Source organism: Corvus hawaiiensis, chromosome 2, assembly GCF_020740725.1.
Source record: "Corvus hawaiiensis isolate bCorHaw1 chromosome 2, bCorHaw1.pri.cur, whole genome shotgun sequence".
Taxonomy (NCBI): domain Eukaryota; kingdom Metazoa; phylum Chordata; class Aves; order Passeriformes; family Corvidae; genus Corvus; species Corvus hawaiiensis.
The window spans coordinates 21,502,124-21,604,866 of record NC_063214.1 but is presented as its reverse complement, the minus strand read 5'-3'; the positions used below and the strand labels follow the sequence as shown (position 1 = coordinate 21,604,866).

General features: G+C 41.6%; 3 protein-coding genes across 11 annotated transcripts; 1 reads left to right on the top strand and 2 right to left on the bottom strand.

Annotated features, from left to right (window-relative positions):
• Window positions 1–8,445: 8,445 nt before the first annotated feature.
• On the bottom strand, window positions 8,446–21,719 carry IFT57 (intraflagellar transport 57). The gene is made up of 11 exons (XM_048293745.1): window positions 21,515–21,719; window positions 20,005–20,167; window positions 18,755–18,873; window positions 17,759–17,849; window positions 15,768–15,836; window positions 15,103–15,225; window positions 12,961–13,032; window positions 12,235–12,366; window positions 11,261–11,323; window positions 9,425–9,491; window positions 8,446–8,888 (listed from the first exon to the last, which is right to left on the bottom strand). The coding sequence occupies exons 1-11, from the start codon at window positions 21,691–21,693 to the stop codon at window positions 8,710–8,712; spliced, it is 1,257 nt and encodes a 418-aa protein (XP_048149702.1). The 5' UTR covers window positions 21,694–21,719; the 3' UTR covers window positions 8,446–8,709.
• Window positions 21,720–21,785: 66 nt separating this feature from the next.
• HHLA2 (HERV-H LTR-associating 2) lies at window positions 21,786–63,455 on the top strand. 9 transcript variants are annotated; one of them, XR_007201496.1, is made up of 12 exons: window positions 21,786–21,948; window positions 22,822–23,041; window positions 23,329–23,384; window positions 24,595–24,688; window positions 25,814–26,134; window positions 26,587–26,847; window positions 28,706–29,005; window positions 31,309–31,403; window positions 33,020–34,235; window positions 60,052–60,385; window positions 60,783–60,842; window positions 62,594–63,455. XR_007201496.1 is itself a non-coding variant. In XM_048293748.1 (10 exons), the coding sequence occupies exons 5-10, from the start codon at window positions 24,625–24,627 to the stop codon at window positions 33,044–33,046; spliced, it is 1,068 nt and encodes a 355-aa protein (XP_048149705.1). In that variant the 5' UTR covers window positions 21,786–21,948; window positions 22,822–23,041; window positions 23,329–23,384; window positions 23,994–24,095; window positions 24,595–24,624; the 3' UTR covers window positions 33,047–35,273. The 9 variants fall into 9 exon arrangements, 5 of the variants coding, with proteins under 5 accessions (XP_048149705.1, XP_048149704.1, XP_048149703.1 ...); XR_007201494.1 differs by having other exon boundaries at window positions 60,783–63,455; XR_007201495.1 differs by having other exon boundaries at window positions 60,052–60,842.
• Window positions 36,278–84,119, bottom strand: MYH15 (myosin heavy chain 15). The gene is made up of 43 exons (XM_048293744.1): window positions 84,100–84,119; window positions 81,110–81,258; window positions 79,951–80,054; window positions 79,279–79,422; window positions 77,432–77,588; window positions 75,995–76,022; window positions 75,034–75,127; window positions 73,712–73,729; window positions 73,013–73,105; window positions 71,637–71,700; window positions 71,446–71,544; window positions 69,484–69,587; window positions 68,936–69,074; window positions 68,244–68,362; window positions 67,001–67,150; window positions 66,527–66,697; window positions 65,269–65,448; window positions 63,853–63,985; window positions 61,979–62,046; window positions 60,493–60,580; window positions 60,146–60,263; window positions 59,783–59,906; window positions 58,964–59,100; window positions 58,332–58,587; window positions 57,631–57,873; window positions 56,850–57,026; window positions 56,196–56,341; window positions 55,501–55,591; window positions 54,152–54,541; window positions 53,055–53,181; window positions 51,820–51,938; window positions 51,156–51,352; window positions 50,103–50,452; window positions 49,424–49,548; window positions 46,561–46,676; window positions 44,410–44,602; window positions 43,533–43,736; window positions 42,406–42,531; window positions 40,860–41,030; window positions 40,260–40,364; window positions 38,903–38,998; window positions 38,248–38,385; window positions 36,278–36,409 (listed from the first exon to the last, which is right to left on the bottom strand). Exons 2-43 carry the CDS (start codon window positions 81,201–81,203, stop codon window positions 36,392–36,394), a joined length of 5,814 nt encoding a protein of 1,937 aa, XP_048149701.1. The 5' UTR covers window positions 81,204–81,258; window positions 84,100–84,119; the 3' UTR covers window positions 36,278–36,391.
• Between the last annotated feature and the right edge of the window lie 18,624 nt (window positions 84,120–102,743).

Here is a 102,743-nt window from a genome sequence, read left to right as displayed (position 1 = left end):
ATCTCCAACAGATGCTTTTTTTCAACTAAGTTTTATTTCACTATAACTGTCTTTAAACCTGCCTGAAGTGATAATTGTGGGTTCTGCCCTTTGACACAAAATATGAACTTGCAAACAGGAAATAAAGGGAAGTGTTCAACAGGAACTCCACTGGAGGTACTACTGGTCAACTGAAAAACCACTAAAACAGCTTTAGTATTCTTTGAAATTTCCCTATTACTTGTGAAAATTATACCAAACAGGCAACATTAAATAGTTAAATCCTGTTATCTACCAATTAGCAGCAGTTAAATGTAGCTCATCTCCAAAGAGAAAGAAAAACAAAGCAAGAGGGGAAAACAGCGCCCTGGAAGAGGTTACTTTAAGAAATTTTCCCCTTTCTCCTCAAGGCTGTAGCCAAACAAGGCTTGTAACTGTTACAAGTAGGGCCTTGCTTGTACAACTGCAAGAGTTTACACTGCGCTTAACTGTTTCATGGTGGCTGCAGCAAATAATGCACTATCTCCCTGCAGAACAGTGGGAACTGCTCCAGCTATTCAGAGACCAGAACTGGAAGAGCTGCTAACAAAGGAGGTTTATGTGGAAACCAGCACTATTCCTGCATACTCAGCTCACTGGTCTCTGCCTTCCTACTCCTCCCCCCTTCCTCTTCTTCCGTTTAGAATTTCCTTTGCTTGTGTATCTGTTTCTGAAGTGGCTTAGACTCTTGTCCTCACCTAACCTTTTAACTCCCCCCCGTTTTTTCTCCTCTCTTTATTTCGTTTCTTCTTACGGCTTTTGGACACCCAAGGTAGCTGTGGTAAACAGGTTTGTTTGCTTGGGGTGTTTGTTCATGTACACAGGCTGGTGGGAATGTCCTGTGACTTGTGTTAGTTTATGTTAAGGCTGTAGAGAACTTCAATATCTTACCAGTCTGTCCTCCCCACCCTCAATACCTCTTTTTAACCTCTTTCTTTCAATGAGCTGCACCTTTTTCCTATTGTGTGCTTTTCTCTCACTTTTCACTCATAGCAAATATGCTTATTCCAGTGCTTTTTTGCTTCCTTGCTGGCTTTCTCTGCAAATGCAGAAATCCCTTCTGCCCCTCTGCATCACAGAAACATGCTCCTCCACCTACTGATGACTTTTCCCATGTTGCAGCCTTACTATTTCTTTTCTGGAATTGTCTCTCTGCATGTGCATGTCCAACTGTTTGTGTTCACCAGCTTTTGTCTTCCAGGAGAATGATCACAACTACTATGTCCTTAACCTTGCTTATCTTCCCTCTGCACACTGGTACTGTTGCAGATACTCATAGGGTCTCAGTTCCATTTTCAGCTCCCTCCAAGGCAGAGAGTGTATGGTCTGCAAGTCAGGCTGGCCACTGAAGGCAATGCCATTCTTTGCTTGAAATAACTTTTTGTAGAAACCCAAAGTCACTCCCTCCTGATAGGGTGACATGTATGCCTGGGAATATGATTTCTGGGTAAGAGCAAGGTGTGGCTCAGTGATATAAATGCCCTGGCTGGTCACGTGCTAGGAACCACAAGCAGCAGGAAAGCTTAAACACTGCTGTTTCCTGCATGTCCTGCTAAGTGTAATGCAAAACAGTTACTCAAAATAGCAATTGTCACTTAAAAATATGACTCGTTTTGACACTCTTGGATGTTTTAACTGTATAAACCATTTGTAGGGCTCTAATGACTCAGTGTGAAGATTTGTCTGAACAGCTTGTGAAAGGCAGGTCAGTGCTAGAATTAGCCTGAGTCCACCACAGCTATTCTAGGGAGGTGGTCCTCAGTGCAAGGGGCCCCTGAGTGCTGGCAGCTGTATTCCAACATAGGGTGAAAAGCACCAAGAAGAGACTTCCAGTACTAACCTGACCAGCCACTGAAAACAGATGCCTTTTTGTCTGGCTTTTGTTTTGAAATGGCCAATAAGAACAGATCAGCACTGGCACCATTGTCTGTAATAAATGTGTCTTCACGTAGTGGAAGACTGTGGTGTGCTGTAAACAATCATGGCACTGAGTAAAGCATAATTGATCACACAAGTGCCACAAAGGATACATTTGCCAAAGCATGGTTTAAAGATTGGGATCTGTATAATGGAGCTGGCACACTTAAGACACAGTGAAAAGGAGCTATCAGCATTTTTTAGGATGAAATACAGGATGGATTGTCATAAAAAGACTTCATAACCCTTTATCGTTACTGCATTTTCTGCATCACAGTGAAGCTTTATCTGCTGGTTATCAGAAGGTCCCTCACACTGATAAACTGGTATTTTGTATTCCAAGTCACTAAAAAATAAATGGCGTGTTTCATCTCAAATGCAGGCTTAGTTACTGTTGGGCACTGAAAGACCTTTCTGTATGCTATGGGTCTTGCTCATTGCTATATTCCTGATGCTTTATGTTGGGGTCACTCTGCTAAAATCAGGAATGGCGAATTCAGGTGTTCAGGGACACCCCATAATATGTACGCACAGGATAAAAATCTGGGCTCCCCAGGGAATATTACAGCTTTCTAGAAGATACATTGCCTGGCCATGTCTTCTTCCATTTCTTCTTTTCTTCCACCACTGGAGAGAACAACTTTTTTTCACAAATGAAAGGTTCCTTCCTTCTAGCCAAACCTTATACTGGTAAAGGTCAAGTTAAACTGCTTTGAAACTCTGGGTATCAACACAACTCTTCGTGGTGCACATAAAAAGGAAGTTTTTTCCAGAAGCAGGTGGTTTTGAAAGGTGCAATATAAAAATGTCTGTCCTCCAGGCAGAGATAAGGGATCCATCCAAAATTCTGAGCCTTCATGCATAAAGGTTATTGCATATAGAGAAATCTGAAAAAACACAGGTGAGGTAGGAAAGCCAATCCTTACTCAGAATGTTTAGCCCGACCCCAAAAACTAGTCAAGAGATCAATTCGAGAAGAATACTTGAATTTGTGAGCAGGTTCTGTGTTTTATATTCTGCTGTTTGTTGGATTCACTCTAGGCAAAGAAGTTACCACCTGGCTTCTTCACCACTTTCTCTTCCCCCTGATTAGAGCAATCAGTGGGATGCTGAGTTTTGATTAGCTGCTTTTAGCAGAAGGATGACAAGCATGATGGTGATCACCTTCCCTCTGTATGTAGCTGTACTAGTAAATTCAGTCTGCTCAGCCTTCTACAATCTCCGACAAGGTTTTCTTAAGCACTGTAGAAGCTGAGGTTTCTCTGACAGGAAGTGGGACCAGCTTCCTGCTTCTCATCTCCTAACACTCACAGTGGATCAGTGTCAGCAGTGCCTGCTCACAGGTGGCACTCTACAGATGTCAGTTCCACTCAGCTTAGCATATGCTCAGATAGACTGACCACATCCGTTACGTTCAGGTCATGTTGTCAAACTTCCAATTATTTGGAGGGAAACATCGTCACAGAGGAGTACACTGTGCACTTCAGAGGGATGAAGATCAACTAGAAGCAACAAATGGAATATAACTAAGTGAAGGCATGTTTTTTACATATAAGGGAAGATGGTACAGAAGAGCTTTTTAAAGGAAGCTCTTTCATTCCATCCATACGAATTTGTTACCTGTGTGTCAATCCTGTTCGCAACTGAGAGAAAACTGAGCTTCCAGTGGTTTATCTTCTCTAGCACAGTTACCTGCAATTCCTTTTTTTGATAAGCGTTCTCACAAACCTGAACATACTAACAGGTATGTTCTTATTCAAACAGAAAAGTCAGTATACTGGACTACTTACAGGAAAAAACCTCCAAACCTGCCGCACCTTGCCACACCAAGAGTATACACTTCTGTCCCAGGAAAAGTCTTCTCAGAACAGTACTTTTTATTCTTCATTGTCAATATTATATAGCTGAACATGATGAACATCTTCAAGAACGTTGTACTTGAGTTTACAGGCACTCTACAGAAGTCTGTAATGAGATGGCTGCTAGACAAATTAGTACAAAATTAATGAGTGACACTTTTAAGATCACAGAATTTTCATTGTTTTTACTGTCGTTAGACAGCGTTTGATAAACTTGGCAGAAATCCTTCCTGCCATCATACCAGGAACTTGTAACAAAGGAAACAATGTTCAACAGATGCTGTCAAACCTTTTGAAACCTTCTGCACCATTTTTTTGGCACTAGTTTTCAAGAAAATTTCACAAACAGTCTGTCCCCTTTGATCTGACTCCTGGCATGTATTCTTTGCCAAATGGATTCTTTGAAAGGAGGTAAAATGCTTATGGACAAGCCATGCTGAAGAAGGATATGGAGAACTCTCAAAAACCTTACAAGAGCCCCCCTACCAAGACACAATGAGAAACTTCTGCCCCAAAACTAGAGGAGGGACGGGAAACTTTCTGTACAGGAGATGCCTACACTTCACAGTTTAGGTCTTTGTGTTACTATAAAATAACACTAAGGTGTTGTTTGAAGTATTGTCATCCTTTGAAAACCACAGAAACAGGAAAATATTTTTGAACTAACAATTGCAATTAGTGCATTATCAAGAGGAATATTATTAGAAATAATTATTCTGTCCTCCTGACCTTAAAATATTCACCTTTGTTGATTTTTACAACAGGTAGTTAGGGCATGTGAGCATCTCAGCTACTTCTGGGATGGAATACTGAGATAGAGCCTCTCCTAAGACCAGGGGTGATAAAGAACATAGTAAAACTAGGCAGTAAGTGAAAGACTAGCATTATTCAAATCGTTACTTACTCTCAATTAAAAGCTCTCAACCCTGCTCGTTCCGTGTTGCGTGGGAATAATTGCAAAATGGTAGGGCTGTTACTAGGAGGCTGAAAGACAGACATTTCCAGCAACACCAAGCCCTGGAGCAATAGCTAAGTATTAGCTAATACATGAGAAAGCCCTGGTAATTGCATTTGCTGAATGAAAAAATACACTGAAAGGAGGAAATGGCAGATGAAAATAACCTTTGCTACCTCAAGCCTTCCATGGAAAGTCCCTATCTATGAGTAGTATTCATGCAGAAAAGCCAGTGCTCATATCCTCTGTTTACTTTGACGTCACCAGTACTGATTAACTTTTCCTGAGCGCTGTTTCATGCTTTTGCCAGGTATCACCCAACCATTCCCTAAAACAGGAATCCACCCCCAAGCCCACGGCAAGCAGCGAGGCCGCAGGAAGCAGGCCAGGGCTTTCCCAGGCACCTCATTCCGCCGCTGGCGGCCGCCCCGGGAGGGGCTGTGCGCATGCGCGTGCAGCTGCCCCGCGGGCACACTGCAGCATTGACCGCGCCGCATCACCCGACTCCTTCTTTCTTTAATTAACATTTGTCAAACTTGGAGAGGAGCCCAGGCTGCAAAATTTGGATGCAAAATTCAAAGAGCACAGAAGCTGGAAATGTTCACACACAGGCTCTTCGTTTATGCCTAGTTTTTTTATAGGTCATGCACAGATGACTTAATTGCTCTTACTGTAACTTACAATTAGCAACACAGTAATTTTTTTGTATGTCGTAGTGCACAGTAGAGCTGTACTTCCAAAAAAAGTGGCAAAGTTTAATAGTAGGTGGACATTTGTTTTCGCTTTCAAGAAAAAATTTCCCCTGAAGTTCGTCTCTTTTGGGTGGGTGAAGAGGGCAAGGCCTTTAACGCCACCAGCAGACAGGAGTGAGAATATTTTGACCAGATCTGGGAGTTGTTTGTAACAGTGGTTTCTCAAACTCACGTGAACTCATTCAGCTTCCTGCACAGCATTCAGCAATGCAAGTTCAAATTATTAACTTCTCGGCATATGATAACTCTTGCAATTTCAGTGTTAGTCACCAACTCTATAGAAGGTTATATGTGAGAGAAATTGATTAAAAGGTAAGAAACCGAGCCCTTTGCACTTTTTATCAGCACAGCAATTCATGTTATCTGATGACATTAGAAGAGAATGGGGATAGGGTATGATATCTATTAATGTAAGAAGGTAATGCATGTAATCACTCTTGGATATCCTAAATAGCCTGTAAACAGCACCTCTAATAGAGTACCTAAGCACTGAGGCTATTTCCAGTTCCCAGCAGGGCACTTACATCCTAGCCTAGACATAAGACAGGGAAATAAGACATTGGGTCATGTTATGAGGTTCAGAGGTATTTCAGACCTCAAGAAACCCTAAGAAGTAATATGCTGCAAGTGGTCCTTTCCTGGAACTTTGAGTACATGCAAGAGAGCGAGCTGGCTACTGATGAGCCTTCCTCAACAACGTATTTCCAAGAGCCAAGTGTCAGCTCTTCCCGGGGCCACATACAAGACTGAACTATTGTAGTCCTCACAGCAAGGACAAGACCATGGCTTCTCTAACCAAAGTGAGCAAATGAATCTCCTTCCTTCTCTCTCTGCCTGATTTCTTGGTCTGTTTACAGCCAGCTTCTACTTGGCTTCTAGGTGACATGTGACAGTGACACCTTGCCTCCATGCTGATGTTCCAGAGAACTGAAGAAGTCAAGAGACCTTGGAAGAGGACAGCCATATACAAAAGTTAACTCTTGTGAATAATCCTTCTTTCCTAAATCCTCTCCAGAAGAAAAGAGACCCTTTTACCAAGCAGCTTTATGTGCATCCTGAGGGACATCTTTATTTTGTTGGTCTTCCGTTCTGACGCTGCATTATGAGCAGCGCAGGAAGTTATGTGAACCAAGTGATTTAATTTTAATGTGGCTTCTGCTTCCTGCACTGATTCAGCAGTGGAATAATTACACAGATCTTTGCTTTTCCAGAAGGGCCTTTCAGGCTGCTTGTGACAGGCCTCACTGCTCTCCTCTGCTTTTAAGGAAGGTGCTGTGGCCACTTGCCAGATCAGTAGGGCTGCTTTCAAAGCAGGGTCAAGTGCTTTTACTGTCTCAAGGAGCAAATGCCACTCTTTGCCAGATGACAAAGGCCATGTATCACTCCTGAGATAACAACAGAAGTGTTCTACTTAAATGAAGGCAGTTTCAGACAGTCCCGTTAAAAATAATGTAGATCAATTCCAGATACTTAGCACGCTATTTTAGAATTACTTTGGCACAAAGGAGGCTTTTCTTCCGGAGAGTCTTGTCACATTAGAGGGTTTTTGGCCATGCTTGTCTTAACAGATTCACTTCTAATAGAATAAGAGGCTCAGTTCATAAGGAAAGGTTTTTGATTAATCATGTTTGTTATATTAGCATGAAGGAGGAGTTTCTGAGGAAAGCATTTACATAAATAGCATTTACACAACGCAACATTGCAATCCAAAAGCGTCAGTGAGCTGCTTTGCAGGCAATGCAAAAGGGAGTTGCTTTATCTTAAGCTGAAGTAAAGCCACTGTTAAAGTAAATATGCAGTAGCAACAGCACCTAACAAAGGGAACATGAATAATAACTTTTCTAATTTCAGCTGAATGTGGGAGGATATAGGTAGGCAGCAAAAGGAGTTGGAAACCGATTTCCAGCATGATTCATAGAGATTTTCAGCAGTTGCTTGCACAGGTAAATTGTAATAGTTGACATTTACAGATAGCTTTTCACTTATTAAAATCCAGTGGGTTTAGGGCTTTTTCTTTTTGGCAAATGAAATACTGAAGCACAACAAACTTACACTGGCTCATAGTACTGACTGTGTCAAGTATCTTGACTTTCAGACACAGAACTGATCCACTGATTCTGCAAAATACTGCTCACCTTTAAGTGAGAGAAGTTAATTGTCAGATGAATGGAATAGCCTACAGAGGGTTAGGTGAGGATTTTAATGCCACTGGGATTGTACCAATATTGTTCATGGCTCATGAACAACCAGAACCAAAAGGATATACTAGTACTCTAATAAGGTTATTTCTTTGCTCCATACTTCATTACCACTAACATCTAGAATCCCTCCCTACCTACACATTTACTAAGACAAAGCAAGCTCCCCTGTTGCCATTACATTCCCAACCCCTTCCTCCTACATTTTTCTTCTCATTCTGTATTACTCAACTAGATTTGGCAACGTATTTCCCTCACAGAAATCAAAAGTGGGTGTTCTGACACAAGAACAGAAAATCAGAATAATCCAAATTATGTCCACAGAGCTCTACTAAATACTATATATGAAAGCAGTATTTGACCCAATGCTAATATAAAGTGACTCTGAAACAGTGATGGCACATGGAAAAAAATTAGAAAGCCAAGAGTAATTTCCAAACAATACTTTTCACCTTCTTTGGTCTTATACAGATTTTGATACTGTTGCTGCTGTTAGAGGAGTCTTGAAGCCGGTATCAGTTTTGACCCAGCCTGTTAGAAAGGGTAATGCTGTATTATTTCAATATCATCAATTAAATAATTTATACTAAATGTATGTAAGTGGCGATAACAGACATTTTACCTTCCTTTCAAGTCTTTTGCAAGCAATTTCCTTTCAGCACTGCTAAGTATCAAGATTACAGGCTGTCAGCATCATTCTATAGACCTTCACACTACATTACATTCTCCAAAGAAATAGAGACATCTTCAGTAACAAGAATTTATTAGTATATTTGGAAGAGATATGCAGTAAATTTTTACAGCACAAAACTAAACATGGCTCCCTCTTAAGTCTAAAGTGTGCACATTACTTCTTAAAAACATGCATCTTTTAACAAGCATCTTCTTAAAAAGGAAAAGGAAAAATAACATCCTCCTCCCCCAATAACAAAAAAAAAACCTCTGAACTCACAAAAAAGCAAATGGTAGAAAACTGCATTTTGGGCAAACCAAGTCAGGTCCAACCGATTTTAATAGGCACCTGCTGTGGCTTCTGGAATCACTGTTGCGTGCATATCTCTAGTCATATTGGATTTCTCTTTCAGCTTTGACTGGAGCAATGTGTGTTCCATCACACCAATCTGTATGTCCATCTGAATGGTTTCTTGCCTCAATTTTGTTAAGGCCTGTTTAATCTTCACTAGAGGAGCTGTCCAAAAAAGCATAAACAGTACAACTCTGTCAGCCACCTAACACAAAAGCATTGTTTGCTGTAATTCACTCCTTAAAATTGAAGAGTTGAATGAACAAAAGAGTGTTCTACTCTAAAGACGTGATTGTACTGATACATCATTTTTAATATGCAAAACACTTTAAAGACAGAAATAGGCAATGACAATTTTGCTGTCTTCTTGACATCTAACAGCTTCATAAAAATGTGCATCAACATTAAGACAGGTTTTTCAATGATGTGTTTTGCTCAGCTGAAAGCCTTATCCCCATACCTGGCTTGAGGTTTGGTAGAGAACTGAAGACGCCTTGAGCAGGGGATCATCCTACCTGTGAAAAGCTATTAAAATGTTTTGTGCCCTACACTTTGTTTCTACTCCCTCCCTTCCCACTAATATGATGCTGCTGCATTGTTTTGCTTCTTGTAATTGCTCTTATTCTTACTTTAATGAAGCACATATTATGAAACTGTCACCAAGAAAAAGGGTGTGTTGTCTGAAACAAAAACATACTTACCACCATCAGTCATACTGCTTCCTTTCTCTTCTGTTTCCTGCTTTACTTTCTCTAATGCTTCTGTAATCTTAAAATAGATATTTTTTTCTTAATGAAACCAGATGAATATCAAGTTAGAAAAAAGCCTCTGCTGAATAACTGCTTTAGTTAAAAAAAATTAACTAATCCACCTTACTTGTTTATATAAAGAGAAACAATTTTTCAAACATTCAGAAAATTATAATTTAACAAAATTAATGTCATAAAAAATTACAGAAAAAGAGTAACAATTTGACCAAACACCATGCTGTTACTGCAAATCTGTGCATCCCCAATAAAAACAACAACGCAAGTATTTCAGTGTGATGCTGGATGAAAGAACATAGGAACCAATGTCCCTGAAGATCGAGATTCACCAAATAACCATGCCCACCTGCCCCTCTGGAAGCATCAGGACTTCAGCATGTTGCACTGGAAACCTGAGAAACAGCACTGTAGCAAAAGAAGGTGCAGCAGTCCAGCCTGCTGCCACTGGCACAGGTATGTAAAATGCATGTATGAAGAACAAAAGTGCATTTCAGCACTGTCTAGCAACCAGTCTGCTGTGGTAGACAATGAAAAAAAGCAAATACATGATTCTAAAGTACAGCTGAGGTAATATGCCAGTATTCTTGTCTATAGTATGAAAACAGCCCTTCATTAAGGCTTCAATGAGCCTTTTCAGTAACAAAAAGGAACCATTGCTGAATTGTTACTGCATACCTGCAGTGATAATGGTATTGCCAAGTGGGCTGAGGTCTGACTGCACAACTGAAAACAGATCAGTACTGACATCCAATGTGTCTGGTTTATCTCAGACATGCACCACTGCATCTACATAGTTTGAAGGATGCTAGCTAGTAACATATTCACCATTACTAACCAGTCCATCAGCTTCCAATGCACACTCTGTAAATCTGAAGTCATCACAAAATACTTTTTCAAACTTACTTCCTTGAGAGTGAAATAGAAAGAAGCTCTGATTCTGCAGAATTCATGCACTCAGAAATCTTTGCTAGAAAACTCCCATTAAACCGCTGTATTACCTACTGTACCTAGCTGTACTGGGTGATCACCGTAGGTCCTTTCCAACTCAACTATTCTATTCTGGTCTAAAACATCTCAAATTTGTTCTGTAATTTCCAACACATTCTTATTGTGTGATCTATTTTATGCAATTATTCCAGAGACTTTTTTGCCTAATAAATAAAGTTGGTTTCTAAAACCCAAAAAGAGACATTTTAAAAAAAATTATGTGAACAAAGCATTGAAGTATTTGGAAATCAGGCCTTAATTCTATATGAAATGCCATGAAATACTCAACATGTGGAGGCAGTTAGGAGACAGGAGATGTTTATTTAAATTTGTCAGAGCACTGATATAAAGGAAAAAGAAAACCCATCACAGAAAACCAGATTTAGGTAATAAGATAATTTGATGTATGGAAAAAAATTACTATTTAGTCAAATATTGCTTTTAAGTGCCTGGAAGATAAAAATTTCAAATTGTTAATTTCAACTAAAAATAAGAGTTAAGTTTTTCTTCTTCCAAAGAATTTATGGGCATGATTTATTAATCCTCCATAATTCTAGGACACAGATAGCAAAATAAAGAACATTTACCTTCATTTACAAACTGAGCTCACATTTCATGAGTTAAAAATCAATGGCAGCCCTTAAAATTTAGGGACTGGACCGGATCATCTCCCCCAAACAAAGATTAAACTTTAACATGAGAACAAATCAGAAAGAACTGGGTTCATTAAACTGCAACCACTAAATGCCAACTCTCCGAAGACTGTTTTAAAATGTGTTTTACCTCAGAAAGCACTCTAACCCTTTCAGTTACTCCTCCACTTCCCTCCTGGTACTTCTCTTTAGCCTGGAAAGAAACATGTCTTTGCTGTAATGACAGAGTTGAAGAGATGTATGCAGATAGCTCAGAGAAAACTTCAAGACTTGTTCTCAGATGTTCCAATTCCAGAAACTCTTCTGCAAAGCCCCAGTGAGGTTTACAAATGAGGACAGGCTTGAAACATCAGCCTCTGTAATGACTATCATTCAAAAATGTAAAGCAGTTTTCAAAATTTTAATAGACCAAATACACACTTGATAAGAATTATGCATTCTAATCAGTTACATAAGGAAATAAACATGAAGAAAATCTGCCATAATGCTGAAAGGATTGAATACTGAAATCCAGAATAATACTTCATCAACAGTAAATTACTGTCTTGAAGATACTTTAACAACAACGCAAACAGAAGGTGCAGAGGTCAAATTCTGTTAGTCTTATTGTCAGCATGGCCACAACCAGGAGGGCTTACCAAAAGGCAGACTAAAATGCCTCCTAAACAGGGGATCAAAAAGCTTCTCAGCACTCTATTGGCATAAAAAGTAAATGAAGCAAAGAAGTAATCAGAGTGCTTTGTGCACGTTAGCACCAGTACTCAATCTAAGGGATAAATGTTGGACCGAAACTGTAGTTTTTCCACTCCTGACAAATGTGAACTTCTGGGAAAGCAGAACTAGCAATTTACTAGCTGCTCAAGACTGGCAACAGCTATACATAATACTCAGGCAAAAACCATCTATTTTCCCCTGTAGAACAGTTGAAAAAAAAATTGCTAGTTTAGCTTAGGAAGAATATAATTTGACAGCCAATCAACATTTCCTCTGCTTTATATCCAACAGCAGAATTCATAGATAACTCACTCCATGTTGTCTTTGTGTCTACCCTCATTTAACAGCAAGCTAATACTGGGGAAGGCAACAACAAAAGATCAGCAATACCTCACTCAGCAAGGCTTGTGCTGAACGGTATTCTTGAACCAAGTGCTCCAACTGATTGTTGATGTACTTTTCCCTGCTATTGATTTTTTCCAGTGTTCTGCTGATTTCATTATGGAGTTTGTCAAGGTAACCCTAGAAAATCACATTCTGTGGGCTGACAGTATACAGACAGTATGCAAAGAGTATCAAAATGGTGTTGTAGTTAAGAAAGGCTATGGAAGTCTACAGCAAGAGAGAAGAATAGAATGGAAATGCTGTGTTTAGCCAACAAAAAATTATTCCCAATGTGTTCTGGTTTGCCCACCTCCAAAACATGTATTTCAGTCTTTACTGCTTCATTGCTCTCCCCTCCTCAATTAATTACAAATGTCAATGTCAGTAAGTTACTCTAGCAACAGTATTTGAGAGTATTTTGGGGTTTTTAACAGCACTTTCAGATGGTATTATTCTATTTTGTCCTCTGTAGTCAGGATGTACTTATGGTAACGCATTCATTACTGGAGCCTGACAGCCCTGTTAATCCTCACACATACAGTGCTTTCCCACAAAGTATTTTGCCACTAGCATTGTCCCTAATGATCATTATCATATCTTTGCTTTTTAATTTTACAGCAATAGCACAAATAAAATGAAGAAAAAAAAGACCAGTTTAGTTCTTAACACATATGAAATAAAAAATAAAAATTCTGACAGATTAGTAAACTATTCTGTACATACAAGACATACCCTAGTTTCTTTCAAAGAAGAATCAATTCCATCCTTGTGCTGATGCATTTGATCTACGTGAATCCTCCAATCCTAAAAAAGACATCACAAATTAAAACATAGGTAAGTGCAACTTTTATCTTTTTGAGGTTACTCAACAACGGTGGGTATGCAAAGCAGGGTCAGATCTCTTATACTACTGCCATGTATCATCTTGCCACTGCCATGTTCATAGCCAGGGGCACTGGCTCAATGTGACACAATTTCTAAATCTCGTAAATGTCACATGTGACACTCGGATCCATAAACGAACACTGACATCCTCACTGATACCGTATCATCTATGCTTTTTAGAGTCTGATCTTCATGGAACTATTTCTGCTAGAAACCACTCTGTGCACAAATACTAAAAATATTGATTGTAGCTGCACTAGCTCAGCTTATTCTTAGACAAAATGAGTGCTTTGGATGCTGAACACCTACCAGTTCTGGACTATCCATTCTTTCCTTTCCATTTTAGTCCTCACTGTTACCAGAAGAATGGAAAGAAATGAAAGAGGCAGAAATACCAAAACTTGGTTTTGATAATGGGATTCAATTAGAAGGGGGAAAAATTATTTCCAACTTCTAGATCATAGGGAACCTACATGGACTCAGGGATAGGGGCTAAGGAAAGGTGCTGTGAATTGGCACTGCACGCCAGGTAATGAGCCAGTAGAGAAAATGTGCTTCGGCGGTGTTTCAGGTTTGCAGGAGACTTGTGGTCTGGTGACAATTGTTCACAATTTGCCAAACTTCAGAGTTTTAATAAAAACAACACACAACCCACCCCCATCTGTGTCCAGGACTTTACAATAAGTTGTAATTTCTAATGCCATTGATTAAATCATTAACACTCTCCTGGTAATATGCTTACATGCACAGCTTAGGAAAGAGTATGATGTTTTCTGGTAGAATGGAAAAAGGTCAAACACTTCTCTCCAATTATTTCTGAAAGCACAGAAGCTAGAAAAAGAATAATCCTCTTTTCATGTTCATTTTGACATATTCCTTAAGGCCAAGAGATGGTGCATTAAGCTGGAAGCTAGTAAACCTCAGATCCTACAGTGGCTTTAATTTTTCATGTATGTCTTTATTAAGTTTTAATTTGTCCCTGTGAGACTCAAGCATCATGTTCTGTGCAACAGATGGGCTTGCTGAGGATCACAGCAGAGTGGGTCGAACCAGGCAATTCTTCACACAGTAGAATGCAATATGGTGTAAGACAGGCAAGCAGACAGTTGAGGGTTTCCCCTATTTTTGGCAAGATAATTACCTTTCATTGTATTCATGTGTATGTATTGTACTGATGTATCAGTGCTGCAGATTGCTCCAACCCCCCCAACCAGCTGGGTCACTGCAAATGAACAATTTCAATACTGCACTGATCTGTATGTGCTACACAAGCTCCTATAAAGAATGCTTATGGCAATGCCAGGAGCAGCTCCTAGGTTTGGACTTGCCAAAGACAGATGCCTACTTCTAAGCTGCTCATTCTAGACTCCTTGAAATAGACTGTGGAGAGAAATACACAGATCTAAGACATGATGAATTTCATCCTGAGACAGTTTTCTGGATATGGTGAACAAAATCAGTTGAAAAAGTGCTCACTTCTTTTCACTAAACATAAGGAGAGTTCAGGATGACTAGATCAGGGTACAGACCTACTTGATTGTCATGTAAAGTTCAGCAAGAGGAATTCCATACAATCAGCCTTTCATGTGGTTTAAAAATGGAACAGTTGAAAGGTAAGATCATCAGCTCTCCTCCAGCAAGATGTTTTAATAGTTAAACTCAGTTAAACTGAGGGTATAATTTTTTAGAAGTGTGAATACACTGGAAATGTCAGAGGATTGAAAACAATCTCCACTGAATAAATATACAGAAATAAGGTGCCTTGTAAGCAGCAGGAAAAAAAAAATACTGAAAAAACACCTTACTGAAAATTATTGCTTCTAGGGTCAAAGTAAGTGACAAAGGTTCAGACAAGATAGCACTGGAGAGCCTATTACTCACAAGTCTTGGCATGACAAAAAACAAAAACAGCAAACAGAAAGTAAACAGCATTGACTGAAATCACATTTTAATCACCATGTGCACACAGGCAAATCCATTCTTCCATACCTTATTGTCAGTCCTGACTGTGACTTTCAGCTGTGGAAGCACACGTTCCACTTCCAGATTCCACTCTGCTGCATCTGTTGTGGACTGTAAAATCTCTTCTTGCTTTGCAGTGTCATTCATGTTCTGTGTAAAAATCCCAAAGTTTATCCACAAAATATCATTGTTATGCACAGTGAGAACTGTTAGAAATCACTATAACGGCTTACACTGTTAATATTAGAAAAATATTTATATCCAGAATGATACAGATGTAACAGATTTCTTTAATAGCTTTCTTTGAATTCATAAAGATTTGGAATTAAATTAAATATATCTTCTCATCATACTTAAAACTGAAGAGAATTGAATGTATATGATAAGAAATTATAATACATTTCAGAAATGGTGTATGTATGTGGGATTAAAACATATTCATGACACTAATACCATGTTTCTCTAGAAGTCTCTACAAAATATTTCTTGCAAATGTTCCCAGTAGCCCTTCAGTGATATCAGTTTAGAAACTGGCTGCATGTTGTTCTTTCAAAATAAACTGATTCATTTCAGATGGGGTGTTTTTTCAAGTGAAGACTATACAAGGATTTTTAGACTTAAATCCAACAGACACAAATTACTGCTACAGATGTAAAAATCTCGCAAGAGAGGACTGATGGGTAACAACTTACTGATCTGTACGTTTGCGCCTTTAAAACATTCAGGTCAATATAATTTTCTTCATTGTCTGACTCTTCTTCCTTAAGAGAAGTTGCAAAGTAAGATTGTGCAATACTTACTGAAGTATTTCTCCATAATTTTATTTTGCAGGAGCACAAACCAAGGAGTATTAAGTTCCATACTTCTGAACAAAACAAGACATGGAGAATTCATGATATGGAGCTTATGAAGAGACATAATACCTGGGACAAGCTGAAAGATCAAAGCTATTCCCACATTTCCTTCAGACAGCCACAGTATTTCAAAAATCTACCGACCAACCAAACCCAAACTCTAAGCCTAAGGCCTCTGACATCAAATGGCCCATTATCAGTAGTTGTATGGTAACTGATTTTTTGTGTTTCTTAAAGCTTTACTTTAAAAATAAAACCACATCAAAACAAAAACCAAACCAAAACCAGACCTCAACACAGCTTTCAAGATGTTGTTTGCACTGAAGATTTGGGAGTTGCAGAATGATGCCACATCTTAAGTGCAGAATAACACAACTGAAATTGAGGCAATTGATTTTTTTCTTGCCTATGAGACCACACACTCTGCTCACATATTTATAGAGTTCTCTGTTACAGTCTCAAAATTCCCTTCTTCTGTGACTACGATCAGCTGAGAGCCCATCACCCATAAGTAAAGATGCTTTCTCCGTGCATTAGTCTTCATTCTGTATTTCATCTGCCATTTCATCACCCATACACTTCACCCTTATTACACCTTGTCCCCCTCTTGACTATCTTTTCCACCAAAGTGAAATTTCATTATCCACCTCCTTTCTACACAAATCACAAAAGCTGCAATAACACAGGTCTTAGGGAAGACTGCTTCAAGACTCAGTGAAAATCTTGGAGTTTATTTCTCTTTCCTCTACTTTACCCAGTTTTTAACTAACAGGGACCACTATTTTCTTCTGGCATGTTTGACCTCAAGTTCCCTGAATACTTGCAAGAAATTAGGACTAGATTGAGACTATCTTTTGCTAAATGGACAATACATATTTATGCAGCACTTAAAAGAACATACCACCAGAACAAGAAGACTGGTTATCAGAACTGAGAAACCAAACTGTGCAGATTCCCTTGCACACCCAGCCTCACTGCCTACTGCTGGCCACCTAGTACAGGCTACCTGATTCCCCAAGATTTACAGGACAAGGCTTGTCTCTGTCAGCCTCATTATTTTTATTCAGAAGAATCAAAATCAAAGAACATCATTATTAACATTTAACTGCTGGAAATACTGCTAAATTCAATTATATATACAGCTAATATCAATATACTGGCAGCAACAATGGACTGGGCAAAAAAAATTACATTGGCATGTAATTAATCCCTGTAGAACCACTAGGGGCTCTAAAAAGCGAGTATCCTTTTGGTATAAACTGCCTGATAATGAAATACCTAGTAAGAGAATAACACCTCAGTGGTTTTATTAACACACATACATTCCAAAGAGCTAATAGAACACATTAGTTGTGAAAATCATGGCCTAGGACAATACCTGAGAGCAAACCCAGAGGTTCTTTGAAGGATTTCAACTGTGCTTTAGTTAACTGTTTCATCCCCCACTTCCCAATTTAAGCAGCTTAGACCTTAACAGGATACAGAAAAGAAGAGACAGCTGACTGTTTTCCTTTTTTGAACCTTTAGTTTAACAACAAGAGCTTGTATCAATAGAAAAGAAACAATTTTGAATCCCTGTGTTTTAAATGCATGGTTAGATTCCACTGTACCTAAGAACACATGCTCTATCTTGAAGAGTTAATCTTATCTGAAAAGCAACAAAAAACTCTACAGAGAATCTGACAATGCAGAAATGGAGTCCCAGGAAAAAACTTGAACAGCTAATAGAAAAGACTTCTTAAACAAAGCCAAAAAAAATGAACAGTGAATAAAAATTTCCTCATAATTGACCAATACTAATATAATCAAAACCAATCAAATAAACCTACTGCAACATCCTCTTCCAGTTTATTAAGTGTCAATTCTGCATCATCTTCTGTTATTTCTTCTTCTTCTGGCTCTTCTGTTGGATATGCTGGCCTGAAATTTAATTCAAAGAACAGCAGAACTTTTAAATACAATAAATTGTAAATACCTCTGCAAACAAAACATTCAATGAGAAGAATGGATGATGTGGAATATACCTAGTCAGCAATTAGTGTTTCACAACTTAAGTACACACAGCCTTTAAAGTCTCGTTCATCTTGGACAGTCTTAAAAGTAAAGGCTATTTACTATGCCAAGCAGTACAGTACAATCACACTACAAAGACACTAGGAAGTAAATTTTGGGTTTTTTCTCTCTTGGTCTAAGCTCTTAAAATTCAAGTGCAAGTCACCGCAGGCTTATTTTCAATTTACAGTGGAATTTGTGTACTAGACAGAAGTAACAGTAAAATATTTCCAAGGTAGAAATTACTTTGCTATATCCGTTTCAAAACCCATCAGAGGGAAAGAATGAAATAAAGAACATTTTCAAAGACATCTTCATATACTTGAGATTATCTGTCATCTAATTTGTCCTAAAATTTCCTTCAGATTAAATAAAATTCCTGTAGTCTCCTTGTAACATGATCATACCATGCGTAACTCCAGGAATTTATTACTGATTGACCGAACCTAAAAGGACATTAAACGCTTCAACTCAAATGTCAGATTAACAAGGAGCTATGCGTAGGGAAATAACGAAAAAAAGGTCATCAATTAAACCTTAATTAGCCAAGTCTATAATGGTCCAAACTCAGCCTTGCTGGTAATGGGCCAGTTGTGTGAAATTGCATTAGGAATTAATTGGTCTCCATGCTTCAAGCCTAGCTGAATTTTCCATCTCATGAAACGTCAAGTAAAACATTTTTAGTCATTCCTATGTTTTGTTTTACCGTTACAACTTACATCTGTTTGCAGGAAAACAATGCATAAGGGAGGATGCTTAGAAGTGTACCGTACCTTTTCCAGCTAAACCCAGTGTGTTTCAAGGCTTCTTCAGCTAAACAATCAAGAACATAGCACACTTGTTCTCCACAACCTGTCTTTAATTTTGAGGGAGGAAAATCCACAGGCCTTCCCTAAAATAAAGAGATAGGCTGTTTACTAATGGCCTAACAACCCAAATTTCCTCATGGAAGCTAAGTCTTTGTACAGTAAAACCAAAGTGTCCCTTGTGTATGAAGACTTTATTAATGCCAATTCACATTTTCTCCTATGCAGTTCCAGTCAGGCAACAGAAGGAAAACCAGATGAAGCCAAGGAACAGATGCAGCATAGAAATTTTAAGCACGTGGTAAGAGAATACTCCCAGGGAGCAGAAGAGTCAGAAGCCACAAGGGAGCTGGATGGTCAAGCACACGAGTGACAAAGCTGGCAAGGTAAGAACAGCTATAGAGAAACTCAAGCATTGAGACTTAACTACCAACTTTTCAACAGTGCCCTGTTTGCTCCAGAGTTTATAAAATATTTTAATTTATTGCTGTCATGCAGAATAAACAGAGTAGTTTGTTACAGTTTAACTCCTTTAGAGAACAGTGTTCCTAACATCATTCACAGCTGCACCACAGTATAATCTTCCATAAGATCATACATCTTGTCAGTTGATATAGTCTCCTGACCTTTGGGGGTTTGGTTTTTTCTTGTTTTTTTTTTTAATTAAAAAAAAAAAAAATTCCAATAGTTCCTGGCAGTTTATACAACCTTTAACTCCTTAACAACAAAAAACAACCACCCCCCCAAAAAAAAGAGAGAGAGGAAAAAAGAAAAAAATAGAAAAAAAGAAGACAACATGAACACTATTCTAAACCACTTCCTACACTATGAATTACATCATTGACTTTGGAAGGAGCAGGATCACAAACACTGTGTAAACTTTCCAGGTAAAATCTCTGTAAATTATGCTAGTATAAATGAACAGTGTATGTGCCACTACAAAAGGTAAGCCTCATTTAATCCATTTTACAGCCTGTAGAACAAAACTAACTGGGATAATTTATAAGACCATTTTTGTAGTGCTAAAAAAATTAGCAAGTAAGTGCAGCCTATGTAGACTTCCAACTAAGTAACATAGCACAAACTTCTAGCTAGGAAAAGTCTGTCCAGTCCTTGGGGCCATACCCAACAGGAGAGCAGCATGTGATTGCTGTTATTTCTGGAGGGAATGCAGGTGTTTGCGATAGGCTTGGGAAAAGAGCCCGTGTGACACTCACAAAGGATCGAAGTTCTGAGAGCACGTTTGAAATCACTGCATTGGGGTCATCGTACTCCTGTGGCTGCTCGAAGGGACGTCCTGCTTTGGTGATCAGCCACGCAGAGAGCGTGCAGAACATGAAGAACTGCTCACCAGGGTTGGTGGGCAGGGCAAAGTAGTGCCTGTTTAAAAAGGGGACAAATGGTACATATATTGAGCTTCTGGAGCTCTTACAACATTATAGGTAAGCACGGGCTACAGAGCACTTTCTTTACCCGATTTTCTCAGTGAGCAACCCACCTGAACTAAATTCAGGATGTCTAGTTTCATACAAAACCACAGCAGACCAAGTTTTGACACCCAGTTCACAGCTTTGAGTAAGTTATTAGTCAACATGAGACTTGGCTGCCAAGTTCCCCAAACTACCTCTCCTTCACACTTTCCTCAAGGAAGACAAGAAGACGGTGTTCATACGTCTGCAAATTCAGCTCAGATCAGGAGCATGTTTTGAAGTGATCCTTCCAACTGTCCTTACCTACTGTGCCTTGGGTTGCTTTGGAGAGCAACTAATACAATCCAGATCTGCTCTGGATCATACCAAATTCAAATATGTGGTCCTAACAAGAATTCAGTCCATAAAACCAGACCACAGTCAGTTATTCCCCCCAAAGTATAAATTACATGCACACTGGATACTGGGAACCAAATGCTTTCCTTCACAGACACAGCTACTCGCTAAGGTACACAAAGGCTTGCCGCCCTGCTTCAAACATTCCAATGGTTCAACAGCAAGCTAGAGCCAACTTACAGCCACTGTGCTCATCCTCGAGCCTTCTTCCCAAAAAGGGAATAACTTGGACTCCCTTACCAAACTGTTGCTTATAAGAAGCTTAATTCTGTGACACTCTACTGTGGAGCCTGGCTGAAAGTGACAGATGGATTTAAAAGTTATTTGGGCAGGTGGATTTTGGGAGCACATTGGTCCTGTTTCCCAGGCTTCCTGTCTCCCATTATAATTTAAAAAAAAGATATAAAAGACATTACATATGAAACAAATATGTACTGGATATGAAACCGCAGGCTTAACAGCAGGTCCAACACCCTTTTTGTAAAGGGTCAAAGGGTTACAAAAAATACATACTCCCCAAACAGCTATTCTCAATTCAAGAAACTTAAGAGTTATTTAGAATAACTAAGAAATTAGGCAGAACTATTTTCTGCAGAATAGGTAGAATTGTTTTTTGCACAGGTACCCTGGCATGCAGATATCCAGTACCTGCCGGGGGCAGGGAAGGTCAAGGGACTATTTACTTATCACATCTCGGCCTTTCGCGGGGCCTCGCGTTTTCAAAGCTTTCAGATCACACGCTTTGCAGCTGGCCGGTTTTCCCTTGAGCCAGGCATCCTGCCATGCGGGCCCTGCCTTCCCTCGCTAGGCTCTGGCGGCCCGCAGGGACTCCTTCCCGCCGCCCCCGCCCGCGGCCACGCCACCGCCCTCCGGGCGAGGAGGAGGCGCGGGCCAGGAGCACCTGGAGAGAGGCCGCATGTTGTGGCGCCGCAGCGCCTCCTCCTCGTAGCTCAGCAGCTTCAGCTTGTCCAGCAGGTCTTCCATGAGCACGAACATGTGAAAAGCCGCGCCGGGGCCGCGCTCCGCCGGCCCCTCCTCGCTGCGCTCCCCGCGCCGGCCCGGAGCGCCCTCTTCCGCCATCTTTGCTGGTAGCTACGCAAACAGAGGCGGGCCCGGGGCGGTGCCGGAGTGGCCCCACAGCCAATGCGCGGACAAAGTTTGATGTGCCCACTGATGTGGGGCTTTACGTGAGCTCTTCGTTCAAACTTTGTCCCGTTCTTCTCCCCGTTCCCCAAGACAAACTTCGGAAAGCCTGGCTCCCTGCAGGTCCGGAGTGGGCAGCGGCTGTAGCTCACGGGCTGAGGCGCGGTGCTGTGCAGCTGCATGTGCGGAAAAGTAAGTGTCGGCAGCCGAGGAGCTGTAGCATCGGCCGCGGGTGCTGGCTGGGCGGGCCGTGGGGCAGGGTGGGGAAGCTCCGGCTCCCGGGAATGTGCTCGGTACTGGTGAGGCACCTCGAGTGCTGTGTCCAACGAGACAGATACTGAGGTGCTGGAGGGCGTCCAGAGAAGGGCAGCGGAGCTGGTGAAGGGTCTGAAGTGCAGTTCCCATGAGGAGCCGCTCAGGAAAGACCTTACCACTTTACATCTCCCTGAAAGGAAGTTGTAGCCAGGTGGGAATTGGTCTGTTCTCCCAGTTCATTAGTAACGGGACAAGAGGACATAGCCTCAAGCTGCGCCAGGGGACGTTTAGACTGGATATTGGAGGAATTTCCTCACTGAAAGGGTTGTCCAGCATTGCAATGAGCTGTCCAGGGACCTCACCATCCCTGGAAGTGGTCAAGAAACGACTGGATATGTCACTTAATGCCATAGTCTAGTTGAGAAGCTCATCAGTCAGAGGCTGGACTTGATGATCTCAGGCAATGATTCTTTCTGTGAATGCAAGACACACCTCGCCTGTGTACTGCTGTCACCAGCTAGTCTTTGAGGGGAGGCACCCCTTCTTGCCACTTCTTCCTGCACTCTGGGGTTTTTTGTAAGCCCTCTTCCCGAAAACACTTGAGTCGTTCTGTTCTTCTGGAAACCAGACGGCACACACAAGTCTGGAATTGTCCAGAGAAAGTGAGTCACTGTTAAAACATTGTTAGAAAATAATTACCTAACCCTGCAGGCAGCCCTAGGCACCTACTTCTTGTTTCAGGTTACCAGCTTTTTGAGAAGAGTGTCATGATTACTTTTACCTTACGTTCTCGTTCTCCTGTGCCCGCAGAGATGTGACCTCGCTCTACCCCGTAAGAGAATTTTGGCCGTCGCTGCGGCGCCCGAGCGCATTTCCGAGGGGCAACGTGGGTGCTCTAAGCATCGCATTTGTCACGGGAACTCATTTCCTATTACCGCTTGCCGGATCTTTGGGTTTGGTCAACAAAGCCAGGCAAAAGAAGTGGTTAAGGGAAGAAGTTTTTTTAAGCCCGAAGAAGGGAACGCAACAGGTGTGAAAGCTTCGTGTGTGTTGAATCGCAGTCTTAGTGTAGAAACAGCTGCGCTTCCCTGCTCATGCCTGACTGGCATTAACTTTGTTAGTTACTTGAGCTCTGTGCCGTGCGGGTGGGGCGCTGAGAGTGCAGCTGGAGTGAGGCAAAGTTCAACAGGGAGAGATGTTCAGATTGTGGAAACTTTCTTCCCTTAGGAGTATTTCCTCAGCAACTGAAGTTAGCATTTAAGTTGTAAGGGTTTCAGTGTGGGGAGGCAGAGAATTACTTCTCTTTTTTTACTGCAGGAAATCCTCTGAAGGTTTGGTGAAGAAATTCTGGAAAGCTGGTATCATTGTGGTAGGTAAGAGATTTTAGTAGTATGTGATTAACACGTGTTTTTCAGACTTTTACATGTTGGTTTTTCTTGTTTGCTTGTTGCTAAAAATGGAAATCCTCTGATATTTCCCAATCCTCTTAAGTGTGTGTATGCTTGAAATGTGTTGTCGCTAAGTTACATTGAAAAGGAATTAATCAGAATCCTTTGTACTAATAAATAAATAAATTTGGTTTGAAAAGAGGATATTTCAATATGCATGTCTGCTCTCGAAGAGGTCACAGAGGAAAGTACACTGAGCAGCCACCAATCCCAATGGCTGTTTGCTGCAGGAGTGCTCTGATTGGGTTTCAACTTGAATGCAGAGCTCATTTTAGTATTTTATTAATACTAAAAGGTCTGGCTAGCAAGTCTGGCTAAACCCATGTCCTGTGTCAGTTAAAAATGGTACCTGTATCTGCCTTTTGGGGAGGCAAAAAGTACTAGGAAAATTCTTTAAAGTCTTTACAAGTTCTTTGATTCATGAGATAATTTTTCCACTGGGGTATGCTGTATTTTAGGATAGTAAGGCTGCATTCTTCCTTCACTCAGGTAATAGTTACAATAAGGTTATTCTTTTTCTGTTATGCATGAGAGGTTCCAGTTCATCGCTATCTGACAAAACAGAAGACATGATGAGAGAGCCTCCTCCTCCTTTGCATTCCTACCCTAGATTTCCATGCACGCATTTCTGAAAGGGTAAAAAGTGTAAAAAGTTCTCTATATCTGCAATATTTACAAATGCAGTCAAATTTCCCACCCCAGAAAGTCAAATATTGCAGTAATCAGAAATATATTTTAAGAAGTAAAGAAAATCAGGTTTGACAAGGAACATCTTAGATCGTTTTGCAAATTTTACTTGACCAGTTTTCCTTCGTGTCCTGTTCAGGAATGATGAAGCCTAATATTCCTTAGGCCTGCAACAACACTGAGAGTAAACATTTTCTATATATTAAAAATAAAGTATCAATCTGCAAGGGGCTACAAGGTAATGAGAGGGCCTCAACCATTATGTAATGCATAGGATCATATAATGAATGACCTTAAGGTCAAAAATCTGGACCAAGTCTGTTGCAAACAAAAAAATTGATACAAGGGCCTATAGTCCTTAGTAAACTGTAGAAAGGAAATTTTATGACATGGGCATGTCTTTTACCTGCTTTTAAGCATGTTTTCTCCCCTGCTTTTATTTTGCCAGTGTGATGTGAGTCTGTGAACCAACGAAGACATGAAAGGACAGAACATACCACCTCTTATCATCTATTTATTTCACATCAGCACTATACTTTGGGGTATGTCTTAGCTTTACTAATAATGGTCTTCTTTATTATTTTTATTTTTAAGGAGAATTAGTGAATTCAAACATGGTGTATTAATGGTAAAGATTGGATTTTGGGTAATGTAAAACACTTCTGAAGCAAAAGACTGTAAGGTGGCTGCATGGATGGCTGTGGCCATTGGGCACATTGAGCCCCCAGACTGTTACCTGCCAATGTTCCTGCCCCATGGCTCAGCAGGCAGTGCTTTTCAGTTCAGACTGAAAATCGTTTGCAGCAAATTGGCTGACTTTGCATTGAGAAGCCTAAGGAAAAGTCATTTGGATTGTCCTGCCAGATGAGCTGGAGAGGGCATCAGAGTTTCTGAGAAGGCAGCTGCCCCTGGGCACTCACTACCAGCCTAACAGGTTGTCTGACCTTGGCCAAGAAGGTCCACGTGACAATGCTAAGCCAATGCAGTCAGTTTTTTAAAAGATGAATTTTAAATTGCTCTTTTATGCTAGCAAGGCCTAATTAAATGTTGACAGAAATGAGATGCTACCAGTTCTGTGAATTTGTGGAATGCACGCCTTAATTATCTCAAGTGGCTGGGACAGAACTTCCTGGCGCTGTCTGTGTTGGCAAAGCTGTTTCAAGAAGTTCTGTCCTTTCTGTCAGTTGCAGCACCATGTCGTTTTTCCCTGTTATGGTACAACTGCTTGGCACTATGTGAGGGTGGCTGGTAACATGGGGCATTGCAGCACAGCACTGTGAAGGTTTGAACATGTAGGAAGCTGCAGTTCAAAAGGTTTTTAAAGTCCAAGGATGAAAAGATGTGGTTCAGGATGTGGAAACACGTTTGAAGCTCATGTGGTAAGGTGGTGGTGTGCTGATTTGAATATGTAGGTGCTTACTTGGGATTTCTACTTAAACTGGTTAGAAGTTCAAAGAGCAGAGCTCTGTGTTATCATCCTGATTAAACTGAATGGAGACCTTTGCTGTCCCAAGAGAGTCATGTAACAGAAAAGCCATGAAAGTGATGGTGGCACACCTGATAGGGATGTGCTGCTTGCAAGAGCATTTTTTTGTCAGGGATAAAGAAGGGCAGAAATATACTTGTAGATTGGATTAAAGTTACTCACTTGTACTTATGGGCTTCAGGTTTTACAGAACAGGAAGAAGTAACAGGGCTGTTTTCCAAGGATTGCATCCTCCCTTGTCGTTTCCCACCTGGGCATGATGAAGTAATTCACTGGAGCAAAGAGAACAAAAATGTGCACAGTTACTACCAGCAGAAGGATCAGTTGGAAGGACAAGATCCACATTACAGACTCAGAACACACCTTTTCCATGAGAACATCCCTAGTGGAAATGCCTCCTTGAAACTTAGTAACCTGACCATGACTGATGAGGGCTCCTACACTTGCTATGTGGGAACAGTGCAAGATGGAACAGAAGTGGAAGTGCTGCTACGCGTAAGGGGTCAGTAAGACATCAAAAATCCTTGGATTGCACCATCACAAATGGGATGACACCAACAGATTTTCTTGTGTTGTTTCTCCCATGGAATCAAAATCCTCCAACCCAGCAGAGTACCTTTTGGGCCTGACAGTGTTATGAAGCAATTTTTTTCTCTGGTGAAATGTCATAACACGGGTTGGAAAATTATAGTGCAGCACTTGTTTTCATAACCTATTGCACCCTGATTTCTAAGGGGTAATTACGTGGTATGCATAATGTGGCTTCTCAGAACAGTACAAATCTTGGCACTGTAAGTAGCTGTGTTTTCTTCTGAAATCAAACACAGATTAAGTTTTGTTCTCAGCTATATTTATTCTCCCAGATGGTATTTCAAAGGAGCAATCACTTCAAGTTAAAAACTATTTGGTAAGTAGTAGGATTTTTTTTTATTTTTTTTTTTTTTTCATATACAGCTCCTTCTTCTTATGCACTGGAATACCAGAAGACAAAGACAGAAAGGAGACTGAAGTGCTATGCGTTTCTCACTTATCCAGCACCAAATATATCTTGGGTAAAAGGCAATATATCCATCCAAGAGACAGATCGGGAGGAAACCAGGAATGGAGTTCTCTATTCTCTTAGAAGTGACCAGGACATTATAAACATGGCAGATACTTACTACTGTCATATTCATTTCCACGGTGAAGTGTGGGCTGCTGAATGGAAGATGCAAGGTAGGAATGAATGGAAGTCTCTTCCTCCATTGTTACTGAATTTCACAGCTGGCTTCAGGGTCAAAATAAAGACAGTCTTTCTGCAGTGGGGCAACATGGATATGGGACAATGCAAAAGGATATACTTTTCTGTTTGCAATGCATCTGTTAGGGTTACAGGACAGCATTACAAGTTACTTCCAAGAAGTAGGAATGAGAGGGGCTAGCTCACCCTTCTGCAAGTTACCTTTACTCTGAACATCTTTTCTATATCGGTTTCACATTTTAAGAGGTGCCTAATAAACAAACTTTACACTCTATCAATAAAAGAATTTTGTCTATTGGACAAAATACATGGAAACCTTGGAGAATATGTGAGTTCTGTGAGGGAGGTGGAAGTTTGCGTGCTGCTCTAGCTGCATATGTGATCTTTACTTTGCCCATTTCCTATCTGTTGCCAGACTTTTATTGGTACTGTTTGATCCTTTCATTGTACTTCTCTTCACATGCTTCCTTAAGTACTGGTCTGAGTGCTGGGGTGCATGGGAATGGAGAGCAGCAAACACTGTTTGCATTTTAGCAAACAGGAGCTCATTTTGTTAGTTAAGGAAAAGCAGGATTATGAAATTTCAATTCTGCTTTGTCTTCCTCCTGAATTTCACTGGAAATTCAGTTTGAGTAAATAACTGCTTTTCAACCTCTCCTGTTTCTTAGAAAATATTCTTAATTGAATGAAGAGCAATGCAGAGCAGTTCTCTTGTGAGATGTGCATGGATGCTTCCATCACCCTGATTTCCCCCTAAAGTGTGTCCAGATACTCTCAGTTCCTAACCAACTGCATAAGCTCCAGAACAAGAGTGCAGTTTTTAATTTACATGGAATAGCTTACAGTATGAAAGATTTAAAGTATGCCATCATAATAGCTAACAAGTGCACGATAAGTGTCTGTTTTGTTTATCTATGCCTCTGATCCACAAGAGAAAAAGGTATATTTCATTACACATTTATTTGAATTTCCCTGCATCCATCTAACCCCTCAGTAGACTATTTTGATAGCAAACTGCTTTCCTTTGACTTGTACAATAGCAACATGGGGTACAATTTTGTTTTGTATTCACGATTTTCAGCCCCACACCTCTGTTAGTTAAAACTCCCACACAGAAATCAAATGTAGTTATACCATATCAAAATAATCTATTACCTTCCTTTCCAGCTGACTGCCAGCCACCACTGCTTTCAAATCCCTGATATCAAATCAATTGTTGTGCTCTGATGTTAATTTATCTTGTGTTAGTATTTTATATATTAGGTATTAATTCCACTTACCTGCCTTCTCCTTCCCTTTCCTGTTTTTTTAAAGCTGTTCACTAATCATTAAATGTTCATCATAGACAAGTAAAGTACTTAAGTCCACCATAGCAGAAAGTTATTTCTAACTACATATGATCTTTTTATTCTTTTAGTTAAATTATGTTGTGTTTTATGCTTTTGCTTCAGATGTGCAGGTATCTGAACAGTTGCATTTTCCCTCTGCTCCCAGCATGTGGAATTTCCTGCTGTTTTACACAGTGACTTAGACTAGACTGAATCACTTCTATTAATGAGCCCCTCAATTAGAGGAAAAATAGTCAAATGAAAAAAAAGGATTTTCTTAAATATTGCCAGTACAAATCAGATTTTTTTAGTGTAAGATAGGTTTTTAAAATCTTCAGATGCTTTTAGAAACATACTGTGATATTTGAATATGTTATCAAAGTAGTGAAATATGTTTTTAAGTGTGTCCATAGTAGTATCAAACCTCAGAAAAAAGTCAGAAAATGTTTAAATTACCTTCACAGTATTTTCCAAAAAAAACTGCAGAGTTCTTTATCTGTTTCAGACCACCTGTTTAATGTGGAAGGAGGTAGCACCGTAATTCCTTGTGAACATAGGAATGACACCGCAAGCTCTGGCTTTGACTCTGGTTTCAGTGTTGTCTGGACATTACACAGAAATGCAGCGAGCTCAGTCCTGGCCTCCTTCAATGGCACATCTCACTCTCACCAGCCTCGAGTCTGGGTTCACGAAAATGACTTTTCACTAATGCTGGATGATCTTACTGCAGATGACAGTGGAGAATATCTGTGTAATATTTCAACACCTTTCTACACAAAACTTACTGTGAGAACTTTACATGTTGGTAAGTTACCACTCCTTCCATCTCAGAGGATGAGGACCAGTTAGGACAATGCACAGCCAAAAGAGTCAATCAGAAATCTATAAAATACTGAGAAAAACCATCTTGTGTGATTGGTACAGTTGGGTAGGATAGATACATATTTTATTATTGTTGGCCCAAGGGAAAAAAAAAACGCTACCTCAGATGTGTTTATTTAAAGACTAGAAGTTTTTTTTTCAGTCAGCAGCTTATTGTGGCAAAGGTTTCAAAATCAGTGGCTGCCTTCAATTGCCACCAACTGCTCTCAAAGCTGAGGGCACAGCAGGGCTCTCAGAATCCTGTCCTAAATGCTCTGCTGACAGCAAACACAGCTTTAAATGTAGCAGAGAGATGATGGGAAGCCCAAAGCATGTGGTACAAGTTTGGCTGCAGAAGAAAGCTTGTTGAGAACCCACAGTTGTTATTTTCAAAGCTTTAATTCTACACAGCAGGCCTTTTTTAGGCCTGGGGATATATATGTTTAAGTGCATGCCTGTGTTTCTATGAGCTATAGTAAATTTCTAGCTGTGAAATCTTAGTTACAGTTATTTCATTCTCAGTAGGACATACAACAGTAGCATACAGACATTTTACACAATTAAATACAATCACCTAAAAGATTGTGAACTAATATAGGGCACCTCTTCTAAACAAAGAAGAGAACTTGAAACAAGCCAGTAAGACATGAAAAATAGAGGCAACATAAAAGGGGGTAAAATAAGTGATAATAGCTACATCTTTTTGTCTTCCCTTCTTCCCCCTCCCTCATGATGGCTTAATTTCATTCTGAAAACCTGATGGTTTAGATGGCAGCGGCTGTATGCAACCTGAAGGAGGGGAGTTGGATTAAAGAAAACACTTAAGTCAGACAAACATACTTCCCTGCAGCTCAAATTGCAGCCTGATCTTCCTTATCCTGTAAAGCTAATATTGTGCTTCTAGAGTGGAGAGCATCCAACACCTCCAAGGAGTTACACCTTTAGCTGACACTCCTACCTTCTGTTCACAAGTCCATCCGTCTCCCTGTACATCTACTGGAGACAGTCCAAATGTCATTGGGATCATCCGCTACAAATGCCTTTCTCTAGCTGCTCTCTGATGGATCTTACAACAGCCATAGGTGATAGAAAGCCCCTCTTCAGTGGTGACATTACTGTGCTGCTCACAGGATGTTCCTGCTTGGGGTCCACAGTTTGGTTATACAGAACTGAGAAGACACTTACAGAGAGATGAGCACCTTTGTGGCAGCGCAGCCGGAAAGCAGATAAGCGTCTGGACACAGTAGGGGATGGGCTAGACCACATTGGATAGCAGCTGCTGAGCCATCAGAAGGGTTTCCAAGGGCCACTGGAAAGAAGGCTTCTGAGGGGAAAAAAAAGAGATGAATTTACAGTCATTTAAGCAGCTCTCTTCTGTGTAAGGAAGGGTTGCAGCTTAAAGCTGCTCTACCACTGGAACTGGCAAGGTATAACATAGATCTGCATGTGGCTACAGAGTCAAGCTAAGGCAATGACTAGATTAAATGCTCCGTTTTAGCAGTTCTTATTTTTTAGTTGTTTGCTAGACATCCATAGGAAGTTTCCAGAGGAGTGTAGAATTTTTCAAATTCTTCGGACAGGACACAGCAGAGGAAATATAGCCTGAGGTAGAAGAACCATACTGTTCTTCTGACAGTTTGGTGCTGTGCAGGGGTTTCTACTAGGTGAGCTTTGATCTCCTGTGGAATCCATGGTTATCACCCACCTCAGGATTTCTTGTGTCCACCTGGATTGCATAGTTGCACTATGAAGCTGGGCAACGTTTCAGATTAAAGTTGCAAAGATTTTGCAGTAGGAGTTATGAAACTTATGATCCAGGCTGGATAACATTTACAGAGCTGCTCTACTGTAAATGAGCAGTGCTGTTAATGGCACTGAGCACCATACCTGGAGACAGTGTTTGACATACTGGGCAGTTGATTGCTTTTAAATGGGACTTGTATTAAGAAGCTGTCAAATCCTATCCTATGAGCACACATGGAATTTGCCATCAGCACAATTAAATAAAATAATCTGCTTTTGGCTATTCACACTTAAGTTGGTAAAGTATCACTTCAAAGTCTTATAGTATGAGTCAAGTAACTTAACATTGTTGTCTTTGTCTCAGTTTCCTTTTAATGTTTCTTTCTCCCTAAATCATACCTTTTAAATTACTAGTAAGAAAAATCATAGCTTATATTTATTGAACAATAGTGAATATTAATTTGCGATATAAAGCACTTCTGTTTTGTTTTTGTATTTTTAAAGAAAATTCAGGCAAGACCTGGAAGATTGTGCTAGGAGCACTGTTTGTTGCAGTGGTGACAACAGTGGCAACAGCGGTAGCAGTTTGCTATCTCAAGGTATGTACAATCATTATAGTACTTATTTTTTAAGGTACTGTTGATACCAAGCCCCTCAAGATTTGAATGAGGGTTTGAGCCAAACTTTGCAACTTTAAAAACAATTGGTGATCAGTAGCTGTATCTAGACAGTTATGATTGAACAACTGCACTGTTAGCATTGTTTGCTAGGCTGATCTTTTGTTTTAAGAAAAAGGGAAGACAATCCCAATGTTAATGGGCTGTCTGGACAAGGGTCACCAGGAGTGAAGTCAAAAGAACTGAGCAGTAAGTACGGAAAGGTAATTCTGACAGTGGGAGGTTGAAACCCATTGACCACCTCCTCAAAATGGACCCCTAACTCAAATTGAAGGGAAGAACCTAAATCCAGACCTTGAATGTTTAATTGAAACATAAATTTGAATTTCATGGGTTAAAACATACAAAAAAGACTGAAAATATAGGAAGATAAGTTTCAGCATAAATAAACTGTCCTCATTCTTGCTATTTTCTAAGTTTTGAGGCCCTCTATGGTGCATCTGTGCATTTTGGTTGTATTTTGGTTGTAACAATGTCAACAAGCCCTTCCTTTAATCAGATGCTCTTCTGTGCTTCATAAAGGATGAAAGAGGTGGTTACCCTTCACAAATATTTTCCAATAGCTTGCTTAAAGAGTGATTGAATTGCTGAATTTTCTCACTTGTCTTTAAGACCAAAAAGAATCCAAAACAAAATGTGAAGTTTCTCAAACAATGTTCCTACCTGGTTTTCATCAGGGCCCCAAATTACTGTTTAATTGTATCTACTGTCAATTGCATGCACTGTCAAAGCTTGTCAAAACCTCAGTTTGAAAAGTGATACTAAATTGCTTTGTGTAGGAGATCCTTAGAACCATATGGTCCCTGACCTCATCTCTCTGCACAGCTCTCCTCTTTACTGGAGCACGGTATCTTCAAGTGGATGCATTTTATTCTCATGTGTTTGTAATAGGCTGGCTCTGTATTAGAATATTCTGTCTGTTTCCTCTGCAATGGAAGCGAGTATCCTTAAAAATCCAGACTTCAGTTCTTAGTCCATCCTTCTGCCCTGCCCTTGGAAACATTTACCTTCAAACTCCCTGTATCTTAAAATTTTGTCACAGTCTGGATTTGCTAAGCTTCAGGAGACATGTTATGATGGCTACCATGAGGTACAGCAAAAATGCATGGGAAAGAAAATTCTGAAATTATTATGCCTCAGTCTTTTTTCATTTTTCTCTTTACATAGAGATTCACTTGCATGCTGCTTATTAAACAGTTGTAACATGCTTTAGAGATGGTAATATACTTTGAGATGCAGTTGTCTAAACAATTTAAGCAAGATTAAGTTGTCTTGGGACCTGTTGAGCCCTCAAACATGATGTAATCAGAGGAAGTGGAACAGTTTACAGGTTAACTCAATTCTGGTTACATTGATGGAGGACAAGATGGAAAAACCAGGAATGTTTCCACACTGTTGTGTAGATGCTTATTTTACTGAGATAATGCTAAAATGGAAAATGCTGACATCTTTATATAGTGAGTGTGTCTTGTTCTGTTCCCACTATGGGATTAATTTTACACATCAGTAGTTCTTACAAGTATTTCTATTTTATCTAGAAAAAAAGGAAGGAAGGAATCCTATGAACACCTTGACATACAGGAAGAAAGTAGTTTTCTGCACAGAGATACTTCTGAGATTGTTGATGAAAAGAACAAAGAGTTCCTTCACCTTCTCCTTTAGACAGAGTGTCTCGGTTTGAGACAAGTTTAGGAGGAAATGCTCTGGAAGGAACGTCTCCTCCCCAGAAGGCAGGTTTCTGCACTCCCTCCCCCACCAATACAAAAGGAATTTCTTGGATGAAAGTTAAAAAAACGATTTATTTAACAAGCAGAGTGCCAGCAGGCACAGAAAAAAAAAGAGTAATGTTAGATAATAAACCTCCTCGATGTGGAGTAAGCTGGTGGTTTTAGAGTTCTGTCTGTAGCTGGCTCGGCCCCTCCCGAGGCCCAAGGCCGGGGTGCGGCGTCCCCGCAGGCTCGCTGCCGGTCCACAGGGTCCGATGATCTGGTTCTTGGATCACTGCTAAGCTGGACAGTTCCAGAAGAAGAAGAAGTTCCAGAGGATTTTGGTATGCAGTCCTGGGAACATTTCTTGCCTCAGCTACCAGGCTGGCTAAAAGCAGGAATGTGCTCCCTCAGCTCTGCAGCGGTGAGAACGCAGGGGAGTGTGTGTGAGTCCTTGAACACAAACTGCACTGAAGAATTCACTCAGCTTCTCTCCCTCCTCTCCTGGACCCAGTTTAAAGCTGGGGGACCCATTTCTGGGCAATAAGCAGACAGTAGGGGAATACAGTATTATAAAATCATCCCAAGACACAGAGCCACATGGAAATGCAATTGTCTGAGCAACAGTAATGGACAAATGGGGACGGAAAAAAAGTAATGTACGCTTGTATGTGAAAAGTCATGTAGCAGGGCATCTCACCCCCCTACATGAGCTTATCTGTTGCTTGTTAACCAGTGAGATAACTGAAACCAGACAAAGCTCTCTTGTAGTGAGCTATTTTGGCACCATGGAATTACCATTGGTCTGGCATCTTCCAGCTGACAATAAGCATCTTACTGTGGAAGTGAGATATGGAAAGAGAAACTGGATTTCTGACTGACAGACGCCTCACTTTACAAACTATGTAAGCTACACCAAACTTCCACAGAGCAGGAATCTTCTGCACATTTTCCAGTGGTTTCTCCCCAGAGCAGGGATGCCTGCTTTGCGGTTATTCCTCTGGAGGCTGAGTGAAAGGACTCTGTGTACATTATCATCATTTTGGTGGTAAGTTACATTTGACTCCTAATCTATAGTGGTTTTTTTTGCTAGCTTTAATATAGGTACCTTGATATCAATCACTGTTTTATGTAATCTACTGGTAGTTCTTTCATTTTATACTGTGTAGTAAGTAACTCTGATTAAGACCTTTCAGGTGTTACTTGCTGTCTGTTCAGTAAATAACTCACTTTATAAATAGACTAGATCCTTAGAACTTGTGGGCCAGAGTGATTTCTTAAATTTGAGCTGTTTTGCCAAAAATAAGGCAGGGCTTGTCTGAAGCTCCCACTCGTCCCATGAAAAGTCAGCATGAAAAGTTGGAACTTGGATTTCCTAAAGGGACAAAGAAGTTTCCACAGAAGAAGAAATCCACTAGTTCTGAGAGTTGGGTTGGTTTTTTTTCCAGTGTGAGGGAAAGAGAGGGCTTACTGATTTTCATTTCATTTAGTATTTTAATTTAAAATGAAGACTGTGTCTACAACAGCAGTGAGTCTGAGCCCAGCAGAGTGCATACACCCTGGCAGTGGTGGGGGGAACAGTGTCAGAGTGGGAACAGCTGTGGGGAACAAACACTGGCAGACTGAGAGCTGTGAGGAGCCAAATGCTGCCCAGCACAGCGGTCTGGAAAATGGGCGGTGTGACATGGATGATCCAGCTTTCGGGGGCTTGTCCGTCATTGTTTTCCATTGTCTTGGGCTCAGGAATGGGAAATGTTAGCTGTGGGAGCCTCACCCAAGGTCTTGCTTTTGTCCTGGGGACCACATGGTGTGTGGGAATGGTTGCCACCTGGTCTTCATCTGGAAAAACATGTGGAGCCAGCAGAACTGGAATGGCTGCCATCTTGTCCTTGTCCCAGGGGACCACATGGACATGACCTACGGGGTGTGTACACCATTTTGTCTTTGTCCCAGCAGCCACCTGGAACTAAGTTGAGGTGGTGAACACCTTTTTGTGGAAAAAGAATGTTCTCTTTTTGTATACTTTTGTTATTAACAACTCTTGCTATTGTTGCTCTTTGCTTTCAGTAAATTATCTCAACCCACAGTCTCTGCTTTTGTCTCTCTCTTACCAGAAAGGAGTGGGAAGAAGGGGAGTTGCTTATTTGGAGTTTGATTTTAGGAGTGGCTTATTTGAAGTTTAATTTTCTGGCTCATGTTAAAACCACCGTGGACCAGTTCCCTGTTTAAAGGCAGAAAAGGCGGAAAGAACACTATTTCTGAGCCACAGGGAGGTGTCCCTTGGCAGCATCTCCTGTGCCCATCCTGCAGCTGGCAAAGAGAAGTCATTTGACTGGTGGTAGTGGAAGCTTATAAACTGACTGTTTATATGAAAATCTTTACTTCTCCTCCAAAACTCAGGGTCCTACTGGCAGGACAAATGGAAGCTGGGTTATCCCAGCTTCAAGGGCTGTCCTCTTGCACGGGTTTAGTCTGTGTTGCTGTCCTGGTTCCAGCCAGGACAAGGTTATTTTTGTTGCAATAGCCATGAGGGGGCATGACCAGGACCCTCATGTTATTTGATACCACATCACTTCATTGGGGGACAGGGAGAGGGACTACTCTCTTTGGGGTAAAAGGGGTTCCTTCAAGGAGGGATCCATGGTGAGCATTTCTGCATGTGCATCATCCTCTCTTTTGTACACTTTTAAAATAAATACTGATGCTGTTACTATTCATTTTATCTCATGGCTGTTTCCAGGAAATCAATCCTATTTCAGCCTGTTATCTTTCACCTTTTGTGCTTCCAACTCCATTTCTGGAGTGGGCGGAGGGGAAAGGAGAGCAAGAGAGTGGCAGGTTTGAGAGAGTGAACTGAGAAGTACCATTCCTAAGCCACAACAGCTGCTTTAACAATCTGCATATGAAATATGTGAGGCTGTGAAGCATGACTGGATTTGCCCTTAGCTTTGATTTTGTCAGAGATCTGCCAGTTAGGATTTGTTCCAACATAATGAAGTCGGCTGTTGGCGAGATTTAATCTTCTATTGATCCCTGAGGCTTGGCAAAATAGAAACACAAATAAATGAATGAAATACACTATACAGTCTATTTGGATTTTCACTTGATGTTTATTTCTGTAAGTGCTTATTTTTATTCTACATCTGCTTTCAGTTGTGCCTGATTATGTCAAGTATTTTCTCATATCTGTCAGCTTGGACTTTTTTATTCCTCTTCATGAACCTGAAATGCAATTGAGATAGTATACAACTATTAAAAATAGAAGTGTTGAGGGGTTTTAGGGTAAGTTCACAAGTAAATGACAAAAGCTTCACTAATGCTTCTGCTCCCTGGTATTACCAGTTTGTATCTGAAATAGACTAGCAGCAATCTAGACAACATTTGCCATCTTATTCCAGCTAGCAATGCAGGTATCCTGTATTTGTTCTAGATTATACAGAGCCTTTTGATAGCAGAGGACTTCTACAACCCTGTGTTAGTAGATGATGGTGTTCTGAATCACAAACCATGGTTTTCAGGAAAGGGGTACTCGTAGCAGTAGATAAGGCATTTCTGATGCTGCAGGATTAAAGGAGTCTCTAGAGTGCCCTTCTCTCCCCAAAGGAAATGTGTCATGACTTTAGGGTGTTTCCTGGTAGCTCCTGCAGTTACTCCCACAAGACCCTTCTTGTGGAGCTGCCACCTCTGCATTCACCACTGAGCTCATCTTTTGGCAGTGTAACACTCTGCTACATTGCCAGAGCTGCAATTGGTGTTGGCAGACAGCATTTGACTAATAAAAACAGGCATCCACTTCTCTGTGACTTCTGCATATTTGAGGCAGAAAGACGATACCAGTAAGGTACAGGAAATAAACAGCAACCTTAACAATATTTTTAAAAAAACCTACTCCCATGGTGTTCCTATTTCGGTGTTTGTGTGATGCCATGGCTTTGTGTATCTTTAAGTGAATCTATATTAGTTTCGATTTTTTTGTAGGGGTAGAATAATTTAGAAAAATCTGTGGAAATTTTTTACCCTTAAAAGCTGCAAGTATTTTGAGGCTCAGTTACAGTACTGCTTCGATTGTATGTAAATGTGTGAAAAAACAGATATTCATGTCGTTTTAATGTAGCTCTGCTCTAGATGGTGGAGCAACAGTCATTTATATCAGTTAAAGGTGACTTAATTAGGCCAATATAAAAGCAGAAATTAAGAGTGTAAAGGACGTTTTCCCCCTCTTTCTTAACTTGGGAGCTATCAACTCCATAAAACTTACGTGATGTTCAGCATGGAAGTTTGGTTCGCTTGCAAATGAAATAGATTTAGCAATGACCCAGCTTTCTATCATTCCTAAAAGTAACAACCCCACTCTTATTTTCCCTGGTTGTCACAAGGCAAACAAATAAGTTTGCTGTCAGTTCCAGACTAAGTTCTTAAGTGCTTTCTAGTTTCATCAACATTATTCTGCTACCATTCAGTTCAAGTGCAAAACATCACAAATATATTTCTAATCACTAATGACTGACTTCCCAGCAGCTAAGTGACTAATCACCAATATTTTCTTTTCATCCAGCTCTTCAAATCAATACAAGGTCACTGAAAGAGCAATGTTAAAATAGCTATATTTATAATATCTATATTTATAATATAGTATAAATTTATATATTTATAAATATCTATATTTTTTAATATCATCTATGATGTAGTCATCCCCAGGCTGTATTATATACACAGAAATCTACATCATCAGAGAGACAAAAAGGTGGAGTTTTTTAATATCCCCTGCAAAAAGAAACCCCAATCCCCGAAACAAATCTACCGAATCACCAGTTCTGCTTCTGCTGCTGAGAACAGAGGTTAAATGACATCAAGAGTACAGAGAATATATTTTGTCTAAGTGCCAGATTGCTGTCCTGAAGAGTTACCTTATTATTAAAATAAAGGGCAGAGTGAAACTAAAAAATACAGAAACCCAAGAATTTATCCTAGTCTACACTACTTTCAGAGATGTAACAGATAGAGAGCATCCACTATTGTGTGTTAAACACTCACATCTACCCCATACAGTATGACCATACCTTTTTCATGCCAATATCTCTTGACTTGCTCCTCAGCTTATTAACTTGAGATTCAGCTATTTCAGCCCTTTCTTCAGCATCATCCAGATCGTGTTGCTGTTTTCTGTACTTTGAGAGGTACAGATTGGCTTGAGCTTCCTGGTGAGAAAAAAAGAGTGCAGCTGATTTCCTCCTGTCCACATGAAACAAAGCTTTTAATTTGAAGTGGGCTGGAAAGTGCTCAGCATGACTAGGTAACAGCTGTATGGGCACCACTTGCCTCCTGCAGAACTGAGATTGTTGTTGTTTTACAGAATTGATACTCCTAGTGGCATTTTCCATGTTAAGTGTACTGAGAGGCTCTCAAGGTGCCTTCCGAGGGGCTAGGTGGAAAAAAGTCCTTCCTGTTCTTTCCCTTCCTCCCCTTCTCTTGAAAATTATACTGCAGTCAGGATAAAATGGAATACCTTTTCTTAAATATAATCAACACATATCCTAAATGTTTTACTTTATATATAATACAAATGCAGTTTTATATACAGGGCTTATGTAGATATAAAAAGAAATACTAATGGACACAAAATGTGTATTTGTACTAAAAATTTCTATGGATAAAACATTGTGGGTTTAGAACAATGTATCTGTCAAAGGTAAAAAGGCCCAAATAGTTACTTACAGCTTCCTCTGCTTGGTGCTTGTAGCTCTTCACTTTTAATTGTAGCTTGTCAATCAGATCCTGCATCCTGGCGAGATTCTTCTTATCTTCTTCTGACTGTATCAAAACACCATTAATTGGGTTGATAGAGTAAAAAGGCTTAAATCGTCTTCCACAATACAATAATCATGGATGCCATACGTATTTTAGAAACTTAAAGCTCAAAGCACAACTAGCCATATCCTGTGTACACATGAGAAGAATTTCTACATCATCATTGAAGATGTGTGTAAGTGTGGAGGGTGAAGACTGAAAGAGTACCCTTCCTATGCATATATGTGTAAGTATAAACATATTTCTTTATAGAAATCGGCACATACTTTCAGAGGTGTGCAGATACAGACAGAGTTCCTTGCTCAGGGGTGAGGAGCACGCTTGTCATTATAAAGCGTGTCATTATATATTGAAGCAGATACGGGTGAGCCTAGAACTATGTAATTTGCATAATTTGAAGTTTGATTTGAAAGCATTTCTGGTAAAAGGAGCCCGGTTTAAGCTGTCACGCTCCATAAGCAGAGGGAGCAGCTAATTCCGCCTGCTCACTATATTTGAAGAAAACAACCTTCAGCTTCTGCATACAAAAGTCAAAGTAAAACAACAGGTAGGAGACTAAATAGTCTCCTAAGGCAGATGGATGGGTTTATCTTCTTAATGCTGTTCAAAGCAAAAGGGTAAGTGCTCTGTGCTGCTTTTTGAAAGGCAAGCAGCAAGAGCAGCTGTTAGCAAACCTGCAGGAGGCTCAAGACTAGATCCTGCTGCTCAGTAATAGGTAACGGAGCCCTGGAACTCAGCAACCCTACACTGAGCAGGGCATTCGAGTCACCTGAGTCCTTCTGGCTCCTTTTAGCAATAGCAGCACAGCTGAGAGGGAGCTGGGCTCTTTCTTCTCTTGCATTGTGAATAGTCACTGAAGCCTGTTCCATATTAATACTGTGCTAAAACAGTCCAGATCCCAGCAACAGAGGCTTTCTGACATTAGTTACAACAAATCAGGCAAGAGGATGATGATCACTGGCACAGGTTTCCCAGAGAAGCTGTGGCTGGCCCATCCCTGGAATTGTTCAAGGCCAGGTTGGATGGGGCTCTGAGCAACCTGGTCTAGTGGAAGGTGTCCCTGCACATGGCAGGGAGTTGGAATGTGATGATCTCCAAGGTCCCTTCCAACCCAAAGCATTCTGTGATGGAAGCCCTAAGGAGATGTTCCTCCTGTGCCCAAAGCTTCCTGCAATCAGGAATCTCTTAAGTAAGGCCATCCTTCACTGTAACACTGAGGCAATTTACGACGTTTCTTGCCAGTGACCTGGTGGTTACTGCATACCTGGTACGTCAGCTCCTTTATGCGTCTCTCAAACTTGCGGGCTCCTTTCTGGGCATCTGAGTTGCGACGGAGTTCAGTCTCAAGTTCATTCTCCAGCTCACGAACCTGCAACAAAGGAAAAACCCTTGCCACTATGCCACATATATGTAAAGCAGCAGATAATTTGGTTCACAGTTCAAGAAACGCTGACTTCCTAGGTGTCTCCATAGAGCCAAATTTCAGGAGGAGATCTAAATGTCACCTTTCCATTCTGCTTTTTCATAAAAATATTTCAGCTGCACCATCAGTCACAGGCCATGTGCAAAGGCCAAAAAAGTTTAACTGAAGCAATTATTGGGAGAGGCTTTTGCTGATTTTAGATGCTGGGGCTTTTAATTTTTTTTTTAATCAAGGTGCTTTGCTCATCTGCTGGTCAGCAGCTCATTGTAGCTGGATAATGAAGGGGAAGCATGCTTCCAAGAACTGCTCACCTGCATTTTGTGAAACAAAGTGTCCAGATTACCCCTTCTTGGCCCCTGTGAATCGGCAGCACTAGGCTACCGATCTGGTGCCAATTCTGTAAGCAGAAGGCAGTGGTCTGAAGTTGGATCAGAAACTTACCCTGGATTCCAGTTTTTGGATCTGTTTCTTGCCACCTTTCAGAGCTATTTGTTCTGCTTCATCCAGTCGCTTCTGGAGGTCTTTAATGGTTTGCTCCATGTTCTTCTTCATTCTCTCTAAATGAGCACTAGTATCTTGCTCCTTTTTGAGCTCCTCAGCCATCATTGCTGCCTGAAAAACAACCACATTTTACAGGAAATCCCTTATGCTACTGGATTATGTTCCAGAATAAACAGTGGAAGGTTAGTCCTGAACTATCCGTTATTTGGATCATTCACTGTAGCCAAAGCTCCATGGAATACCTTCTGTGTGCATATCTTGCCTGGACAGAGAAAATGGAAGAACAGAAAAACCTTGGAGTTTTTTCCCATCTTCTTTCCCATCTCTGTTCCAATGCTTTTATTTAAGGTTCCACCTCTGCCTTTTTCTTGTTTTCTTTATACCTGTGCTATACCACTCGGGTACTCATTTACAATGCCTACAAGTAAGCCTGTAACATTCACTACAGACATTTTACACAGAATTTATTCAAAATCTAATCTTGGTGTTTGGAGCTCTTGCAAGGTAGTAGCTTAAGAGAACTGGCAGACAAATTCCCCTGCACAGCCACAGGTGAGAGCTGCCTGAGTGGCTGTAAGAGCAGAGCAAATTCTGTAGTCTGTGGTGGGATAGAGAGTTCAGTATCAACATCTTACATAGTCTCTGCTCTTTCTGTAAGACAGGTAAAAGGATGCCAGATTAGCTCATTCCTGCTTTGATGTTTGTGCTTGCCACCAAGAGCCATTTGCAGATTTGGTACCCATCACTGACCAGTCAGCAAAAGACAGCATTCATAGTAATCCAGGGTGAAGCTGCATCAAGGAGAATCAGCATCTTCTCTCTGGCACGCAGTAATAGGGCTGTCAGCCAAGAGGCAGGGTACAGGAATAGCTTTGTCTGGCACTCCAGACATATAACACACAGAAATCTCCAGTTTTAGCTTTCATTTTGTTTGTTGGTGTGATGTGAACCATCAACTGAACAATGAAGATGTGGATTTCTCCAAGTCTGTGTGAAATGAAACCACACCTGCCCAAATACCTGCCCTCCCTAGAAGAGGAAAACACTCCACCTCTCTGGGATCTTAGGCCTCATGTTTTTCCAATTCAGTAATTTTGTCACCTGGATTCTATGTACACCAGGAGTCCATTTAGCACTAGTTCAGTCTGTACTGGTTTATTTGGGTGAATGATTTACTTGATAAAAAGGTGACATGATCTGAGACTTTGAGGGTCATTGGAAACTGCATCCTTGTGGAAACAAAACCCTAAAAAAATGACCAAACCCAAACCCTAAACATCAGAAAAAAAATCTGCCCTCTTTTTACCTCTAGCCTGCTTTATTTTGTAGTTTCATCAGTCACCTCCAGATAGCTGTGGAGTTTTTTCCCATTTTGGATGTATGAGCTCTAAAACAAGCACAGAAATGGTGACCTGGGAAATACATTCTTGAGTGTCCTTAGACAGTGTGGTACAAAAAGAAGTGAGCAAAGAACCAGCCTACTTACATCTGTGATTGCTTTCTTGGCTTTTTCTTCTGCATTCCGGCACTCCTGGAGTGATTCTTCCACTTCATTCTGCATCTGGGAAATGTCACCCTCCAGCTTCTTCTTTTGATTGATCAGGCTTGTGTTCTTTTATTAAGTTTTCCCCAAATGAACAGTGAAAAGGAAGAAAAGCGATGATTAGAAACAGCTCCTCTAAATACCATAGCACACCAAGACTTCCTGATTTTTGCAACTTCTGGATTACTCAGAGCAATATTTGGGAACGGAGACCTAGGTATGTGGTAAGGGCTGGCTTGACTAGCATAGGTAACTTCAGACCGAAGAAGTATTAAAAATACTCTCAGAGCTGTAAATATTCATATTTTGATTCAGATAAAATAATGAGAAATAGGCTGAAATAGAAGAATGAATAAGGCTGTTCATTTTGGTATATGAATGATCCTTAATCAGCCAGTGAGGTGATTAAAACAATATCACCAATGGGCTGGAGAAAACACTGCAAAACATCACCAGTCTGTAGCACATTTTAATTTCTCTGTGATTATTATTTGGTGAAGAGAAGCTTTGGGTTTGTGATAAAAATGCTGTCAAGTCAAATGACACCCTAGAAATGGCAGTGTCCACCTGGACAACGCCCAAAGGCTGATCTCAGTGGACATGTGCAGGTACAGAGAGCACTTTGCTGCAGGTGGTTTCCTGTGGTTTCCTCCCCTGTGTCATCTCCCTATTGTTGAGAGCCCAGCCCTGTGGTTCTCACTGTTGAGTAACATCAGTGCCCTGCACAAAAGCAGTGCTTGTATTGTTCTCTGTCCAGGGCATGGCTTAACTAAAGCAGGAAACTGGTTTTACAGCAGGGAAGAATGAAAAAATAAAATTTACTCTTTTTATTTTCCACCAGTGTTTTTTCTGGAAGCTGTTGAAAGCAGTTGGATGAATCATGAATTCCAGCTAACTTGAAGTGAGTCAGGTGGGACATCTACAGAGTGACTTAACTCCTCTCCCCCATTTTCCCTTTCGAGGGATGGCAGGGTGTGTCTGACTTGTGATAGCCATGGACAAACAGTGTCAGTGCCCAACAGAGAAGGCTCAGTTTAACCAGTGAGGGAGAGGGCACAGAAAAAGCCAACCTGAGTGTGAAGCAGGTTCACACGCTCAGTGGCTTCCAGCAGTTCGTGCTCTGCCAGCTTCCTTGCCCGTTCAGTCTGGTCCAGCAAAGCCCTCAGCTCATCCAGCTCCGACTGGAGAAGATTGTTCCTCCTGTCAGAGACTGCCAGCTGCTCCTTCAGATCTTCATTCACATGTCCTGAGTCATCCAGCTGCACCTGAAGCTCCTAAAACAAAGCAATATGACTCCATTTCAAGCCTCTGTGCTTATATCAGAGAAACCCAGATTGCAGCGGCTACCTGGGACCAACCTCAAGAATTTCAGTGCTTTATTTATTATATTTGTATTTTATTTCCAAGCTGTAAGCTGAATAGCTTTTGTGGTATGTGGTGCAACGGAGGAAAAAAATCTGTGTGCTCAAATCTCTCAGAGCTGGCGGTTCTGGGAGAGGAGACAACAGAAGAGCTGCCTTGGCAAGAAACACTTTTTTTTTTTTTGAAGTTATTACAAATGTTGATGCAAACAACAAAGCTGAATATAAACACACTCCCTATACTCCAGACAACCGAATTGCTCTCTACTTCTTTTAAAAGCCTTGCAAGCTCACAAGAAAATCACAGGTTTACAGTTCCTCATGCTGTAGCTTTCTGCCCCTGCAAGAGGCTGCAGCCAGCAAGGGTTTTATGACTGGAACTCATCCAGCTTGTATGCAAGTCTGAGAAGAAATCCACATTTCAATATTCTCTTATGACAGACGTGATCACCAAGGCTTTCCCTTTACACTGTTAGCAGTAGCTTCCCTCCTAATTTTCATCACCACTGCTGGCTGTGGTGATGAAACCTGTGATAATGAAACCTGGCCCATGGGTACCCCTGGGTGCTTGGGGGGCCACCAGTACCTTTATTTGTGTCTGCAAGACGCGTGCTGACTTGGTTGCTTCTGCAGCGTGCCTGTTAGCGTGGCTGAGCTGGATTTCCATCTCATTGAGGTCCCCTTCCATCTTCTTCTTGAGCCGGATGGCCTCGTTTCTGCTGCGGGCTTCAGAATCCAGGGTGGACTGCAGTGAATCTATGGCACGTTGCTGGTTTCTCCTGAAAAGGACATGAAGGATGAGTGATTTTCCTCTCTGTGCAGGGACACAGAATTACTTGCAGCAGTACTTTACTTTCTGAAGGTGTCTCCCTTCCAGAAATAGTGTATTTCAGACTGACATAGGTAGCACACATACACAGCATACATAGTTTCCAGTGCCTGACTGCTGTCTAACTGGCTGGCGTGCTTCGCACCCTCAGCTAACTCCTGATCTGTAAGCACTTCTAGCATCCTTCTTCTGTGTTTCCTCTGGCAGTACTGGAGCAAAGAGTGCTCTCAGAGCTCTTGTAAACACAAGCAAGTACAGATTTGAACCTAACAAGAAGCACTTCCAGCCTAACAGTCACTTACTAAGATATTGACTGAATAATTTCCTGGGATGTTTTACATCTCAGCCTTTTGCTGAAGGCATTAGTGGAGGGGATTAATCAAACTGAAGGTAGGCTGCTACGTTCTAAGCTAATTACTCTAGGTGCTCTTTATAGTAAATGGCATGTAAAAGCTACAGTTTATTGTGTCTTTACATGTTGAAAAAACTTTTCTTGTGCTAATTATAAGGGGAATGATTCATTAATAGAAATCTGTGTTACAGACATCTACATTTAGAAGAGATTAAACCCACCCTGTTGACAGCCTGGTCCCCCTGGGAAAGGCAGCTTAATGTCAGTTTAAAGACAAAACAGATACAAACAGCTTAATTTTCTTGATTCTGTAACAGAGAAGTCCTACCACAAAAGTTTTGCTCTCTTACAACCAGAAGGTAACTCTAAGCACAGAATATGACACACATGGAAAGATTTATTCCATTGCTGGCCAAATTTTCCTGAAAGTGTAGGAGTTCCAGGAAATCATCAAGTCAACAAGAAAAAACTTCAGGGCCTTATTGCTTCAACAAGATGCTGAACTATGCCCTAGACTCCTAGAAAACAACATAGAATGTCAACTGAACACTCATAATCAAGCAGAAGCAGAAAGCACTAATTAGCACAGCTTGGCTTGAGATCTCTCTAATCCAGACATCTGCAGGACATCAGAAGGTGAAAGGCCAAAATATTCTTGGTTTTGAAACAATTAACGTATCAAACCCTGTAGGTATGCTGGTCAGAGTGGGCCTTGGCCTTCCACTTTCCTACTCTTTAGCCCATCAATAAACAGTGACATGATTCTTGAACTAATAACGTTATAACACCAACTAATTCAAAGTTTTCTGAGTAACTGCACAGACACATAGGCTAGCACATACTGTTAAGGGTATAACTCTTCAGACTTGCATTTCTGCTGTCTGGGAAGGGAGAGACAAAAGACATCATCCTCCTCTCACCTAATTGCTTTCCATGGTTTCCTATTTATCCCTCTTGCATGCGAGTTCCTCTCCTGTTCCATTCACACTTTCTGCACATCTGCAATTCTCTCTGCTTACCCAAGTGGTGTACACATAACAGCAAGCTCCTCACATCCTCTCACACTCAGTGTAGCTGGAATTGCATAAATTAACTAAATGCCTTCAGATAACCTAAGTTTGAGCACCACTGAGGCAAGTACTGCGGACTTTGCCTGGGATCCCCTTGGGAGGCAGCCATCCCACACAGGATTAGGAGATGGCAGCTCTCTAGACCTAGCTGCCTCCATACTGTCAACATATAGAGTTGGTGGCCCCTGGTCTGCTGTGAATTGATTATGCCAGCCAGTTTTGTTACAGCTGCAGTTTGTTATGCATGATGGGTTTAACTGTACACCATCAGAGACTGATCTGACAGGAATATTTGAACTGAGCAAGGGAAATGTGGTAGGGCTACCCTTTGGCAAACAGTCAGAACTGTCTTGGTTTCTGGTACAGACAGTGTCTGCCTATGCTGGCATAACTACCTGTGGTGCATCTAATTGGCTTGGATCTTGAGAATAGGTCCAGTCTTTTCAGGCTTTTCCCATAAGAAACACGCTGCTTCCTGCACAGTACCTTATATTTTCCATTTCTTCCTCCTTTTCTGTCAGTTTTCTTTCAAACTCTGCTTTAACCTGAGAAAGTTCAAGCTGAAAACGAAGGGTCTTACTTTCTTCATGCTCCAAAGCTCCCTGAAATAGAAAACACCAAGAGCTTGCAAACCAGGAATTGATTTTTTTTTTTCCAAATCACAAACAGCAGCACAAACATGATCCCTTCACTCTTCCTGTCTCCTCCTTCAGTCTCTCTCTGTAGGCAAGGGCATGAGTAGCTTACATGGCAAAACAGCGCATTTATTTGCCTTCTAATGCAACCTGACAGCTGGAAAACTGAGCAGCAAGCTCCTCAGAGGACAAATTGTCAAACAGTTCACAGCTCACAAAAAACACCCAAACAGCACACCAACACCTTCAGCCTTCCCTGCACAGTTTTGACATCAACAGATGTTCCCTGCTCCACACCTCTGTACAGACACCCTCCAGAAATTCACAGGCTTGTAAGGGACAGGGATAAGCTAAAACAAGTTTGTTGTTGGGGGAGTGAAGGGATCCACACATCCATCCCCCCTGCTCACAAAAATCTCTCCAAATCACAAACTGCTGGAAACCTCCCAATTACATAATCTTATTATGCAAAATGACTTCAAGGAAAGAAATAATAGACATCAGCTCTATATGAAAAAATGCAAAATTTCTCTGTCCATTCTTACAAATTAACATGAAGACAAGTCTGTGAAACAAGGGTGACTTGTTCCTGTCTGTACTCACACATTTCTCTCCTATATCGAAGTGAAGGACTAAGAAGACAATAGCCTATAAAGAAATAACAAGGCCTCTGACTTTCAGGTCTTGCATAAGCCAGGCTCAGTGTAGTTCTGTCTTCTTGCTGCTCTCATTGAACAGGAATGAAAGCACAGAACGGAACATCAAATTTTTGGAAGTGCTCTCTAAACGGTGGAACTGCACAAGCTTAGCTATGCTTCCCTTGAGAGAATGAGGAAACAGAAGGAGGGTTGTGAAAACAAAGCTGTACAAAATCCCTACTGATCTCCAGCCAACATGCAGCAGGTCAGTCAAATACACATATCATGACAAGAAGCCACAACATAATAATGGGAACAGCACGTGGAAGTTCTTTGTCATCAGCAGTGACTGCCAGAGGCCCAAAATCACAAGAAAGGGAGAAAATCTGCATTAACCCATTTCTTTTACATTTAAAGTAAGATACATCATCACTTTACTTTTGTTAGTTCCTAATACCACTGAGTTTTAGAAAGCCATTCCACACAGTCCAGGAAAGTAAACCAAGCTGCTTAGATCCCTCAAGAACTGATGTATTCTTCCTAGCAAGGGAAGTTTTTTGACAGAGTACATAATCATTCTCCACATCTCAGAGCTGTGGAAGGAAGACATGCTCTTTCCTCTGCTCTGATCATGACACCTGTTTGTCTGGCTGTGAAATCCCTGCAGTGTATAAAGCATCCTATAACAGACAAAAGAAGTTGCACAGCATTAAACTTACTAGCAGATTCCTGTCACTGGATGATCACTGGTTTAGCAGATAGTATTTAGATGCAATTCAAAAGAAATGCAGCCTTGGCTAAAAATCCCTTTCTATGTGCTGTGATGCTTCTGCCAGCACCATGTACACCCTTTCTTAGCCTTGTAATGTACCTCACTTCCAAGAAAATTCATCTGCTGAGCCCTTTAAGTGAATAACAAGGATTTCCAGTTGGATTGTTCTGTATTGGTTTGTTTCTGGAAACTGGGATGAGGCAAACCTCTTGGGTATGTGCATACTTGGCACTGGAGAAATGGGGTGAGGCCAAATGCCTTTACCAAATTCCTACCAGACTGTTTTCATTTGTCTTCTGAGACTACTGCACTTATTTAAAGCAGGCTGCAGTAAACAACTCAATATCTGAGACCTTATAAAAGAGAAAGTCATCAGGAGGTTTGTTTTCTTATTCTCATAAGTAGGAAATGGTGAATTTGCTGTTGGAAACTAGACAGTAGAAATATCTGATAAAAGACTGTAAGACCATAATTTTCAGCATTTCTATTTTCTGAAAGACTGAAATATTCTACATCAAAGTGAGCAAGGACTGAATTTTGAGGCAGTGGACAGAAGATTTCTGAGCTTCCTGAAAGTGAAAAAAAAACCCCAAACACCAAACCAACCAACCAGAGAATGGCAGCAAGGCTAGTGAATGGTATAGAAAATGTGTCTTATGAGGAACAGCTGAGGGAGTTGGGTTTGTTTAGTCACAAGAAGAGAAGACTCAGAGGGCACTGCATCACTCTCAACAGCTCCCTAGAAGGAGGTTGTAGTGAGGTGGGGGTCAGTCTCCTCTGCCTACAGTGAGACAACCAGAGGAAATGGCATAAAGCTGAGACAGGGGAGATGCAGATTAGATATTTTTTAAAAAGTTAAAATTGACTGTTCAGGCATTGGAATAGACTGTCCAGGGAGGTGGTGCAGTCCCCATACCTTGAGGTATCCAAGAAACAACTGGATCTGGTGCTGGGCAATGTGGTTTAGTGGTTTAGGGGTTACAGGGGTAGTGCGGGGTGGATGGCTGGACTGGATGATCTTAGAGGTCTCTTCCAACCTTGATGATTCCATGATTCTAACAAAAACCCAAAAGCTACAAGGCACCTCCTTGCAAAAGGCCTCCACTAATGATCACAGGGCTGACATCTCCAAAAGCCACTAGTCACTCTTGGAGACACTGGCTAGCAAGGCTGGGGGAGCTGGGTGCAGAGAGGCTGCACATGATAAAAATCAACACACTGGCTGTTTTCCTAAGAAGATGAACAGGATGGAAAATCCTCATAAAGATACTCTCTTCCTTTTCCCTTGAGCTTTCTTTTCTTACCTCTGCTTCTTCCAGAGCCAGCTGAACTTCCGACTTCTCTTGCTCAACCTGCTTCTTGATTTTTTCAATTTCATGGAGGCTCTTGTTTCCTTCACTAATCTGATTGGTCAGATCAGAAATCTCCTCTGAAACAAAAAAGGATGGATGGATTTAGCAAACAGAGTGTTTGGAGCATCCTGCAATTCATGGAGTGTGATTAGAGGACCCATGCCTAAACCTGCTACCTCAAGGGCTTTTCTGTACAAGAGCCCTGCCTTACTTCCACTTCCAGCAAGAATTTTCACCTGAACAACTTGAAGGCACATCTTTTCTTGTGAGTGATTTTTGAAGTGGCTATAGTGATTTAGTTTTTATCTGTGATCTGCAGGCTAGGAACACTGTGCTCTGCTGTTTTGGCTTCATCCACTGCACCTCTGTCATCTTTCTTGTTCCTCCCCTGAGACTCCTCTGCCAGTGTTTCATTGACAGGGGGGAAAAGGCAGGCCTTCTCTGCTCTGGCCACACCAATCTCTTTGTTCAAAACATTGATGGGCAGCATCAGTGTCTCAAATGACATCAGAAAGCTCATCTCAGGATGAGATAAACACCTTTCCCCACAGCTGCTGCAGGGCACCTGCATCCCTCCAGCCATCTGCTGATGTGGCTCTTGCACTGGCTGCAGGACCTGAATGAAGCCTACCTTGGAGGTTCTTGTTTTCCCTTTTCAAAGTCTCCAGGTGGTCCAGTGTCTCCTCATAGGCATTCTTCAGCTTGAAGAGCTCAGTGCTGAGGCCACGGGCCTCCTTCTGGGAAGCCTCCAGCTCAGCCTGTGACTCCTCGTACTTCTGCTTCCAGTCATTGATGATCTTGTCAAACCCACGCTGCTTCTTGTCCAGTGAGGCAGCTGCTGAGTTGGCCTTCTCCAGGTCAATCATCATGTCCTCCAGCTCATTCTGCAGCCTGTGCTTTGTCTTTTCCAGAGACGAGCACTTGGCATTGGCCGCTTCAATTGCTTCCTCAGCTTCTTGCAAGCGGGCAGCGAGCTTTTTCCTACCAGGTGGGAAGACACAGTAAAATGACCAAGTGTCACTGCTGCCGTGTTATCCGGAAAAACTGACACCTAAGCAATGACTCAATAAATCAGCTCTGAAAGGGAAAACAGGGAGGGGGTGAGGGTGAGGATGAGGCAAGGGAAAGAGGACTGGAGAGGGAAATTGAGCCTCTAGAGAGAAGGGACTATGATGGAAAAAAACAGATTAAATTATGAATACTGGTATGTGGCAGATCATTTTATGCATGTCTGTGAATATTTGAAATTGAACTTTTGAACTCTCAGGCACCAGCTAGCTACTTACTCACTGTAACTAGTATGGGCTGGTTGTAAATATTTTATAAGACCTGCTCTAAATGACAGTGTCATTTTCCTCCAATTAAGAGATATGAGACAACCTCCTGTTAGGAGGCTGGTCATAGGCTTTTGTTCCTAGACTATTTAGATTGGGAAATCAGGGAGTCCTGGCAAGAAGAGGTGCTGGAAATAAAGGATGGCCTAGAAAGAGAATCGTGGAGATACTAGATGAAGAAAATATGCTGAAAGTGGGGTAAGATCCTGCAAATCAGAGATGTGCAAAGGCTGAAGTTGGAGATATTCAGAGACCTTGCCAACCCGGCTGCCCTATTTCCCTAGCACACAACAAGACCCTGGGAGCACAGTCCTGCCAGTCAAGAGTATGCTGAAGCCCACTTAACTCACTTGGCATCTTCCAGCTCCTCAGTTCTCTGAATGGCATCAGTCTCATACTTGGTTCTCCACTGTGCCACTTCTGCATTTCCCTTGGAGAGAGCCCTCTGCAGCTCTGCCTTGGCTTCCTGCTCCTCCTCATACTGCTCCCGCAAGAGATCACAGTCATGCCTGGCTGCTTGCAGGGCATGAGCCAACGCATTTTTGGACTGCAGGAATAGGAAGGTCACAACATTGCAAGGTTACAGCAAAACCAAAACAAACAGCCCCTAGAAATTCAAATGGAGGCTTAAGCTTTTTTTTCCTTTTTGCCTCTGGCTTTGACAGTCCAGGTTAAGTGAGGCAAGAAGTGTTTGAAGTCATCCCTAACTGGTGACATGAGGAGGAAGTTATCAAGACTGAGGATAATTTAACAACTTTGGAGAAACACCCAAACTTTTAAGATGTAAGATCTGAGATTTTGGCTATCCTACTGAGTAAGTTTTATTTAGCATTTATGTATGCTGATGATTTTCCCAAACTCTTCTCTAGTAACTTGCCTCAGCCAGGGGCAGGAACAATTAGTAGGAATCCTTGTCATTCCTACATCTCATTTCAGCTTTTATCCAGGCTACAACTGAACATGAACATTTTCTGCCACTCTGTTTCAAGGAATGGAACACAGTTAAAGCATTACCTTGGTTTCCTCTTCTAGCTGTCTCTTAAGTTCTTCAATCTGTTGTGTAAAGGATGTTTTTCCCCGGGACAGCTGACTTATCAGTGACTCCTTCTCTTCGAGTTGTCTAGTAAACTCACCTGCCATAAGATTTGACAAATAAGCAAAAAAAAAAAAAAAAAAGAGCAAGATGATAAAATGACAAAGTCATAGTCAAAAATCATAGTCCCACTTGTCCAATTCTGCTGAGGAAAAGAACTCACAGTGATTGTGGTTGACCTGTTGTGAAGCTTCTTCCAAGACTGTAACCATCGGACACATCATTTTCTTAGATTTTCTTTTTGGTTTTCCTTTTTTGGGTGGGTTTTGTGGCTTGAGTTTTTTTATTTGGTTTGTTGGGTTTTTTCAGTACTGCCAATAGCTTGATTCATTAATTTTACTTATTAAGTTTGTGGATCAGACTAGACTGATGCTTACTTTCATGGGCAGTTGTAGCTGGTTTTACTTTTTTTCCTTATTTTATATTGCTTTTCCACAAACTTCTTTTCAGAGGGCTGCAAAGCACCCTGAGAACCTCACAACGACCAGCATACAGGATGAATACATAAGGAAAACTTCATTGGGCACAGGATATGTGTTGCTGGGGGGTGAAAAGCACAGTCTTATGGGACACACAGACATTACAACACACAGGAAATGAAAAATGTCTTTGAAAATACACAGAACTGTGATAACTGATGAGGATGTAGAAATTAAATAATACTGTTCTGCCCAGAAAGGTGGTAAGAAGTTAGAGGATATGTGGTATTTTTGGTTAGATGTGAACATCTTTTAGAGTGCAATGCCCAAGGTCAGGCTGAGGAAGATGGGATTCACACAGGCCCGGCTCCTTTTTCCCTCTAGCATTTCTAGATGCACATATCCTTGTTCCTGAAACAATAGGTACCTAGGCAGCCTGGCACATCCTGCGTTCTGAGCTGGCATATCCATTTTGGCTCATGAGACAGTATCACTGTATGCTGATAAATGTGGGTATAGGTTTGTTTCAAAAGCCAGTCCAAGGCAAGGTTTCCCCACCAAGGTCATAAGAATGCTGAAGATAGAAATGTCAAAAGACACAAAGCTACTGCTCCATTCAGCAATCCCAACCCTGCCACCTTCACAGCAGATGCCATTGCAGAACACATCTCACTGCTGTAGAGGTGCCCCTGATAAATTCCTGGGAAACAGTCTATCTGGGCTGAACATGCACATACCATTCTCACTCTGGAGTTTTGTCTTCTGAGTAGTGAGGTCATTCATGAGGCGAGTCATTTCCTCCAGTTTTGTTTTTGTCTCATTCAGATGGTCTTCATAAGTGCGACAAAGCTTCTCTGCATTGGCCTAATGGGAATTGGGAGAAAAGACAAAGTTGTAGCCGCCAGGCAGACATTTGGAAGCTGTAGCCTTCAAAACGTATCCTTTTTTCTGTGTGTTTGTCTTTCAGAGGAATGGCGGATAGCAAAGACACAAACATCACAGCAGTAGAGCAGGGAAGAGCAGCCCCGTGTCTATGATCTCAGGCCATGGGACGCCCCATTAGACCACCTTTCCTGGTTTTTTTCCTTGAATTGTGTTCTGCATGTAAGCACCAGTGTAAAAAGACTCTTCAAGAACTTCAGCAGCAGTCACATGCCTATGAAGTTCAGGCATAGCTGCCTCATAATTGCTAGATGGGAAAATCACCTCCAATGAAAATTGCTCTACTGATTCTGCTTTAATTGCCATTTACCATAAATTGGGTTTGATGACAGCTTTCTAACTATGAGAATACTGACATTTCTTTTCCTCACTTGCACTGAAAGAAATCTATTTAGAGTGCTCTGAAAGCTACCGAGATTATCTACTCAGGAAACAAAATCCACAATTCAGCTGTAGGAAGTGAAAATACACAGTGTGATCATGCAAGCCTTTGCTTTGCACTCCGTGCTAACATGGATCAAAACTGCGAACCAAGGGCAGCATCTGAAAGGACTCTGCTTAGGGTGAGAGATACCCTGCCCTGGATGGCATCACTCCAGTTGTCACCAGCCTGGAGGAGCCTAGTTTACGTGACATGTTTTTGTGCCCTGAGATACATGGATAAACAATATGCCTGTGACTGAGGATGCACTGTGTGTTTCAGACGGGCCATCTTAATCGCTGTCCCATCTCCAGGGGAGAAGGGTTGTACCGCCAGCTGGGTAAGGGAGACAAGGTGCAAGATACCAACTTCTAAAACACTTCAGCCATACCAGGAGTCCTGGGAAACCTTCAGACCAGCCTTAGCAGACACATGACTTTTGGGGGCTTTGGGAAGCCTCAGGACCCTTACTTTTCCCTTGACCATCTGCTCCATGTTGGACGACAGATCATCCACTTCCATCTTCAGCTCGCTTTTCTCCTTCTCCAGCTTCTGCTTGACCCTCTGCAAGTTGTCCAGCTGCTCCCCCATCTCAGCCACACTGTCTGCGTGCTTCTTTCTCAGCGTGGCAGCTGTGGCCTCGTAGTGCAGTGTGGCCTCCTCCAGGTCGCGCCGCAGCTTCAGGAACTCCGCCTCACGCTTCTTGTTCATCTCCAGCTGGGCAGCTGTGGCTCCCCCAGCCTCCTCAAGACGCTCACTCAATTCCTCTAGCTCTCGGGCCAAATCTGATCTCTGCTTTTCCACCTTGGCTCGAGCAGCTCTTTCTGCTTCCAACTCCTCTTCTAGTTCTTCTATACGAGCCTGCCAGAGAGACATGAACACTTTTGGGTCAGTTTTACAATGGTTCCCATCAGAGGACCATGAGGCATCTTGAAAACTGTTAAACCCTCTACCAGCCCACATTTTACCTTGCTGGCAGAAGATCAGCAGTTAAAGGACTTGCTCATTTGTGCCAGTAAATCAGATCCTGAGCTACAGTAATGATGATGAGTCACATCTTGCTTGCAGTAGATTGCTCTGCAAGTTCTAGTTCAAGACATATAGGTCCAGTGCACTGACCTTATGTTCATGTGTTTGACATTCACCTGAAGTACATGCTAACAGGAGTGACAGCAACAAAATCTCATTTTAAGAGCTCAGTGACTGAAGTAATTTCTCTCTAGGAGTGTTAAGACAGGGTTTCAATACAGCAGTATGTAGAACTGCATGGATAACGAATATTTATTTGGAGCAGTCTTTTTTATTAAAAGATTATTTTCACCAATCTGCACTTTACATCCAAGTTATACAAATATTCTTTATTAACAAAAAAAAGTGGAGCTGTTATTTTTGGGTCCAGACATTTTGTTTGGACTGTGCTGAATTTCGTTGGCCTTTTAATTTCTGTTGAAACTTTCCTGCGTGATTTAACCTTTTCTCTAAATTTCAAATCCATGCTTATCACTGCTGATCTCCTCTCCAGCAACTACCCTCACCTCCATGGTTTGGAACAATATTATTTGCTTAAAACAAAACACCAGAGCCTTTCTGCCTTGCCTGAAACCACTACCATTCTGTGGTCATATGTCCTGCTACTGGGAGGAAACACTATAGAGCGAGCATCCTGAGGGAAAAAGGAATCTGTCTGGGAAGCTATGGAGATGTACCACTTTGTGTCTCAAAGAGGAGCTGCACCTAGCCATAAAAAGTTTCTGCAAGGTCTTTCGGTGAGGCACAAAGAGAAACTCATCCTAAAATACACGATAAAAAAGCAAGCTGACCTGAAGCTCCTTGATCTTCTTCTGCAGCTGCATCACTATAGCTTGTTCATCTTCTATCTTGGAATTCAGTTGGCTCATTTCAAATTCTTTCCTGGCACAGAAAGGAAAATCCTACTGTGACAATTTGCCTTAAAGCTTCAAGTTAAGATTTTGCAGTTTTTAAAGAGTTGTTCAATAAAACTTCTAATGTATCTAAAAATGAAAACAATTCTCATGTATTGCAATTTGCATGAAAACACGTTTTCCTCTGAGCAGCAGTTTCCAAGTCAAGCCTCTGCATGCATTTGTGCAGTTATATTTCTGGTTCTTTGTCTCATACAAAAATAATGCTATTTTCAGACTCAATGGAAAAACATATTTAACAGAGTCAGGTGTCCCAACAATCTATGATAGCTAGTTAGGATGAGCAACTTTATAGAGTTCCTTCTTCCGGAAAGCTTCCAGCTTTCTCCTCTAAGCAATGAAAAACATTAGAAAATTTCTGGGTCACTTTTTTTTAATGTAGGAAAGTTTAATGAATTCTAATGTTTCCAGCATTGTGTACACAAGAGTAATTTTCCCTCCCTCCTTGGCTCCACATTTTCATAATGGCATTTTCTTTCAGCCACCATCAGAGCAGGATGACACACCTGAAGGCTCTTAAACGACACTGTAACCGTGCTGCTTTATTTGGTACAACAGAATCAACTTCTTACTTTTTCAACTTTTCTTCCATCTGCAGCTTATCATTCTCCAAGTCCATGACACTCTCTTGGGTCAGCTTCAAATCCCCTTCCAGTTTGCGTTTTGCCCTTTCTAGATCCATCCTCACTTTCTTCTCTTGTTCAAGTGATCCCTCGAGCTTTAGGAGCAAAGCCAACATAACAAATATATTGAGCACAGATGGTTTACAACAGTCAGATGTAGGTTGTGCCTAGTTCTGTGCTGAGTTCTAGTGAGCTGTGAAGCAAAAGCACTTAAGGACAAGCATCCTAGTTTACATTTTTGTTTTCTAGCAGCCAGTGGGCAAATGGGCTAAAGAAATAAAACAAAAGCGTTAGTCCATGCTTTAAGTTGTGCAAGCATTACAGTTCTCTTGGCAGCAAAGTTCTGTTTGACTTCATGCCACTCACACTGCAAGTGCAAGTTGGGAGGATTTTCCCTTGTTATTGCAATCCTTTGAAAGGCTGAACACAGATAAATTTTTGTAGTGTTCCTGTAATTATACCTTTTACAGACAGCACAAGGACTACATTTCTAAAAGGACAGGAACACATTTCAAAGCTTTGCAACCTTTCAGTCTCACGAAAGGTGCACTGTAAGTGGTGGTAAAATGAGCCTCGTGAAACATAAAGGCAGAGCCAACTTACATCATCCACTTGCTGTTCCAGTTTCACTTTAGCTTTGCTCAGTGTGTTGACCTTGTCCTCTTCTGCTTGTAGGTCATCTAGAACTTGCTGATGAGATTCCTGCAAGGACTTTTTCTCCTTGGTAAGTTTGCTGATATTCTCATCAAGTGTTGCCATTTCTTCTGTCAGATTTTTGACCTGTGTGAGAAAGGAAGATGTATTTGTAAGACTTTGAAGGAAGGGATTATCATAACAAGGCTCAAATGACTATCTGGTCTGAACTTGTAATCAGAAAAACAAGAGAAAGAAAGGGATTTATCCCCTCCCAGCACCTCGTGACTTTTTGAGTGAAATTCCCATCAAGGGAGTTAATGTCTGCCAGTTTTTGGTGTGGGTATAGTACATGATTTCAAACATACTGAATTCTTTTCAGAGTCACTCCCATTGTCATGGACTCCAGCCTCTGATTCTCCTTGGGAGAAGCAGGAGATGAGCTTTTTACATTTACAGACTTTAAGGAGGAGAGGTGGAGGAATTAATGGTTACAGCAGAAAATTGTTTACTTAAAAATTCCACAAATAGGTATAATTCTTCAGCTGAAGTGCAGTAGGACTCACTTCAAAAAAAGGGAAATTTAGGCTCAGAGTTAACAATTTTTACCTCATAAGGTCAAATTACTGACCCTTCAGTGTGGCCTGTGTAACAAACAATGTAAAACCATCAGAAGACCTGTAGCACTTGTCGTAAAGATAATCCATGCCCAGCCTCTTTTGAATATGTGAAGGTGAAATTTTGAATGTACCTTGTTTTCAGTAGCATGCTTCTCTTTCTCTACTTTTGCAAGTGTTATTTCAAGATCATCAATATCCTTCTTGAGCTCAGAGCACTCATCTTCCAATTTTCTCTTCTTAGAAGTCAGCTCAGAATTCATCTCTTCCTCATCCTCAACCCTCTCTGTCAGTTCTTTGACTTTGGCTTCCAGCTGAATCTTGGATTTAATCAACAAGTCACATCGTTCCTCGGCATCTGCCAGAGTGTCTTGCTCCTGGTGTGGCACAAGGAAGAGGACAGCAATGACTGCCTGGCCTTTTTTCTCCCTTAGTTGACCTTTTTTCTCCCTCACTTGTCCCCTATCCTTTAAGTGGTCAGGGAGCCTGATCCAACGTACACAGCAGCATAAGGAAAATTTCCTACTCTTGATTTCAGAAGACAAGTAATTAACAGAGCAGGATGAGATAGTGGTGAACATGACTAGTCACATATGAGATTACTTGCCTGTGTTACTGCCATAGACATTGCCTTGAACAGAACCCGTTAAGATTTGCATTGTTAGCCCACCTGGTTATATGCTAAAACATGAGAACTTCTATGCACTCTGAATTTTGGCAAGACTCTGACAAGATCAACAGCTTATTTTTATTAAATTCCACTAACACTCTGGTCTGTAAACCTTTGAGTATCAAAGAATGTCTCATAAGTATATAAATCTATGTATCTACTCACAGCTTGGAGCTGGAGAAGCAAATCATTTTTTTCCTGAACTAAAGAGACTTGCTTTTCCTCAAGTTCCTTTCTCCGGGCTTCAGATTTTTCCAGGGCCTCCTTCAGTTTCAAGAATTCTTCCTTCATAGTAGCCATCTCCTTTTCAGTTTCTGCAGACTTCAGGAGAGGCTTGATCTTAAAGAAAAGCTTCATCCAAGGCCAGTTCTTGACAGCCATAAAAGCACGGATGTTCCACTGAATTACAAGAAGGGCATCCCTGGTTTAAGAGAAAACAAACAAAATTCCCTAAATCTTAGCCTGAACTGAAAAAGTGAGGGTTTCATTTTCATTCTCAGTCAGTTTCATAGGTTTGTTCTGAGCAATATTAGGAACCTGTAGTAATTTCCAAGAGATACAAGAAACTTCCTCCAGATCTCTTTATTTTTGGAGACACAAAAAATTTCCGAATCTCATTTTTACCAGAGCTGCAGGCAACTAATATACAGTTGCTATTATTTTTATCACACATCCACTTAAAGCTTTTAATTTAGGGTTATCTATAGCCTTAGGAACTGTAATTAATGGCTCTATTCAACTTATAATTAAATGGTAATTACTATTATCTGCTAAGATTTAAGGGGGTGCCTTCATACCTGCGCTCCACTATCTTCTGAAACTCAATCCGCATCAATCTGCCACGTGCTCTTGCCTGGATCATCGTTAGGATTTTTGCAAGTCGTTCATCCCTCATTTCTTCTAGATGGCCCAAGAGACCAGCCTTGAAGAACACCTGGAACATGCACAGATGTCAGTTCACCACAATGAAGGATTTATATCAGAGTTACAATGACCTTGCTGAAGTAGTTCACAATGGTATTCTTATTGACTCATTATAAACTAGAAGAGTATAGAGGGCCAAATACTACTTGCATCCGGGACTTCACTGTACAGTTCCAGAGTTGTTTTCAAACTGGGTTTTATCTCCCCAGTTTTGAATAGGCCAAACTATTGTATTGCCACAATATCTTTCAGCTGTGGCAGGGTTCCAAGTAGGTCAGCTGAACCACAACTCCTGACTCCCAGAAATCCCTGCTAATGGGATCATGTGAGAATTGCACGTGGCCTCATTTCAAAAGCTGCAGCTGATCCTGTGGTCCATCTATGTTTGAATGTACCTATATTATACTAAATAAGCTATTGTTTTACTGGGGGGCATGGAGCATCAGCTGCTGCTGTGTCTGCTTGTAGAGTTGCTCTAATAAAAGCTTTGTGGAAACTTGAGCCAGAGAGTTAAATTTCCTCTAACACAGCTTAAAACCTACTATCACTTCGCTGCTATTTTGCTGGTTCCTTGTATTATTAAATCTCCATTAAACACCACCACCATAAATTGCAGTGTTCTATTCTGCAAATTAAATACCAGATCTATTACTTTTCTATTTACATAAGCAATGATGGTCTCTTCTGGTTACCTTGGTGTGTCCAAAACGATATTGGCTATGGTCAACTTCTAAAGATGCCATCAGTTTTTCAGCAGCTTTTCTGCTATCCACAAACTTATCCTCTGGGATTGCTCCTGGATTCAGGATGCGGTACCTGTTTAATAACAGATGAGCAATGTGTAAAACTGGCCTAGATTCTGCTTTGTTTTCTTTCCCTCTTCCCCCAAAATTAAAAAAAAAAACAACAAAAAGACCCAAACCAAACACCCAGGGTAATCTCCTGCTTTGTATCTACACAGACACAAGGAAGAGAAGAATTCTGCCTTCCATGTCTGCCAAACTGAAAGGAAGATAAACCTGAATGGAACAGGAGAGATCATAGCTCGGCATTACCTTTGTTTGAAGTCAGCATAAAGCACCCTGTTTGGGAAACCCTTCCGGCAAATGCGGATGCCTTCCAGGACACCATTACAGCGGAGCTGATGCAAGACAAGGAATGCATCCATTTCGCCTGCAGGGGGAAAACAAGGCTAAATTAAATGGAGTTTCTCCACAGGGCTTCATCTTCATTTCCCAAAGGAAGTTGGAAAATGTGAGAAGTCATCTCCTGAAAGAGCAACAGGACTGGATAAGGTAGAAAGCACAGACAGTATTTAAGTACAATCTGGTGACTCAAAAGTACGTAATAGAATGACAGAGTTAAATATTCTAAAATTTTAAGACTATTGTCTTTTTCATACCTGGAGTTTTTGATTCATTGGGGATAATGCATCGTACAAAGTGAGGGGCTGTAGATCTTAGGTTAGTCATCAGCTTATTTAAATTTTCCTAGAACAGACACATGAAAAACATAATTAGCTTTAGCAGTTTAGTGGAATTCAAATCACTATTTCTTTGGTTTGTTGTTTATTAAATTTAAGAAGCTCATCTTTCTAAAAATTGTAAGCTTACCAAAATTATTAGAGAGAAATGTGTTAAAATAAACCAAAGTATGATTTCATATTATCATAGTATTCCACATCTGTTTTAGCAAAGAAGATACGTGTTTTACTTACGACCCCAGAAATTCAAAACCCAAGATGAACAGCAGGTAAGATTCAGTATCATCCTGTGAAGCATTTCTGTAAAGCCAACAGCATCTTTGCCTAGTCACTTCCCCACTCAGCAGGGAGAGCTCACCTTTCCCACGTGTTCCTCATAAAGGCTGGGTTTTTGTCTCCCGGCCAAACATTTTCCCATTATTAGTCTTAATCACACATGTCCCAGACAGACAGAAAGCTAGGTCAGAAGAAGCCAACCATTCAGGGATCACCAAGCTCTGGTGAGTGTTTTGTCTAGTAAGTAGGAAATGGAGACGGTGGGAGGTGGAATGCAACGTCATCAGCACAACTCAGCAAACTGCAATTTTCTCACACACCAGTCAGGACAACAAACAACCTGAGCTGGCTACTAAAGCTGCTTGTGTGATGGAAATTTGGCTTCTGTCTGTGGCTTATTGATTATTGTCTGAGTGCTCCTTCAGCCACCTGTATGCCTCTTCAGCTGGTAAGACGCAGGTCTGCATTTCCTGTGATTTCCCTTCATGGGGAGTATCTCCAAACAAGATAAAGTGACATAACTAGTGGGTAACTACATTCTTCCCAACCTGAGGTTTACATACATTACATCTTCCTCAATGTTACCCATAGAAACGGTAGTAATGGTAAAAAATGGTAAATAGCCCCATTTTTCCTCAGGCATGATCCTAGTGACAGCTTCCACCAGGAGTACATACCAGTCCCAGTAGAAGGGAATAACTGAGGAAACAAGAGGCTTTATGGCACTTAATTCAACAGCTTTTGTTTTCCATGACTGCTCTAACCCTAGGATCCAATTACAAGCAGTAATCAGAGAGGGACTAGCAAATTACTTGTAATCAGTTCCTGTTCCAAAGACAAACATGAAGCTGTAAGCCACAAAATAAGTGTTAAATGTTGTTGGCACCATTCTCTGATACTTTCTCAAACACAGTAAAAAGAACAATCTCCCAACTGCTCCAAGATAATGAAATGGAGCAGGCCCTGACATGCAGTTTTAATAGCAGTGTATTTCTTTAGCCAAGGTAAATAACCCCATCTATGAGTCAAATTTCAATGCTGGATTTAAATTCCTTCTTCTCCATTACAATCCTTAACATTCTTCTTCAACGCATTGTCTTAAACTGCCAGGTGCGGAGAGGTAACAAACCTTGTGCAGTGAGGACACTGTTTGGAAAGAAGCACCTTTCTTGCGTTTCTTTTCTCCACCCTGGTCACCTAGGGGGGAAAAAAGAAGCATAAGCCAATCTGTATCTCAGTAAGGGGTGCAGGCAGAGTGTGGAAAATAGACCATTTTGATAGTGCTGCTCTCTTTGACTAAAAGACTCTGATTGCTCAATTTTTACACAAGACATTCTGTACATCATGTGTGATATATCACACATTTGCAGCTCTCTGTCCATAGTAAGGAATTTTGTCAAAGACCACTGTAAGCTTTCTGGATTGCATTTGCATTTCAGATCTATCCTGCACCGCTTGTTATGCAGAAAAGCTCATAAATATGAATAAGGCAGAAAAATAACTTTTAACAAAAGTAATTTGTAGTTTGTTAAAAGCCCCATAGGGTGAGATGATGTAGAAAAAGAAAACTTAAAGAAAAAGAATGCTTACAGAAAACTTATACTGCACATTGTACTGTATAGAAACTGATTCTCTGCTATGCAGACTCTGAACTTGTGCAAGTAAGATTTGTCTAGAATAGAAGGAAATAAATATTTGTAATTTTAGATATAGTAACTTTGCACCTCCTGAATTTTGCTTAAAGCTTTGGAGTCAAAATCACTCAGATCCTTCCAAGGAATGCTAGTTTCTGACAAGACCTTTACAAAGCTTTGCAAGTTCCAGACACGACCCAAAAATGTACAGCAATTACTGCAGCTTTCTAAGCAGTGGGCTAGATCATACCCAGGAGGTCTGTCATTCTGTCTGTCACACCTGCCAACAAGAGTCAACATAAGAGGAGAAGTGAAGACTGCAATGTGCTTGATGCAATTATCCACAGCCTTTCCCCCTTCAGAAGGTGACACTGCTGAGACTGGAAAAGGCTAATCTGGACAGGCTGTTCCTTTCTCCTGACACCAAAGAAAAGCAAGGTAGTATTCTGACAGACAGGAATATCCACAGGCAAATAGGCAGTTAGTAACTTGAAAGGATTTGCTAGTGGCAGGATGTTTGTTATTTACATTCAGCTCCATCTCATTCCCATTGCGAACTCTTCAGCCTGCTTGCTTCCTAGGAAAGTGTCATGTGATTCATGACAAGAGCATCTCTTGAAATGAGGCTCTAATAAACATGCTGTAAGTGATTGCAACTTCAGGACATAAGAGCTACATCTTTGTAATGAATACCAGTTATTTATTTAAGATCAATTTTCTGGATGTTTGTTACTTGTCTTCTCATGAATAAAAGAGTTCTGTGTAAACGATAGAGATTAAATATGTCCTCAGATACACATTATTAGATTGTACATTAGTACAATGTGCACTGTCAAATAAAAAACAGCAGCAAGCAAAAAGGGAGACATATTGGCAAAGCCTTCTACTGTGGCCAGTGTGGAATGGTGTTCCAGAACCATCAGTGTGTACTTGCTACTAATCCAATAAAATATTCCAAAACTCTCTCTTAAACTTGGTATTTATTTATTTCAGGGGGGCTAGCAAGGAGTACTAGCATGAGGAACAAGAGCTGTTCTTTCTTGTTGGCATTTATGTACACAATCTTTTGTGCAACATTTGGCTGCATATCTAAACACTTGCATGCTCAAACTCCCACTGGATGGGTCACAACACATATTTCCTTGCCACAGTTGCTCAGAGGTACTATACATTCCAACTAGCTGAGTTAATGGTCTCCTTCCTGTAACTGGCAAACTCCTACAGATGCTGTACACATCTAAATAATTAGTCACTGCCTCATCTAGCACTGAGGTAATTGCAGGTGAGAGAATTGCTTAGTTTCTGAAATTCATTCCCAAGCACACATCCCAAAACCCAAAGAAAGCCCATGTGAGCTGGTTCTGCTTACCGCTGTCAGCGCCAACGTAGCTTTCAAACAAGCTTGCCAGGAGTTTGTTGGATGATTTCTGGAAAATGCCTACTACAGTTTCATTAAGCGGGTCCTTGTTCTTCTCAAGCCACCCAATGATGTTGTAGGGAACCTACAGCAAGGCATTGAAAACAAGCCAGAGGTTGCAAGTGCTCCCCTTCAGAGCAGCCAGGAGTTCTTTGTGATTTGGCTGGAAGCCAATGACTTTTTGAGAAGAGCTGTGCTCAGAGCAGTACCAGCTGCCCTGGTTTTCATCATTTCCCCTCCAGTTCTCTGCTTCCTAATTCCCAAACCTCTCTTCCTAATAATTAGCTTGTGAATGCCACATACCCCTTCCAAACTATCTGGTCCCTACATCTTCTCATGGACTCCATGTGGTTATCTGTGGAGATGCCACATGGCATTGGTGTCCCAGGAACCCTATTAAAAAGTGCTGAAGTATAAATCACACAAGTAATAATTTAACTTCAAAATAGCATTCTACTCTGGAATAATTGGGGTTTTCTAACAGAATCTTAATGATTATAAACTAACTCCAGGACTTTGCCACAGCTCTGTTTAGTGGGAAAATATGTTCCATTATCAGTACCACAAGGGAACAGAAATTCTAATTTTCTTTGCTGAATACATTAAAATCTACAGATAAGTACCAAGATCAGCATTATTTTTTTTAATAAATACAAAATTAGCTTAATGCTCAATTATAATTTGAAATTAACAGCATCAGGTAAATTCCTGCTCTGCTATGCTGAGGCTTCTTATCAATCATAGTTTGATTAAAAAATTCCTGTGACCCTCTCCAATTCTTTCTGCCTATCTGGCCTGAAAACAGAACTTCAAAACTGGGCAAGTTTTGGTGCAGGTATCACAGTACTGGATTATGTTCTCATTCACCTCATCACCACTGAACCCGTAAACTCAACCACCACATCAGAGCTAATCCTTTTGCTAATTTGACATATCGGTCCTAAAATCAGTAAAGAGTGATGTCTTTTTTTTTAACCATCCCTTGAGTTACTCAGAAATTAGTTCATTTTTCCAGGAAATCTAGATGAAAAATAGTTTAATTATGCTGCTGCTGTTTAATTACTAGTCTTCATCTGGTTCTAGGAAAAATGATAAAGGCAAAGTAAGGCATATTTCCAGCAAAAGTACTATTAGCCCTCCTGATTTTTTTTCATTCTATTTGTATATCTAAGGAGCAGATGTCCTGGAGTCTGGTGACATCTTATGCTGCTGCAACACTTGTGCAGAGAGAGTAGATATTTGCTTTTACTCCTCACTGTTCCTTTCTTCCCCTCTTCATCCTTCCCACCCTCCCTTATTGTGTGCCACAGCCAAACCACACTTGGAAGACCTCTGATACAAAGTCTACCAGCCAGCAGAGGAACTTACTGCACCAGCATAATGAAGGAGTTCAAAGTGAGCTTCATATTTCCTTTTCTTATCAGGCCTGGGCTTCTGTAAGTTGGGTGACTTGCCAAGATGGTTGTCGTAGAGTTTGGATTTGAATGTCATATCTGTAGCTTTCGGGAACATGCACTCCTCTTCAAGGATAGACAGGATTCCCAGTGGCTGTGGATTTAAGAGCATCTTTGTTGGGAAATGTTTAGGCTACCTGCTTCCAGTGGCTAGGCAGCCTGTAAGTTTTATCTGATGGAATTTGAAGCCTGCGAAATTTCTTCTCAACCTGAGAAGGAAGTCTTTGTCTATTCTGTTAAAATAGAAACCACCCCTTTGATGATTCAGAATGTCACCTTTGACTATTCAGTATGTCACTTCTGCCTTAGGAGGCTTTATGATGGCTTCCAGAAAGGGCAGCTGGACCAACTAGCCTTTTTTCATTCATATCTCGGGAAGAGATGAATGAACCTCGGAGCACTGGGCAGATTGGTCTTGAGGGATTAGGATCATGCACAGATATCCTGCCCTTGGACGAGAAAATGATCAAATAGAAGACAATTTAATAATCAGCCTTTCTACTGCTGTTCCAAATTTCCTGCTAATGCAAGAAGCAAAATTTCGTGTTTCCTCACAGACCAGCAGGGTTTGATGCTGTGCCATAAAACATGGCAGAAAGAGAGATAGAAAGAAAGGTTATACAGCAGGGGACAGCTGTCCCCACCAGGACCACATTATACTCACAAAGAAGGGAAACAGAAAGGCATATCCCATGCTGGGGAGGTGGTGAGAGGTTTCTTTCCTTTTCAGGGTAGAAAGAGCACAAAGGACCTTACACATCAGCACGTAAGGTGAGAAAGAGGAGCCTCACAGGGCACAAGACTAAAACGTTGCATTTGCCCTGAAAAGCGGATGAGTTTGATATTAAGCATATGTGGCACAGACTAAATGGAGGAACAGCAGGGACAGAGAAAGATAAAAGTGCAAACCAGGGAAGATGATCCAGCCATACAAATTACCAGTTACATTACCAATTACAGCTTTGGCTGCTGTTGGCTCTGTAAGGCAGAATTAAAAAGGTAAAGCTGAGTAGCCACAAACACTGATTTTCCTTTGATTCTGTATTGCAGGTAGAAAGGCAAGAAGTTTGTCATGCTGCTTATCCTACTCTGTTCACTGGGCCGAGAGGACACATCCAGGGGAGCATCATGAATAAAACCAATTCAGTAAATACTCCTTAGCATGTTCATACCTTCTCGATTAGATCGATGCAGGCCTGCAGGTCCATGCCAAAGTCAATGAATACCCACTCAATGCCTTCCTTCTTATACTCCTCTTGCTCCAGGACAAACATGTGATGATTGAAAAACTGTTGCAGTTTCTCATTAGTGTAATTGATGCACAGCTGCTCAAAGCTGTTAAACTGCAGAAAGAGATAAAAAAGAAGCATTTGCATCGCAGTTAACTTGGTGGAACAGCAAGAAGGAAACTGTTTACAGCCCAAAGCATATGAGATGCTGTTCCCAGGAACTATTGGCATGTCCAGCCAAGTGGTTTTTACATCTGTTCATGGAAAAAAACCCATGTAAAATCATATACACTATTTGCCTTATGGCTTTCTCAGCACTTTGCCTTCTGTTCATTTAGAAAGAGAAACACCCAGCCAAGAGCTATCTCTTGGCATCTTTTATGTCCTTCCACCCAGTCCTCACACATTAATACTCACATCAAAGATTTCAAACCCAGCAATATCCAGGACTCCAATGAAGAACTGCCTTGGCAGCTTAGTGTCCAAGGTCTTGTTGATACGGACCACCAGCCACTTGAACATTCGATCGTACACTGCCTTAGATAAGGCCCCGACAGCATACAGAACCTAAAATACATGTTTCAGAATACCACTGTGTGAAATAAAATTCACTGTGGAACACAAGGATTTTGGTGCAGTAGCCTGTTTCAATGTCTGCTTACAGTTTAAATGAAATTTCACAGTGGTTTGTACAATCACCAAGGCATAGTTAGTACAACACACAGCTTCTCCTCTTATCTCTGCTGAATTTTCTCCAAATCATTGCTATATATGTGGATGTCTACTAACACGTACGTAAAGTGCTCGCAAAGTACATCTTGGGAAACAGCTGGAAAGCAAGTTCCAAATGATTTAATCCATTATATTTCTGTGGAAGTAAGGTATCAGAAAGCTCACAGGTCAGATGCCAGCTATGATGTCCAGAGCTACTGCCAGAATAGGTAGGAGATCTATGCTCAGGTTGTTAATTGACTTTTGCTTCTAATTTTTGAGGGATGCTATGGCATGAGCAGGCAATAGAAAAAGTCTGTCTAAAGTCTCTTCTTTAGCCTATGCACATTTACACCATTAGGATAGACCTCTCTGTAGCATTTTCCAGTTTCTGAGCCTGTATCACAGGGTGTCTTCAAACAGCAACTTTGATTGTAACCAAAATGCTGCAGCATTTTCTACAGTATTGCTACAGTTGTAGCATAGCAACCCAAGGACTTTTTTTCCCCTAAATTAAGAGATAACTTTAAGTGGATATTGCCTTTAGCTGACTGAGGTCACACAGAGATTAAAATTACATGAATAATGAATGAATGATGAGTGAATAAATAATCCATGGCTCAACACTTCTAGGTAACTATTCTCATCCAGAATTAGCTATCAATCCCCATGTGGCTTTACTGCACCTGGTTTCCTGGAGTGACTGCTACTAACACATCAGAAAAACAATTCTATCAAAAGCAGTGCTGGCCAATATTCCTTTGTCAGTCTCTTCACCAGTTTCTCTCAATTATGCCATTTATTTCCCCAAGTTTGGGGATATAAAATGAGAACAGCTACTAGAGGCTCATGTTAATATTTCCAGCAGCTGTCTGTCTCTGAAATGTTACAGGCAAATCCTCAAGGCTTGCAAGACAGGTATCCAAATATCCTGAAAGCGTCTCCTCACCTGTTCAACACTTTGACCTTTGGTCACATACTCGTTGCCAACTTTCACTCTTGGGTGCAACAAACCCTTAATCAGATCAGAGGAGTTGATTCCCATCAGGTAGGCAGCTTTGTCAGCACCTGGTCAAGAGAAACAAGGTTTCAATTGGCTTTAAACATCTACATGGAAACATGCCCAGCTAAAGAAAAAGTATTAAGCACATCCACTTCCAAAGACAAATTGGATAAAGACTTTGGTCTCTTAATGATTTATGTTAGGTATGCCTGTACTGTCCCTTATGGTAGGTCATCTAACTAGTTGATACCCCAGTTGCTGCAAGAATCTTCCTTAAGAAACTCTTCAGGTTTAGGGAAAAGATCATATCTCTGCACTGGTTATAGACAGTTTCAGGTGCAAGAGAAAGTAAAGAAGCAAGACCTGAAGTCACAAAAGAGAAAGTTAAGACAGCAGCATTTCACAACCATTTTGTGCAAATGGTCTCAAAAACAGAATTTGATCCTGTTAGCCTGACTGTGTCTGTTCATCTCCTGCTGAGTAAGGTCATCCACCACTGAACAAGCCTGTTACAAATACAGCACTCTTGGCTGATCAGTGTGCAAGAACAAAGCAAACAGGCTGCTGCTTCCTCAGCACACTGCCTCATACGTGCCAGACTTTTGAAGCTGAGGAGTAATTTCAGCTGTTATTCTTACTTTCAGTGCCATCAGCCTCTGCCTGCTCTTCTCTGGGTCTTTGCTTGAATTTCATGTTCCCAAAGTGCATGATGGCACCTGTGAGCTTGTAGGAACCAGCCTTCTCATCGGGCACAAATCCCAGGATGTCCATGGCTTGCTATGGAAAGGAAACACAGATATTTTGTCACTTACCTGGGCAAAAGTAGCGGTGTTTTGCAGCCCCGCAATCTACCTTTGCATGGCAGATATTACTATCCTGCCAAGGGGTATTATCACCCAAAGCAGCCACTGGAACACCCTGAAGACCCAGCAGTGGCAGGGGAACCAGGGCAAAGCTCTCTTCATCTAGCATTTTATATACAAAAGTTATAAAAGAGGGACATTACATGGACCACATTCAAAAGTGTAACGATTTACCAGGCCTTGTGCTCGATGGTCTGAATGCAGTTAACACCCATTCCTGCTTTTGCTTTAGTCCAAGAGTTTCAGTGACAGAAGTTAGACTCCTCCCAGCAATCTTCCTCCCCTGATCTAGGAAACCCAAACTCAAATCTATACAGACTTACATCTGTTGCCAACAATTCTTCTCCATCATCCAAGTTGTCCACTGTAACTACTCCTTGTGAGCAGAAGTGGTAGTCATATGGGTTGGTAGAGATCAGTAGCATATCTGTAAAGGAACTGCCAAGGTCAAAACTGCCATCCATTCAGGTTATCCTCAAAAATGGAGATGGAAAAATCAGCTGTAACCTACATTTGTCTCTGCACTACTGAGTTGTTTTGCTGTTTTTATTTTAATAACTGCAGGGCAGAAACCAACTCTCTTATTCTATGTTAGTCTGAAGACGTAGAGAAAGTGTGAATAAAAAGATTATGGAAATACTGCATATTAACATCTATTGTGCATACCCATCTATTAAGTTGAGCTCATAATTTCCTGTATAGTTCTACTTTCTGCCTTGCATGCCTTTAGGGATAAAAATCCCATCTAAATAGAGAGGATAAAAAGATTTTAGTATGATCCAAGACAGGGACTATGGGCATGGCTCCCCTTTTTTATAACAGACTCACAGAACAGTGACTTCCAGCACTCTTTGCGGAAGACACCTGGCTTTTGACAAACAAAAGTCAGAATATGGCTTGGCCCATTTCTCATCTTTCCTTCATATGGAAACCCAAAAATGCAGAGTTATTTTCTACAAAGCTAGCTAGCTCCAAAAGTACAGGCAGAGTCCTGCTTCCTTAAATCAACTGAAAGTTTCAGCCACATTCACCAGACTGAGGTTTCATCTAGATTTCAATCTTTTATATGCAGATATGTAAATATATGTCTATCAATGTGTGTTTATATGAAATCTTATTCTCCATAAGCCTGTCTTACTCTGCTATGTAGTCACTATGATATATATCAATTTATCTATAGTTATCCTCATCCATACTTATTGATATTTTTACTTATCCATATTTACATATGGATGTGTTTATATACAAGCACATACATTTTGTGTCTACAAAACACAAGTCCTTGTTGGCTTCAGCTTCTTCAAGAGCCTGCAGACATGCTCCCGCTAGCCAGAAAGGTGTGTGCTGTTGTGGAGTACACAGAGAGTTTATGAGAAATAGAGCATTTTCCCAGCACAGGGATTCTCACAGGAATCTCAGTGCAAAGCTTCCTTGAAATCTTTCCCATAATCATTGTTAATTAGGCCACGTAAAGCTTAGAGTGTTAGGGACTTGACCACGCACTGTCAGGATAATAAGACTTCAAAAGAGATTATGATTGCTATGGCTTAGTGGGAGTTTAGAAGAGCAATAAAGTGACTCCCCAACGCATTTTACAAAATGTGTTCCTTCAGAGCACAAATTGAAGTCAGCAAACCACATCACTTAAATAACCAGTGAAGGTTTTATTCAAAGCATTAGGAGATAGGAGCAGAGAGGTCTCGGCCCCTCTCTGCCCTTCTCCAGAGGGTCTGTGGGACCACACTGAGCCAGGGGAAACTTCAAAGGGGTAATTGCCACATAATCAGCAGCAGGCAGCTTTGAATATTCCCCCCTGCTACACAACATTCTGGGATGCCAGCTTTGTCACTTGGGGCAGAAAGAGGAAACTAGCTTTTCTTCATGGACCTATAAGCAAATCTTCTCATATGTGAAAATCTGGATAATTAAAGTTTTATCACCACAAATGCTTCTGGAGGCATAGCATTTTCCAGATGTTTTGAGAGCTTGGATTACACAAATTCAGTATAATTCAGTGCGACACTTTTTGCTTTTATAGTGCTAAGTTTTAAAAGTCCTGCCTGAGTCTTACTCCCATTAGATTAATCTGTAATATGAGAAAAGTGGTCTCTGCTACTGACACTGGAACAACATCTCTAAAAGACTGTATTTGACAGTGGAAATTCAATTTCACCAAGTGGAAGCATAAGGGCCTTTCTGCACATGGGTTTGCCCCCTAACCCTTTCTTATCCACTGTCTATTCAGTTTTGGGTTCTTAAAATCTGCAGATTCACACAATGCTTACCTAGTAACTCCGGTTTCTTTCCTGACAGGATTTGGTAGAAGATGTGATAGTCTCTTTCACCAGGTTGCTGGAAAATCACTCGGGATTTCTCCAATAAATCTACTCACACAAAGGAAAATTCAGTGAGAAAGACTCTTGTGGCTTTCAGATGAGCAATTGTATTTTTTAAAAGGAGGGAGTTTGCTGCTTACAAATCTCAATATCAGCAGATGACAGCTTGCCTGTAGTTCCAAAATGGATTCGGATAAATTTGCCCTAATTGACACAGAAGAATATTCTAATTAGTGCATATAGTATACACAGAGGGAAACAAAGGATGCTGCTTGAAGGAAATCATTTGGCCCAAAGAATTAGTTTATGCCAACTCCTTGGCTTTGCACAGGCATATTTTCAATGAAAAATATCGAACAATGATATTACTGTCTTCCAAGCCTAAATCTGTATACAGAGCTATGTAATCTGCTTGTGGAGAAAGGATAACAGTGTACTTATCTGCCAGGCTAAGACATGGCAAAGCACATGGCTTCCAGTTGCATGAAGAAGGTTTACTGTAATGCAGTACTCAGAGCAATAAGCCTGGGCTTAAGATACACAGACTCCTTTTTTTGGCTTCTCCTCATTTGCAGTCCTAACTTACATGCAACTACTTATGTCAAAAGAGTGCTGTGATTTTACACAGCTTCGCCCATTAAATTTACATATCCATCCCTGCCAATTCATAAGAATTTTGTAGTTTTTATTTAGTTTCTTATATTCAAACACATGAACTTTTAAAAACAATTAATTTCCATTCTAGCTGACAAGCTCCTTATACAATTGTGTAGCTTTACAGATGCTTACAACCTTTGATCCTCTCCACCCCTTCCAATCTAATTTTTAACAGGATTTGTTAGGGAAGCATGGGCTCCAAACTCAGGCTTGTCATCCTCATGCCATTCCTTTCGGACCTCTGAGACAATGTCAACCAAATGTGGCAGAGGAAGAGCTCCCAAGAGGATTGCTCTCCTGCAAACCTAATGGAGAGGAGGAGAGCCCCAAGGTGAAGGCAGTACAGCAGGGACAGCTTACTGAGCCAAAAGGGCAAATGTAATGGCCCAAGGGTAGGAGTACTGCTGCAGGGCGGGTCTGCATAGGGGAGAATGTGGGAGGGAACAGGGACCGAGGTGGATTTCTGACTCTCAGTGGCTAAGTACAGCTACTATAGAAAGGGGGAAAGACAGGCTAGTGGAAAAAAGGGTAGGAAAACAATGCAGAGGCAGTTCTGGGGAAGACCTACCATTGCTGTTCAAAGGGCTTCCTAAAACTGGGCTTCTGTTCATTTTAAATAATTTAAACAGTTCAAATAATTATTCATCAAGAAATAATTATTGATCTTGCTTTGTTTCTCTTTATTTTTTTATCATTTCCGTAGGGGTTTTTTTGTTAGATCCTACTATGTTATTCTTTCACTCCATGGAAATCCAATCATTTTAGTGGGCAAAATGCAGTTTATGAAGGGATTATGACACGGGTGTTATTAACTGGCCACTTTTGAATAAGACATCACTAGATTATGCTGCAGACTTACAAAACGTGAGGAATTGTCGTTTCGCAGGGTTTTGGCATTTCCAAAAGCTTCTAGGGCTGGGTTTGCTTGAATGATTTGATCCTCCAAGGTTCCCTAGAAATCAAGGTTGAAATACTATTGAGAAACCTACAGGCCACAGACATCTTTCAGCTCTAACTCAGCCATGCATTCACTTACAGAATGGAGCCTCTGTAACAGAGTGATTTATTTAGCTTCAACCCAGGGGCGGCACAGTGTGAATGGCAGAACAGCGAGACCATCAGTCAATTATGAGCGCTTAAAAGGCCTCGAACATTCGGCTGCTCCCTACTGTTTGGCTTTGTAGATTTATATCTTGTGCCATCTGCATGAGAAAGAAATCACCGAGTGTACTGGGGAGCATGTGGGGACATCCGAGGAAGGAGCAGTGTGTGTAGGAGAAGGGCTACTGAAGACAGTGACAAGCACTAGAATGCACTTGATTTAAAAGCACTTGGAGCTTGTAACATTTGGGATTTTTGGAGATGAGAAAAGCTTTAACTGCTGCTCACATAGAGTTCAGTTTGGGAAGTGCATGACTTTTCCTTCCGGGGCTCCGGGGGTCATCCATCATTCACCCAGGAACCACACCAAGTGAAATGCTGAGGCTCATGACCCATCTGTCAGAGCCCAACGCCAATTTTACGAGGAAAAAATAAAACAGCAAAGCTCATAACTTACCCCAGTTTTGGTAGCTGGCTGTTGACAAAATAGGAACACAATGGAGAGAAAAAAGAGAGAGAATGTGAATACTAACACAAAGAACAATACAAACGATAACAATAAGCAAGGTTAGCTGCCTCATGGGCACTAACACACCAGAAGTGCTTTTTGAAGCCTTCAAAAAGCATGTGTGGCTGTTACTTTGTATTCTCCACACATCACAATGATGCAAAACAAGGTATTGCACCTGGAAGATGTTTTATGTAGTTTATCAGCTCAGGTTGCATTTCATTTTCATTGTCATCACCATTTTTTTCCCCCCCAAATAATCCAAAAGTTCAAGTACAGCACAATCTTATTGCCTAGAACTTGTCTGTTTGCATTTACACTCTTTTATTCTTGCCACCTGGCAGCAATCTTTTTTCTCTGTTCAGTTAGTTGGTGTTTTGGTTCCTCATGGGACATTTCCAGAGCAAAACCAGGTAGATTTCTGCAGCAGAAGTTAAAACAACAAGCTAGGGGTAGGAGCACCATTATTGCATGAGCACACCAGGTTTTAGACACCATGATGAACACCAGCCTCATTGCATGCAGGAAGCTGGCTCTGGACAACTCAAGCATTTGTTAAGAAAGTTTTGGAGGCCTCAAGAGAATGTATATTAGATTTTGATGACGTGAGTTCTGTGCACAGACTTGAAGCACAGCTGAAATTCTGGCCTTAAAAATACAGTTCATAGGAATCAGTTAATTCACCACAAAAGAGCACTGAACCCTTCAAGTGCAATGAAGCTCGTAGCAAATAAGCTCATAGCAACACAAGATAAAAAGCAGCATGAATACAGTATTCACTGTAACCTTAGAGAGCACTTATAAGCAGAACAGCACTTATCCAAACAGAAATGCAGAAAAGCTGATTGAAAAAAAATCTTTTGTCAAAACAATCACTTTTTTGTGGACAGAAAAGCTTTCAATGAAACAGACATTTTGATGAGAAGTTATAATCCTCGTCCCTTTGAAGACTATTTTCCATTTGAAAAAATAATTTCTTATTCTTTACAGTCTCCCCATGTTCTGACCAGCTTTAACACAATCAGAAGGATATTTATCACACACAAAAACTGAAACTCCTGGGGAAAAAAAAAATAAAAGTGGCAGCAACAAGCATCTGTCCAGAACCAGAAGTGGAGTTTCTGCTGCATCTGGAGCATGGCAAGTTCGTGTTTGCATTGCCTTTCTCCCTTCAGAACAGCATGCTCTCAGCACTGCAGACTCGTGAGGTTAGTTGTACACAAGAGAGGAACCTCAGGAGTCTGAAATGAGTCAGCCACCAGCAGACTTACGTTCTTTTTCCCAGGTTCACCCAGGGCTGCCACTGTGGCGAAGTACTGGATGACTCGTTTTGTGTTGACAGTCTTGCCAGCACCAGATTCTCCGCTAGAGGAAGGGGGAAGAGAACATAGACATTGCTCAAACAGCTGCATCTCATCCTTTTAACCCCTGTCCTCCCCTCAAGGCTGTTCTCAGACTCACTGACTCCGGTATTTGCAGCCTGTTGCCCAGCCTTTTCTGTGGAAATCACATCAAATTGACTGAGTGAAGAGGTGCAGTTCTATGACAGCAGTAACTCGTTCTCCACACAACTGAGCTCAGAAGTCCCATACAAACCCACGCCACACTGAGCTTATTTCAGGGGCATGAAGTTTTATTACAAACCTCCAGCCTGACTATCTGGCATATACCTGTATACAGTTAATGACCTAGAAGAAGTAGAGAAAAGCTGCAGTAATTTGCAGCATTACTCAAGAGCACATGTAACTCAGTAGAGCCACCCAAGTCTCCATCTTTGTTCCATCTTTGCCAGTAAACGTCACACCTACTCCTTTCTACCTTGGTCATCTCCCTCTCTTTAGATGCATCTACACAACACTCTGAAATGTAACTTTCAGCAAGAGTAACCACACGAAACAGAAGGAGTCCTCTGTGTCCAAAGAGGACAGCCACAGAAATGCTAATACTGCAAGGAGCTGTTTTAATTGCCTGCTGAGTTGTTTTCATGCCTACATGGAATGTTCACCAGATGGGGATCAGAAATGGGCCAGGCTCCATCAAACCTTTAGCTACTCCTTTCTCATGGAGGTCAAGTTACCCATCAGATGGCCAAATTGACAGTTATTCAGCTTGAATCAAGTTCCAGGCAACTGAGCTGAGATTTTAAGAGTCAACTTGTATTTTATCAGGGTTTTTTCTTCAAAGTTTTTCACAGCAACAGAGTCTCAAATCAGTCAAAAAAGCAGCACTTACGTGATCAGCATAGACTGGTTCTCCCGATCTGTGAAAGGGGGGAAAAAAAAGAGGCAAAATTAGTAGGGTGTACAAATCACTTATTATAACTGCAAAGGAGTAACAGAATCAGTCATGCAAGGACAGGAGAGAATCACATGAAGCAAAGGCAGAAAGACAGAAACTAGTATCATTCAGAATGATTTCCAGAAGTGCAAGTTCCAGCCCTGCTCTGAATCCTTCTCTTGTGTTTTGCTCAAATTGGTATTAAATACCTGTAAGTTGTACATGTTCATCTGTGTCTGGGAAACTATAATAAAGAAAGTAATTTCCTGTTCTCAAAATATTTATTCTCTTACTCCTGAGTGTGTCTTTGCTCACATCTGACCTTTCTGTTCCTGCAATACTAGACCAACCCAAGTAATTTTGCTCTTTTTTCACAAGCTGTTCCTTAAAATGCGTATGTACCCCTCCTCAGCTGGCCATGCTGCTGGAATAAAGAAGCCTATTGTCCACGCCTAATTGCCTGATCAGAAACAACCATTTATTAGAACACTCTGCAGCCCTAATATATTATTAATCAAGTTCAGCAAAAGCTAAATCATGGCAGCTTCCCAAGTCACTGAGCCTAAATTCCTCTTTCCTTTTTATAATTCCAGCCATCATGGCAGGCTACATATTGAGCAGCCTTATCTGATGAAAGAGCATTTCTTTGCAGCCACACACACATTCTCTCTGCCCGGTGCTTTTTGCCCCGTCACAGCTGAGGCACTTTCCACTTTACTAAAACCAAGGGACAGCGGGATGCGTTCTGGTCAAGTCTCTTTTGGATTTATCCTGCCTCGCAAGACCTAATGTGAGCACATCGCTGCTGCCCTCTGCTGATAAACTCGGTTTTTTCCCAGTAACTCGAGGATCAGGGTGACGAAATTTCCCAGGGAAATGTGGAGTTCTCTGCCACAGGATTGGTGCCGGGACGCACGGCAGTCGCTGCGACACTGCCACAGGTCAGGTTCACGCCAGCCGTGTGCTCACAGCAGCCCGCAGAGCTTGCCCTCGCTGGCGTTTGAATGCACGCCTCTTACCAGCGTCATGGTACCGACCATGAACTGTCTGCAGGCTTATTTCTGAATTTGGGAAAGCGCTAACAGACCCTGGGGACATGGCCCCGTTTCTGTTGAGAACCGATGGATTCACTCAGATCAGACAGCTAAATCTGTGCACCTTACAGACAGCTACCACAAGTACCACAGGAACAGGCAGGGCAGTTTAAAAACAAAATGAGTATACACATACACATACATATACATATATAAAATCATCACAGACTGCCCTGTTGCTTGAGGACTATTTTCCTGTTTGTTACATGCTGCAAAAGCTCTCATACACCTCCCTGCGGCACAGTGACACCAGCCCAAAGAGGCGACAGGCGGTGCGAAGGCAGCCAGTGGCACTTACTGCGCAGCATGTCGTGGTACGCGTTGTCAGCAATGGAGAAGATGTGGGGAGGAGCCTCCGAGCGCCGCTTGCCTTTGTACGCAGCAACAACCTCCGGTTTGTAGACTGGCAACCACTTGTAGGGATTTATGGTCACACAGAATAAACCGGAATATGTCTAGAGAGTGACACAAAACCAGAGTGAAAAAATTCACTCAAGCTATAAGGCAAGAAGTCTCGATTAACCAAGCAGGATGTGGAATCGCCAGCTGCTGATTTGGGTTTGAATTCTGACTTGAATTTTAGACTTTCTGAATTTCAGAAGCTACTGGTCTGCTAAGTGACTTCCTAATTCATACCAAAACTACAGATATTGAACAGTTTTCAAAAGGAAAAAAAATGGTTTTGAGGTCTCAACCAGAAATGGAAACATCCCCTTCAGTAAAACAAAGGAGCAGCAAATAGTGTTGTGTCTGACTTTGTGCCTTCCTATTCCATGAGAGTTGTTTCCTCTTGAAAACAGACATTGCAATGGAAAGTTACAGCTTCCCTGTTTGAACTCCATTTTTAGAAAGAGAAACAACCTCCCATTATTAATTTAATGCAAGAACCTTGAGACAATTTCTGGTGGGCGTTCAAAGAGAAAACCACTTCACAGTGTTGTACCCCAAAGCTGTGGAACCTTCTTCAGCTTTTGGAGATGCCAGGTTGGTAAAAATCTCTTTATAGGTGCTTTTTGCATGATATACATCAGTTCACTGGGGCCTGGTCACTCTGAGGAAGAATCAGCTTTGAGTTGTAACCCCAGGCAATTGGTGTCAGCTGGTAATTTTTCATGTATTTAGCCCAGCTTGCAGCAAAATCTTCAAAGAAACCCAGTTATCATATGGGCACAATCACTAAATTCACATAGATTAATGAGCTCAATTAAATTTTAAAAGTTTCAGGTAAAATCCAGGTCCCTTCCCCTAAAAATAGCATTAGGTCATGCTCCCAAACAGCCTTGGCATGAATCTTCAGTCCTGTTTTCTACAAAGAATAAACCCCTACCAGTAAACAGATTAAGGCAAGATCCCAGTTTAATTTTCTACCTATACTGATCTGCAAACAAAGCTATGCTTTAGGCTCTACATGTCCATACAGGGGTTATTAGAGAAACACAGAAAATGTTTGACAGTCAGAATTTAAATGGGTAATGTTGGATTTGCTCTTCTGATGAACACCAAAAACCAGAGCAGGGATTGCCTGGAAAATCAATGGATTCCTTTGACTGATTTCAAACACAATTGAATGTAGCTAACTGAGAACAAAATTCGGGCCCTATAAAATTAAATGCTACTAATGCATGTTCTGGTGTTGACAGAAACCCATGATGTCATGGGGAAGATACAAAACAAGGGAAAAGGCCAGAGTGCAACAAGACAGATGTTAGCACTGAAAATGAAGGGAATATAACTACCGAACTAAGGGTCCTACTTTAAAGAACTTGTGTGTGTAAAGAACTCTGAGCTTGAGGCATTGTTTCTTAACAAAGAAATCCCTATGGCTGGTGTTGACATGGATTAGTGTTAGAAGATGAAAAATAAACTGGGTCTCCCCAACAACGTGACTGAAGAAAAATGTCCCACACCATCCCTTTCCTAGGCAAGCAAGCAAAACCAAGGAGCCAGGCACCATCTTATTCACTCAGTTTTGTCTGTCTGTATTCAGCCAGCTCCAAGTAGCATCTTTCTTGAGGTGAAGAGCAAGACCCTCACTTTTGTGACTTATCAGAGATGTAAAATGAACATGAAGAACACAACACGCTCAAACACGATGTCAGCACTTGAAATGCAGGTTGCTAAATGTACCCCTGCCGTGGCCCTTACATAGATCATCCAGTTGCTGTAGCGCTTCCTCAGGTTGTACAGCACGGACGCCTCATTCAGGTGGGTCAGCATAGACATGTCCTCGATCATGTCGAATTTGGGAGGGTTCATTGTCTGCACGTCATCTTCTTTTATAGTCATGGTCTGCAAAGACAAGCAAATACAGCAACACTGGAAGACACTGGGATTTTCTGTTGCTTCATACACCTTATAGGAGAAAACATGCTTTTCCCCCAGCAGAGGGAAGTTCTCCAGGTCAGTCCCTGCCTATGTGCACGATACCGTGTGTTTGCACAGGTATCAGAAGAACGGGGGAAGCCTGAGATGACAAAAGTAAGAAGCACGATGTTATGGCTGCAAAAGAAGTAATGAAATTTGGCTAGAGCCTGGGTTTTTAGCTCTGGGGACCAAATCAGAACTGGCTTGTTGCAAACCTCCAGTCACAGCTTGCCTCTGGCTGTGCGGTGGCTGATGCTCGCCCACCCATTGCTGCATTGCTGGTTTTCCCTTGGTGGTTTTTCGTGTGTTATCCTATCCTGAGCTGGCATCAGTAAGTGAGGCTTTCCATTCACACCATTTCATGATACAGGCAACTGAGCTGAAACCAGGGCAATTCTGTAGCTTGCAGCTCTGGCCTTGTTAGTCACAGATCAGACAAAACCAGTTTTGTACCCTTCCATCCGTTGTTTGCACGGTCACTTTGCCTTCGCTGGTTTCCGTAATTTCAGCTTCAACGTAAGCTTTCTTTTCATCAGGAACCCAGCATTTCTTCTTCCCTGTGAAATTAAGAAGACTTATATCAAACAGCAGCACCATGCCTAGCTAAGTGAGATTGCTGGATTACTTTTTCTGCAGAAGCGACACAAAACCTCTGGGATTGCAGCAGATTGGCAATGCTGGGAAGCTGCCTGATGAAGCAGAAGGCATAGGGCTCCCAAATGTTGTCTTCCTTTGAAACTACTGCTCAGCTTCCTCTAGATCCTTCCAGCAAAAGGTGTCAAAATATTTCACAAATGCTAGCTAAGCCTCAGCCTCCATGGGAAATCCATAATCATTATCACCAGTGTGCAGATGGAGGAACTGAGATCCAAGACCAAATTGAGGCGTTTGCTGAAAAGTCACACAGAGAATTTCAAACTGCTCAAGGAATCCAGCCCACATTATTTGACTGCCAGCTATCAGATTTAACCTTATTCCTTCACATTCTTCTGAGATTTATGTTAAAGAACAGCATTATTAATAACTCACACTGAGTTATGTATGTGCCTTTTTAGAGTTTGGAGCAGCTGCACGAGACTTTGGGCCTTTAGTTACAGCAACTGTTGTGAAGAGTGAAAGGCCGCAGTTATTGATGTATTCACACTTACTACTAAACCTCAGGGCTCATAGAAACCCATTTAAAGAAAATTAAATGATGAGAAACTAAAAGCTAGCATCACATTACCATACAGGCTGCAAAGCAAGTAAGACATTTAGTCAGGCCACAGAATCTCTCATTACAGAAGCATCAATGTCTGTTGTTTTTCTCTAAAACTGACAGAGATGATCCCCCTTTTAGCAGAGCAGTACCAATACACCTTGCTTCTAAATCTAGATAAACACTTACTTGCCATAGATTATTTTTATTTTTTACTATCTGGGAGTTTTTAATAGCTTTGCAGAATAAAGGAACCCAAACTTGGTTGAACCAGCTACCTCCAACAGCAGCAGCACAGCAGTGACAACGGAGGCTTTGCATCCTGCTTTGCTCTGCATTTCTTTGACTACATCTGTGTGTGACCCTTATCCCTCTGAACCAGCTCCTGGCAGCACAAAGGGGGGCACAACTCACCATCGAAGGCAACAGTCTGAGCCATCATCAGCTCCTTCTCGCTCTTTCGGAGGTAGGGAGCAGCCTCCCCAAACTCTGTCATATCGACCATCATCTTGGCAAGAGTTCAAGGTGGCACAGCTCACAGAGGAAAAAGAAAGGCACCCAGTCTACCAAAGAAAGAGGGGCAAAAAACCAAAACAATTATCTATTTTGTGAACAATATCAGACAACTCAGCATAAAATGCACCTGCCATGGCAAGTGGCTGATCAAAGGGATGATTAATGTTACACACAAATGCCTAACACAGATTTGGGACTATGCTGCACCTTTAGTTAAACCCTTCCTTGGCTCAGTTTATTAAAAGTCAGCCAGGTCTTGAAAGGTTCTACACCTCAACATTGGTCGCAGTTATCTCCACAGGAGGATTTTGTCTCTTCTTTTTGGCACAAATGGTGCCTAAGAGCAGGAGAGACCACTTGCAGCTGTGATTTTAAAAACCACTTAGCAGGAGCCTCTTCTGGCCCCTTTCAAAATCGTCTGGGGCAAAGGTATACTCTCCCACAGGTCTCCCTGGGGCTGTGCCACTCAGCCAATTCAAGCACCATCTCAGGCAGGCATTTTCTGGGAAACAAGGAGCAAGACTTCACTGCTGCAAAGCTGCAGGGATGTATGCTCACACTCTCACTGCAGAAAGTCAGCACTAGAGCTCTGCAGTACACTTCTCTGATTCAGGAATTGGCATGTCAATAAAAACAGGACTGACATGGCTCTGGGAGGTCCTGTGCTGGTACAGCTTCCCAGGTTGCTGCTCCATCCAAATTCACCAGGCTAGGCATCCCCCTGCAGCAGGGCATGGCCAAGGGCAGGTGTATCTGCAGAACTGGTGCAAGGCCTTCATATGTTTTCAGATGGCTTTGAGTTTATTAGTCCAGCTTAATACCTGCACTTGTTTTTGCAAATGACAAGGGCACAGTGTTTAGGAGTCTTTTTTCATGAAAGAGAGGGCAGGGGACGTGGGTCTCAGTGAGATTAATTTGCTGCATTTGTGCTGCCAAGTAATTAATTTGTTTTGTACTCTCTAAAATGATCAAACAGATACGTCGGGGTTTTTTTGTTTTGTTTAGTTTTGGTGGTTTTTTACAGACATAAATACTTACACACACATATAAACTACTCAGGGTGCTGTCCAGAGGATGTCTAAAAGAAGTTCCATGCTACAAGGTGCACGCACATGATTTTAGAATTTCAGGTATTTTTTTCTTTAAAGTCAGGACACCATTTGATTACTATTTAAAGCTGTGTAAGTGACCCTTAACTTCTTCCCGTGTTGTATTTACTGTGCAATATCCAGAGCAGCTGAATAAATTTTCAAGACCCCTATCAAGACAGACACTGTAGTCTTTCAAAATTTAATTCAATTTCTTTCTAACAAGATCCTGGTAGAGATAAAAACTCCTCATCAGCTAAGGCAGCTTTTTTTTCAACATGTTCCTCCTAGGGAACGTAAAGCCCTAAGACAGCAGAGTTGCCAAAGTGTTACATCCAGCCCTGTCCCACTGCTGCAGTAAAAGCTTGGTACCTTCTGTCTTGTTGCTGTAGAGAAAAAATTCTCTTTCTCAGAACTAGCCTTAATTTTTTCTAGATTTTTAAGTAATTTTTTACACCTTAATCTTTTTAAAGATTAAGCACCTACATAAGCACAAGTATCGCCAATTATTTTAACATCATCTGAACTGACCAAAATTCCCAGCTGGACATACAATTCAATGGAGGAGCCCCTCTCTCTCCAAGTGTGTCTCAGCTCTAGTGGAGCAATGAAATTACATCAGTTCATAATTTAAACAGAACAGCATTAGAGCACGTAAGTGTCATTTCACATTAAACGTGCAAATGCCAGAGGGGCCACTCCAGTGTTAATCTCTAGGACTCAGGGCAGGTTCTCACAAGTCCTAGAATACACTAAAGTACCCTGAATCATTTTTGTGACACCTGGCTCCATTTGCAGACCTCCTAGGGACAGTTCCTCAGCTATCACCTTCTTATCTCTTCCTTTTTCCCCCCCATATTCAGGGTGGACCACTATGGCAAGTATGTTATGGAGCAAAGCAGCATTCTGGCAGCTGGGAGAGAACCCCTATTCCTTCAGCAGCCTGGGTGTTTGGAGTTATGGCAGAGGCTGGAGCCCAGGCAGACCACGCCTTGGGGGTGCAGAGAACTCAGTGAGGCAAATCCATCGGCAGATAAAAGAAGTGGAAAAAATTTGTTTTGTTTATTTTTAAAATGCAGAATAGTCAGGAAAGACAAGGCTAAAGCTAAAGGTGTTCCCATTCAACCCGTTGTAGCTAACAACAAAAAGAGCCAGCCCTTGTGTATCAGCTGTGGGAGTTCCTTGAAAACGCCTGCTCCCTGTAGAAAGCCGATATTGTTACACAAAGTGAAGTGGCATGCCCAGGACCACCAACAGTTTGATGGTGCACTCAGACTTGGAAAGAAGGGACCTTGTCTGTCTTTGCTGGGGCTGTTGGAAGTGACTGTAGCACTGAGGGCAGGCAGGAATGTTGCAGTAGCACTGCCTGGCCTGGAAAGGCAGCCCAGTGATGCTCCTAGGGTTGTAACTCAGGCTGGATTAAAGAATGCCTCAGACCAATATGCTACTTAAAATTGTAAATTGCATAAGCCATCATCTCTTGCAGATGATAGAGAAGACAGAAAAGATGACTTGCAGGCACTGGCTAATCATTTCATCAGATGCATAATTACAAGGGACCTGACACTTCCCTAAGTAGTTATTCCAGCTGGTAAAATGAACGCACTGATGTTAGAGAAGAAATATTTACTTGCCATTCAAGCATTCAAGCAGCATCCTACAGTGACTACCACAGGCTAGATGTTTACTGATACTACTACTAAAACTTTAAGCCACATGAAAGCCTCAATCATATCAAACCCACGGTACAGTGTTAGAGCACAGCACCCACGCTTAAAAGTGAGAGAGGTTGGTACTCACCCTGGAGAGCACACAGAAAGTGTCACGACTCTGCCTGGTGCAAACTTTATATGCCCCTATCTCAAGGTCACTGCTGATAACTGTTTAAAGGCATCAGCAGTTTTCCCTCATGCCTATATTTGTCCGCTGGATCCCAGCTGAGGAGACAATGCCCAAGGAGGGGACACATGTGGCCGTGCCCTGACGAAGGGGGGCAGGAATGTCAGTGGGGAGTGGCGCACTCGGTCCCGGCCACCCCTCACCACACCATTCTTGCTCCATGACTTCATGGAAGAAGCCTTTCCTGCTTCTGTGTTTTCACTAGGGCAAGTATTGCTTTTCCAAGTGCTTCAGAACTTAATTATCATAGGCTTGCAGGGGTTGTGTGTGTGTAAATTAAGACTATTCAGACATAACTCTTCTGGAATATGAAATTCAAAGCTTTTTGCACCAGGGATAAGTGATTATTAAGGGAATTTAGTTATGTGAGCCAAATTCCCTTCAAGCAACAAGGCTGGGATGTGGATTCTCACATCCCAGCCAAGAGCTTTAAATCCCTTTTTGGGCCCCAGGAGTCTTAAAGCCAAGACTATAGGCTCAGGTTTGGGATACACAGGTGTTCCCCAGTTCATGAACAAGGCAAGACAGGGAAGAAATCTAAGGATGTATTGATTCTGCCCAGAAAGTGAATCACAGATAAAGAACAAAGTAGGCATCAATTTTAGTGAGTCCTTTGCTTCAGGAAACTAATTTATGAGTCCCAATTTAGGCAATGTCTGGCCTTCTTATTGTAAACTCATTTTTCCTGTGAAACAAGCACCATGAGTAACTCAGGTCTCATTTCATTGCAACCCATAAATAACAAAACAATTGACACTGCCAGATTGATTTGCTTTTACCAGCATAGGTAGATACATAAGTTTCCTTTGGTTCCAGCATAAACTGAATATAAAAGCAGAAAGGAAAATAAATACTGTAGATAATGCTTGTTGGCCACAAGGGAAGACAATATATTAGTTCTTTACAAAACTCAATTCCAAGGAAGCAAGGAGGGAGCTTATCCACAACTTCATTGAATTCCTAGATACCCACAGGAACAAGTGGCTTGGTTTGTGACCAGGCAAGAAGGAAAATGTCTGCATACTGAATCTGCTATTTTTAAAGCTGTTATGCTGAAGACTGGACAGGGACAGGTTGTACAGACAAAGTTGGCTTGTAAGAAACAGGAATTTCTGGAAGTGATAGGCTCAAAGACAGGAGACTGATGTGGCAGCTCTGAGGATCTGAGTGCTTCAGTAACTTGGTATTTTTAGCATTTGGGGAATGCAACCAAGAGGCAGAGAATCACTACTGCTGTGCTAGAGACATGCTCACCTCCAGACAGACTGGAGAGGAGGGTGCTCTGGTAGAGCTAGGGATGAAGCTTGCCATCCTGGTCTGGATTCCTCTGTGAATTGAGCTGAACACGAGCAGCTTGTGTCACGTTCTAGGGTTGGACTGGCTGTCTCACACCAGAATCTGCCCAGCCTGCTGCTTTAGAGGTGTTTGGTGCCTTGCAGCACAGATGTGTGTCAATGTCAGATCTAAATCACCATCTTTTTGCTTTATATCTGGCAAAAAAAAAAAAAAGAGAGGTGGTGATTTTGGCTGCTTAGGTGAACAGTGTGTGCTTGTGTAAACTCAAGCAGACGCTCCTGATCACATAGTTTAAAACAAGGTAAATCACAAGCATCACCAAGATTTTTGGAAATTGTTAATCTGCTGTGAAGGCTGAGAATATGATTATTTCAAGTCATGAGGATATAACACGCTGATACTCTCTCCCTCTTGCTCCTCTCTCACATTGCCAGGAGCTTTACTTCTAAACACAATATTCCCATTTACCACCGACAGTGCTTAGAAGAAGCCATCTCCTTACAAATATGCTGTTATCACTTACATCTTTTCTGTTCGGCAAATATTCAGCTTTCATCAGTCCTGCATGAACACTACAATCTTGCTCCCACGCATCCCTTTTCTTTTTTGGAGTTGCAAACAACTGTTTCCATAGCTGATTCTAAAGCAATTTCAATGCTTGTGTCGCTTAGAAAGGGACACAGCTAACTCTGGTTGAAACATGATCATCTTATTTTCCTTGGTAGCCTGATGTGAATGGATACTGCACGTTATTCCTGCCTTTCTGGAGTTTATTTGCTTTCTCTTAATATGAAACAGAAATTGCAGCACATTTTCCCTAGATTAAATTTGTAACAGGGACAACCAAAGACATTTGTCTCTTGCAGGGGCTACTTTTAGAAAGGTTAATGCTGGTCACTGTTTCTAGGGCAACAAGGGTCTTTGATAAGGAGCTCTTGTGACTAACTTATTTTTAATAACATTACATATTGGAAAGGAATGCAATAACATTTATCAGCTCTAGACAGAAGATAATGTCAATATTGTGGTCTAATATAGAAAAGTTGACATCTTGGATCTGTAAAAGCCCAGTTATGAACCCTCTCTATTTTCTTGGACAAAAAGATCACCCAGACAGCTGGGTTTTGACAAAAGCTGGCCTTTAGACTACTCTTAATAAAATGGGTACTGTAATAACCTGGCACTCCTGAAAAGCAAGATCAATGAGAGAGAAGGACACCAGTTCAAGACATAGATGCTTGGAGAAAACATCTTTGGAGTCAGGATCCTCTGGGCTGCTCCATAAAAAAGCAGAAAGACTACTGCTCCACAAGATGCATCTAAAGACACTTAGAACCTATTATTTACCTCGGGGGCTTTTTTAGGCCACTGGTGCCTGCTGCTGTTGCAGTGTCTGTTTAAAAAACAAATGGGAGAGAACCAAAACGACTCAGTTGGATGAGAAAGTTCATCCATCTGGGAATAGTTTCAGCAGAAGAAAGGTGCTAACATAGTACCCTGGAGCAAAACCAGGCCCATTCTGTACAAGTGATGTATTTTGTCTTGTGAAGAATTATGGTTTAATTCTTCAAGCTGTTGATGGCCCAAAGAGAAATTGGAGGGGGAGAGAAACATAGATTTAAAAATAGTTGCACTCGGCTACATCTCTTAAGGATGAGAAAATTGGCACTGAACAGTGCATTGAAAGTGTGTTTATGACAGCTAGATTCCCATTATTAGACCAGAGATTTTCAGGTCTCTGCCAGCCTTTGTGCTCCCCCTGCTGCAGTGCCTATGCTCAGCCGTGGACACACGTATCTGCAGCCTGAAGAGGTATTGGGAGCATCTCTTTACCTTCCTTTCATAATTTTACATTTACTTTCCCTCAATTAATTTTTTGCTGACAGCTACTGTGTGGTGTGACAGTAGAACGGAAATTTAAATCTCTCTATGGAAAGCATCTGCTTTCATACAAATATGCTTGCTGAAATAATTCCTAAGCCACCAAAAATGTTTTAAGTGCCTTTTAAGCCGCTGTAGTCTGTGATTTATTGCTATCAGCATGCAGACCCCTGACACCTCTTCCCGTTTTGAACAGCCTGAGGTCAGCGGGGACTGCAGAGCATTAACCCTCTAAGCCACACGAGTGCAGCCGCCGATCTTCCCAGCTTGGCAGCGCCCATCCCTCAGCCTGTCATCCCATGGCAAGCACAGAGCTCCGGGATGCAGCGGCACGCTCCCCTCCTAGCCCGGCCTGGGACAGTAAACATTTCAGAGCTGTCACTGCTGCCTCTCTCCTGCTGACATTCAATCATTACGGTATCTTAAGAACGTTTAAATAGGTCAGGTTTTTAATGGGAGAGCTTGGCTTCTGGGAGTGAGACTGACAGCCTTTTGAGAGCAGATTAACAGCACTGATAAATCAATCTCAGACTGACTCACAGCCATAAGAAAAATAAGAAGATGAAAAGGGAGCCTAGTTGAATAAATGGTTTCAACTCTTCAGCTCTGGAGATGTACCAGGGGAGGGAAAGAAGGCTTTTGTCATGTGCCTTGTCACTCTTCTTTCTCCAAATTTGACCACATCCCCCACTCCACCAATTCCCTCTGTGGAAAGTTTTGCGTCTCCAATGATCTTGAGCATCCCGCCCTGCCCATCAGGTCAGAGATTAATGGCATGTTTTCAGAATTGCTGTGCATCCTTTTCCCAGCTATCACATAGCCTAATTGCCATTAGCGAATTTTGGGGGATTTTTTTCCCCCACCCTAAACTACTCTGCATTATCCATAACCACTGGGGGAAGGCAGGGCGTTAAAAGCACTAATGATGCATGTAGGCAGTTCAGGTTAACCTTTTGAGTATTCACTAAGGAAGCATTTGTTTGCACAGCTCGTCATTGGAATTACCGTAGTCCCGCCACCAATTCCATTAAGCCCTTCTGAAGCTAATAGCAGAAGTATTTTAGTCTTGATCAATGCAAAAGAAAAAAAGAAACCTAAGCGTCTCTCTAGGGTTTGTATTACGCAATCTGACTTCAAAGACAGGGCACTTCATTAGCCTACTTCAGCCTCTGACACTGATGCACTCTACTCAAGCAGCCTGAAAACCATATTTCCATTTCAATAGGCAGCACTGTCCTAAAATACTCCTAGGTCTTCAGAAACAACATATTCTAGCTTCTGGTGCCAAGCTCCTGCAAGACAACTTGCCTTTTTTTGCCTTTTTTATATTTCAGCTTCAAGGATTCAGAGCCTGCCCTTCAGGTACGGGCAGAGGTGGGTACAGCCCCTTCTGATCGCCTGGCTTTTTGGAAGCTTATTTTTCAGAGGAGCCGAGGGGGAAGGAAGTAAAATATTCATGCACTTTTAGACACAGGAGGTTTTGTGATTTTTAAATTTTTCATGACTTTCAGTCAAGGATTTTTTGCTATATTGTGTTTACCTTATGCCAACTGCAAACTACACTAAAACATTCAGAGACAGTTTAATTGGAGAAACAATTGTCATGAGGATACTTTATTAACATTGCAAGTGCTGATGGAATAAAACCAATATGATTGGCATTATGCTAAATAGCAGGGAAACACTGCAGGAAGGAGACACTGTGAGTTTTTCAGCACTTACATTCTGTAAGCAAGAAAAAACATTATTTCTTTCCAAACACAGATACACTAGGCTGGTCACCTCTGCTGAAAATTCAGTCAGCAAAGCTTCTTGAAATATTAAGGCCAGTTTTTAAAGAAAATCTATTTCCGGGAGTATTACTTTCTGCCTGAAAAAACTCAAGTCTGTGCTTCTCACATGGCCTAATGACTTGATGCTTTTTGTCAGTTGAATTTAAACACCTCCAAAAGTGGACATGACATCCTTCTCTCCAACAGCAATATTCTGGAGTGACTGGCTGGTGTGTGCATATAAGTGTATATATAGGAGAGACACACACATATATTTATACCTCTCTGTGTGTATCTAAACATATATATATATACTTATAAATGTGAAAACAAGTTTATTTTCTATCCTCTCCTCTCCCCTCCCAGCTGTGATGATTCACACGTACAGCTCAATTCTAGATAAAACAGATTTTCCCGTGGAGCCCTGCAGAGCTGCCCGTGCGAGGGCTGCTGTACCACAGCCGAGCCGTGGCAGACTCCACCCCTGCTGTGCTCCTCCGATGCTGGAGCCGAAATCCTGCCCCCAGCAAATTCCCCGAAGCGTTTCGGGCTCGGCCTCTCTTCTGCACAGGGCGTTCCTGTTCTGTGGGACGAGCACATCATGTCTAACCCCAGGGTGATGTCTGGAGAGGTGGGAAAGCGGTGAGCTGCAGCAAAGCCCCGCTGCTCCAGCACTGCTTGGGGAGGGCAGAGCCGGGAGTGATGAGATGACAGGAGTTACAGGAGAGAGGGCTGGCGAGAAAAGGCTGTGCTGGACAACCCAGAGGAACCTGTGGATCCCACTGGAGAAAGGTTGCACTACCTGCCTAGACCAAAGCACATGGAGAGACCACCACCGAGACCAGCCAGGCTTTGCCTTTGAGGAGGACAACCAAATTTATCCCAACAGTGAGCAGCAGCTGAGATTTCCAGTGAGGCTACAGGCACAACTCTCTTCAGTCACACTGGGTCCCCAGCAGCAGCTAGTCCAGTTGTAACAGAATTGACTTGAATTGATTAAAAATACCTTTTTCTTTTTCTTTTTTTCTTTTTCTTTTTCTTTTTCTTTTTTAACTGAAATATACATTTTGTCTTTACAGGAAAAAAAATAATGAAGGAGGTGGAACAAAAAGATCAGATCATATACTTGAGGCTTCTTGCACAAAGGCAAAGTATCTGCTACATATGTAGTTTTAGGCACTTCAGTCTCACACAATGGTCTAGAAAAGAAAAGGGAAAGAAAATATTAACATCTCCAGTATGATGATGCAAATCTAGGTTGCTGTAAAAACACTGAGCAGGACGGAACACACGCCCTGCCTCAGTGAGTGCCTCTGAAGCTGCACTTTAAGTACCAGTAGCTCAGCAGCATGAAAACACCAAAGAGCTCATTTGACAAGACCACCATCCCAGCTGAGTGACTCATTTTCACCAAAACTCACTCAACAGAAAACCTTGGATTTGGATCTATGCAGCCTTTCCCACCGTAACTTCTCACCAGCAGGTCCATCTATTTAAATCTCTTCACCAACAGAGCATTTCGGAGCAGCCTTGGCTGAAGGTCTATTTACCACCCTGTGGGTGCACACGGTTTATTCATCTCACCTTTTCAGATGCCATTCTGCAGGTCTGGTGGCTGTGCCTTGCTGCCGCTAGAGGAGAGAATGAGATCCTAATAATAACTCCTGTAGGGCAACAAAATAACATTTTTGTTTATAGCCATAGAAAAATGTATATAATGCTTTAAAAATCAACCTGATATTTTTCTGAGGGTCCAAATTTACAGCAGGAGGCTAACTACAAAATTTAACTCAGAACTTTGAGAAAAATATGGGCGATTTTTGGGTATGAAAATATGCTATATAAAAACAAAAGGAAAAAAGGAAAAGAAAAAGAAGCTGTATTTTTTAAGTTGGATTATTCTGCCTCTTGCCTGTCAAGCTATACTGGCCCTGGTAGAATCTCTGGTTCTTCTTGTACTGCAGTTGATGAACAGGGATTTTCCAGAGCAGAAAAACCTCCCCTGCTGTCATCACCCAAACGTGCACCATCATCACAGAGAAGGAACTGCAGATCTAAAGTCCAGGTGATTTCCATTGTACTGCCAGCATGGCCTGGATACATATTTTTATCCATTACTGACACACCTTCATATTTCAAGATATGCAAGGTATCCATGATCAGAAAGAAAATCAAATTAAATAAAGAGTGTGATGCCAGAATTACTGACACCTTTCTAGGAAAGGGAAACTGAGGCAAAGGTATGGGCTACATCCATATAAATAAGGAGGCATTTAATTCCCACTGCTTTCTCTGTGTGGTGTTACAAGCTGATTGTCTTCAAAGAAGAAGGACTAAGCAGTGTTTCCATGATCATGCTGTTGCACCAGGAGAAGCAGCCAGGAAATAGGGCTGTAAGAATTTGACAGTGCCCTTGGAGCAAGTTCCACCCTTTTCCATGAGCAGACAGGCTTCTCACCACACGGGTCATCTTTTTCACACTTACTTAGTTTTAAAAGTAGGAATTTTACCTGAGTAAAAACTAATGGCAAGGTATTTCTTACCCAACCAGTTTATTCTGAATCGAGAATGAGAGGAGCAGATTTTAGGTGCTGCACGGGTAAGGAGCAATGCACTAATCAGCACTGTTGTTCACAAGAGCGTAGATAGATACATTCAAAGGCAATAGCAATGCCCATTATACTTCCAGTTACATTGAAGGAAGATTTAGCTCACTCTTCGCTGGACACACAGACCTGAGTTTTAACTATTTGCAACAATTGGAAAACTATCCTAAATACACCTGAACTGCTTACAGTTTTCTGTTGCCTCACAGGATATCTGTGCCTTGTCAGGTAAAAAGCATGCACAGTAAAGTATGAGACCAATTAGCAGAATTTATTTCAATGAGAGAACAAATCAGAAAGCAGATGTATAGATCCATTCCCCAGAAATAATAAACCAAATGGCATTTAAGACCAAGTCCAACAGTAGGCACCAATTCTAGCCCATACTCATGCAATGCAGGCAGGTCGTACTGAATTTTTCATAGCATATGCAAAAAGTTCAAAGTTCAAACCCAAATACTTCCTTAACCAGAAAGGACACAGTCTTTCAGACTACAGATTCAGGATGTGTTTTAATGAGCGTTAAAAAAAAGTGTGAAGCTTACAGGAGGAGGTTCCAAAAGGAGAAATGAAACAGAAACTTCCACACTCTCCCTATTCCTGATACCACAGCCTGCTTGTTAGCAGTAACAACGTGTGACATGTCACACGGGGCTCTGCTGAGATGAGCTCCACACCCCTGACCCTGAATCACTGATAAAGTCATGGCATGGAAAAAAGGGCAGCCTGAGTGCCTTCACAGGAGCCAAGCTCTGGGACTCAGCAACGCCTGCCATAACCCTGCTATCTCCTTTAAGTGTCTCCTACCACCGTTATCAGAACCAGAAGTGAAGAGGTATTAGCGCTGGAAAGGTATTTTTGCAGTGTGCTGCCTCACTGGATGGGGCTCCTGTCTGTGTCCCACTGTCCAGCCCAGCAGCAATGAACCGAGCACGGGGAGCGCGTGTGTGTGAGGGCACGAGCAAGGGGGCCCAGCCGCGACAGCTGCTCAGAGTGGGGGCATTCAAAGAGAATCCAGATCAGGCATTCAGCCATACCTGAACAAATTCAGAGCATTTGGGTTTCCTTAGCATCACCTGCTTTCTGTCCCTACCCTCAACTAAGGACAAGCTGGTCTAGGAGGTGACCCATGATCTCCCTTCACACCTTTCTCTTCTTGGACCCAGAAGAGAAAGAGTACATGGTGGAAAGAGAACACCAGCAGGCCTCATTGCTTGTGGCTCCACATTTACAAACCAAGACTACCAGATATGGGCAAGAAAGAATAACTAGCAGACATTTAGCAGAGATTTGTTTCAATCTTATTCCTCCTTTATTCATTAATGTCTTCAAAGATACCCCCTTCCTCCCCAGAATAAACCCCTCATTGAAACAGCAGTGTGGACACTTCACCTTGGTTGCTACTGCAACCTGACAAAAGGTATTAAGCACTGACATCATTCCCAAGATTCAGCACTTGTCACATTTAACAGTTTCTTTGGAGATCTCAAATATAAAAAAAAAGAAGTCCAGTACTTGCTAAGAGAGTATCTTCCTAGCTGTAAAGGATTAGAGTCCCTAAATAAAAGAAAAGCTGAAAATTCTGTGTGAACTGATGATAAGAACAGATCATTAATATTAAAAATGCAAATACAGAGAGGATATATACCATCCTCCTACACCAACAGTATTTTTGATCAGCCAGCCTAAGTAAATCCAGCCCAGCCTTTATGTACTCAGCTTGAAGTAAAATATTAAGGACAGAATTACATTTAGGAATATGACAATGATGTTGCCAATAGCCTCCAACCAAGCATCACTAAGCCAGGAAATTAAGAGATGAGATAAAAAGAAGCCCAACTGAACTGAAATAAGAAACATGCAGCTACAGTCTTCAAAAAGTCTTCATGTTGCGGCACAGTGAGGACAGATTATGACTAAGGCATCTGTTTGTATTCCTATGAGCCTTTTTAGAGCTGATTCCACCTTTCTGGATTCATTGAATGAGTAATCACTAGCATTCATTCATTTTATCAGGCTTTTTTTTTTCCCCCTCCCGTTCAGGAAGTTCCTATTTCAAAATGTCTGTGTGGAGACTGAAGGAGAGGCACCAGCTGGGGCTCCTGTGCAAGATTTCTGTCCTTCTGGAGGAGCAGAGTGCTATTTTAAGGGCAGAGCTACTGGAGAAGCATAAGACAACCAGCAGTCACCAACCCCTAAAGAGGCTTGCACCTGGTTTGCATGACTGAAACCTCACACAAAGCAGCTCATTCCACACAGGTTTAGCTTTTAATATGGGTTAGGGCTTTTTTTTTTTTCTCTAAAGGGAGAACACATACAAAGAAATGCTGAAGGGATCCTACCAGCACCAAATGTCCTGTGTGGTTCTCCCTCATTCCCAGCAGCAGGCAAGGTTTCAGTGATATGGGGGGCATTTCAAGCAAAAACATGCAAACCATTCAACTATTCAACCATTTAACCTTTAAAGCTAAGTGACACAACTAATCCACCAGTGAAACTCTGTGTGTTCTCTGCCTCCCCCATAGGAGTCACGTTCTAGCCACTGTAAAAGACTGATGGTAAGCTGCATTATTTCCAATTTCATGGTGAAACTAGTTAAAATTTTTTAGGCTATACTCTAGATGTAACATTAAATACAGCCACTGCTAATAACTTAGCTTAATTATTAGCTGATTTATTCATATACATGCAGGCAGAAGATTTTAATTATTTTTAATTATATGGAAAGCTCCAAGTGTCTGTTTTATTCCATTAAGATAATTCAAAACTCTGTAAAACCTGCAAGCGCTTAATTCTTTAAATGACAGTTTTTAATTAATTTGAACTCAGGCTAATTTAAATATTTGTAGACTGCAACAACCTAATTCATTTTTAAAAGGCAAGCTTTTACATCTGCAGCAGATATGCTGTATTTTCCATTTGGATTAAAGATCCAGCCCCTGTTTGAAGTGCAAACCCCTCTTCAGGTTTTAACAGCGGAATTACAAGTGACAGCAGGTAATAGAAGTGCTCGATCAGCTTGGGCTGTATGCTACAAACCACCTCCTGAGCATACCCAAGTCCACTGCTCCCACTTGCATGAAAATCTGGTCACTGGAGACAGGAACAAGAGCTTTAGCGAGTCTTTGGTGGTAACAGCTTTGGCTTAACCCCTCACCTATCAAATGCTTACCTGTTTGTGCAGCACTGGGTAAAGGGGGAAACCAATGGCCACCAAGAGCCACCCTGCAACAAAATTTGCTAGGTACCCCACGGAACCTCTGGCTTCAGGGGGGAGCTTCAAAAAGGGAAGAAAAAGGACTTTAAATTTGTAAGCAACAAAAAAAAGGCTGTGGTTGTGCTACAGATGTCTCACCACCCCCAGCTACTTTTATCTTCACTGATGATTTCTAATGTCATTTGACAAAGGGAAAGTGGCTCCATGACAGCCCAACAACTCAGTAGCTGGCGACATGCTGGACTATGAAGCCAACACAGGAGTTGTTTTTGTCATATTCTGTACCCCAGAGCTCAGGCTTGCTAGCACCTCCATAATTTCCAAGCCAGCATCACTAGATGCCATTCCCACCCCAGTGGAACAACCTCCCCAGGGACAGAGTAGAGACCCCATTGCTGGAGGGTTGTAGGATGTGATCGGACAAGGTGCTTTACAATCCCACCTAGGCTCCCTTTCCCATGAAGGGTGAAGCAGATGATCTTTCTAGGTCCCTTCCTACCTGGGCTGTTCTATGATCACTAGGGGCACAGAAAAGAAGAAACGTTTCTGTAGAGCAAACCAAACGCTTAAGGAGGACAAAGGACCTGACCCCATGGTGCACAGATTTTGCTGCTTTTGGTCTGCGCTGCTTTAAAGGCGTGAAAGTCACCAAGTCCTTGACTTGCATGAGCCAAGTTGGATTTTCATCACGATACCTTCACACAGCTGCTGGCAAAGAGCTTCCTTCATATACAAATATAGCTAATGTATACAGTGATTGTTGGCTTGATTCCTTCATTTCGAGTGAGCAATGCATATAGCCATAGTAACCAGCTCCTGCCACTGAGTTCTCCTCTTCTGAAGGCAAGCCAGTTATGCACAGCTCTGTGAAGAGGAGCTCACATTTCTCCTGGCTGGAAGAGCAGGAGAGCAAGATCAGGCTCTGCAGTTCTGTCACATGCTGCAGACATGAAAAGGAGTGACCTTGGCTATTGTTCTGCAAGTGGTTTTCCACCATGTCACATGCATCTGTTACCCACTTATCGACCCACTTGAGTCTGTATAAACCAGCCAATATTCTCTTTCCTAGGCAGGGTTATTAAAAATGCAACATCAATGTGCAGTAATATTGCCAAACAAATTTCTTAGTCAAGGTATTAATAGTTTTAAGTTGTTGGAAAAACATTTTCAATGAGTTCATGGAGTTTCACAGCAAAATAGGCTTGTAGCTAGCATCCACATTAGCATTTTTCCTGCCTAAAGGATAGTGAATCTGAGGACATTTAGCTTTTAATGCTTTAAAGATATGAGCATGCCAGAGCCTTTAACACAAGATAACAAAATCCAATTTCACTTGTCTCGATCAGCCTTTGTAAGTGTTGCTACTCAAGTGCTGAACTCAAGTCCCAGATCTGATCTAAGCTTTATCCCTTTCTAAATGGGTAAAAATAAACACATCATTTCTTGCCCTTTATGGACACAAAAACATTGCAAAGAAGGAAGAACATGTGTACTCTGAAGAACTGAGCCAAGCAGCAAAGATTACTTCAAAAGGGCATGCAGCAAGCACTAGTTTAATTGTTGAACTCTTTATAGTAAATAGGGGTGTTTATACATAAAATAAAACATTCATATGGCAGCTTAGACTACAGACCTGTAAAAAAAATCCCACCTCCTTCCCCAGAAAGCCCTAAAGAGGTTACAGAGACCTTTGCATAAGGAATAATATGTAGAGACCAAGAAAAAGCCCAAAGCTATTGTGATATTTTTAATTGCTACGCAGTACCTTACTGAATGAAAGGGAGGCAGGGCATATGCATGAACTGTGGAAAGCAACTATTTTAGACAGCAGTGAAACAGGTCTGACCTAAATGCCTGAGTCCAGAACTTACCAGAGCCCAGCTGGAATCAGTAGCTCACTGAATCCCTGAGCTGTGAGGCATGAGTGTAGCTATCCAACAAAAAATTACCAGTTTCTATCAGTGCTATGAATGGTCATTGTTTAATATTTCAGTCCAGCAGAGTTCTCATCCAAGCACACGTCCTTGTTAGATTTTCCTGGGACTGATGATGTTTAATGAGTCTGGGAGAAATCCAGGAAAATGTTACCACTGAACAACAGACAGAGACTAATGCCAGACTTCAGCTACCTGATCTAAATTTGTTATCACACTCCAATGAATGGAAAATACCTCCCAAAGATTAGGACCATTCCTTCTATCTCTCCTCTAATTACTTTCTACCTTAAGTTCTGAGAAATGGGAGACCTTTGGGGAGGCGATGGTGTAGGGGACACTCTGGTTTGTGTAGGACAAGCCCCGTGCTTCTTAAGTTGTGGGGCAAAATCCCCACTCTTACATCCTTCTATCCACAGCTCTAGTGTATTAGTTTTTTAAATTACACACATACGCAGAGTGGGAAAATTCTTACAGATTTAGACACAATACTTTACACATTTTCCCTCTGAGACTTATTTACATAAAACATCAGCTTTATCTCAACAGGATAATAAGGAAAGATAGAGGAGACTTAACAAGTATTACCCTCCAACAAACAGCAAAGTTATCACCTGGAGAACTGCAGCTCAGGACTTGCACTTGCTTGGGCTTGGCCAAAAGGCTTTTCACCCTCTAGCAATAGTCACTTGCAATCCCCCCTTGTGAGCAGAGTTGGTTAGCTAATAAAATCCTGTCTGTAGCTTAGGTCTAGCTTCTATCCTTTCTTCTCACCAACTTATGAATAAACATGACAGCATCATCAGGCCTTGAGTAGTTAGATATATAATAAACAAGGTTTGGGAGCAGGAGGGAAAGAGGGAAGAAAAAATGTCATTTGAATACTCCAGGCTTCAAAAATAGAACGCAAATTGGAGGCTGTGTGACCTCGCTCCAGCACCTGCGTGCGTAAGCGCTCTGCTTCCAGTGCTGTGATTAGATGCTATTTTTCCCCTGGGGGCTCTGCCTCATTCTGCATATGAGATAGGTCTGCGTGGGGAGGAAGGCAGAGTCAGGTGGCGGTGGAGACACTGCTGTCTGCCTGTCCCTTTCCACTCTGCTGCAGAAGCAGCCTTCTGTATGAGTCAGAAGTGGGAAAAGAAAGACGATTTTAAGATTCAAGTAATTGCTTGCTGCATTAGTATGCCAGGAGGCTTCACTACAAAGTACCTGTGTGATGGCAAGCAAGCCATTTACACCAACTTTTAGACAGACAACTACCATAACTGGTTGTGCTTCCTATGTAGCTAGAGGTTGAAACCCCTGATTTGCATGGAAATGCTAAGTGGAAGCACGTAAAAGTACTGTTTGCCAGGGCTGCGGCCAAAGCCACCAGGAACAGCCTCTGGAGCTATAGAAAGCACACTTGTGCATGCAGGTGTGAAGTGCTACAGACTGACAAACGGAGGTTTTCAACTTTTCACATAAGGAGCCCCAAATCAGCAGTTTACCTCAATGCATCTTGGCTCCCCTGCTGGTACCATGAAGGTGATTGTATGTGGATACTGCAACAGTAAGCACCCACAGAACTGAGGGAGTGAGAAAGGCTACACATTATATTTTCTATCTTAGGGTTTAATAGCTACAGACAGGCAGATCTTCTCACATACAGAACCACACGTTCTGTTGGAAGGGACCCTCAAGGATCACTGAGTCCAACTCCTGGGCCTGCACAGCTCATCCCAGGAGTCACACCATGTGCCCGAGAGCATTGTCCAAACGCTTCTTGAGCTCTGTCAGGCCTGTTTACCTCTCTGGGGGAGAAGTCATCTGGGAGGGTAGTGTGCATCAGCCAGCCTATAGACTGTGCAACCTAAGCACACCTTGCCTAAAAATGCAGAGCACTTCAGCCAGGCACTAACCAGAGAGGATGCTGTTTCCCAGCGTATTCATACACACTCCTCCCCAACAGAAATAACATGTGCCCTGGATAGTGAAAGGCATGAAGGCATTTACTTGGTCTGTCCAGAAAACAGGTAAAGCAACAGCACAATGCCTCAAAGCATATTCTGAGGAGTTTTTTTGGTGTTGAAGCAAACCACTCAACTGATATTGAGCTCAGTAACTCTGAGATTTCCCACTGCCTTAGAAAGCCACAACAAAGCACTTACATTGTTTCACCTCATCCTGAATGTAAGCAAGAAAATTAACAGCTTCTTTCAAAACTAGATTCACTTCCAATTACTAGATACATGACAAAAATAAACCAAAGGTATTTCCCCAAGCTTTAGCCTCAAAGGATAAAAAGAGGAACAATTAAGGCACTCACCATGATACATGAGCAAGCAGAGATGGCCCCCACACTCCAACCAAGATTAAACGAAATATATTGTAACTGATCACCACTGGATTTTTTTTTCCCGCTTTAATATCAGGCTTATCAGTAGCCTCTGGCTTTTTAAATTACAATTGCCTTACATATCCTTATAGGACATCCTGGCTGTGCTGTAAAACACAACTGAAATTCAGTATTTGAGTATCAGTATAAGCAAATAATACTCAGATTATTCTGAAGTAAAACTGAGTTAAAACAAGAGCTGCTTTCTTACAAAATTACTTTTTAATAACTTAATGCAGTGTAAAAAACCTAAACCAGATTGTTATCTCCGTTACTCTGAAGACAAATTTAACCAGTAGAGTGTTTGTTCTCTTGTGTAAAGGCTTAGCTTACATATGGGTAAATCAAGGGCTGGCCATCCCTGCTGTGAGAGGGATCTCAGCTTACGAGGTGCTTGTTCTCCATGCAGAGATAACCTTTTCAAACATGTACAAGATCCTTTGGAATTTAATCAGTGCCTATTCAGTGACTCTGTAACATGAGCCAACCACTTTCAAAGAAATCTGCAGTCAACTATGGTACTACAGTAGCTCAGCCAAGGAAAACTGGGATTTTTTCACTCCTGTCTCAGGATCTGGTGACACAATCTCCCCTTTCCTAGAGTACAAGCAATGCTGGAAATGTCTCAGAAAAGCAAACAAACAAAACTGGGCTGTCTCTCTACGCTTGCCGTGTTGCAACGAGGAATGTGCAAGCCACCTTTATCACGTTTCTCAAACACTGATCATTTCTGATGCAGAGCTTCAGAAGGACAAGATGGTTTAACGCCCTGCAAGCAACCAGTGCTTTCAAAGTCCATCTAAGCAGCAAGAGTACAATGCCCACTCCCAAGTAACATGTTGTCCTTGGCTTGTCACTTCTTTCTTTAAGGAGAAAGCCTGGAGCCTTATATCACACGTGCACAGTATGCTGTGTTCAGGACTGGGATTGGGTACTGGCTGAAAAGATACCTCAGATCACACCCAAATATGCTTCAAGATCCGCTGTACCTTCTTCCTTCCTACCTCCACACGCCAAATAAAGTGTTTCATTACCTGCTTTCCTCAAGGTCATGCAAAGGCTCAGCTATTACCCCAACTTTGGACTCAAGCTTTACAATTAGGCACCGTTGATACAAAAATGTTGAATACTTCCTATTGCCAGTAAGACTTCTCGCCTAGACTGTGGTCCCTTTTGTCCACGCAGTCCATTTTCCAAGCTAGGCCAAAGCCTACGCTGCCACACTTAAGTCCTGTGGGAGGTGAACCCACAGACCTTTCCTCACAGCCAGGTGCCTTACCCCCAACACCATCTTTTTTGTTTGTTTCCCCAGTCAGCACTGAAAATACATAGGGCTAACTAAAAGGAGAAAGTTGTACCCCAAGAGTTCAGTTACATTCATGTCCCTTTTTAGGTGTTTCTTCACAAACCTTTTGTTCAGAAGGGAAGATACTGGCAGAAGAATGCAGCATGCAGGGATGCTCTTACACATTTCTCCTGGAAAGATGGGACAGTGGGGCAAACACGACAGAAGTTTTAATAGTGAAACACTAGGAGTTTGCATATTTCCATTTCCAAAGACATCCTCAGCAACCAAACAAACCAAATCTATTGTTGGCAAAGTGCAAAGTGGCTGCAATGTTTGCTCAACATCCAACGCAGCCCAAAAATAAGGGGTCAGGAAGACAGACTATACACTGGTAGCAACAAATCTCATAAGGGGTCCCGTGACTCCTGAGTTCCATTTTTTTAGACAAGAGCTAATGGCCATAAAAAAACCCCAACCCAAACCAAACTCCACCTTCTGCACTCAAGATTGCACTTAAAGCTCAGTTAAAAAGTCAAATGGGCAAAGTCATGCAGGCATAAGAGGAAACACAGAGAGGTTCAACTGTAATGTTGAGCATGAAACACATACATGGACCCAGCTGGCTCTTCTTACTAATTGCCCTTTAGAGGAATCATTCATAGCAAGAAAAAATCTTCCAGCTAACCACCAGCTCCTCAGCCAAGATCATCAGGCAAACTCAGGTCAAAGAGCAACGTGTCAAAAGGGACATGAGGTTGTTCCTTAGGAAAAATTTAACATATTGCAATCACAAGAACCCAGGCACAGCAGATTCAAACAGAAGCTGGCCATAAAAATGAGGTTCACATCACCTGGTTATGTCTGTTGTGAAATGGATGTCTCTTGGATACAACCCAGAACGGAACAACCAGAGCAGAACAACCCAGACCGCCATGCAGGAGGTGGAGAAGCACCTGGCCCTTGTTGTCAGGCATGGTCTGGGACTCCCAGGCTATTTACATCAACAGCTATACAGCTTCCAGTGTGGCATTACTCAGCCTAACTATTTACCCTTCATTTCTATGTATTCCTAGGAAAGGATCCAATTTAGATTGGACCGGGGTAGAGAGAAAAGGATGTGTCACTGGGGACATAAAGCTAGCAGACTGTTCCCAATTTCATCATTCTGCAGAAGGGAAATTGGTGAGGGAGAGGGAAAGGAAGCATGCTGCAGTGAACAAATCTGAAGATTTCAAAAGCAACCAGATGGGAATGCATGGAGGAGTTTATTTATATATAAACCAACTTTGCAAGGTTGAAAGCATTTTTTGTGAAAAAAGTACTTGCCTAAAAATACTTCATCCTTGGCTGCTAACAATAAACTCTAAGAAAAAGGAGCACAGAACCTCTTCTTACATCTTCACAAGAATGTTGAACCAAACCTATAAAGCTGGGTGTCACAATTTCAGTGGAGTCTGTCCCATTTTTGGCCTGCACTTATTCCAGAAAAGTGCACTGCTAGATAATTCTTGGAGAACTAGACATGTCCCTGTGAATCAGGAGAACTGTAAGCATGAAATAGACATAAATCCTGACCAGCAACTAACACTTTTGGCACTGCTGAATCCGTAGCATAAGTGGTTTCTAGATTTCTTTATTCAGAATTTTATGTTTTGTTTACACCATCACTAAATAAATCCTACTGGTCTCCGTGAGCATTAAGTATTTGCTGAGAAATCTATCCAAGATCATAGCAGCTGTGCATTAAATTGCTTGTTTTAAACAGGCCTATTTACTAGCCCTCACATTTAGGATCACTTTCTACTTACTACAGCAGGACCATGCTTTCAGCTTGTAAAGCTCAGAATTCCTACTGTTTGTGCAGGATATTAATTTCATCCTGAAGTTAAGAAAATTCCAGCTGAAATTTCACAAGGTTGGGAGGAAAAGGCTTTTTTGTCTACATTAAGTTGCACGTGCAAGCACAAACACCACAGCACAGGTATTTTGACCACACTACTACTACTACTACTACAAAGCTCTGCCTTGTTTATAGCAGAGATAAGTGTGGGGGGGAGTGGGGCAATGAAAGTTGGGAATTGGTTCAGGCAAAGCTTTCCATTCCATCTTTCACATAGGTGAGGATGATCAATTGCACTTAATTAAAAAGTGAGAGTACCATTCCACAGCTTGTT

Bases quoted from the DNA above. Each gene is read 5' to 3' on its own strand.
- IFT57 (XM_048293745.1), bottom strand. From the start codon at position 21,693: ATGGCGGAAGAGGGCGCTCCGGGCCGGCGCGGGGAGCGCAGCGAGGAG. The intron at 13,033-15,102 runs GTATGGAAGAAT...TGTCTTTTTTAG, and splicing joins CAGTCAGGACTGACAATAAG to GATTGGAGGATTCACGTAGA. The intron at 12,367-12,960 runs GTATGTCTTGTA...GTGATTTTCTAG, and splicing joins CTTCTTTGAAAGAAACTAGG to GGTTACCTTGACAAACTCCA.
- HHLA2 (XM_048293750.1), top strand. From the start codon at position 24,625: ATGAAAGGACAGAACATACCACCTCTTATCATCTATTTATTTCACATC. The intron at 26,135-26,586 runs GTCAGTAAGACA...TTTCATATACAG, and splicing joins AGTGCTGCTACGCGTAAGGG to CTCCTTCTTCTTATGCACTG. The intron at 31,404-33,019 runs GTATGTACAATC...TATTTTATCTAG, and splicing joins TAGCAGTTTGCTATCTCAAG to AAAAAAAGGAAGGAAGGAAT.
- MYH15 (XM_048293744.1), bottom strand. From the start codon at position 81,203: ATGATGGTCGATATGACAGAGTTTGGGGAGGCTGCTCCCTACCTCCGA. The intron at 69,075-69,483 runs GTAAGTCTGTAT...TCCTTTCCATAG, and splicing joins AAGAATTGTTGGCAACAGAT to CAAGCCATGGACATCCTGGG. The intron at 65,449-66,526 runs GTATGAACATGC...TTAAATCCACAG, and splicing joins GCATCGATCTAATCGAGAAG to CCACTGGGAATCCTGTCTAT.